This window comes from Lasioglossum baleicum, unplaced genomic scaffold, assembly GCF_051020765.1.
Source record: "Lasioglossum baleicum unplaced genomic scaffold, iyLasBale1 scaffold0219, whole genome shotgun sequence".
NCBI lineage: Eukaryota > Metazoa > Arthropoda > Insecta > Hymenoptera > Halictidae > Lasioglossum > Lasioglossum baleicum.
Window position 1 is genome coordinate 15,350 of NW_027469279.1, and position 144,179 is coordinate 159,528.

A 144,179-nucleotide genomic window follows, 5' to 3' on the forward strand; every position below is an offset into this window, starting at 1 on the left:
TTCAACGGATAAGTGAATAGCTCCATATGTCTTGTGGTACCGAGAGCCAAATCAGGTAATCCGGGAGTAAGTCCGCTGAATAGTATTGGCAATAGATACCTTAATTCACAGTTTGTATATTAGCGTAGAGCGTCAAACTGTTTCAGAACGTTACCAATTGCTATTAAGTAAAACGATTTCCGAAGGCTATACACTCCGAAAAATTTACCACTGTATCGAGAGCATATATCCATATTCAGACGTACGAACAAGTATTCACTTTAGTGCCGAGCACCTTAATTTCGTGAATGAATTCGATGATCGGGGGTTAAACCATGCGGGAGCGTTTCCACCATCTTCGAGAATCGAGCGGCTGTGCCAATAGCTTCACCTATCCAGTGACTCCGAGTGATACACAAGGTACACCGAGATTAAATCCGCTGAACAGTATTGGCAATAGATAAATCTTTTTCGGATCATATGTATATGTGTATTTATATATGTATATATTAATATACAGAGTCCACCTGTTGTAGAACTATACCAATTGGTATAGAATCTAACATTCCACCGATGGCCTTACCCACCGAGAACATCACCTGTTGCACCGAAAGTATAACTTCGCGTTCAGAGGAACAAATTAGTATACATTCTGACATCGCGCACCTTAATTTCATGTATGATTTAGAAGATCGAGTGTCAAACCGTGTGATAACGTTGCCACCTGCTGCGAGGGACGAAAGGCTAAGTTAGTAACTTCAATTCTCCTGTAACTGCGCGATTCAAATCTGGAATTCCGGGTGTAAATCCGATGAACAGTGTCGGCAAGGACACCATACTCCATGGTTCGAGTATTATGGTAAGGTAGGCGAAGAAGGGTATGACGTTATACCAATTGGTAACGTTCTCAATCGGTTTGACTCTCTACTTTGCTATCCATACAGTGAACTAAGGTGTTCATTGACTGTACTCTTCAGCGTATTTATACCTGAAATACCAGGATTGACTCTCGGAATCACAGGATGGGTGAAGCTCTTGACGTAGCCGTTCGAATCACAAAGAGTGTGGTGACGTTCTGGAACGGATGGACCCTCGACCTTCGACATCATCCATGAAATTATGGTGACCGTCACTAACATGTTTACCAATTTCTTTCTCTGATCACGACGACACACTCTAGAAACAGCGGGATATGTACTCGGAAGGTAAGGCTTTCGGTAAATAGTGTGACTCCATGCAAATATGTAAGGGTCTACAGTGTTGTGAATATGTACTATATCTTTCATTCCGTGAATTAAGGTGATTATTGTCAATACCGTACAGTGCATTTACTCCCGGAATACCTGGTTTGACTCTCGGAATCATAGGATAGGTGAAGCTATTGACTTAGTCGTTCGTCCTTCGAAGAAAGTGTTAACGTTCTAAACCGGTTTGACATTCGATCTTCTGCTTTAAACGTGAAATTAAGGCGGCCGTCACTAGAATGTATGCTAGTCCGTTCCTATGAACACGCTGCTATACTCTCGATACAGAGGGCTAGGTTTTCGGCGGGTAAGGTCTTCGGTGATGCGTTTGACTTTATACCAGTTGGTAACGTTGTTCAACGGTTTGACTATCTGCTTTAACATTCATACCCTCAATTAATGTGTCTATTGCCAATAATATTGAGCGGGGTTACTCACGGTATACATGGCATAACTCTCTGAATCACAGGATAGATGAAGCTACTGACTCAGACGTACGACTCTCAAAGAAGGTGGTTACCGCCCTCATCGGTGTGACCCTCAACCTTGTAATTCATAAATGAAAATAAAGTGCCCGTCTGCAAAAATGTCTTCTAGTTTGTTTCCGCGAATAACAAGCATGGCACTCCATACAGCGGCTTGTGCTTCTCGGAAGGTAAGGACATCGGGATTATGTTTGACTCTATACGAATAGGTAACGTTTTACTACTGTTTTAGGCTCTACATTAATACTCGACCGGCGAAATAAAGTGTATTTGCCAACACTGTTCAGAGGATTAACTCCAGGAACACCTGGGTCTACTCATTGAATCACAGGATTCGTGAAGCCATTGACTCAGTTGTGCGTCTCTAAAAAAAGGTGACAGTGTTCTCTATCGGTTTGACTTTCAATCTTCCAATTCATACATGAAATTAAGGTGCCTGACACAAAAATGCATACTAAATTGCTACCTGAACACGACGATTTGCTCTCGATCCAGCGGGTCAGCTTCGCGGAATGTAAAGTATTCGGTGAGGAGAACAATTTTACTCAAATTGGTAATGTTCACCGACGGTTTGACGTCCTGATTTAATTTTCGAACTGTGAATTATGATGTCCATAGCCAATACTCTTCAGCGTACTTAGTGTCGGCTATCCGCGGCACCAGCTCGGCATCGCGGGATAGGCGAAGCCATTAACTTAGCCGTTCGCCTCTCGCAGAAGGTGGCAACGTTCACGAACAGTTTGACATCCGATATTCTAATTCTTACATGAAGTAAAGGTGCACGTCACTGAAATGGATACTAATTTCTTTCCCTGAACACGGAGTTATACTGCCGAAACGGCGAGTTTGGTTCTCCGTAGGAATGGGCATCTGTAAAATGTTTGAGTTTATACCAGTCGGCAGTGGTCTCAATCAATTTGACGCTCTTCTTCAAAATGCAAACCGTGAATGAACGTGTCTATTGCCAATTCTGTGCAGCGCATATACTACCGGAATATCTCGTTTGACTTTCGGAATCACAGGGTAGGTGATTCCACTGACTAAGGTGTTCGTATCTCATAGAAGGTGGCGGCTATCTCGAAGGGTTTGCCCCCCGATCTTCTAATTCATTCATGAAGATGAGGTGCCCGTCACTGAAATGGACTCGAATTTCATTCACTGGACGCGATGTAACAATCTCTATTCAGCCGGTTATATAATCAGAGTGTAAGGCTTTCGGTAAAACGTTTGATTTCGTACCAATTGGTATCGTTCTCAAACGGATTGACGCTCTACATTGACTTCAAACCGTGAATTATGGTGTCTACTGACAATCCTGTTAATCGGATTCGATCCCGGAATACCTGGCTAGACCCTCGGAATGAAAGAAAAGGTAAGCTATTGACATAGCCATTGAATATTCAAACAACGATATGACGAGCTCAAAACTGTTTGACACTCGATTATTCTTTCTCACATTTAAATAAGGTGCCGCTCGTCTATAAAGCGTACTAATTTGTTTTCGAGATCCATAAGTAAGGCACTGGCTACAGCGGGATAGATTCTATTAAGGTAAGTTGTTCGGTAAGAAGAATGACTTTATACGATTAAGTAATTTTCATCGACAGTCTGACTCTTTACATTGATATTCACACGGTGAGTTAAGGTGTCTGTTGGCAATATTGATCAATGTATTCACTCCAGGATTACCTGGCTTAGCTCTAGAAATCACAGAAAGGGTGAAGCTATTTACTTCGACTTTCGATTATCAAGGAAGGTGGTATCGTTCTCAAACGGTTTAACGCTCAATCTTCTACCTCATACATAAAATTGAGGTGCCAGGGCCTAAAATGTCTAATAAATTGATCCTCTCAACATCTTAGCATACTCTCGATACAACGCGTTTGGATTTCGCAGGGCACGGTCGTCAGTAAAACGTTTGACTTAATGCCAACTGGAAACGTTCTCCAACGGTATGGCGCTCTACTTTAATATTCAATCCGTGAATTAAGGCGTTTATTGCCGATACTGATCAGCTGATATATTCCCGAAATAACTCATTGGACTCACGGAACCTTGGAATAGATGAAGCTATTAACTTAGCCATTCAACTCTCAAAGAAGCTGGGATCGTTCACGTACGGTTTTACTTTCGATTTTCCTATTCAAACATGAAAATAAGGCGGCCGACTACTAAAACGTCTATTCATTTGGTTACATTTATACCAAGCAACACACTCTCTGCAGCGGGTTAAGTTCTCGGACGGTAAGGTAATTGGTAAAACGTTTGACTTTACACCAACCGGTAACGTTCTCAAACGGTTTCACGCTCTATGATCATATTCAAACTGTGAAGTAAGTTGTCCGTTACGAATACTGTACAGCAGATAGACTCCCGGAATAACAGAATTTGCTCATGGAATCACAGGGTAGATGAAGTTATTGACTTAGCCTTTCGCCTCTCACAGAAAGTGGCAACGTACTCGAACGGTTTGACCCCCGATCTTCTAACTTATATATGGAAGAAACGCTGTGCTTCGGCTATTACGAATAGTAATTTGTTCCCATGGGCTCCAAGCATGACACTCGCAACATAGGGTTTTGTTCTAGGATGGTAATGTATTCGCTAAAAGGAATGACTCTATAGAGGGTCAATCCGTTCGCGTACGTTACCCCCTGCTTTGAGAGTTGTTCGGCTAAGTCAATAGCATCACCTATCCTGTGATTCCGATAGACGAACCACGTATACCGGGAGTAAATCCGCTGATCAGAATTTGCAATTGACGCCTTAATTCACGGTTTGAATATTAAAGCAGGACGTCAAGCCGTTGTAGAACATTACATATTCGTGTAGGGTTAAACTTCTTACAGATTAGCTTACACCCCGAAGGAGATATCAGCTCTATCGGGAGTATAACATCATGTTCAGAGGTTGGAACTTGTAAAAATCTTAAATTCATTCATGAATTGAATGATCGAGGGTCGAACCGCTCGTGAACGCTGCCACCTTCTGAATGGGACGATCGGGTAAGTCAATGTTTTCAGGGATCCTCCGATTGAGAGAGTCGAACCAGGTATTCAGAGACTGAATCCGCTGTACAATATTGTCCTTATGCGCCCCACCTCCAGGTATAAATGTTAAAGTACAGAGTGAAACCTTTGTCGAACATAACGAATTGGCATACAGTCAAACGTTTTAAGAAAGACCTTACCTTCCTATACCCTATCCTGCTGTATCTATTGTCTAAATTCGTGTTCAAGCAAACAACCCATTATTCTGTATCGTGACGGGCACCTTATTTTCGTGTATGAATAGGAAAATCGATATTCATGCTGTTCCAGAACGTTACAACTTTCTGTTAGATTCGCACAACTAAGTCAATAGCCTCTCCTATCCCCGCATTTCGAGATTCAAGCCACCTATTCCGGTAGTTAATCATCTGAGGCGGTATTGGTAATAGAAACATTAATTCACCACATGAATATTAAAGTTGAGAGTCAAACCGCCGGTAAACGTTACAGGTAGGTGTAAAGTCGTTCCTTTTACAGATTACCTTACCTTCCGAGAATAAAACTGGCTGCAGTGTGTGTGTTGCTTCGTGCTCAATGAAACAAATCAGAATTCACATTATTGACGGGACCATAAATTTCATGTATGAGCGAGACGATCTCGAGGCTAAGCTTTCCGGAATTTTGCCATCTTTTTAGTGAGTCGCACATGTATGCCCATAGCTTCAACTATCCTGCAAGTCCGAGAGCAATGCCAGGTATCGCAGGAGTACGTCAAACCAGGAAGACTAGGTGTACATCCGCTGTACAGCATTGGCAAGTGACACCTAAATTGGCGGCATGAGTATTAAACTAATGAGTCAAATCGATGGACAGCATTACCAATTGTTAAAAAGTCATTCCTTTTACAGAATAAGTAACCTCCCGAGAACGTATCCTGCTGTACCGAGAGTATAACTTCATGTTCAGAGAAGCACATTGGTATACATTTTGGTAATGGGCACCATAGATTCATGTATGAATTACAAAATCGATGGTCAAACCCTACCGGAACGATACACCGTTGTTTGAGAGACACAAAGCTAAATCATCAGCGCCACCTCAACCTATTATTCCACGAGACAAACCAGGTATTCTGGGAGTAAATGCGCAGAACAGTATTCGCAATAGTCACTCCAATTCACGGTGCGAGTAATAAAGTAGAGTGTCCAACCGTTGTTGAACGATCCGTATTGGTATAGAGTCAAACTTTTTGCCGGTGCCATATCTACCGAGAAGCTAACCCGCTGTATCGAGAGTATAACTGCGTGATCAGTGTTAAAAATTAGTTCATTCCGGTGGCGGGCCCCTTTATTTCATGATTGAATATCTATATCGTGTGTCAAACCGTTCGAGAACGTTATCGCCTTATTTGAAGGCCGCACAACTGAGCCGATAGCAGCAGCTATCCTGTGATTCCGAGAGGCTGATCAGTCATTCCAGGAATAAATTCTCTGAGCTGTATTGGCAGTAAGCACCTCAACCCACTCGATGAATATTGAAGTACAGCGTCACACCGCTGGGGAACTTTGCAAATAGATATAATATCATACACCTTACCAGAAACCTTTCCTTCCTAGAACCGAACCCGCTGCAGCTAATGTCATGCTTAGTGCTCACGGAAGCAGATTAGGAGACATTTGAGCAGACGGACAGCATATTTTCATGTATGAATTAGAAGAACGAGTGTCAAACCGTTCGATAACGTTATTAGATTCTTTGAGAGTTGCAAAGCTACGTCAATAGCTTCACCTATCCTGTGATTCGTATGGTCAGACCAGGTAATCCGAGGGTAAATACAGCTGAAAGGTACTGGCAATTGATATCTCAATCCTCGGAGTGAGTATTAATATAGAGCGTCAAACCGTGTGGGAACGTTACCTATTCGTGTGCTGTCAAACTTCTTACAGAATGCCTTATCCTCCGAACAACTGTCCAGCTGTATCGGGAGTATAACTACGTGTTCAGAGGTACAAACTAGTATACGCTGTTGTGACGAGCACCTTAATTTGATGCATGAATTAGAAGGTCGAGTGTCAAACCGTTCGAGAACGTTATCACCCGTTTTGAGAGTCGTAGGGCTAAATCTATTGTTTCACCTATCCTGTGCTTCCGGGAGTCAAATCAGGTAATACGAGAGTAAGTCTGCTTAAATTTGTGGCAACTGACACCTTAACTCACGGTATGAATATTGAAGTTGAGAGTCAAACCGTCATAGAGTATTACCAATTTCTATAAAGTCATTTTTTTACCGAATATTTTACCTTCCGAGAACATAACACCATGTAGCGAGTGTCTTTCTTAGTACTCATGGAAACAAATTTTTGGACATTGTAGCATACGGCCACATTGTTTTCATGTATGAATGGAAAGATCGAGAGTGAAACTGTCCTACAACGATCCCACCTTCTTTTAATGCCGAAATGCTAAGCCAACAGCTGCTCCTATCCTGTGATTCCGAGGGACAAACGAGGTATTCCTGGAGTCAATGCGCTGTACACTATTTTCAATGGTCTCCTTAATTCACAGTTTGAACAATAATGTACATCACCAAACCGTTTGACAGCGTTACCTGATAGAATAACGACAATCGTTTTACCAAAGACCTTACCCTCCGAGAAATTAACACATCCTATCGGGAGTACAGCTTCGTGTTTAGAGAATCCAATTAATATACATTCTAGTCATGGCATACTAATTTCTTGTATAAATAAGAAGATGGAGTGTAAAACAATCCGAGAGCGTCACCACCTTCTATGATGCTCAAACAGCTAGGTGAATAACTGCACGTGCCTGCGAGAGTTTCCCTACCTTGTGATTCCGGGAGACTAAACAAAGTATCCCGGGAATAAATCCGCTGAACAGTTCTGGCAATAGACACTATAATTCACGCTTTGAAAATTAAAGTTGTGCGACGAACCGTTTGAGAACTTTACCAATGGCTATAAAGTCAAATGCCTTTCCGAAGGTCGTACGTTCCGCGATCTTCACCCGCTTCATCAAGAGCGTTATTTCGTGTTGAGAGTATCAAATTAGTAAACATTTTAGAGACAGGGACCATAATTTCATTATGAGTATGAAGATCGAGGGTCATACCGTTCGCGAAAGTTAGCACTCTCTCTGAGAATTGAACGGCTAACTCAATAGCTTCACGAATCCTGTGATTCCGACGGTCAAACGAAATATTCCGGTTGTAAATGCGATGGACCGTATTGGCATAGATATCTTAATTCGATGTGTGAATAATAGAATAGAGCGTCACGCCGTTTGAGAAAATTGCCGATTGCCATAGTTTCAAACGTTTCACAGTAGACCTAGCCTTCCGCAATTCTGAGCGGCTTCAGCGAGTGTATACGTTCGTGCTCAGAGAACGAAATTAGTATTCATTTCGTTAACGGGCAACTTAACGTCATGTATATGTCAGAATATCGAGGTTCAAACTTTTCGAGAACGTTACCACCTTCTCTGTGATTCGATCGGCTAAGGCAATAGCTCCACATAACCTACGATTCCGAAAGTCAATCCAGGGACCCCGGAGTAGATCCGCTGAACAGTATTATCAATACATTCCATAATTCACGGTTTGAATATTAATGCAGACCGCCAAACCGTTTCAGAGCATTGGCAATTGATATAAAGTCAAACACTTTACTCATGGCCTTACATTTGGCGAAGCTATCCCGCCGTATCGAGAGTATAACTTCGTATGCAGAGATAGAAATTCGTATACATTTTTGCTGGCGGACAAGCTATTTTCATGTAAAAATAGCAAAATCGTGGGTCAAACCGTTCGCGAAAGTTACCACATTCTTTGAGGTATGATCGAATAAGTGAATAGCTTCATAAATACCGTGATTCCGAAAGTGAAACCAGATATTCCGGCAGTAAATGCACAGTACAGTATCGGCAGTAGATTCCTTAAATCGGAAACTGATTATTAAAACAGAGCGTCACACCGAGTGAGAACGTTACAATTGCCATAAAGTCAAACGCTTTACCCAATTCCTTACCTAATCCCACGCATCGAGAGTATAGCTTCTTTCTCAGGAAAACACATTAGTATAGAATTTAGTGACGTCACCTTGAATTCACGTATGCTATACAACATCGAGCCTCAAGCCGTTCGAGGACGTTACCATCCGCATTTAGAGTCGAACAGCTAAGTGGAAGGTTTCACCTGTCCTGTGATTCCAAGTGTTCAACCAGGTTTCTCGGATGTAACTACGCTGAATGGTATTGGCAATAGACACCTTCATTCTCGGTTTGTACATTAAAGCAGACCGTCAAGCCGTTGTATAGCATTAACAATTCGTGTAGGGTTAAATGTCGTACAGTATTCCTTACACTCCGAAAAACAGACCCGCTATATGAGGAGTATAACTCCGCCTTCCGAGGTACGAACTGGTACACAATTAAGTGACGGCACCTTAAATTCATGTTTGCATTAGAATATCGAGATTCACGGTGTTCGAGAACGATGCCACCTTCTGTGAGAGTCGAACGGCTAAGTCCATGGCTTTAGCAATTCTGTCATTCTAAGAGTCAAGCCAGGTACTCCGGAACTAAATAAGCTGTACAGTATTGGCGAAATACACCCTACTTCCAAGTATAAATATAAAAGTGCAGTGTCAGATATTTGTCCAATGTTACCTATTGGTATAGCGTCAAACTTTTTACCGAAGGCCTTACCCTCCAATATGATAAGCTGCTGTATCGGTAGTCTAAATTTGTATTCAGAGAAACATCCTATTATTCCTTCTAGTGACGGGCACCTTCATTATATGTATGAATCAGAATATCGATAGGCATACTGTTCCAGAACGGTACTACTTTCTGCGAGAGTCGCACAGCTAAGTCATTAGCATCACCTATCCAGCGATTGCGAAAGTCAAACCAGGTATTCCGGGATTAAATCCGCTGAACGGTACTGGGTACAGACACCCTATTTCACGGTTTGAATCTTGAGGCCCAGCGTCAAACCATTTGAGAGCGATACCGTTTCGTATAAAGTCAAACGTTTTATCGAACGTCTTACCTTCCACGAACATCATCCGCATCATCGGGAGTGTAACTTTGTGTTCAGGGAAAGAAATTAGCATTTATTTCAGCGACGGCACCGTAATTTCATGCATGAATTTGACGGTCGAGGGTCCAACCGTTCCAGAATGGTACCATACTCTTTGCGATTCGAACGGATACGTCAAGAGCTTCACCTCTCCAGCAATTCCGAGAGTCAAATCAGGTAATCCGTCAGTAAGTCCGTTGCAGTTTGTTGGCAACTGACACCTTAATTCGCGTTATGAATACTAATGTGGAAAGTCAAACCGACAGAGAACATTACCAATCAGCATAATGTCGTTCCTTTGAACAGAATACTATACCTTTCGAGTATCTACCTCGCTGTAGCTAGTGTCCTGCTTAATGTTCCCGGAAACAAATTAGAAGGCATTTTAGCGAACGAACACCACATGCTTTTGAATAATTATCATCACCGAGAGTCAAAGCGTTCGAGAGCGTTACCACCTTCAGTGATAGACGACCGGCTAAGTCAATAGCTTCACCTTACCTGCGATTCTGTGGGTCAAACCGTGTATTCCGGGAGTAAATACGTTACAAAGTCTTGGCAATAGACACCCTAATTCACGCTATGAATAATAAAGCAGACCGTCATACCATTGTAGAGTGTTACATATTGTTATAAATTCAAACCCTAACCCGAAGGTCTTTCCTGTCGAGATGCTAACCCGCTGTACCGAGAGTATAACGTCACGTTCAGTGGAACGGATTACAGTACATTTTTATGACGGACACCTTAACTTCATATATGAATCAGAAGATCGGGAATCAAACCGATAGAGTACGTTACCTCCTTCTATAAGAGTCGGTCGGCTAAGTTAACAGCGTCAACTGACCTGTGATTCCGAAAGCTAAACCAGATATTTCGGTAGTAAATCCGCTGAGCAGTATTGGCAGCAGTACCTCTAATTCACGGATTGAATATTAATGTAGAGTGTCAAACAGTTTACGGTCGTTACCAATTGGTATAAAGCTAAACGTTTATACTGAATGCATTAACCTCCGAAGGCATAACCCGTTCGAGAACGTTACTTCCTTCTGCGAGAGACGGTCAACTATGTCAATATCATCACCTATCCCGAGATTTCGAGATTCAACACGGGAAATCCGAGAGTATGTTCGCTGCTGGAATTGCCAGTAGACACCATAATTCCCGGTTTCAATAAAAAAGTAGAGCGTCAACACGTTTGAGAGCTTTACCAATTGATATATAGTCAAACTCTTTACTTATGGCCTTACATTCGAAGAAGCAAACTTTCCGTTTCGAGGGTATAACACCGTGTGTAGGGGTAGGAACTAGTATACGTTTACAAACGAGCACCTTAATTTCATGCATGTCTGAGAAGTTCGAGTGTTAAACCGGACGAGAACGATGCCCCCTTCTGTCAGATTCGAACGACTATGTCAAAGCTTCACCTATCCAGTCATTCGGGAGTCAAACCAGGTATTCCAGGAGTGAATGCGCTGCACAGTATTGGCAATACACACGTTAATTCACGGTACGAAATTAAAGTAGAGAGTCAAGCCGTAAGAGAGCATTCAGAATTGGTATAATTTCATTAATCTTACTCAACACCATTCCTTCTGAAAACCCGCGATTGTCTTGCCTAGTTTTTACAGCGTGCAATGAGTAGACATTTTAGGAGGCGGACATCATATTTTCATGTATGAATAGGAGGATGGATTGACAAACCGCTTGAGAAAATGACCACGTTTTTTAAAAGTCGCACAGTTAAGCCAATAGCTTCACCTATCATGTGATTCCTAGAGCCAGACAAGGTATTCCCGGCGAAAATCCCCTGAATAGTATTGGCAATAGAGACCTTAATACACGCCACGGATATTAAAGTAGGGAGGTAGATCGTCGGAGGACATTACCAATTGCTATAATGTCATTCTATTAGCCGAATACATTATCTTCCGAGAACCTAATCCGCTGGACGAAGTGCCTTGTCTAGTATTCACGGATGCAAACTAGAGGTCATTTTAGCAGACGTACACCTTATGTATGAATTTCAAGATGGAGTGTCAAACCTTTCGGAACGTGTCGACCACTTTTGACTGTCGCCAAGTGAATAGCTCCACCTCGCCAGTGATTCCGAGTGTCAAGCTGGGTATTCCGGCAGTAAGTCCGCTGAACAATATTTGCAATAGACAACCAATTTGCGGTACAAACATTATAGTACAGTTTCATGCCGCCGTAGATCCTTACCTGTTGATATAGTGGCAAACTTTTTACCGAAGGCATTATCTTCCGAGAAAGTATCCCGCTTGTCGAGAGTATAACTTCGCGGTCAGAGAAGCAAAATAGTCTAAATTTAAGTGACGAGTAACTTAATTTCAAATATGACTTAGTACATCGAGTGCCAAACCTCTCGAGAACGTCTCTTCCTTCTGTGAGAGTCGAACAGCCAAGACAATAGCTTCACCTATCCTGTGATTACGAAAGTCAAACCAGGTATTCTGGGAGCACATCCGCTGGACAATATTTGCAATAGACAGCTTATTTCACGGTTCGAATATGATGGTAGAGCGTCAGACGGCTATAGAGCTTCATATTTTAGTTTAGAGTCAATCCTCTTACCGATGGCCGTACCTTCCGAGAAGTCCAACCCGCTGAAGCAAGTATCTTGCTCAGTGTTCAAGGTAGCAAATTGGTAACATTTACTCCGGGAATACATGGTCAGCCGTTTCGAATATTGGAATACGACAAGCTATGGACTTAGCCGTTCGTCTCTCAAAGAAGGTGGTAACGTACTGGAACAGTTTCATCCTCGATCTTACAAATAATTCATGAAATTATGGTGCCCATCATTAAAATGTATACTAATGTGTTTCTCTCAACACAAATTTGTTCTCTCGATACGGAGGTTTATATTCTCGGCAGGTATGGCTTTAGGTAAAAGGTTTAACTATATACAATTAGATATCATTCTAGAACGGTATGTCGGTCTACTTTAATATTGATTTCGAGAATTAAAGAGTCGGTTGCTAATACGGTACGGTGCACTTACTCTTAGAATGCCTATTTTGTCTCTCAAGATCCTAGAATACGTGAAGCTATTAACTTAGCCGTTCGAATCCGAAAGGATCTGGTAACTTTCTCGAACAGTTTGACGATCGATCTGCATATTCATAGTGAAATTATGGTCCCCGCCACAATAATATTCACTAATTTCGTCCTCTGGACACGACGTTATACTCTCGGTTCGGCATGGTACCGTCTCGGACGGTTGGGCTATCGGTAAGGTGTTTGACTAAAGAGAAATAGCTAACGCGCTACAACGGCTTGACTGGCTGATTCTCGATTCAAACCGTGAACTAAGGCGTCTATTGCCAAAACTCTTCAGCGGACTTACACCCAGAATACCTGGTTTGACGATCTTCTAATTCATACATGAAATTAATGCGCTCGAGACTAAACTATATACTAGTTCCACCCTCTAAACAAGGTGTTTTACTCCAGATACAGTCCTGTAATTGTGTACTGCAGATCGGAGCGGCATACTGTATGATCTTTTTTTAATATCATTAGCCTTAATATTGTACCAATTGCATTGCTTCACGGTTTTCTATTTATTTCTACATTCTGCACTCTACTGTTATGATACTTTCAATTTTCTTCCAAATTTTCTTCTTGCATTTTAAAAAAATGCATTTCTCAGGGAAAGTGTCATCGGAATTAGATGAGTGTACGTTTATAACATTATTTTGTTAAACATAGAGTTATTTTATATGATTGCCTGTATGCATACATACGATGTTGGAGCGACACGGTCGGCAAGGTCTTGTAATTTCGCACGGCGGAACGGAGCGAAACTGCTGAACGGTCTTCGATATTCCCATTATCCTTCATTTTGTAACGTATGCATTCCTTCCCAGTTTCCTATTGATTTACAAATACTCTCGCTTATTGTTATCATATTTTCAATTATTTTGAAATTTTCAATTTTTAATTCAAAAAATAGTATTTCACAATAATAGAGCCGTTAGAGTTTGTTGAGTGTACGTTTATGTCATTATTTTGTTAAACTAATTGTTATTATACATGATTGTCTCCATACGTACTTACGCTGTCGAAGCGACTTGACTGACGTGGTCTTGTGGTTGCGTAGTGCAGATGGAACCAGCACCACTGGACGGACTACGTTAATTACTTTAACTATATTATTGTCCCGTATGCATTCTTCCTTCGCAATTTTCGATGTATTTATACATACTGCTATTTACTGTTTTGATACTTTCGACATTCTTTGTAATTTTCAATTTTAATTAAAAGGTTCGATTTTCTTCGTAGAAGTGTCTTTGGAATTAGGTGAGTGTACGTTTATGACATTACTTTGTTAAACTAGTTGTTACATTATATCAATGTTTTTATGCGTAACTACGCTGCCGGAGCGACACGACAAGCGATGTGTTGTAGTTACGTATGGCAAATCGGAGCGACACTACTGAATGGTCTTCGATAATTTCTTTAACCTTGATTTTGTTCAGTATGCATTTTTCCCCAGTTGTTTAATTATTAACACATTCTGTAATTGGTCGCCATTGTATTTTCAATTTTTTGGGGAAATTTTCCTTTTTTATCTCAAAAAATTTTATTTCCGTGCAAAGCGCCTTTGGAATTAGTTGCGTGTAGGCTTTGGCAATATTAGATAGAATTCATTGTTATTTTAAATGATTGATTCCATACGTACTATGGCTCCCGGAGCGACGCGTCCGGAATGGTGTTGAACTTGCTTTCGAGTGATCCGTCGACATTACTGTATGGTGATTGTCAATTTCCGTAACCATAACATTGTACCGTATGCATTCTTACGGACCCTTCTTTTTATTTTAACGTGCTGTAATTTACAGTTACGATATTTTCAATTTTTTTTTTTTTTTTAGAATTTCGTATTCTTAGTTTAAAAAATTGTATTTCTTAATAACAGTGTCTTTGGAATTTTTATTTTCGTTTGTGGCTATATTTTGTTAAGCTCTTGGGTACTTTATAGGTTTGTCTCTATACGTTTCAGCGCTCCCGGAGCGGCACAGCTGCTTTGCTCTTGTAATAGAGTTCATCGGATCGGTACGACACCGCTGTATGGTGTTTGTTTATATTTTTAACCATAATATTGTACCGTATTAATTCTTACATAATTAGCTATTAAATTTCATTTGCTGCAATTTACTGTTATGGTATGTTCGATTTTTCAAAATTATAAATTCATGTTTACAGATTTGCAATTCATAGTAAACGTATCATCGGAATTAGCCACGTGTACGGTTATGACAATATTCTGATGAACTTATTGTCATGTTATATGATTGTACGTATACGTACCAACACTGCCATATGCCGCACAACTGCAGTGGTCTGGAAGTTGCTTTCGGTTGACCGGAGCGGCATTACTGGATGGTCCTAGCTAACATCTGTAACCATGATTTTGTACCGTTTGTATTTTTTCACAGTCAACCATTAATTTACACAAACAGCAATGGAATGCTATGACAATTTCGATTAGTTTTCAAAATATCCGATTTTTAATACGAAAGATGGTATTACTTAGTAAAAGCGTCCTTTGAATTGGCTTAGTTTACGTTTATGCAATATTATGTTAAACTTATTGTAATTTTATATTTATCTTCTGCATATGATCATACTCCTCCGCAGCGACGCGGCGGGAGTGGACTTGTTGTTGCGTACAGTTTATCGGTGCGACTCGACTATGGCCGTCAACGTATGCGCATTGACGCAACGGGGCGACAGGATGGAAATGGACTTGTAGCTGCGTACGGTACCGCGGAGCCGCAATACTGGAATAGTTTCGTTAATTTCATTGGTCGTGATATTTTAACGTATTCATTTTTGTTTTGCTTTCCAATTACTTCTACATAATGTGAAATATTGTTACGATACATCCGATTTTTTTTCGAAATTTCAAATTTGTAATTTTAAATAATGTATTTTTTAGTAAGGGCGTCTTTCGAGTTAGTTGAGTGTACGTTTATGTCGATATCTTGTTAAATTCTTTGTTATTTTTTACGATAGTCAGGGTGGTGTTGCAGTTGCATACAGTAAATCGGAGCATCAATACTGAATGATTTTCGTTAATTTCATTAATCTTGACAGTGTGACCTATGCACTTCTCCCATTTTTCTACGTATTTCGGCATACTGGAATTTATTCGCATTTTCGATTTTGTAGAAAGTGTCCTATTTTTAATTTTTAAAATTTTACTTCTTAGGAAAAACTTCTTTGGATATTGTTGAGTGTACGTTTATAACAATATTTTCTTAAACTATTATTATTTTACATGACTTTCTGTATATGTACCTACACTGGCGGAGCGACAAGACTCGATGGGTTTTGTTAAGCTTAGTGTTATTTTATACGATTATCTGTTTACGTACCTACGATGCCAGAGCGACACGGCCGCCGAGGTCTCGTAGTTGCGTACACCAGAACGGTGCGGCACTACTGGATGGTTTTCGTTAGTTTCTGTAATCGTGATTTTACACCGTATGAATTTCTTATCAATTTTCCCAATTATTTATACATTCTGTTATTTCCTGTTATCTTAACTTCGATTTCATTTCATAATTTTCGATTTCTATTGTAAGAAAATGTATTTCATAGTAAAGCTTCCTTTGGAAATAGTTGAGTGTAAGATCATGACAATATCTTGTCAGGTTTGTTGTTATTTTATATGACTGTCTGTAGGCGTACGAACGCTCGCGGCTTGACACGTCTGTGAAGGTCTTTAGGTTTGTACGGCAGAAGAGATCTGCACTACCGGACGGTCTTCTTTAACTTCTTTAACCTCGATATTGTACGCATTTGTTCCCGGTAACGATTTATTTATACGTACTGTAATCTGCATATTTACGATTCTTTATCGAAATTTTCAATTATTATTACAAAATTTTTTGTTATATATATTATATATTATATTTTATATATTAAAAAATAATTTTACACTATTTTAGTCGAGTAGTATAGATTTAATTTTACACTATTTTAGGCGAGTAGTACACATTTAATTTTACATTATTATAAATAATTAATTTTATACTATTGTAATCACATACATTTAATTTCATACTATTATAATAAATTCTATACTATTTTAGTCGAGTAGTATAGATTTAATTTTATATTATTATAATTAATTTCATTCTATTTTAGTCGAGTAGTATAGATTTAATTTTAAATTATTACAAATATTTAATTTCATACTATTTCAATAGTATAGATTTAATTTTACATTAATATAATTAATTTTATACAATTCTAGTCGAGTAGTATAGATTTAATTTTGTACTATTGTTTTAAATAATTAATTTTAATATAAAATTTACAAATATTAAAAACTATTTTTAATATTTTATAGGTTTGAAATTTAATTTATTTCTAATATTTATAGGTTTATTGCTTTATTTAAGGATACAAAACCTATAAATATTAATTAATTTTAATATTCCATAGGTTTTGAATTTAATTTATTTAAGGATACAAAACCTATAAATATTAAGAAATATTTATTTTAATATTTATAGGCTTATTAATTTTAAGGATACAAAAGATATAAATATTAAAAAATATTTATTTTAATATTTATAGGCTTATTAATTTTAGGGATACAAAAGCTATAAATATTATAAATTATTTATTTTAATATTTATTGTCTTATTAATTATACGGATACAAAACCTATAAGTATTAAAATTTATTATTTTAATATTTATAGGTTTTTAATATAATTTATATGGAAATTATAAAATTTATATATTAAAATTTTTAGTATTAATGTTTATTCCTTAATTATAATAATTCATTTGAAACTCATATATAAATATATATGTATGTAATTATTAATTAATTTAATTTAATATAAGTATAATAATTGTTATATAATTTTATTTTAAAGATAAAATATTTTTTTACATAAAAAAGAATAAAATTAAATTATAAATTTTAAATATGGTTTGAGCTATAATTTATAGTATAAAATTTGCAATTTTAAGTTAAAATTTAAATTTTAAATCTAAATTTTCATACAAATTTTTAATCGAAAATTTGAAAAATTTTATTATAGTTTTAGTAATTAGTTGCATTAATAAAATTTATATTTAATTTAAATTAAATATTAATAAAATACAAAAAAATTAAATATTAAAAATAAATGTTTATTTTAGTATTTAATTTCTATGCATTTCATGAAAATTAGGTTTGGAAATTAATTTCAATAAAGATAAATTTAGTGCCAGCAAAAGCGGTTAAACTATTTTTATAAATTAATTAAATCAATTAAAATTATTTATTTAAAATTTATTAATTAATAAAATAAAGAATTTTTAGGTAAAATTTTTAAATAATATTTAAATTTAATTTTTAACTAGATACATTTTAAAAATTTTATTAAAAAACCAGGATTAGATACCCTGTAATAAAAAATTAATAATTAATTAATAATTAAATGTAAATTATTAAAATTAAATAATATGGCAGTCTTTTTATTTATTTAGGGAAACTTGTATATTAGTTTGATAATCCACAATAAGATATACTTAAATATTTTATTTATGTATTGTTGTTTTTAGATTCATTATAAATAGTAAATTATAAATTTATTAAAATTTAATATAATATGAATTAAAATTAAAATATAGGATATTTAGTATGAAATGAGTTATAATAATATTTAATTTTGGATAATATAAGTTCAATATTAATTTGAATGAGGACTTAATATTAAGTATAAATAATTACTTAAATTGAATATAATATAAATGATGTACAAATTGCCCGTCAATTTCATTATAAATTGAATAAGTCGTAACATAGTAACAGTACTGGAACGTGTTTTTAGCTTTTAATATTTAAAATTGAATAATTATTAATTTTTATAAATTAAATTTTTATAAAATAAATACTCTTTTGGATAATAAAAATTATAAATTTATAATTAGAAATTAAATGTTATTCGAATTTATTGATATCTAGTTTTTAAAAAATTTAATTTAATTTAGATATAATTTCATTTTAATTATATAATTAATATATAATTAAAATTTGTATATTAAAAATTTATGGAATAAACTATAAATTTATAAATCATAATTTAAATTTATTATTTGTTATATTTATTAATTTAAAAATAATTATTAATATAAAATTGAAATTATAAAAATTTAATAATTTAATATAATAATTCAAAAAAAATTTAAATTAATAAAAATTTATCCTAATAATTGAATTAGTAATTATTTACTTATATAAATTTAATTAATTAATAATATTTATAATTTAGGAATTAGGCAAATTTACATTATTAATATATAAATATATATTCACCTCTTTATCAAAAACTTGTCTCTTAGAATTTAATTTAAAGTCAAATCTGCTCAATGAATTTTTAAGTAGCTGCAGTATATTGACTGTATTAAGGTGGCGTAATCAACTGTCTTTTAATTACGGAATGGAATGAGTGAATTAATGAAATACATACTGTCTCAATTATAATTAATTAACTTAAATTTTTAGTTAAAATGCTGAAATTAAATTATGGGACGATAAGACGATATAGAATTTTATATTAATTTAATAACAATTAATAATATATTTTATTAATATTATTAAATTAATATTTATTTGGGAGTATTTATAAATTTGTTAAACATCATATTGTACTATTAATTACAAAATAAATTACCTTGGGGATAACAGCGTAATATCTTTTTAAAGAAGAAACTAATAAAGGTGATTGCGACCTCGGTGTTGAATTAAGGTAAATTTTAAATGCAGAAATTTAAAAATTAAGTCTGTTCGACTTTTAAAATGTTACATGATTTGAGTTCCGATCGACGTAAGTCTGATCTGTTTCTATCTATAATAATATGATTAATTAGTTGTACGATAAGGATTTCAATGAGAAATAATTTTACTGTATATAATAAATATTTAAAAATTAAAATTAATATAATTATTTTAACAAATTAAAGTGTATTAAATTTGGAGTTTAAGTAAATTATATTAGATGAATAATAAATAATAATTTCATTTAATAAAAATTTTTATTTTTGAATATTACATTTTTTAGTTATAATGGTGTTTTTATTAATTAGGGTTGCTTTTTTAACTTTATTTGAACGTAAATTATTATCTTATATTCAATATCGAGAAGGACCAAATAAAATTGGATTCTTAGGATTATTACAAACTTTTAGAGATGCTTTAAAATTATTAACTGAAGAATGATTTACTTTTAATTATAATTCAATAGTTATTATTAGTCCAATAATTAAATTTATTTTATTTTTTGTTTTGTGATTAACTTATCCTTGAATTAATTTAAATATATTTATTGAATTTTAATATTCAATAATTTATTTTTTCTTTTATTATAAGATTAATAATTTTTCCAGCTTTTTACTTGGTTGACTTTCAAATAATAATTATGCAATATTAGGTTCTATTCGATCAATTGCTCAAATAATTTCTTTGAAATTAGACTATTTTTTGGTAATTTTAATATTTTTTATTTTAATAGAAAGATTTTCTTTAATGAATTTAAAATTAAATCAATTAAATATTATATTTTTTATTTGATTAAATCCTTTATATTATATATCTTTTATTAGTTTATTAGTTGATTTAAATCGAATACCTTTTGATTTAATTGAAGGTGAATCAGAATTAGTCTCAGGTTTTAATATTGAATATCATAGAAGAATATTTACAATAATTTTTTTATAGGTATATTTAAATATTATATATATAAGGTTATTATTGGTAATTATATTTTTTAATTATAATTATTGATCATTAATATTTATTATCATTTATATATTAAATTTAATTTTATTCATTTGAATTCGAGCATTATTATTACGTATTCGGTTTGATCAGTTAATAAGTCTTTGTTGAACTGACATACTAATTATTATTATAAATTATTTAATATTAATGTATTTAATATAAAAATTAAAATTTTTTTTTAAGGTAATAGAAAATTTAATTTTTATAACATATTTTCAAAGTATATGCTTATTCAATTTCATTAACTATAATAAATTAAATAATCTCAAAATCTATTTAATTTAAATGAAATAATATAAAATAAGAAATATGTTAAAGTAAAAAAAATATTTAAATTAATATAAGGATATTCAATTATTTGTCCTCCTAATCGTGTTAATATTAAAAAATTACTAATAAAATATTAATAATAGAATAGTCTAATAGGATAATTTTTTAAATTTTTAAAACAACTATTATTTATTAAAGGTAATGTAACTAAAATTATAATTGAAAATATTAATCTAATTACTCCTCCAAATTTATTTGGAATTGATCGTAAAATTGAATAAGCAAATGAAAAACATCATTCTGGTTTAATATGAATTATAATAATTGAATTAGCTATTTTAAAATTATCAGGATCTCCAAAATAATAGGGATATTGAATGTTAATAAATATAAATAAAGTTCGAATAATAATAAATCCTAATTAATATTTTATTATAAAGTAGGCATACAACGGAATTTTATAAATATTTCTATTTGTTCCTACAGGATTTGTTGATCCTGTAATATGTTAAATAATTAAATGTAATATTACTATTATTGTAATAATTAATGGTAAAATAAAGTGTAATGAAAAGAATCGATTTAATATTGAATTAATAATTAAGAATCATCCTCAAATTCATTCCACTAATAATTGACCAATATAAGGAGTTGCTGATACTAAATTTCTAATTACTATAGCTCCTCAAAAAGATATTTGTCCTCATGGTAAAACATAACCTATAAATGCTGCTATTATTGATAACAAAAGAATTGTAATTCCAATATTTCAATCTATATTTAATTTAAATGAATAATAAAATAAATTTCGTTGAATATGTAAATATATTACTATAAAATAAAAAGATGTTCCATTTATATCAATTAATTGAATTAATCATCCAGAATTTACATCTATTATAATATGAGAAATTTTTATAAATGCTAAATTAATATTTGGGCAATAATTTATTGATGAATTAAAACCTGAAATAATTTGAATTCATAAATATAAACCAAGAACTGATCCAAAATTTCATATATAATTAATATTTATAGGTGTTGGTATATAAATAAAACTAAAAATAAATTATAATGTCTTAATACTTTTTAATTTTTTATATTTATTCATATTAATTTTTTTTTCGTAAACATTTTATTATAATAGATGTTATTTTAACTGAAAAATATAGAGTAATAAATAATATTATAGTTGTAAAAAATAATATACTAATATTTGAATAAATGTTTTTATTTCAATAACTATGAAAAAATTATTATTTAAATTTAAATTTAAGTTATTAAGTAAGTAATTTTTATATAATTATTAATTAATATATACGTAAATTATTATTCAATTAATAAATAATCATAGAATATTAATTTTATTAAATTTAAACTTTGGTAAATTTAATAAAGTAATAAAATGTGAAAAAATATTTGTAACACCTGAAATATAAATAATTATAGATGCAATTAGTTTATATATAAAATATATTATAATTAAGACAATAATTAAAAAAAAATATTCTTACTGAATAAATTTAAAAAAATAATAAATATTTCATAGGAGAATAAAAATTATTAATTTCTAACATTAAATTTATAATTAAAAATGATATAATTAATGGTGTCAAATTTATTATTATTATATTTATTATTATTATTATAAATTATATTTATATTTCATGTATTTTAATATTAATAATTAATTTAATTTTCATAAAACAGTTTATTAAGAACAATAGTTTTGGATACTATAATAATTTTATTTAAAAATATTTTTGAATTTTATTAATATAAAAATATAATTTTGCCTTAAATAATTAATTACTAATATTAATTTACAAAATTATATATATTAGTTAAAAATGTACATTATAGTATATTTATATATATATATAATTATTATATTATATATTAGTTAACAAAATATATTTGTAGAACTTATAATTAATATTTTATTATTTAAATTTATTATATTATTTTATTTTAGTAATTATTTATTAATATTTTTAATTTTTATAGAATATATTTCATTTTCTATTTTAATATATTTAATATATGATAATAATAGATGGATATATTTAATATATTTAATTTATTCAGTAGGAGAAGCAATTTTAGGATTATCTTTAATAGTAAGATTAAGTTATATATATGGTTATCAAAAAATTAAATGAATTAGATTAATTAAATAAAATTGTTAAATGAATGAATTATTAATTTCATTATTAATATTTTTTTTGTCTTAAATTAAGTTAATTTTAGATTATAATTCGTTATTTTTAATACCTTTTTTTATAATAATAAAATTACATTGATTAGATTTAAGATTTATTATTGTATATTTATGACTAAGATTTTATTCTTTTTATTTATGAATTTCAACTTTATGAATTTTTTCATTAATTTTTTAAGATTTAAGTATATAATTTAAATATAATTTTTTCATTTCCTTTATTATTTATTATTTTATATTTATATATAAAAAATAATAGTTTAAATTTTGAATTAATAGAATTAACTAATGATTACATTTCAATATTTACATTTATTCATATATTACTATCGTTTTCAGTTAAAATTCCTATATATGTAATACATTCTTTATCATTAAATGCTCTTGTTCAAGTACCTTTTTATGGTTCAATAATTTTAGCATCAATTATATTAAAATTAGGCTGTTATGGATTATGACGATTATTATTTATTTTTAAATATTATTTTTTAAAAATAAATAATTATATTTAATTAATTAGAATTTCAGGTATATTAATTTTAAGAAGTATATGTTTACGTCAATTAGATATAAGTTTTATTATTAACATTATTTTTATATTGTTTATTAAGATTTATTTAATCGATTTATTTTTCTCATTTATTAGTAATGGTAATTGTTATTTTAAATTTAATTTATTAAATGGTAAATTAATTAATTATTTTACCTTAATAATACATTGAATTCCTTTAAATTTTTTGTATTTAATTTAATTTTAATTTAAATTTAAATAATGACAAAATATTAATTTTAAAAATCAATTTTATTAATGAAATAATAATTTTAAATTATAATCAATTTATATATTTATAGAATTTATTTATTTTTTTAAGTTTACTTTTTTTTATTATAAATTTTTATTATTTATTAATTAATAATATTATTATTATATAATGAGATACTTTTCGATTAAATTCTATAAAATTTAATTTTATAATTTATTTAGATTCAATAAGAATAATATATTTATTTTTAGTATCATTAATTAGATCAATAATTTTATTATATAAAATTGGTTACATAAATTTAGAAAATTTTTTAATTAAACGATTTTTTTGTTTAATAATATTATTTTTAATTTCTGCATATTTTTTAATTAGTAGTTTTAATATATTAACTATTATAATTGGTTTAGATGGATTAGGATTAATTTCTTATTGTTTAATTAATTATTATAAAAAAAAATAAACCTTTGAATTCAGGAATATTAACAACTATTTTAAATCGTTTAGGTGATTGTCCTTTATTAATATTAATTTCTATAATAATAATATTTGGTAGATGAAATTTATTACTATATAAATTTAATGATATAATAATAATTTTATTTATTCTAATAATTTATACTAAAGGAGCACAAATTCCATTTTGAACATGATTACCAATTGCTATAACAGCTCCATCAGCAGTTTCATCTTTAGTTCATTCTTCAACATTATTAACAGCAGGGGTATATTTATTATTTCGATATTTAGAATTATTTGAAATGAATTATAAAAATTTTATTTTATTAATTTCTAGATCAACAATATTGTATTCAGGTATGTCTGCAAATTTTCAATTAGATATGTAAAACATTGTTGCATATTCTACTTCAAGTCAATTAAGTTTCACAATAAGAATTTTATTTTAAAAATTAAAGGATTTAGCTTTTTCACATTTATTTATTCATGCAATATTTAAATCATTAATATTTATATGTGTAGGAAGTTATATCCATTATTTAAATAATAATCAAACTTATAAATATGATAATGGAATATTTTATATTTATCCAATAGAAGATTAATTTTTATATTTTCTTTATTCAGCTTAATAGGTTTTCTTTATCTAGCTGGACTTTGTCCTAAACATTTAATAATTGAATCCTATTTTATTTTAAAAATAAATTTATTTAGAAATTTAAATTTAATTGTTAGAACATTATCAAATATTCTATATCCTTTCCGAATTATAATAATATTATTAAATAAAAATTTAAATTTAAATTTAATTTACATTAACGAAGAAAATTTAATAAATTTTTGTATATTAATTATAATAATTTTTAGAATTTTTTAAAGTAAAATTATATTTAATTTAATATTTATGTTAGAAACTATAATTTAAAATTTTTTATAAAAATATTAATTTTTTAAATATTTATATTAAGATTTTTTAAAAATATAATTTTAAATAAATTGTTATACAAAAAAATATTATAATATTTTATTATAATTTTATACATTTAAATTTAATTAATAAAAAGTCTTACTTAAAATCAGAACAATATATTTATTTATATGAAATCATACCAGAAAAAATTACTATAGAATTAATTACAAGTAAATTTAGATTATTATTAAATAAAATCAATATCAATTTTAATTTTTAAATTTATTGTATTATTAATTTTTATATTTATATTATTAATATTTTTAATTAAATTACTTATATATTAATATATTATATATAAGATTTTTATAAATCAAATTTTAGGTCGAAATGAAATGTAAAATTTTTACATTTATATATTTGTATGAGTTGTTATAGTATATATATACCAACTATATATATATATATATATGTAACCCAATAAATTACCCCTAATTTGGTTTCAATTAAATACATTATATGTATTCCATATAATATAAAATATTATATAGAATTAATAATTTTTAAAACATTTTTTTACTTATTATTTTATTAATTGAATGAATATATGAATATTTTAATTGATTATATTAATAAAATTGAAATAGTTTAAAGAAAATATTGATTTGAGAAATAAAAGATATATAATATAATAGTATTTATATATTGTATTTAATTGAAACCAAATTAGAGGTCATTTATTCTTAATAAATTTAGTGAACACGTATTCCAAATTTTTATGTAGTTTATATAAAATTTTAATACCTAAGGATGGTGCAGTTCAGGAATTAATCACATCAGTTGATGTAACTAATAAACGTAAAGGTAATTTTATAGGAATAACTATTCGATTATCTGTATCTAATTGTCGAAATAGATTTATTTATTCATACAGTAATATTGATTTGAAATATTGATTTAACAAGTCATCATTAAAATATAAAATCTTTAAAGATGGAAAACAAATAAATAACAAAATCGTTATAGGAGTAATTGTTCAAATTACTTCAATTAAATGATTTTTTAATAAATATAAATTAATAAATTTGTTAATTAAAATATCAACAATTAAATATGAAGTAAAAACAATAATTATTTATATAAATATTATAAAAAAATTATGTAAATAACTGAAATTATCAGAATAAAACGAATTTGAATGTTGAAAAAAACATATATTTCATGTTGCTATTTTTAATAATAAAATTAAATTTTATATAATTGTATTATAAATTCATTGCAATTTTCTGCCATATTAGAATTGTTTAATTATTAAACTTCTGCACTCATTTAATGAATGCTCTAAGGACGATAATTTATTAATCATTGTAAAGAAGAATGAAATAATTTAAATAATAATAAACGTTTACAAATTAAACTTTCTAAAGTCAAAAATAATAAAAAAATTATTCAATTTAATGAAATAATAGAATCAATTGAAGATAATAAGTTTCAACAATAACAAAAATCAGGATAATCAGAATAACGACGAGTTGTTCCTATTAATACTAACAAATGTTGAGGAAAAAATGATATATTTTCTCCAACAAATGTTATTAAAAATTGATAAACTAATTTAATTTTATTTAATATTAAACCAGTAATTAAAGGATATCAGTGATTAAATCTTGAAATAATGGAAAAAAGATCTCCTATTGATAAAGCATAATGAAAATGAGCAACAACATAATATGTATCATGTAAAATAATATCACTAGATTAATTAGATAATATAATTCCTGTTAATCCTCCAATTGCATATAATAAAATAAAACCTAAAGATCATACAATAGAATTATTTATTTTAAATTTTGGACCATTATTGGTTGCTAATCATCTAAAAACATTAATACCAGTAGGAACAGCAATAATCATATTAGCCGAAATAAAATAAGCACGAGTATCTACATCTAATCCAATAGTAAATATATGATGAGTTCAAACAATAAAAGCTAAAAATCCAATTCCTAATATTGCATAAATTTTTCCTAAATTACCAAATACCTCTTTTTTACCATTTTCGGTTATAATAATTTGAGAACCTAATCCAAAGCCAGATAAAATTAAAATATATACTTCTGGATGACCAAAGAATCAAAATAAATGTTGACATAATACAAGATCTCCTCCTCCTATAGGATCAAAAAAAGATGTATTAAAATTACGTTCAAATATTAATATTGTAATAGCTCATGCTAACACAGGTAAAGATAATAATAATAAAATTATTGTAAAGGAAACAGATCTAGGAAATAAAGGCATTTTATTTAAATCTAATCTAAAGTTTTTTAATCATATAATTGTCGTTATTAAATTTATAGCTCCTATTAGTGATGAAGTACCAGACATACGGAGAGAAAAAATTATAAATCTACAGACGGAGATGAATGAAAAACATAATTCGATAAAGGAGGATATACAGTTAAACCAGTTCCAGGTATAAAATTAAAAATTCTTCTAGTTAATAATTATAATAATGAAGGAGGTAATAATCAAAATCTAATATTATTTATGCGAGGAAATGATATATCAGGTGATCTTAATATTAACGGAATTATTCAATTACCAAATCCTCCAATTAAAAAACGTATAACTATAAACAAAATTATTAAAAATGCATGACTTGTCACTAAAGAATTATATAATATATCGTTATTTAAAAACATCCCAAGAATACATAATTCTCAGCAAATTAAAAATCTTGAAGAAGAACCAATTATTCCTGATCATATAGCTTATGTAAAGAAAAGAATGCCAATATCCTTATGATTTTTTTATATTAATCATTTAATTAAAATTTAAATTAAAATTTATTTTTAATTTTGAAAATTAATAGTTGTTATTTTAACTTAAAATTTTTATAGTATTAAAAAATGATAAATTTTTATTAATAAATTTACAATTCATTTCATTTATCAGACATAATACTTTTCATATTTACTAATTTTTAAAGAGTTTAAAAAAACATTAAATTGCAAATTTAAAATTATGTAAATGAAATATATTAGTTATTTAATATTTATAATATATTAAACATAAATACTATCAAAATATGAAGTATCAAAAAAAATAATATCAAAAAATTAAACTAAAAATTATAAGTAATAACAAATTCTTTAAAGTAAAAATTTATATTTATAAATAAAGATATATTAAATTTTATATAACAATATAAATAAACATTTCTAGTTATTAAAATTATAAATCTAATAAATATATTATATTCAGTAATAAATATAAACTTTAAATCAATAATCATTTAATACTAAAGAAAAAAAATTGGTAAAAATGAATAAATTAATAAAATTAATATAAATAAAATAATTAAATTATTTTTATAATTTAGTATAAAAATATTTAAATTATTATCCATAAATTTATATTTACATAATATAAATAATAAGATATAAATAATTTAACATTATAGTTGAACATCTATTAATTTTTCTTGTATTAATTAATTTTAATATATAAATAGATAAATATAAAATTCGAAGAATTCCAAAGAATATTATTTTATAATCTAATTTTAAAATTAAACTGTAAAAATTTAAAGTAATAGATTTTATTAAAGTTGAAGATAAAGAAATACAATTCCAATTTATTAATTCATAAGATTTAATTAAGAAAAAATGAAAAGAAAATAATCCTAATTTTATTATCAATGAAATAAATAAAAAATAATTTAATAAATTTCTTAAATAAATTATTTCAACCAAATTTATAAAATTTATTATAAAAATTACCAATAAAATTCAAGAAGTAATTGATATACAAAAAATGATTAAACTTGATAAGTTATTATTAGAATTTAAATTAATTACTCTAATTCTAATAAATATTACCATCTCAAAAATAAATCACTTTAAAACAACATTTGATAATAATAAAAAAAAAAAAATATATAAAATAAAAATTTAATGTATAAAATTTACATATTTATTTTTTAAAATTAATTTATATAATTTATTTAAAATTAAATTATGGTATAATTTTTAATATTATTTCAATATTTTTATAACTAATAGTAGTAAATAAATTTACATAATTATTTTATCAAAATATTCCTTTTCTCAGACATATTATTACATATATAGTAAATTATTATGAATAAATTGAATAAAAAAATATATAAAATAATAAAAGAAATAATTCTTAATATTTATAATTTTATATTCATAAGTAAACTGAATTTAAAACCTAAACCCTATAAAATATCAATATTTATATTTAATGTTTATAAATTTTATATTCTAAAATAAATAAAATTTAAAACCTACATAATATTAAAATATATTTTTATTATTTATATGTTTCGTATCCTTAAATAAATTATATTCAAAGCCTATAAAATATTAAAATTAATTAATAATTATAGGTTTTGTGATATTAAATAAATTAATAAACCTATAAATATTAAAAATAAATTGAAATTAAAACGTATAAAATATTAAAAATAATTTTTAATATTTATAAGTTTTATATTAGAATTAATAATTTATAACAATAGTATGAAATTAAATCTATACTACTGGACTAAGGTAGTATAAAATTAATAATAATAATGTGTAATTAATTACATACTGTTAAAATAGTATAAAATTAATTATAATAATACAAAATTAAGTCTATACTATTAAAATAATATAAAATTAATTATTTATAATTATAATGTAAAATTATATCTATGCTACTGAACTAAAATAGTATAAAATTAGTTATTTATAATAATATAAAGCAAAATCTATACTACTCGAACAAAATAGTATAAAATTAATTATTCATAATAATATGAAATTAAATCTATAATACTCGACTAAAATAGTATAAAATTAATTATAATAGTATAAAATGAAATCTATACTACTCGACTAAAATAATATAAAATTAATTTTCATAGTATAAAATTAAATGTATAGTATCAAAATTGCATAAAATTAATTATAATAGAATAGAGTTAAATGTATACTACTCGTCTAAAATAGTATAAAATTAATTATTTATTATAGTAACATAAAATTAATTATTAAACATAAATTTTATATAAAATATTATCTTATAATATATCTATAAATTATGAATCCATAAGCTTAATAATTAGCCTATTTATATTTAAAATTATAATGAAATTTGTCATCAATAAAAAATTTCAGTGGAACAAATTTACATATTATACATGCAATAAAATTAACTCACCACCATACTAGTCGAAAATATAAGTGGAGCTAATTTTACACCATAAAATCCAAAATTTTCAATATAAAAAATTTTCATTTTATATATGCAATAAAATTAGCTCACCACAATACTAGTCGCAAATATCAATAGAGCTAATTTTGTACGATAAAATCTAAAAAATTTCAATACAACAAATTTTCGTAAAATATATGCAATAAAATTAGCTCACCACTACTAGTCGAAAATATCAATAGAACTAATTTTGTACGATAAAATCTAAAAATTTTCAATAGAACAAATTTTCATATTATATATGCAATAAAATTAGCTCACCGATATACTAGTCGAAAATATCAATAGAGATAATTTTGCACAAGAAATTTTCAATTTCTATTTAAAAAAATTGTATGCCTTATTAAACGTGTCATCAGAATTAGTTGATTGTATGTTTCTTACATTATATTCATAATCTTAATGTTATTTTATGCCATAGTCAGTGTATGTACCTGCACTTCCGGAACGACACGGCTAGAGATATGTTGTAGTTGCGTTCACAAGATAGGTGCGACGCTGGTATGTGGTCTTTGTGAATTTCATTAACCTTGATATTGTACCGCATGCATTCCTTCACAGTTTTCAACTTATTTATACATACTGCAATTTACTGCTGTGATATTTTCTGTCTTTCATATAATTTCCAATTTTTATCTGGGAAAATAGTATTTTTTGGAAAAATGCCTTTGGAATTATTTTAGTATATATTTATGACAATATTTTCTAGAACACATTGTTATTTCATATGACTGTCTGTATACGAACCTACGCTTTCGGAAAGACACGTCTAGAGTGGTCGTGTTGTTGCGTTCGGCAGATTGGAGCGATCGTACTGTATTGACGTCGTTAATTCGTTGATTCCATTAACCGCAATACTATACCGTATGGTACCTATCGCAGTTTTATATTTATCTACACATGCTGTAATTTACAGTTATGGTATTTTGGATTTTTTTCGTAATTTTCAATTTTACTTATTGTATTTGTCAGTGAAAGTGGCTTTGTAATAAGTTGAGTGTACGTCTTTGACATTATGTTGTTAATCGTATTGTTATATTATACGATTGTCTGTATGCGCACCAACGCTTCCGTAAAGACACGACTGGAGATGTCTGGTAGATGCGTATGGTTTATCAGAGCGGCACTACTGGATGGTCTTTGTTAACATCTATATCCTTGTTCAGTACCGTATGCATTTTTCCCATCCTTCCATTTATATATACATTTCGATTTATTTTTAAATTTTCTATTTTTAGCATAAAAAATTGTATTTCATAGTAAATGTCTCTTTGGAATTAGTGAACTGTACGATTATGACATTATTTTCTTAATATTGCTGTTATTTAACAAGATTGTCTGCATACGTACCTACCGTTTCTAAGCGAAAGGGCTGAATTGGCCTTGAAGTTGCGTTCGGTAGATTGCAGCCACAGTGTTCTATGGTCTTTGTTTGTATCTTTATCCCTAATATTGTAGCGTACTAATTCTTTCATAGAAATATTTTACATTCCATACACTGTAATTTACTGGTACGGCATGTACGATTGTCTTCAAAAGTTTCTATTTTTAGTTGAAAAAATTGTACTTCGTAGTAAGTGTGGCGTTGGAATTATTTGTGCGTACGCTTATGACAATATTATGTTACATTATTTGTTATTTTATATGATTGCCTCTAAATGTACCTGCGCTGCCGGAGGAACACGATTGAAGTGGTCCTGCAGTTGTGTACGGTCGAACGGATGGACATTATCGACATTTTCGTTAATTTCATTATCTTTGATCTCGTATTGTATGCATTCTTTCACAGATTTCTACTTGCTTCTACATACTGTAATTTACTGTTCTGATTTTGCGATTATTTCAAAATATCCTATTTTTAGTGTTAGTAATTGTATTTCTTAGGAAAAGGGTCTTTGGATATAGTTGAGTGCACGATTATTACAATATTTTGGTAAACTTATATTTATTTTATATGATTGTCTCTATCCGAACCTACGCTTCTGAAGCGACACAGCTACTGTGCTCATGTAGTAGCGTTAGTAAATCGGGGCGACACTGCTGTATGGTCTCTGATTATTTCACAAATCATAATATTGTACCGTATGCATTCTTGCGCAGTTTTCTATTTATTTCTACACACTAAACATTGCTATTATATCTAAATTTTTTCCGAAATTTTCAATTTATAATGGAACAAAATTTAACCTTCTTGTAATAGTGTCTTTATAATTCGTCGACTGTACGTTCAGGGCATAATTTTGTAAAACTTAGTGATGCTTGATATGATATTCTCTATATGTACTTACGTTGCCGGAAGGACACGGCTGGACTGGACTTATCGGCGCGTACGGAAAATCGGAGCGACATACTGGATGGTCTTCCTTAATTTCGTTAACCATGATTTTACACAGTATGCATTTTCTCCCAATTTTTCCATTCATTTACACATCATGTTATTTACTGTTAAGATATTTTCTATTCATTTTCATAATTTTCAATATTTTGATTAAAAAATTGTATTTCCTAATAAATGTGTCGTTGGAAATATTTGTGTGAACGTTTATGTCAATATTATGTTAAATTCCCTGATAGTTTATATGTTTGTCAGTATACGTACCTACGCTGTCAGAGCGACAGGACTGAAGTGGCCTCGTAGTTACGTTCGGTAGAACGGAGCGACGCTACTGTATGGTCTTCGTTAATTTCAATAACCTTGATTTTGTACCGTATGCATTCTTTCTCTGTTTTCTGTTTATGTGTACGTACAGTATTTTTCTGTTACGGTATTTTCATTTTTTTTTCAAAATTTCCTATTTTTTTTTTTTTTTTTTTAATTGTATTTCTCAGCGAAAGTGTCTTTGGAATTATTCAAGTGTACGATTATGACAATATTATGTAGAATCTTATTTTAAATTTGTATGATGTTCGGATACGTACCTACCTTTAGTGAGCGACACGGGTGGTGTGGACTTGCAGTTTGTTTCGGGAACAGTGCGCGACGCTACTGTGTGATATTCGATAATTTCTTTTACCCGAATATAGTACCGTACGCATTTTGTCCCAATCATCCATTCATTTGTGCATACTGTAATATACTGTTACGATATTTTCGATTTTTTTTCAAAATTTCAAGTTTTTAATTTCTGAAACTATGTCGTATATGAAAATTACCTTTAGAATTAGCTGAGCATACGTCTGTGACAATATTTTGCCACGCTTTTTGTTATTTTGTGTGAATGGCTAATATTCGTACTTACACTTGCGGAGCGACATGGCTTTATTGGTATAGTAGTTGCGATGGGTAGATCGAAACGACACTGTTGGTTGGTCAATGTCAATTTCTATAGCCTTCATATTGTGCTGTATGTATCTTTTCCCAGTCTTCAATATATTTATTAAAATATTTATTTTAATTTATTAATTTCCCTAACCTAAATATTGTACCGTATGCATTTGATCCCATTCGTCCATTTATATGTGCATACTGTAATTCACTGTTAAGATATTTTCGATTTCTTTAAAACTTTTCAACTCTTAGTTGAAAAGGTTGTATATCATAGTAAATGTGCATTGAATATAGTTGAGTGTACGATTATGACAATATTTCGATTTATTTGTTGTTATATGCATGACTGTCTGCATGCGTACGTACGCTGCTGCAGCGAACCGATTGAACTGTTCTTGTAGTTGCATACTGTGGTACGAAGTGGCACTACTGAATGGTCTACGTTACTTTCGTTAACCTCGCTTTTTTACAGTATGCATTCTTTCACAGTTTTCAATTTATTTACGCATACCGTAATTTACTGTTGTGATGCGTTCGGTTTTCTTGCATAATTTACAATTTTTAATTTAAAAAATTGTATTTTTCGGGAAATGTGCGGTGGGAATTAGATGAGCGTACTTTTATGACAATATTTTGTTAAACACATAGATATTCCATATGACCATCTGTATACAAACCTACGCTTCCGGAACGACACGACTGGAGTGGCCTTGTAGTTGCGTTCGCTAGATTGGAGCGACACTGCTGTAGGGTGCTTGTTAATTTGTATAAACTTGATATTGCGCCGATTGCGTTCTGTCGGAAATTTCTACTGATGCCTACATGCTGTAACTAACCGTTTTGATATTTTCGTTTTCTTGTTCAAAATTTTCAATTTTTAGCATATTAAATTTTACATCTTAGTGAAAGTGCCTTTGGAATTTGATGAGTGTACGTTTATGACAATATTCTGTTAAATTCTTTGTTATTTTAGATGATATATCATGATTTAAATGATTTAGATGATAATTTCTTCAACCTTGATATTGTACTGTATGCGTTTTTTCCTGGTCAATCGTTTATTTACGCATACTGTAATTTACTGTTAAGATATTTTCAGTTCTTATAAAAAATTTCGATTTTCGGTATAAAAATTCGTTTTCCGTTGCAAAACTGTCTTTGGTATAGTTTGATTGTACGTTTTGTACGTTATTTTGTTAAACTTACTGTTATCTTATGCGATTGTATGCGTATGTACCTACGATTCCGAAGGGACACGGTTGGAGCTGTTTGTTGCTGCGTTCGGTAAGACGGAGCGAAACTAGTGATTGATCATCGTTATATTCTCTAACCATGATATTGTACCGTATGCATTTTTCCGCAGTCTTACATTCATTTCTGCACACTGCAAGGTACAGTTATAATCTTTTCGATTATCATAATTTCCAATTTTTCATGTCAAAAATTGTATTTCCCAGTAAAAGTGTCTCTAGAATGCGATGAGCGCACGTGTATGACATTATTTTGTTAAGCTTATTTTTAATTTACATGATTGGTTGTATACGCACCTACGCTGCCTAGAGTGACACAGCTGGAGTGGGTTTGTAGCTACGTACCGTAGATCGGAGACATACTACTGTACAGTATTCGTTAATTTCTTTAAATTTGATATTGTATTTTACGAATTCGTTCGCAGTTTTGTATTTACTTATGCATATTGTAATTTACAGTTATGATATTTTCGATATTTTTCTAGATTTCAAAATTTGTATTTATAGGAAAACGTGTATCTCTAATTAGTTGATTGTACGTTTAAGGCAATACTGTGTTAAGTTTGTTGGTATTCCATATGAATGCGTGTACACGTACATACGCTGCCGGAGCGATATGACTGGCGAGGTCTTGTAGTTGCGTACTGCAGCTCCGTGTGGCACGACTGGAAGATTTTCGTTAATTTTCCAAACCTTGACATTGTACCGCATGCATTTTTTCCCAGGCTTCCATCTATTTATACAAAATGTTATTTCCTGCTGTTCTATTTTCCATTTTTTACATAATTATCAACTTTTAGTTTGAAAAACAGTGTTTCCGAATGAAAGTGCCATTGGAGTTATCTGAGTTTACGTTTATGATATTATTTTGTTAAATTTATTGATATTTTACCTGATTGTCTGTATACGTACCTAAGCTTCCGCAGCGAGAGCGCTAGAGTGGTCGTCAAGTTACGTTCGATTGATCGGAGCGACACTTCTTTATTATCTTCGTTAATTTCTCCAGCATGATAATGTATAGTATGCGTTTCTTCCCAGTAGTCCATATATTTATAGATACTGTAATTCAACACGTTGACTCTCACCGGTGGCCCATCCCTGTCTGTTCCCTGCGGTGGCATGAACCGCCGGTGGCCCATACTAAATTGTTCCGTGGGGCGGCATGCATCGTCGATGGGCCACGTTTGTTAATCAATAAAAGCGTAGTACAAAATGTTATTTTATTAATTTAACATTATACATTAACATTTCTACCTTATAATCAAACATTTGACACAAAATACGTAACGTACAATTTAAATAATACATTAAGTATAATAAAATGTAACGACTTATTTTACAGATGCAATTTTTTAAAACATTTTAAACAAAGTGCCGGCTCATCCGGAAAACGGCTACAAAAGGTCACTACTTTTTTTGTTTGTGGCGTACTATGTACCCTTTAAGCTTTTTAAGCGTTTGTATCAATCTTTACATCCTTCCCTCATCTTCCTCGTGGGTCCTTGGGGTGAACTTAAGAAATGTTTTTTTCCGTCTACTCGGATTTGCTCATCACTAGAGAGATTCTGAACACCCTTCAATAGATAATCAATAATTTTCTTTCTAAATTTTCGATTTGGTAACGCTTGGTTCCCCACTGTTTGTGGATGTACCACGCATTTCCTAAAGATGTCCCGGATATTAGCTCCATTATAAATTTTCTATACCATTCTAAGGTTTTCCGTTAACATTTATAATAGGATCACATTTCATTTGGTGTATCATCTATCTTATTCCCACTATTGTAAGATAAAACGTTGTCTGGTTTTAATTTATCATCTTTGCCACGCATAATGGCGCAAATGTGAGATCTCGAAGTGGTTAACATACAGATGGGACTTTTGTGGGTCCACTTTAAAAATTTCACCCAGCTCCGATTTTCAAGAGATATAATGTCGCCCGTTTCTGTTTCTGCTTTGCCTGTGGCAGTAGAAACTTTCAATTTATTTTGACTGTATTGCAAATATATATGCTTTTGGTGAGACGATCTTCGACTAAAGAATTACATGTATAAAAACGGTCGGTAAATAAAATCCGGTCCTTGAATAATAGATCTCGTATCAATGTCATGACTACATCATGAGAATGTGCTTTTACAATTCACATTTCATTTCTTCAGGAATAAATATGCACATTATATGTATATCAGTCCGGAAGGCAGAGTTTGTACAGTTTTATTCCGTACTTGTGCCGCTTACCTGGTATATATTGACGAAAATTAAGGCGTCCTTTCCACGGAACCAGAATTTCGTCAATTACTATACTTTTACCGGGTTTTACTGCATCTTGGAGTGCACGAAGAATTTTATCCTCTACATTTCGGATTTTGTGTAACCGATTCTCGGTTTTAGCTGTAGCATTATCAGTAAAGTGCAAGTACTTCAATATAGCCAAGAATCGATCGCGTTTCATTGCTTTTATTATACGCGCATTCGCATGCATCGCCCTTTTGGACCAATATAGTCCAATTTCGAGAACCTGCACTACAAGCATAACAAGCACAATACCAATAATGGTATTCAATTCACTTTTTGTAACGGGGTTCCATGCTTGTTGATGTTGTATCCTGCCATATGCTGCATTCGCTATTCACTGAGCAGCGTATCTATTCGTCTCTTCAACGATGATCTCAAATATCACGTCCGCGAAAAATAATTTATATAATGCAACGGGATCGACGCAGTCCGTCTGCTTGATCAGTAGCTCTTCTTCTTCTGAATACTTTTCCTCTGATGCAAATTATTTCCGCCATTCCGCGTCATCATAATGGTCCCCTACACCAGACTCCGAAAGTTCTTCCTCCGTGGTACTCAAATCGGTTGCCGTGTTCGATGATGATGATGAAAGTATTCCATTTCGTCGTCCCTTCCGCATGGTTCCAGATACAGATTCATCAGACGAGTTACTGAATTCCATATCCATTGTATCTAATATTTAGATAGACAAAAATGACGAATGAAAAATGATAACCGCCACTTTAGAAGGAAGGAAATATCATTCTACCTTTATACCTACTGGAAGAAATGTGTACTCGGGAAACTTTCAGAACTGCACTGACCTCGCGCCTAATAAAAACATCGCACAGCCCACAATACTCACAATGCACACTACATAAATTCTTCTTCACTTGCCGTCAATCTCTAAACTCTCCGTAAACCACGTATCGCTGTCTAAACTCTCAATGATCACCCCAAATTACTAGGTCACACATTATATAAGAAGTGCCAGCTGGGTAGTAATCGTTCCCTCCGAAATCACTGATTTCCCTTATTATGTGCGGGCGGTACTAAATGTCTAATTGTGCCGTCGAATGCCAAGAGGCTGATCAAAGTTCGCATACCTCAAGCTCACCTCTTGGCCCGCGAACGGCCAAGGGAAAGGGAATTTTTCAGGAAAATCGCACTACGGTGCACGGCCACGTAGCCTGGCAATATGCCTTTCTTTGGCGATCCTGGAGACAAAACTCTAGTGCGGAGCCCCAGAGACCCTTTATATGTTACAAGTTGCCAGGGCGCCTGGAAATCGTTAGTCGGGGATTCGACGAAATTGCCGCTCGCACTCAACATAATTTACGCATAAAACTTACACTACGTCCTAGAACTATTTTTGTCGTGTGCGACAATCGGTCGCAGTATTTGTAGAGACTTATTGCGTTTGAAAGTGTCCTATTACTTCTGTTCTAAACTTCTCGTGGTCCGAAACAAGAGAAGCTAAACCCCTACTTGACCGAACTTGGGCTCTGTCACGGAGAACTTGGCTGACAATGGGCAAGGGGGAAGGCCACGTTCTCTACACTCGAGGACGTTCCCCAGCGCGGAGTCATAAATATCGAGTGGCCACACAATCGGTGAATGTTCCGGACACCGCGCTTGGGTGATATGTAATTTATATATATTACGTGCCTGAAGTATCGGCGCATCACCTTGCAGGAGAGGGATCACTCCACCACCCCCTCGCGTGAGAGGACATATCCTCCCTCAAGTTGTACAATGCGAAGATCAAGGGAACACCCGTGATACCAAAACTCCTATAAGGGACGATTTCCCCTGTTTGGCCATCACCACGGGTTTTCAATACGCATCATGGAAAATCGTGGAGAAAGTAAAAAAATTCCATTGAAACGGTAAAAAGGAGTCATCGAAAGGTCGAAGAGTGCAAATAAATCTTCGAAACTTCGAAGAGTCAAAGTGGATGTTAGTTTCCTACTACCGTGCTAGTGGGCATTAGGGCGCAAGCATTGAACAGTATAATCTGATGCCGCGCCGCACCATGGAGCAGACCACTAGTTGAAGCGCCGCCGCACGGAACAGACACCGAATATCCACGTACGCGTCAACGTGATAAGATTGAATCCGTGAATTATGTTACCAAAACTGTTCAGTGGATTTACTCAGGGCATACATGGTTTGTCCCTCGGAATCACAGCATGTGCGAAGCTACTAACGTAGCCTTTCGACTGCCATAGAGGATGATTACATTCTCGTAAGCTTCGACACTTGATCTTCTAATTCATATATGAAACTAAGGGGCTCGTCACTAAAATGTATACTGGCTTGCTCCTCTGAGCAAAAAGTTATACCCTCGATACAGCGTGTTAGGTTCACGGAAGGTAAGATACTCGGTAAAGATTATAACTTTATAGCAGTAGGAAATGTTCCCCGACTGCTTGCCCCTCTACTTTGGAATTCAAACCGTGAACTGAGGTGTCCGTTGCCAGCAATTTTCACCGTATTCTCTTCCAGAATACCTGTTATGATTCTCGGAATCTCTGGGTAGGTGAAACTAATCACTCATCCGTTCGTCGCTCACAGCAGGTGACAACGTTCTTGAGTGTCTTGACACTCGATATTCTTGTTCATAATGAAATTAATTTGTCCGTCATAATATTATTTACTAATTTCTTCCACTGAACACGAAGTAATACTCTCGATACGACAGGTTAGCGTCTCCGAAGGTTGGGCTATCAGTAAATTGTCTGACTTTATACCAATAGGTAACGTTCTACAACGGTTTGAATGTCTGCTTTTAATGTGTCTATTGCTAATAGTGTTTAGTGGATTTACTTCCGGAATACCTGCTTTGACTCTAGGCATCGCAGGGTGGGTGAAGGTACTGACTTAAACGTTCATCTCTCACAGATGGTGGTAACGTTCTCGAGCGATTGGAATCTCGACCTTTTTATTTGTGCATCAAATTAAGGAGCTCGTCACAAAAATGTATACTAATGTATTTCACTATACACGTAGCTGTACTCTCGATACGGCTGGTATGTTACTCGGGAAGTGAGGTATTCGGTAAGAAGTATGACTTAATACGAATTGGTAATATTCGCCGTCGGTTTGACTCAGTACTTTGATATGCATACCAGGAATTGCGGTACCTATTGCCAATACTTTTCAGCGGATATACTCCGGGTATAGCTGGTTTGACCCTTTGTATAACAGGATAGGAGACGCTATTGGTTTAGCTGTGCGGCTCTCAAGGATGGTGGTAACGATCACCAACGGTTTGCCACTCGATCTTCGAATTCATGCATGAAATTAAGGTGCTTGTCAATCAAATGAATACTAATTTGCTTCGCTGTACACGAAGTTATACTGACCACATGGCGTGATAGCTTCTCGGCAGGTGATGTCCTCTGTAAAAATTTTGACTCAATACCAATTGGTTACCTTCTACAATGGTTAGACTCTGGAGTTTAATATTTGTACCGTGAAATAGGGTGCATGATGTCAACTATGTACAGCGGAATTACTCCCGGAATACCAGGTCTGACTCTCGGGGGCACAGGATACGTGAAGCTGCTGACTTAGCCGTTCGACACGCGATGAAGGTGCTAACGTTCTTGAACGGTTTGGCCCTCGATTTTCCGTTGCATAGATGAAATTCTGGTGCCTGTCGCTAAATTGTATACCACTTTGCTTCTCTGAGCACGATGATATACTCTCGATACAGCGGGTTAATTTGTCGGAAAGTACGTCCTTCGGTGAAATGTTAGTCCCTATACCAATAGGTAATGTTGTACAATTGTGAGACTCTGTACATTAATATTTAAAGCCGGATGTAGAATTTTTAATGCCAATTATGTACAGCAGATTTACTCCAGGAATACGTGGTTTGACTCTCGGAATCACAGGGTGGGTATAGCTGTTGGCTTAGCCTTTCGAATCTCAAGGATGGGGGTGTCGTTCTCGAACAGCTTGGCACTCTATTTTGCTATTCATATGTGAAACTGAGGTGCCTTTCTGCTGAATTGTCTACTCATTTGTTTCCATGAAAACTAAGATAGACACTCGCTGCAGCGGGATAGGTTCTCGGAAGGTAATGTATTGATTAAACGGAATTACTTTATTTTACTTGATAATGATGAGCTGCGGTTTGACGCCATGAATGAATTACTCGATCGAGTGTCAAACCTTTCGAAAACGTTACTACATTCCTTAAAATCGATCGGCTAAGACAGTAGCTTCAACTATCGTGTGATTCCGCGAGTCATGCCAGGTATTCCGGGAGTAAATCATCTGTGCAGTATTGGCAATAGACGCCATAAATCACGATTTCAATATTAAAATATTGCGTCCCACCGTTTGAGATCGTTACCTATTGAAATGGAGTCCATCCTTTTACCGAATACGTTACTTTCATAGAACATATCTCGCTGCCGCGTGTGTCATGCTTTGTGCACACGGAAACAAATTAGTAGTCATCTTAGCAGACGGACACCTTATTTTCATGTATGAAGAGAATAATAGGGAGTCAAACCGTTAGAGAACGTTCCCACCTTCTTTGGGAGTAGAACGTCTAAGTCTATAGATTCGCCTATCCTGTGATTGCGATAGTCAAATCTGGTATTCTGGCAGTCGATCCGCTGTTCATTATTGGCATCGTACACTGTATTTTATGGTATAAATGTCAATGTCCGGAGCCAAAGCTTTGTAGGTGGTTACATATTGATATAGTGTCAAACATTATAGCGAAGGCCTTACCTTCTGAGAAGCTATCCCGCTGTATCGAGAGTACATCTTCGTGTTCGTAGGGCAAATCAGTATACATTTTAGTGGCGGGCACCTTTATTTCATGTATGAATTAGAAGGTCGAGTGTCAAACCATTCGAGACTGATACCACCTTCTTTGAACGTCGAACGGCTATGCCAATAACATAGTCTATCCTATCAGTGCGAGAGGTAAACCAGGTGTTACGGGATTAATTGCACTGAACAGTACTGGCAATAGATTCCATAATTCTCGGTTTGAATTTAAAACAGAGGGTCAAAAATTTTGAGAGCTTTGCAAATTGATAAATAGCCAAACGCCTTACTGACGGCCTCATCCACCGAAAGCATAACACGCTGTATAGGGAGTATACCATCGTGTTCAGAGGAGCAAACAAATTTACAATTTAGTGACGGTCACCTTAATTTCATGTCTTAATTTGACGATCGAGGGTAAAGCCATTCGTGATCGTTACTACGACAGTTAAGAGCCGACCGCCTTAGATATTAGCATCACCTATCCTATGATTCCAAGAGTCAAACCAGGCATTCCGTGCGTAAACCTGCAGATCATTATTAGCAATAGACACCTGATGTCACGGTTTGAATATTAAAGCAGACCGCCAGACTATTGTAGAACGTTACAAATTTCTATGATGTCAAACGTTTTACCGGAGTCCTTACCTTCCATGAACCTCACCGACTTCACCGCGAGTATAAGTTCGTGTTCACAGATGGAAATTAGTATTCATTTCAGTGCCGGGCCCCATAAACTCTTGTAGGAATTACAATATCGATGGTCAAGCCGCTCGAGAACATTGTCACCTTCTCTGAGAGACGGACCGATATGCCAATAGTTTCACATATACCGTGAATACGAGAGACAAACCAAGTAATCCGAGAATAAAAGTGCCAGTACAGTATTGTCAATAGACACATTAAATCACGGTATGAACATTAAAGCAGGCCGTCATACTGTTGAAGAACGATACCTATTGCTGTAGAGTCGAACTTTCTACCGAAAGCCTTACATACCGAGAAGGTAACGCGCTGTAGCGAGGATATAACTTCGGGGTCAGAGAAGCAAAATTGCAAACGTTTTAGACACGCGCAGCTTAGTTTCATGTATGAATAGGTAGGTGAAGTGCCATATCGTTTGAGAACGTTTCCCCCATTTTTGAGTGTCGCACACCTGAGTCAATCACATCACCCATCCTGTGATTCCGGGAGTCAACCCAGGTATTCCGGTAGTAAATCCGCTGAACGGTAATGGAAATTGATACCTCAGTTTACGGCTCCAATATTAATGTTCAGAATCATCCCGTTGTAGAACGATACCAATTGGTATAGAGCCAAAGTTTCACTGCTGGCGTTACCCACTGGGAACCCCAACCGTTGCATCCACGGGATAACTTCTCGTTCCGAGAAACAAATTAGTATACATCCTAGTGTCGCGAACCTCAAATTCATGTCTGATATAGGAGATAGGGGTGTCAAACCGTTGGGGAACGCTACCACCTTCTGTGAGTGATTAACCGCTAAGTCATTAGACTCACCTGTCTTGTGATTCCGAGTGCCAATCCGGATATTTCGGGATTAAGTCTGCTGTACATTATCGACATTAAAAACCCTTCCTTCCGCTATAAATATTAAGGTTTTTTGTCTCTCGGAATGCCTGGTACGTCCTTCGGAAACACAGAGCAGGTGAAACTGCTGGCTTATTCGTTCCACTCACAAAAAAGGCGGTAACGTTCTCGAACGGTTTGACAATCGGTCTTCGATTTCATTCATGAAGTTAAGGTGGCCGTCACTAAAATTTATAGTAATAAACTTCACTCCAGACCATACGCGCGATACGTCGCGATAGACTTTCGGTGGGTACGGATTTCTGTAAAACGTTTGACTATATTCCACTTCGTAATGTCCTCAAACGGAATGACGCATTACTTTCGTATTCAGACCATGAATTAAGGTGACAAATGCCACACTGTTCATCTTATTTAATATCTTATTTACTCACGGATTTCCTGGTTTGTCTCTCGGAATCACCGGATAAGTGTAGCTTTGACTTAGACGTTCGTCTCTCAGAGAATGAGGTAACGCTCCCGATTGTCTTGACCCTCGATCTTCTAATTCATGCATGAAATTACTGTGCTCGTCACTAAATTGTATTCGAGTTCATTTCTCGGAACACGAAGTTATACTCTCGAAGCGGCAGTTCTGTTTCTCCGTATGTAAGGCCTTCTCTAATGTGTTTGTCTTTATACCAGTTGGCAATGCTCTAAAACAGTTGGACACTCACCATTACTATTCAAATCGTGAATTAAGGTCTATTAACATCACCGTTCGTCTCTCATTGAACGTGGTAACGCTCCCGAACGGTTTGTCCCACCATCTTCAAATTCGTACTTGAAATTAAGTCGTCCGTCGCCAAAATGTATTCTAATTTGCTTCTCTGAACACGAAGCATTGCGCTGGATATAGGGGGTTATGTTCCCGGAATGTTAGATCTTCTGTAAAACGTATAAGTTTATTCAATTACATAACGCTGTTCAAAGGTATGATGGTCTGATTTAATATTTATTCCGAGAATTAAGGTGTTTAATACTAATACTGGTCGGGCATTTACTACCGGAGTAACTAGTTTGCCTCTCGGAATCTCTGGATACGTGAAACCATTGAATTAGCGGTTCATCTCTCACAGAAGGTGGCACCGTCCTCGAACGGTTTGACCCTTGATCTTCTAATTCATACATGAATTTAAGGAGTCGACACTAAATTGTATACTAATGTGTTTCCCTAATCACGTATCTATACCTTCGATACGGCGGGATAGCGTCTCAGATGGTAAGTCATTCGGTAAAGCCTTTGACTTTACCGCAAATAGTACCGTCCTCATACGGTGTGACGCACTATTTTAATATTCAAACGGTGATCTAATGTGTCTATTACCAATATCGTTCGGCGGATTTAATCCCGGAATATCTCGATTGACTTTCTGAATCACAGGACGGATGAAGCTATTGAGTTAGCCGTTTGAATCTCCAAGAATGTGGTATCGTTCTCGAAAGTATTGTCCCTCGATATTCTAATTCACACACGATGATAAGATGCCCATTACTGAAATGAATACGATTTTCATTTTCTCAACAGGAAGTTATACTCCCGATACATGCTTCCGGCGTGAAAGGTCTCTAGTATATGGCTCGAATTTAAACAAATTGGCAAGGCACTCAATCAGTCTGAAGGTGTACTTTAATTTTCAAATCGTACATTGAGATGTCTATTGCCATCACTGACCAGCGGATATGCTCCCGGAATAACTGATTTGACTCTCGGTATCACAGGACTGTTGAAGGTTTTGACGTAGCTGTGCCACTCTCAAAGGAGATGGTTACGTTCTCAAACGAATTGACATTCGATTCTGCTTCTCTTACTTGAAAGTAATGTATCCGTCTGCCAAAATGTCTACTAATTTGTTCCGGTGAACACAATGCAAGCCAATCGCTACAATGGGATTGGTTCTTGAAAGGTTGGGACTTCGTTTAAAATTTTGACTCTATAGCAATAAGTAACGTTCAGCAACGGTATGGATCTGTAGATTAATATTCATTCCCCAAATAAAGGTGTCTATCACCAATACTGTCAGCGAATTTACGCCGCGCATACCTGGTATGGTTGTCAGAAACACAAAATATGTGATAATATTGACCTAGCACTTCGAATATCATGGAAAGTGGGACAGATCTCGAACGGATTGACACTATAAGTTCTAATTCATACACCAAATTCTGGTGTTCGTCCATAAAACGTATACAAGTTCGTACCCCTGATCTCGTTGTTATACTCTCGATACAGCGGATCAGTTGTTCGGAGGGTAAGGCATTATGTAAGAAGTGTGACCCTTCAGGAATGGGTAGTGTTCTGCAACGGCTTGACGGCCTCCTTCAATATTCGAACCGAGAATTGTGGTGTCTATTGACAACAGTATGCAGAGGATTTACTCCTGATATATCAGGTGTGACTCTCTGAATCACTCGTATAGGTGAAGCTGTTGTCCTAGGTGTGCCATTCACAAAGAACGTGGTAACGTCCTGGAACAGTTTGCCTCTCGATATTCTCACCAACTCATGAAATTGAGGTGCCAATCACTACAATGTATACTTGTTTGTTTCCGGTTACACTAAGTAACGCAATCGCTGCAGCAGGATAGGTTCTCGGTAGGTATGGAAATTTGTAAAGATTTTGATATTCTTCCAACTGGTAACGTTCTCAAACGGTTTCACGCTCTATTTTAATATTCAATCCGTGAATTAAAGTGTCGATTGCCAATAGTGTGCAGCAGATTGACTCCTGGAATACGTGGTGTGACTATCGGAATAACTGGATAGGTGAAGCGATTGTCTCAGCCGATCGACTCTCAACGAAAGGACACGTTCCCGATCCATTTGACAACCAATCTTCTAATTGATACAAGAAATTTACGGGCCCGTCACTGAAATGGATACTAATTTCTTTCTTCGAGCACGAAGTTATACAATCTATACAGCGAGTTATGTTCTCGGAAGGTAAGGACTTCGGTAGAAAGAGGAACTCTATACCAATTCATAATGATCTCCGACAGTATGACTCGCTACTTTAATGCTCATTCCGTGAATTATGGTGTCAATTGCCTACCTAGTTCAGCGGATTTACTCCGAAATGACTTCATTCACTCTCAGAATCACATGGTGGTTGAAGCCACTGACTTGACCGGTTTTGTTCTCAAAGATGGTGGTTACGCTCTCGAACAGATTTACTTTCGTGTTTTGTTTCATGCATGAAAATAAGGCGTCCGTCTGCTAAAATTTCCGCTAATTTGTTTCCGCCAACTCCAAGCAGGACACTATGTATGGCGTGATAGGCTTCTCGGACGGTAAGGCCTCCGGTAAAAAATTTGACTCTACACCAAAAGATAAAGCTCTATAACCATTTGACGCTCTACCATAGTATTCATACCGTGAAATAAGCTGTCTATTGCAAATATTGTCCAGCGGATGTGCCGTCGGAATACCTGGTTTGACTTTCGGTATCACAGGATAGCAGAAGCTATTTTCTTAGCCGTTCCACTCTCAGCGAACGTGGTAAATCTCTGCAAAGGTTTGACCCGTGATCCTATAATTCATGCTCTGAATAATGGTGTTCGTCTATATTATGTTCACTAATGTGTTTCTCTAGACGCGAAGTTATACTCTCGATGCAGTGGGTGATGTTCGCGGAAGGTGAGGCCATCGGTAAAACGTTTGACTTTATCCTTATTGGTAACGTTATCAATCGTTATCAAGCACAGGATATGTAAAGGTATTCACTTAGATGTTCGAATATCATAGAAGGTGGTTACGGTCTCGAACTGTTTCAAACCCCAGCTTCTAATTCATACATGAAATTTAAATTCCGTAACTAAAATGTACACTAATGTGTTTCACTAAACCCGACTATATACTCTCCATGCGGCGCGCTAGCTTCGCGGTTGGTATGACGTTCGGTGAATATTTAATCCATATACCAGTAGGTAAATTTGTACCTCTGTGTTACACTCTACTTGAAAATTTACACCGGGAAGAATGGATTTTAATGCCGAGACAGTACAGCGGATTTACACCCGGGATGCTCGGTATGGAGCTCGGAATCACAGGATAGTTGAATCCAGTGACGTAGACGTTCGACACTCAAAGACGATGCTATCGATATCGAAAGGTTCGACTCTCGATTTTCCAATTCATACAAAAGAGTAACGCATTCGACTGCTAAAACGTCTAATAATTTATTTCCGTGAGCTCGAGGCAAGTCACTCGCAACATCGGGATAGGATCGTGGAAGGTAAGGTGTTGGGTAAGAATAATGAAGTATAACTTTCTAGAAATTGGTAATGTTCTCCGACGGTTTGACTCACTACATTAATATTCAGACCGCGAATTAATTTGTCTATTGCCAATACTAACCAGCGGATATAGTCCCGAAATAACTGGTTTGATTCTCGATATCACAGGACAGTTGGTGGTATTGACGTAGCAGTGCCACTCTCATAGGAGCTGGTTACGTTCTCGAACGGTTTGCCCACGATATTCCTATATATGGATGAAAATAATGTATCCGTCTGCTGAAATGTCTGCTAATTTGAAAACGTGAAAAATAAGGAGCACAGTCGCTGCAGGGTGTTTGGTTCTCGGAAGGTAAAGTATTTGGTGAAAAAATGACTATTATACGAATTCGTAATGATCTCTGACGGTTAGACTCTGAATCTCAATATTCATGTCGTGATGTAAAATGTCATCTGGCACTGCTGCTCATCGGATTTAATCCCGGAATACAATGTTTAACTTTCGGAAAGACAGGATGGGTATAGCTATTGAGTTAGCATTTCGAATCTCACAGAAGGTGGCAGCGATTTCGCACGGTTTGACTGTCGATCCTCGTATTCATGTATGAAAAGAAGGTGTCCGCCTGCTAAAATATATACGGATGTATTTATCAAAACACGAAGTTATACTATCCATACGGCGGGTTAGTTTCTCGTGCGGTAAGGCTTTCTGAAAAACGTTTGACATTATAGCTATTGGTATCCTTCTCAAACGGTATCACGCTCTACTTTAACTTCGAAACAGTGAATTTTGGTATCTATAGCCCATACTGTTCAGCGGAATTACTCCTCTAATACCTGGTTTCACTCTTGGAATAACAGGATAGGTGACGCTACTGACTTAGCCGATTGATCTGAAGGATGGAGGTAACGTTCAACATCGGTTTGTCTCTCGACTTAGATAGTCATACATAAAACTACGGTATCGGTTTGCTAAAATGTCTAGATACTTGTGTTCCTGAAATCTAAGCATGATACTCTCCACAACTGCTTAGGATTTAGGAAGTTGAGGCCTTCGTTAAGGGTTTGACTCTATATCAATATGTAACGTTTTCAAACTGTTTGTCGATCAATTTTCGTATTCAAGCTGCGAATAAAGGTGTATATATCCAATACTATTCAGCCGAATCACTCCCGGAATATCTCTTTGACTTTCCAAATCACAGGATAGGTGCAGCTATTTACTTAGCCTTTCGACTCTCTCAGAAGGTGGCAGCGTTCTCGAACGGTTTGACCATCAACCTTCTAAACCATACATGAAGTTATGGTGCCCGTCACTGAACGGAATATTAATTTTTTTCTCTGAACATGAAGTTATCATGTCGATTCAGCGGGTTAGTTTTTCGGACGGTAAGGTCTTCGGTAATGAATTTGAATTTATAGTAATTGATAACGTACTCACACGGTTTGACGTTCTACTTTATCAATCAAACCGTGAATTAGGGTGTCTGTTGGCAATACCCTTCGGTAAAGTGCCCACCTTCTTTGAAAGTCGAATGGCAGAGTCAATAGCTTCAACGGTATTTGTGATTTCGGGAGTCAAGCCTGGTATTCCAGGAGTAAATCTGCTGAACTGTATCGGCACTCACACCAAAATTCTCGTAATAAATATTAAATTACAGGGTCACACATTTGTGGAAAGTTACCTATTGGTATAGAGTCTACCTTTTCACCGAAGGGCGTGCCTTCCGAGAAACTAACCCGGTGTATCGAGAGCATAACTTCATGGACAGAGAATGATAATAGTATAAATTTTAGTGACGGGTCAATTAACTTCATCTATAAATCACAAGAACGATTGTCAAACCGTTGGAGAACGTTGGCAGCATAGTTGAGAATCGACGGCCTTAGTTATTAGCTTCACCAATCCCCCGATTCCGAGAGTCTAACCAGGTAATCCGAGGGTACATGCGCTGAAGAGTTTTGGCAATAGATACCTAAATTCGCGGAATGAATATTGAAATGGAGCGTCACACGCTGTGTGAACGTAACTAATTGCTATAAAGTCAAACGTTTTACCGATTGCCTTACCGTCAGAGAATGCATCCCGCCGTATCGAGGGTATAGCTACGTGTTTAGGCAAACACATTGTTGTACAATTTAGTGACCCCATCTTAAATTCCTGTATGAATTAGAAGATCGATGGTCAAATCGTTCGAGAACGCTAACACCTTAGTTCAGAACCGAACCGCTTAGTTAATAGCTCCTCTTATCTTATGATTCCGAGAGTCAAACTTGCTATTCCAGGCGTAAATCCGCAGAACAGTAATGGCATTGGACACCTTAATTCCTATAGAGTCAAACGTTATACAGAAGACATTACCTTCCGTGAAGTTAACCCGCCGTATGGTGAGTACAACTTCGTGTTCATAGAAGCCAATTAGAATCCACTTTTGTGACGGACACCATAACTTCATGAATGAATCAGAAGGTCGTGTGTCAAACGGTGCGGGATGGTGATCTCGATGATTGAGATTCGAACGGCTAAGTCAATACCTTCACATATCCTGGGATGTGGAGAGTCAATCCAGGTATTCGAGGAGGAAATCCACTGAACAGTAGTGCCAATAGACACATTAATTCGCGGTATCAATGTGAAAGCTGATCGTAAACCGTTTAGGAACGTTACAGATTTGTATGAAGTCAAACGTCCTACCAGAGGCCATACCTTCCGAGAGCCTGACCCGCTTCAAAGAGAGTATAAATGCGTTTCCAGAGAAAGAACTTACTATTCATTTCAGTTACGAGCACCTTAACTTCGTGTATGAATTAGAATATCGAGGGTCGAACGGTTCCAGATCGATACCACCATTCTTGAGAGTCGGAAAGCTATGTCAACATATTCACCCATCCTGTGATTCCGAAAGTCAAATCAGGTATTGCCGGAGTAAGTCCGCTGAATGGTATTGGCTATTGGTGTCTTAATTCACGGTTTGAATATGACTGTAAAGCCACATGCGGTATGAGAGCGTTACCGATTGGTGCAATGTCTAACGTTTTACGCAATGCCATACCATCCGTGAATCTCACCTGCTGCATGGAGACTATTAGTTCGTCTCCAAGGAAACACATTAGTATACATTTTCGAGACGGACACGATAATTTCGTGCACGAATTTACAGATTGAGTGTCAAACCGTTCGAGAACGATACCATCTTCTTTTAGAGTCGGGCGGCAAGCCAATAGCCTAACCCATTCCAAGATTACAAAAGTCGAATTTGGTATTCCGGGAGAAAATCCGCTGAACAGTTTGCAATAGACACCTTAATTCACGGTACATATATCAATGTAGAGCGTAAATCCGTTTCACAATGTGACCAATTGGTAGAAAGTCAAACGCTTTACTGACGAGCTTACCCACCGAGAGACACCTTAATTCACCGCATTAATATAAAAGTACTGAGACATTTCGTTGTAGAACGCTACCTACTTGTATAGGATCAAACTTTCTACCGAAGGCCCTACCTTCCGAGAGACTAACCAGATGTATCGAGAGTATAACTTCGGGTTCAGAGGAAAAAATTACTGAACAGTTTAGTGTCGCGCACTTAAACATCATGTACGAATAGGAGGATCATGGTTCATACGATGTAAGAACGTCACCACGTTTCATGAGAGTCGCACACGTACGTCAATGGCATCACCTATCCTGTGATTCCGAGAGTAAAACAAGGTAATCCTGGTGTAAATCCGCTGAACAGTATCGGCAATAGGTACCTTAACATATGGGTCGAATATTAATGATCACGGTCAAACCCTTTTCCGAAGGTCATGCCGTCCGGGACATCAACTGCTGCGTCGAGAATAATACTTCGTGTTCACAGGAGGAAGGCAGTTTTCATTTCAGCGACGGGGGTTTAACTTTATGTATGAATTAGAAGATCGAGGGTCAAACCCCTCGAGAACGTTAGCATATTCTGTGGGAGAAGAACGTGTGAGTCAACAGCTTCACATATTCCTATGATACAGAGAATGGAACCAGGTATTCCGGAGTTAATACGCTAAACAGTATTGGTAATAGACGTCTCAATTCACAGTATGAATATTAAAGTACTGAGTCAAAACGTTGTAGAACTTTACCTATTTGTATAGGATCAAACTTCTTATCGAAGGCAATACCTCCCAGGCAGTACAACCCGCTGTAGGGAGTGCCTTGCTTAGTGCTGATGAAAACATACATGTAGACATTTTAGAGGCGCGCACCTTAATTTCATGTATGAATTAGGAGATCGATGGTCAAATCGTTCGAGAACGCTAACACCTTAGTTCAGAACCGAACCGCTTAGATAATAGCTCCTCTTATCTTATGATTCCGAGAGTCAAACCTGCTATTCCGGGCGTAAATCCGCAGAAAAGTAATTGCACTGGACACCTTAATTCCTATAGAGTCAAACGTTACACAGAAGACATTACCCCCCGTGAAGCTAACCCGCCGTATGGTGAGTATAACTTCGTGTTCATGGAAGCCAATTAGTATCCACTTTTGTGACGGACACCATAACTTCATGAATGAATCAGAAGTCGTGTGTCAAACGGTGCGGGATGGTGATCACGTTGATTGAGATTCGAACGGCTAAGTCAACACCTTCACATATCCTGGGATGTGGAGAGTCAATCCACGCATTCGAGGAGGAAATCCACTGAACAGTAGTGCCAATAGACACATTAATTCGCGGTATCAATGTGAAAGCTGATCGTAAACCGTTTAGGAACGTTACAGATTTGTATGAAGTCAAACGTCCTACCAGAGGCCATACCTTCCGAGAGCCTGACCCGCTTCAAAGAGAGTATAAATGCGTTTCCAGAGAAAGAACTTACTATTCATTTCAGTTACGAGCACCTTAACTTCGTGTATGAATTAGAATATCGAGGGTCGAACGGTTCCAGATCGTTACCACCATTCTTGAGAGTCGGAAGGCTAAGTCAATATCTTCACCCATCCTGTGATTCCGAAATTCAAACGATATATTCAGGGTGTAAATGTGCTGTACATTATTGGCAATAGATTGCTTAATTCGAGAAGTGAAAATTAAAATAGAGCGACACACTTCGTGAGAACGATACCAGAGCGCATAAAGGCATACCTTTTACCGAATACCATGCCTTCAGAGAACTTAACGCGCTGTTGCGTGTGTCCTACTTAATGTTCAGGGAAACAATTTTGGTGGACATTTTAGCAGACGGACACCACATTTTCGTGTATAAATATCAAAATCGATAGTCAATCCGTTAGAAATTGTTACAACATTGTTCGAGAGTCGGACGGCCAAACAAATAGCATCACCTATATTGTGATTCTGAGTGCCAAGCTAGGTATTCTAGGAGCAAACCGTCTGAACAGCGCTGGTAATAAACGTGCTCAATCAAGCGGCATGAATATCAAGGTAGACAGTCAAACCGTCTGTGAACATTTGCAATTTGAATATGGCCAATATTCTTTCAGACGGCCATACTGTCCGAGAACCTATGCCGCTGCATTGACAGTATAATTTCGTGCTTCGAGAAGCAAATTAGTCCTCATTTTAGTGACGGGAAACATAATTTCATGTATGAATTAGAATATAGATGTGTCAAACCGTACGAGAACCTTAGAAACGTCTTCGAGAGTCGAGCGGATCAGGTGATAGCTTCACCCGTTCCAGGATTCCAAGAGTCAAATTAGATATTCCGGGAGGAAATCCCATGAACAGTATTGACAATAAACGGCTTAATTCAGGATTTGAATATAAAAGAAGAGAGTCAAACCGTCAGTGAATGTTACCAATTGCTATAATGTGAAAAGTTTCACCGAATACTTTACCCTCCGAAAAAATAACCCCCTGTATCGGGAATACAACTTCGTGAACAGAGAAAGAAGTTTATCTTCCTTTCTGTTACGGGTGCCTTAATTTCATGTATGAAATAGAAGATCCAGGGTCAAACCTATCGATTCTGTTACCGCCCGCTTGATGTTCGAAGCTCTAAGTCAACAACTTTCTGTATCCCCTAATTCCGAGCGTCAAATGAGGAATTCCCGGTGTAAGTCCGCTGAACAGTATGGGCAGTAGAAACCTTAATTCACGGTGTGAATACTAAAGTAAAGGGTTAAACCTTCGGCGAACATTACCAATTCGTGTTAAGTCATTCCCATTACCTAATACGCCCCCCTCCCGAGAACCTAAACCGCTGTGCCATGTGCCTAGGTTATTATTCACGGAATCAAATTAGTCTACAAACGAGAACACAGACTCCACAATCTAATGAATAGATATCAAAATCAAGTGATAGTCCGTTTGAGAACGTTATCACCTTTTTGAGAGTCGAACGGTTATGTCAATTGCTTCATATATAGTGTGGTTCCGATAGTCAAAAAACATTTCTGGGAGCAAAACTGCTGTACAGTATCGGCATTAAGAACTCTACTTCCCGCTGCAAATAATAATGTATAGTATCACATAGATGTGCAACGCTAGCTATTAGTATAGGGTCTAACTTTTCTCGGATGGCCGAACCTTCCGAGAAACTATCCCGCGCTACCGAGAGCATAACTTCGTGTTCAGGGGAAGATATTAGTATACATTTTACTGACTGGCACATTAATTTCATGTACGAATTGGAAATCGGGTGACAAACCGTTCCAGAACGTTATCACCTTCATAGAGAATCGCACAGCTCTATCAGTAGCTGCACCTATCCTGCGATTCCGAGAGTCAATCCAGATATTCCGGAGTAATTCCGCTGAACAATATCGGCAATAGATACCTTATTTCCCGGAGTGTATTTTGAAGACGGCCGTCAAGCCGCTGTACAACGTTACGTATTCGTGTAGGATTAAATTTCCTTCAGAACTACTTACCCTCCTAGAAACTGACCCCCTGCATCGAGAGTATAACTCCGTCTTCACAGGTACGAACCAGTATACATTTTGGAAACGAGCACCTTAATTTCAGGCACGAATCAAGAGATCAAGGATCAAGAAGTTCGAGAACGTTACCACCTTCGGTTTGAGATGAGCGGCTGAGGCAATAGCTTGACCACTCCTCTTATTCGGAGAGCCAAACCAGGTATACTGGGAGTACATCCGCTGGACAGTATTGCCAATAGTCTGCTTCATTCACGGATTGAATATTAAAGTACAGCGTCAATCCGTTTGAGTGCATTGCCAATTGGTATAAAGTCAAATAATTTACCGATGGCCTTACACTCGGTGAAGCAAACTCGCCGATTCGAGAGTACAACTTCGTGCTCAGGGAATGAAATTAGTCATCATATCTGTAACGAGCGAGTTCATTTCATGTGTGAATTAGAATATCGATGGTGAAACCCTCGAGATCGATACTGCCTTATTTAATAGTCGAACATATAAGTCAATAGCTCCATCTATGCTGTGATTTCGTGAGTCCAACCAGGAAATCCGCGAGTGAATCCGCTGTTCAGTTTAAGTAGGAGGTCAAACCGCTGTAGAACATAGCCAGATGGTATAAGGTCAATGATGTTACTAGATTCCTTACGTCCAAGAACATAACCCGCTGTAGCAAGTGTCTTGCATAGTGTTTACGGAAACAAATTAGCAGACGTTATAACAGACGGATACTGTAATATCATGTATCAATAGAAAGATCCAGGGTCAATTTACACGTGAACGTTACCACCTTCTTCGAGCGTTGAACAGCGAAGTCAGTAGCTTCACCTATCCTGTAATTCCGAGAGTCAGACCAGATTATCCGAGGGAAAATCCCCGGAAGCTCATTGGCAATGGATATCTTAATTCGCGGTGTGCATATTAAAATAGAGCGTCACGCCGTGTGAGAACGTTACTAGTTGATACTAAGTCATACGTTTTGCCGCATGCCTTAACGTTCGAGATGTAAATCCGCTGCAATCAACGGTATAGCTAGGTGGTTAGGGAAACACATTAGTATTCATTTTAGCGACGGGCATCTTAACTTCATGTACAAATTAGAGGACCGAATGTCAAACCGCACGGGAACGTTGCCACCTTCTGTGAGAGATGAAGAGCGAAGCCAATAGCATAACCGATCCTGCGAATCCGAGAGTCAAACAATGTATTCCGGGAGTAAACTCGCTGAACCGTATTGGCAATTTACACATTAATTCACGGTTTGAATGTTAAAGTAGAGCGTCAAACCGTTTTAGAGTCTTGCCAATTTGTATAAAGTCAAACACTTTAAAGATAGACTTATGTTCGGAGAAGCTAACCTGCCCTTCCGAGAGTATGACTTCGTGTTCAAACAACGAAATTAATATTCATTTCAGTGATGGCCACCTTATCTTTGAGTATGAAGTAGAAGACCGAAGGTCAGACCGTTCGAGAATGTTAGCACCTTCTGTGAAATACAACGGATAAGTATGTAGCTCCACCTGACCTGTGATTCGAAGTGTCAAACCAGGTAATTCGAATGTAAATCCGCTGAAGGGTATTGTCATCTAGCACCTTAATTCACGGCATGAGTATTAAAGTAGGCCCTGAATCCGCTGTAGAACATTACCTACTCGTGTCGGGTCAAACATCTAACAGAATACAATACCCACCGAAAAAGTAACCCGCTGCATTGAACGCTTATCAGCCGGTTCAGGGGTGCGAAATAGTATACATAATAGTGACTGGTACAATAATTTCATGTATGCATCAGGAACTCGAGGGTCAAGCCGCTGGAGACGGTTAACACGTTCTGCTACAAACGAATGACTAAGTCAATAGATAAGCCTATCCTGTGATACCGAGAGTCAAACCAGGAATTTCGTGATTCTATCCGCTGTATAGTATTGGCAAGAGACACCTTAATTTGCGGTATAAATGGTAATATAGTGATCCGAACCGTCCTAGACCGTTACTTACTGGTATAGGGTCAAACTTTCTACCGGATACATTACGCTCCGAGAAACTCTCCCGCTGCAGCAAGCATCTGGCTTAGAGTTGAGGGAACCAAAGTAGTTGACACTTTAGCAGACAGACACGCTAATTGCATTTATCAGTATGAAGATGGAGGGTCAAATCGTCCGAGAAATTTACCATCTCCTTTGACAGTCGCTTAACTCATGCAATAGCTTCACCTTTCCTATGACTTCGAGAGACAAAGCGAGGTGTTGCCGGAGAATGTCCGCTGAACTGTATTAGCAATAGACACCTCAATGCACGATTTCAATATTCAAGTAGACCGTCAGACCGTTTTAGAGCGTTGCCAATTGATATAAAGTCAAACACATTACCGATGGCATTACATTCGGTGAAGCTAACTCGCAGTTTCCAGAGTACAACTTCGTGTTCAGAGGATAAAATTGCTAAACATTTTAGTCATAGGGACCTTTATTTCATTATGAATATGAATATCAAGTGCCAAACGTTTCGAGAACTTTCCAACCTTCTGTTAGAGACGAACGGCTAAGTCTATAGCTGCACCTATCCTGCTATTTCGAGAGTCAAACCAAGTAATCCGAAAGTGAATGCGATGTACAGTAGTAGCAATAGATACATTAATTAGCGGATTGGATATTAAAATATAGCGTGACCCCGTGTGAGCAAGGTACCAATTGCTATATAGTTAAACGTGTCGTTTTACCGATTTCCTTACCGTTCGAAAGCTATCTCGCCGTTTCGAGAGAATAGATACGTGTTTAGGGAATCACATTAGTATACATTTAATGACGAGCACCTTAGTTTCGTGCATGAATTGGAAGGTCGATGGTCAGACCGTTTGAAAACGTTACCACCCACTTCGAGAGTCGAACGGATGAGGCATTAGGTCCACCTATGCTGTGATTCCCAGAGTCAAAGCAGGTTATCCGAGAGTAAATCCGCTGAAGAGTATTGGCAACGGACACCTTATTTCTCGGTTAGAATATGAAAGTAGAATGTCCATTCGTTGGAGAACATAATCAATTTTTATAGAAACATGCTATTTACCGAATACCTTGCCTTGCTAGAACCTAAGCCGCTGTATCGAGTACCATACTTAGTGCACACGGAAACCAATCAGTAGACTTTTTAGCAAACGCACGTATGAATAGCAAAATCGATAGTCAAACCGTTGCAGAACGATTCCACAATCATTGAAAGCCCAACATCTATGCCAACAGCTTCTCGCATTCCGTGATTGCGAGAGTCTGACCACGTATTTTAGGCGTAAATGCGGCGAACGATATTGGAAATATATACCATAATTCACGGTTTGAGAATTAAGTTTGAGAGACGAACTGTCGGGGAACAGTACCAATTGGCATAAAGTCCTTATCTTTTGACATACACCTTGCATTCTGAGGGCGCAAGCCGCCGAAGCGATTGTCATGCTTAGTGCACACGGAAACAAATTAGTAGACATTTTATCAGGCGCCCACCTTATCTTCATGTATGAATAAAATAATCTGGAATCAAACCCTTCGAGAACGTTCGCACCATCATTGGGAGTCGAACGGCCAGGTCAATAGCTTCACGTATCCTGCAATTCCGAGAGTCAAACCAGGTATTCCGGGCGTTTGACCGCTGACGCGTATTGGCAATAGACGTCTTAATTCACGGTATGAATACTACAGCAGAGCGTCAAACCATTTGAGAACGATACCAACGTGTATAAAGTCATGCGTTTAAGCGAAGGCCTTACCATCCTCGAACCTCAGCACCATCATCGAGAATATATGTTCGATCTCAGAGAAAGAAATTAGTATTCAATTTAGTGACGGGCACCTTATTTTCGTGTACGAATTAGAAGATCGAGGGTCAAACCGCTCGAGAACGATGGCACCTTCTGTGAGAGACGAATGCCTAAGTCAATAGCTTCACCCATCCTGCGATTCCGAGAGTCAAGCCAGGTATACTGGAAGTATATCCGGTGAACAGTATTCTCAATTGGTGCCATAATTCACGGTTTGAATATTAATGCAGACCGCTAAACTATTTCAGAGCAATGGCAATTGATGTAAAGTCAAACACTTTACAGGTGGCCTTACAATTGACGAAGCTATCCCGCCGTATCGAGAGTATAACTTCGTGTTCAGAGAAAGAAATTAGTCTTCATTTCAGTGACGGGCACTTTAACTTCATGGATGAATTAGAATATCGATGATCAAGCTGTTGGAGAGCGATAGCACTCTCTTTGAGAGTCGAACGGATAAGTCAATAGCTCCACCTATCATGTGATTCCGAGAGGAAAAACACGTATACCAGGAGTAAGTCCGCTAAGGTATCCGCAATAGACACCATACTGCGCAGTTTGAACATAAAAGTAGAGAGTCAAACAGAGAACAGTACCAATTCGTATGAGAACATTCGTATTGCCGAAGTCCTTACCATCCATGATGTTAACCCACTGTATCGATAGCATAACTTCCTCTTTATAGGCACATAATATTATACATTTCTGTGACAGCACCGCAATTTTATGTGTGAATTAGATAATAGAAGGTCAAACATTTCGAGAACGTTAACACCCATTTCGAGATTTGAACGGCTATGACAATAGCTTCACCTATCCTGTGATGGCAAGGCGTAAACCAGGCAATACGGGAGTAAATCCGTAGGACAGGATTGGCAACAAACACCTTCATTCACTGTTCGAATATTAAACAAGAGCATCAAACCGTTGTATAACTTTACCTACTAGCATAGAGGCAAACTATTTACCGAAAGCCTTCCCTTCCGTGCAGTTATCACGCCTTATCGAGAGTATAACTTCGTGATCAGGGAAGCAAATTCTTATTCACATTAGTGACGGTCACCTTAATTTGATGTACGATTTAGAATATCGAGGGTCAATCCTTTCGAGAACGTTACCACCTCCTTTGAAAGTCGAACGGCTAAGTCTATGGCATAACCTGTCCTGTGATTCAGAGAAACAAATCAGGTACTCCGGGATTAAATCCGCTGATCCGTATTGCCATTAGGCATATTATTTCTCGGCCTGAATATTATAGTAGAGTGCCAAGCCATGTGAGAACGTTACCAAATTTATCGAGTTAAACCTTCTACCGAACGCCATAGCTGTCGTGAACTTTGTCCGCTGCATAGAGAGTATAACATCGCGTTCACAGGAACAAAATACTCTGAATATTTGCAGCGGGCACCTTAAATTCTTGAAAGAATTCGAAGATCGACTGTAAGACCGTTCAAGAACGTTGCCGCCTTCTTTGAGAATCGAACGGGTATGTCAGTAGTTTCACCTGTCCTCTGATTCCGAAAGACAAACCAGGCATCTCGAGAGTTAGCAAACTGTACACTATTGGCAATGGACAAATTAATTCACGGTACGAGTATTAAGGTAAAAAGTCTACTCCTTGTAGAACGTTACCTATTGGTAAACTGTCAAAAGTTTTAACGAATACCTTACCTTCCAAGGACCTAACCCGCTGCATCGAGAGTATAACTTCGTGTTCAGAGAATGATACTAGTATCATTTCAGTGAAGGGCACCGTAATATCGTGTATGAATTAGAAGATGGACGGTCAAAACGTACGAGAACCTTATAAACGTTTGTGAGAGCCGATCGGCTATGCTAATAGCTCCACCTATCCTGAGATTCCGAGAGTCAAGCCAGGTAATCCCAACGTAAATCCGCCGATGAATATTGGAAACATATACCGTTATTCGCGGAGTGAATATAAAAGCAGGCCGTCAAGTCATTGCAGAATATTAGCTATTCGTGTTGAGTCAAACTTCCTACAGAATGCCCTACCCTCCTAAAAACTAACCCGCAGTATCTAGAGTATAACAGCGTATTCAGAGGTGCCAAATAGTATACGTATTAGCGACAGGAACCTTATCTTCGTGCATTTATTAGAAGATCGAGTGTGAAAAGCTTCGAGAAGGATACCACCATCTGTGATATACGATAGACTAAGTCAATCGCTATACATACCCTGTGATTCGGAGTCAGCCCATATACTCCGCGAGTAAGTACGCTGAACACTTTTGACAATAGACACCTTAGTTCACGGTTTGAATGTTAAAAAAAAGAGCCAAATCGTTAGAGAACGTTACGAATTGCACTAAAGTTAATCGCATAACCGAGGACCAAATCATCCGAGAAAATAACCCGGCTTATTGTTAGAATAGCTTCGCGATTAGAGAAATATTTTTGTATATAATTTTGTGACGGCACGTTAAATTCATGAAAGAATTATATTATCGAGGGTAAAAGCGTTCGTGTACGTTACCACCTTCTGCGAGAGCCGGACGGTTAAGTCAATAGTATCACATATCCAGTGATTCGGAGAGTCAAACCAGTCATTCCGGGAGTGAAACCGCAGAACAACATTGGCAAAAGAGACCTTAATGTGCGGAATGAATATTATTGTTGAAAGGAGATCCATTGGAGAACATTACCAATTTGTTTAGAGTAAACTTTTTACGGATTGCATTACCTTCCGAGAACCTAACCCGGAGTATCAAGAGTATAACTTCTTACTCAGAGAAGCAAATTAGTATACATTTTATTGTGCGGCACGTTAATTTCCTTTATCAATTAGAAGTTCGACGGACAAACAATTCGAGAACGTTACTACCTTCTGTGAGAGAAGGACGGCTAAGTATACAGCTTCACCTATCCTGTGATACGGAGAGGCAAGCCAGATATTCCGGGAGTAAATACGCTGTAGATTATTGGCAATAGACACCTCAATTCACGGATCGAATATTAAACCAGACCGTCATGCCGTTGCAGAACATTAACTATTCCTGTAGTGTTAAATGTCTTATAATATGCCTTATCCTCTGAAAAATTGACCGGCTGTATCGAGAGTATAACACCGCGTTGAGGGGTACGAACTAGTATTCAATTTAGTAACTAGCACTTTAATTTTATGCATGAAATAGAAGATGGATTGTCAAACCGATCGGGAACGTTACCACGTTCTGTGAGAGTCGAAAGGCCAAGTCAGTAACTTCAGCTATCCTGTGCTTGCGAGAGTCAAACCCGGTACTGTGGGAGTAAATCCGCTGTACAGCATCGGTATTAAAAACACTACATCCCAGTATAAATATTAAAGTACAGTGTCACATAGTTGACAACGCTCACTATTGGCAAGGAGACAAACATTCTACCGAAGGCATTATCTTACGATATGCTGACACGCTGCATCGAGTGTGTTGCATAGTGCTCGAGGTTTCAAATTTGTAGACATTTTAGCAGACGGAAGAATTATATTCACGTATAAATAGAATAATCGACAGTCAGACCGTTCGGGATCGCTACCACCTTCCTTCGGAGTCATACGTCAATGCCAACAGCTTCACCTATCTTTTATTTCAGAAAGCAAACCAGGAATGCCGGGAGTAAATCCACTGAATAGTGTTGACAGTAGACACCATAATTCACGTTATAAATATTACAGTTCAGAGTCAAACCAGGTATAACATAAACAATTTTTATAAAGACAAACTTTTTACCTACGGCCTTACCTTCCGAGAAGCCTTACCATCTGTATCGAGAGTATAACTTCGTGTTCAGAGAAAGAAATTACTCGCCATTTAAGTGACCGGCACCTTAACTTCATGTACGAATTCGATGATCGATGGTGAAACCTTTCGTGGACTCTAACACCCTCTCTGAGAGTCGTAAGAATAAGTCAATATCATCACCTATTCTGTGGATCCGAGAGTCATACCAGGTATTCCCGGAGGAAACCGCAGAAAAGTATTGGCAATAGACAGCTTACTTCATGGTATGAATATTAACGTTGAGCGTCAAACGCTTGTGGATCTTTACCTATTCGTATAGAATCAATCTTTATTCCGAAGGCCGTACCTTCCGAGAAAATATCCCGCTATAGCGAGAGCATGACTTCATGTTCGGAGAAGCAAATCAGTAAACATTTTAGTAACGGGTACCTGAATATCATGTATGAAATACATGATTGATGTGTCAAACCGTTCGAGAACGCAAACACCTTCTTTGAGAATGAAACGGCGAAGTCAATAGCGTCACCCTTCCTGTGTTTCTGTTAGACGGACCAGGAATTCCTGCAGTCAGTGCGCAGCACACTATTTTCAATGGACTCTATAATTCAGAGTTTCAATTTTAGAGTAGAGTACAAAATCGTTTGAGGACGTTACTGGTTTGGTATAATGACAAACGATTCACCGTAGACATTACCCACCTAGAACCTATCCCTCTGTACCGACAGTCCAAGCTGGTGTTCAGAGAAACGAACTGTAATTTCTTATAATGCCGGGCACCTTAATATCATGTATGAATATGAATCTCGAGAGTCAAATCTTTGCAGAACGTTACCACGCTTCTTGAGAGTCGCTCAGTTAAGTCAATAACGTCACTTATCCCATGATAGCGGCAGTCAACCAGCTGTACCGGGAGTATATGCGCTGAACAGTATTGGCCTTATACACATTGTTGCACTGTATAAAAGTTAATGTACTCAGTCGAACCGTTGAAGCGCTTCACCACTTTGTATCCAGTCAATCTTTTTACCGCAAGCATTCAGTGTGGCGAATCCAATCCGCCGTATCGAGAGTGTAACATTGCGATCAGTGGAACAAATTACTTTAAATATTAGTGACGGGCTCCGTAACTTCATGTATGAAGTAGGAAATCGAGTGTCGGACCATACGATACCGATCCCACCTGCTTTGAGAGCGACAGTTAATTCAACAGCTTCTCCTATCCTATGATTCCGATAGTCATATCAGGTTATACCGGAGTAAATCCGCTGAAGAGTATTGGCGATTGACACCTTATTTCATGGTATTAATATAAATGTTTGGAGTCAAACTGTCGGAGAACATTACCAATTCGTATAGAGTCATGCCTCCATTGAATACCATTGGCAACGATCTGGAGCGGTTTGGCCCTCGATCATCTGATATGTACATGAAGTTAATGTGCCGGTCACTGAATCGAATACTAATGTTTTTCTGTAGACTCGAATTTATACTCTCGAAGACGCCGCTGAGGTTCGGGGAAGGTAAGGCCTACACCTAAACGTTAGACCTTATACTAATTGATAACTCTCTCAAGCATTTTGACGATCTACAGTAATATCCACACCGCGAATTAAGGTGTCTATTTCCAAACCACATCACCGGACTTTCTTCCGGAATATCTGGTCTGACTCTGCGAACTATTGGATAGGTGAAGCTATTGACTTAGCCGTTCCTCTCCCACAAAAGGTGGTAACGGTATCGAACGGATTGAACATCTATCTCTTAATTCATGCTCGCAATTATGGTTTCCGACTGTAAAATGTATACATATTTTATCCTCTCAACACGAAGTTATTCTCTCGATGCAGCGGGTCATGTACGCGGAAGGTACGGCCATCTCTAAAACGTTTGACTATCTTACAGTTGGTAACGTTCACATACGGGTTGACGTTCAATTTTAATATTCAAACCCTGAATTAAGGTGGCCAATGTCAATAATGTTCAGCGCATTTGCTTCCGGAATACCAGGTTCGAGTCACGGAATCACAGGATAGCTGATGCTAATGACTTAGCTGTGCGAATCTCGCAGGAAGGTGTACCGTTCTGGAACAGTATACCTATCGATCTCCTTATTCATACATGAAATGTTGATGCCCGTCACTATAAGGAACAATAGGATGTTTCCCTGAACACGAATTTGGACTATCGATATAGAAGCTTAGCTTTTCGCACGATAAGGCTGTCTCGAAAATGTTTGACTTTATAGCAGTTTGTAACGTGCTCATAAGGCGTGACGCTCTATTTTGATATTCAGAACGTGAACTTTGGTGTCTATTGCCTATACTGTTAAGCGGAATTATTCCTTCAATAACTGGTCTGGCTCTAGGATAGGGGACTCTACTGACTTAGCCGTTCAAACCTGAAAGATGGTGGTACCGTTCTACAATAGATTGAATCGTGATTTAGCTAGTCATACGAAAGTCTCCGTTTGTCAAAATGTCTACTAATTTGTGTTCATGAACACTAAGCAAGATGCTCGCTACAACGGTATAGGATTTAGGAAGGTAAGGCCCTCGTTAAAGATTTGACGCTTTGTCAATATGTAACGCTTTCAAATGGTTTGACGCTCAATTTTAGTATTCAAACCGCTAATTAAGGTGTATATTGCCAATACTATTCAGCGGATTAACTCCCGAAATACCTGATTTGTCTCGCGGAATAATAGGTTATGTGGTGCTTATGATTCAGCTTCGTGTCCCTCAAAGAACGGGGTAATGTCCAGGAACGGTTTGACCATCGATCTTGTAATTCATACATGAATCTGAGGTGCTCATTACTAAAATGGATATCAATGTGCATCTAGGAACATGAGGCTGTACTCTCGGTACAGCGGGATACGTTCTCGGAAGGTAACTTATTCTGTAAAAAGTATGACTACACAGCAATTGGTAATGGTTACCAACGATTTGACTCCATACTTTAATGCTTATGCCGACAATTCAGGTGTCAATTGCCAATGATGTACAGCGAATGTACTCCTAGTATTCCTGGTTTGACTCTCGGCATACCCGGATCGGTGAAGGTATTCACTTAGCCGTTTGACAGTCAAAAATGGTGGTATCGACCTCGAACGGTTTGAGCTTCGAACTTCCAATTCATACATGATGTTAAGGTGCGGGTCACTGAAGTGAAGATTAATTTTTGTCTCTGAACACGATGTCATACTCTCGAAACTGTGAGTTTGCCTTTCGGATGATATGGCCATCGGTAAAGTGTTTGACTTTACACAAAGTTGCAATGATCTCAAACGGTTTGACGCTATACTTTCTTATTCAATTCGTGAATTAATGTGTCTATTGGCAATAATACAGTTCTGTGGATTTACTCCCGGAATTCCTGGCTTGACTCTCGGAATCGCAGGATGAGTGATGCTATTGACTTAGTCGTTCGTCTCTCACAGAAGGTTGTATTGTTCTAGAACGGTTTGCCTCTGGATCTTCCCATTCATATATGAAAATAAGGTATGCTTCCGCTACAACATCTACTAATTTGTAAGCATGGCCCCCGCAACACAGTGTTATGTTCTAGGAAGGTAGTGCATTTGGTAAAAGAACGACTCTATATGAACTGGCAATGTTCTCCGACGGATTGACCTGCTACTATAATATTCATACCGTAAATAAGGGAGTCAATTGCCAACACTGTGCAGCAGATTGACTCCCGAAATACCTGATATGACAATCGGAATCACAGTACAGGTGGAGCAATTGACTTAGCCGTTCGACTCTCAAAGATGGTGGTAACATTCTGGAATTGCTTGCCACTCGATCCACTAATTCATACATGAATTTGAGGTGGGCGCCATTGAAATGTATAAAAATCAGTTTCTCTGTACACGATGTTATTCGCCCGAAACAGCTGGCTACCTACACAAGAGGTAAAGCCTTCAGTAAAAGTTTGACTCTATAGAAATATGTAACGTTTTTCCACGGTTAGACTCTGTACTTTATTATTCATAGCCCAAATTAAGGTGTCTGTTGCCAAAACTGTTTCGCGTATTTACTTCTGGAGTTCATGGTGTGACGCCCGGTGTCACAGGATAGCTGACGCTACTGACATGTCCGTTCGACACCGAAGGAAGCTATTGCGTTATCTGTTCAAATCTCAAGGAAGATGGTCACGTGCTCGGACTGTTTGACACTGGATCATCGAATTCACACATGATACTAAGGTGCGCGTCACTAAAATGTTTACGGACTTGCTGCTCTGGACGTGTTGTTATACTCTCTATACGGCGGGATAGCTCCACGGAAGGTTAGCCCTTCGGTAAAGCGTTTGACTTTATACGAATAGGTAATGCATACAACGGTTTGATGCTCAGCCTTAATATTCATACCGTGAAATAAGCTGTCTGTTGCCAATACTGTTCAGCGGACTAATCCAGGAATACCTGCCATTACTCTCGGAATCACAGGACAGATGTAGCTACTGACTTTGACGTCCACTGTCAATGATCGTGGTGGCATTCCCGATCTGCTTAACCATCGACCTTCTAATTCATTCGCGGCATTAAGGTGCCCGTCACTGAAATGTATGCTAATTTGCTTCCATGTACACGAAGTTGCACCCACGATACAGCAGTGTATTTTCTCGGAACGTAAGCTATCCTGTATGAAGTATGATGTTATTCAAATTTGTAACGTACCCAAACGGCTCGACGGTCTTCTTTAATTTACCAACCACGAAATAAGGTCCCATTGCCATTACTGTAAAGCGGATTTACTCCTGACATACCTGGATTGTTTCTCGGAATCACAAGATAGGTGAAGCTATTGACATAAATGTGCGATTATTAAAGAAGCTGATAACGTTCTGAAATGTTTTGACACCCAATTATCCGGTTCATACATGAAAATAAAAAACTGGGGTTTTGCCGCAGGAAGGATGGGTATCCGTTAAGGAGTATGACGTTATACCAATTGGTGAAGCTCCACTGCGGTGCGCCTCTGTGCATTAATATTCATACTGTGAGGTGAGGTATTTAGTGTCAAGAACATTCAGCGCATCTACTCCTGGAATACCAGTTTGCCTCTCGGAATCCCAGGATAGCTGCAGCTACTGACTTAAATGTGCGACATGCAAAGATGGTGATAATGTCATCGAACGGTTTCACTCTCTATCTTCTAATTCATTCATGAAGATGATGTGCCCGTCACTGAAATGAATATTAACTCCTTTCTCTGGACACAAAGTAATACTCTCACTGAAGCCGGTGTAATTCTTGGATGTTGAAGCCTTCCTTAAAACGTTTGGTAAGCAATTGGTATCGCTCTCAAATGGTTCAATTGGTATCGCTCTCAAATGGTTTGTTGCTCAACCTCAATATTCAAGCCGTGAATTAATGTGTCTACTGCCAAAACTGATCAGTGGACTCACTCCCGGAATACCTGATCTGTCTTCCGAAATCACAGAAATGGTGAAGCTATTGACTTCGCCATTCGGTTCTCAGAAAAGGTGGGAACGTTCTCGAACGGTTTGGCTCTCGATTTTTCTATGCGTACGTGAATATAGAGCTCCCGTCTGCTAAAGCGCCTACTAGTCTGTATCCGTGAGCACTAAGCATCATAGTCGCTACATCGCGTTAGGTTCTTGGATGGTATGGCCATTGGTAAAACGTACGACCATATTTCAATTGGTAACGAACTCAGACGGTTTGAAACTCTACTTTAATATTCAAATCGTGTATTACGGTATCTACTGCCAATACTGTTCAGCGGTTACACTCCTGGGCTGCCTGTTTGACACTCGGAATCGCATAATAGGTGAAGGTATTGATTAAGATGTTCGTCTCTCAAAGAATTCGGCAACGTTTCCGAGCGGTTCGACCCTCGATACTCTGACTCATACATGAAGTTAACGTGTCCGTCACTAAAGAGAATTCTAATTTCGCACTCAGAACACGATGTTATATTTTCCAAACGGCGGGTTAGCGTCTCCGAGCGAAGGACAGTTGGTAAAGTGTTTGACTCTATACCAATAGGTAACGTTCTACAACGGTTTGACTGTGTACTTTAATTTTAATACCGCGAAACAGGGTCTCTATTGGCAATATTGTACAGCAGATTTACTCCCGGAATACCTCATTTGACAGTCAGAGTCATTGTATAGGTGAAGCTATAGACGTAGCTGTACGACTCTCGCAGTAGGTGGTATCGTTCTCGAGCGGTTTATTGATCGACCTTCACAATCATACATGAAATTATGGTGCCCGTCACTAAAATGTATGCTAGACTGCTTCTCTGAACTCGAAGTAATACAATCGACGCAGCGGGTAGTGTTCCCGGAAGGTAAGGCCTTCGAAGATGGTTGACTCTACAGCAATAAGTATCGTTTCACATCGGACTGACCCTGCTCATAAATATTCGTGCCATAAATTAATGTATCTATTTCCAATACTGTTCTGCGGATTTACACCAGGAAGACCTATTTTGACTTTCGGAGTAACAGAATCCGTGATGATATTGACTTAGGTTTGCGACTCTCAAAAAACGTGGCAACGTTCTCACACGGTATGACTCCTGACCTTCCTATTCATACATGATATCAAGGCGCCGAACACTAAAATGTCTACTAATTTGTTTCTCAGCTCACGAAGGTATACCCATTATACAGCGGGAAATATTCCCGGAAGGTAAGGTATGCGTTAAGGATTATGACTTTATACCAATAGGTAACATTCTCAAACGGATTGCCTTTCCTCACTAATATTCATGCCGTGAATTAAGGTGTCTATTGTCAATACCGATCAGCGGATTTACTCTCGAGATGCCTGGTTTGACCCCCGGAATCTCAAAAAAATGTGAGGATAATGACTCAGCCGTTCGAGTACCAAGGTATGTTGTATCGTTCTCGAAAGGTTTGATCCACGATCTTCGAATTCGTGCATGAAATGAAGGGTCTCGTCAATAAAATGATTACTATTTTGTACCTCTGAATACGGTGTTATACTCCCAATACAGTGAGTTAGTTTTCGGAGAGAAAGGCATTCTTTGTCAAGTTAGACCCTACACTCATATGTATTTCTCAACAACGGCTTGCCGGCCTGCTTCAATATTCATACCGTGAATTATGGTGACTATTGCCAGTTCTCTACAGAGGATTGACTCCCGGCATACCCGATTTGACTATCGGAATCACAGGATACGTGAGGCTATTGATACAGCCGTTCAACTCTCAAGGAGGCGGTAACGTTATCCAACGGCTTGACACTCGATGATCTAATCCTTTGAATAAACTAAAGTGCCCGTCACTATTGTGTGTACTAATTTGTTTCAGTGAACAAGAAATTATTCTCTCACTGAAGCTGGTGAGATTCGCGGAAGGTTATGTCTCCTGTAAAATGATAGAAATTATAGGCATTGGTTACCGTATCAAACAGTGTGACGGTCTACTTTAGTATTCAAAGCGTGAATTATGTTGTCTATTGTCAATAATGCTCAGCGGATTAATTCCCGGAAAACCTGGTTTGACTCTCAGAATCATAGGAGAGGTGAAGCTGATGACTTAGCCGTTCGACTCTCATTGATGATGGTATCGTTCTGGAACAGTTTGACCCTCTCTCTTCTGATTCATACACGAAATTATGGTGCACGTTGCTAAAATGTAAACTAATGTGTTTCTCTGAGCAGAAAATTATACTCTCGATAAGGCAGGTTTGGTTCACGGTAGGTAAGGCTCTTTGTAAAAAGTTTGACATTACATCAATTGGTAAAGTTCTACAATGGTTTGACGCTCTATCCTAATATTCATACCGTGAATTAAGGTGTCCGTTGACAGTAGCGTAAAGCGGATTTTCTCCCGGAATACCTTCTTTGATCCTCGGAATCACAGAATGGGTACAGCTGTTTGCTTAGTCGTCCGTCTCTCACAGAAGGCGGTAACGTTCTTGAACGGCTTGACACTCGATCCTTAATTCATGCATGAAGATAACGTGCCCGTCGCTGAAAAAAAAACTAGAATCTGTCTCTGATCACGAAGTTATACTCCAGAAACGGCGAATTTTCTTCTCCGAAGGTAAGGCGATCCGTGAAATATTAGACTTTATACCATTTGTCCATGCTCTCAAACGGTTTGACGCTCTACATTGTTATTCAAACCGTGAATTATGTTGTCTACAGGCAATACTGTTCAGTAGATTTACTTCAGCTACACCTGGTTTGACTCTCGAAATCACAGGAAAGGTGAAGCAATTGCCGTAGACATGCAATTCTAAAGGGAGGTGGTAACATTCTAGGACGATTTGACCCTGCATCTTTATATTGATACATGCAATTAAAGTGTCCGTCTTCTATAGGGGCTACTAATTTGTTTCCTTGAACACTAAGCAAGACACCTGCTGGAGCAGGTTATGCTCTCGCAGAGTAAGGTATCCGGCTCAAGGTTTGACCTTATACCAGTATGTACCGTTCTACGATGGTTCGGATCTCTATATTGCTATTTATACCGTAAAGTAAGGTGCCAATTGCCAATACCGTACTTCGGATTGACTCTCAGAATACCTGGTTTGTCTATCGGAATAACAGGATGGTTGAAGTTATTGACTTAACCCTTCGTTTCCCGAAGAAGGTGGTAATGTCATCGAACGGTTTGACCCTCGACATCCTAATTCATTCATGAAATTAAGACGTCCACCATGGAATTGGAGACTATATCCTTTCTCTAAACACGTAGTCATACTCTCGAAACGGCGAGTTTGCTTCTCCGAGCGTAACGCCATCGGTAATGTGTTTGACATTACACCAATTGATCCGGTTCTCAAACGGTTTGACAATCTACTGTAATATTCAAACCCAGAATTAAGGTCTCTCTTGCCAATTATCTTCAGCGGACGCACTCGCAGAATACCTGGCTTGAATCTCCGAATGACAGGATTGATGGAGCTTTTTACTTTGAGGTTCGCCTCTGACAGAATGTATCAACGTTCTCGAATTGCGTGACTAGCGATCCTCAAATTCATACATGAAATTGTGCTGCACATCACCAAACTGTATAATAGTTCGTACCTTTGAACACGGTGTGTTAATCCCGATACAGCGGGTTAGTTGTTCAGAGGGCAAGGCATTCTGTAAGAACATTGACCATACAGTTATAGGTAATGCTCTACAATGGCTTGTCGGCCTGCTGTAATATTCATAGCGTGCATTAAGGTGTCTATAGCCAATACTGTACAGCGGATTGAGACCCGGATTGCCAGGTTAGACTCTCGGAATCAAAGCATAGGTGAAGCTATTGACTAGCCGTTGTCCTGACAAAGAAGTTGCTAGCGTTCTCGCAGGGTTTGATCCTCGACCATCTGATTCACAGATGAAATTACGTTGCCCGTCACTAAAATTAATACTATTGTGCCTCTCCGACCATGAAGTTATACTCTCGATACAAGGGGATAGTTTCTCAGAAGGTACGGCCTTCGTTGAAAAGGAAGACCCTACACCAACAGGTAACGTTGTACAAATGTGTGACCCTGTACTCTAATATTTATACCAGGCAGTAGGATATTATTGCCGATACTGTACAGCGGATTTACTTCCAGTGTACCTGGTGTGTCTCTCGGATCCACTGGATCGCTGATGCTATTGACGTAGCCGTTCGAATCTCACAGAAGGTGTAACTGTATCGAACGGTTAGACCCTTGAGCTCGTAATTCATGCATGAACTAAAGGTGTCGTCATTAAACTGTATACTAATATGTTTCCCTAAACAGGTATCTATACTCCCGATACGGCCGGATTGCTTCCCGAGCGGTAAGGCATTCGAACAACTGTTTCATCTTATGGCAGTCAGTAACGTTCTCATACGGTGTGACGCTCTATTCTAATATTCACTCCGCGAATTAAGGTATCAGTTGGCAATTCTCTTCAGCGAAGTTACTCTCAGATTTCCTGGTTTGACCCTCAGTATCACAGGATAAGTGCAGCTATTGACCTACCCGTTTGACCCTCAAACAGGGTGGTTTTGTTCTTGAACTGTTTGTCACTCGATCTTCTAATTTCTACATGAAATTAATGTAATAGTCACTAAAATGTATACTAGTTTGCTTCTCTAAGCACGAAAATATAATCTCGAAACAGCGGGTTAGCTTCTCGGATAACAAGGCCTTCGGTATAAGGTTCGACTGTACAGCATATGGGAACATTCTAAAAGGTTCGACTCTGATCTTTAATATTTATACCATTAGTTTGCGTGTCGAATGCCAATACTGTTCACCGGTTTTAGACGGGGAATATATGGTTTGACTCCTGGAATAGCAGGATAAGTGAAGCTGTTATCATAGCTGCTTCCCGATTATAAATTAGGCGGTAATACTCCTGAACGGTTTTTCTCATGATTTTTCGACTCATATATGTTAATAAGGTGCCCGTCATTAAAATGAATACTATCATGTTTCTCTGGACACGAAGATACACCATGATAAGGCAGGTTATGTTCTCGGAATGTAAGGCGTCTGGCAAGGTGTATGAAGCTACACCAATTGGTATCTTTCTCAAACGATTTGACGCTCTGCTTCGATATACAAGCTGCAAATTAAGGTGCCCATTGACAATACTGCTCAGCGAACGTACTCCTCGAATACCAGGTTTGACACTTGGAATCGCGACTATATGTGAAGCAATGGACTTAGACGTCGACTCTCAAAGAAGGTGGTATCGATCTCGGGCCATTTGACATTCGATCTCCTAATTCATATTTGAAAAAAAGGTGTGCTTCATCTATAATGTCTACCTATTTGTCTTCGTGAGCACTGAGCATGCCACTCGCTACATCGCGTTAGGTTCTAGGATGGATATGTATTCGGTAAAAAGAGTGACTCTCTACCAATTGGTAATGTTCCTCGACGGATTGACCGCCTACATTACTATTCATACCGTGAAATATTGAGTCTATACTGTTCTGCGGATTTCCTCCCGAATTACATGATTTAACTCTCAGAATCACAGGATAGGCGAAGGTCATTGACATAACTGTTCAACTCTCAAAGACGATGGTTAAGTTCTCGAACGGTTTAACCATCGATATTCCAATTCGTGGTTAAATTTTAAAATTAAATTCAGTGTTATACTCTCGATGTGGGAGGCTGGCTATGCGGACTGTAAGGCTTTCGGTAAATAGATTGTATCTATACCAGTGGGTAGCGCTTTTCAACAGGATGGCGGCCTGCTTTAACATTCACTCCGCGAATTAATGTATCTATTGCCAAAACGGTGCCGCGGACTCAATGCCGGAGTACATGTTTGACTCTCGGAATCGCATGATAGGTGAAGCTACTGACTTAGCCGTTCATTTCTCACAGATGGTGGTAACGTTCTAGAACGGTTTGGCCCTCAATATTCTAATTCATACATGATGTAATGGTGCCCGTATACTGAAATGAGGACCAATTTCTTTCTATGAACACGCAGTTATACTCTCGATGTAGCGGCTGAGTTTCGCGGATAGTTAGGCCTTCGTTAAAAGGTTTGACATTATGACAATTGGTAACGATCTCAAATGGTTTGACGCACTATTTTAATATTCAAATCGTGAATAAAGTGCCTATTACCAGCACTGTTCAGCGGATTTACGCCGGAATACCTGGTTTGACTCTCGAATCGCAGGGAAGGTGAAGCTATTGACTCAGCCGGTCGTCTCTCACTGATGGTGGTAACGCTCTCGAACGCTTTGATTCCCGATTATTTTATTCATTCGTGAGAATAAAGTATCCGCCTGCTAAATGGTCTACTAATTTGTTTCCGTGTGCACTAAGCACGACAATCGCTACAGCGTGTTATGTCCTTGGAAAGCAAGCTATCCGGTAAATAATATGACTTTATAAAAATTGGTTATGTTCGCTGACATGTTGACTCTCTAATTTATTATTCATATCGACAATTAAGGAGTCTTTTGCGAATACTGTTCAGCGGATTTACTTCCGGAATTCCAGGCTTGACTCTCGGTAACACATGATAGGTGATGCTATTAGCCGTTCTACTCCCAAGAAAGTTGGTAACCTCGATCGGTTTGACACTCGATCTTCTTATTTGCACATGAAATTCAGGGTGCTGTCACTAAAATATATACCAATTTGCTTCCTTAGTCTCTCTGGCAAGGTAAGGCCTTCAGTAAAAAGGTTGACTGTATAGCAATAGATAGCGGTCTACAATGGTTTGACACTGTTCCGCAATATTGATAACGTGGTATAGCTTGTCTAATTCTAATACCGTACTGCGTGTTTAGTAACGGACTACCTGGTTTGTCCCTAGGAACCACAGGACAGGTGAAGCAATAGCCATAGCCTTTCGTCTCTCGCAGAAGGTGGTATCGTCTTAAAATGATTCGACCCTAGATCTTCCAATTCATGCAGGACGTTATGGTGCTCGTCACAAAAATGTATACTAGTTTTATCGCCTGAACATGAAGTTATTCTCGCAATGCCGCGGGACAGGTTCGCGGAATGTACGGCATTTCGTAAAACATTTGACTTTGTAGCAGATGGTAACGTTTACAAACGGTTTGACGCCCTATTTTAATACTCACTCCGCGAATTATGGTTTCTATTTCCAATAATCCTCAGCGCATTTACCATCGGATTACCTGGTGAGTCTCTCGGAATCAAAGAATAGTTGGAGCTATTGACTTATCCGTACGACTCTCAAAGAGAGTGGTAACGTTGTCGAACGGTTTGGCTCTCCATTATGATATTCATTCATCGAAATGTGGTGTCCGTCTACTGGTATGTCCACTAATTTGTTTACGTGAGCAATAACCAAGACACTCGCTACAGTGGGTAAGGTGCTCGGATGTTATGCTATTCGGCAAGACGAATGACTGAATTGGAACTGGTAATATCCTCCGACGGTTTGACTCTTCAATTTAATATTCATACAGTGAATTAAAGTGTCTATTTCCAACACTGTCCACTGAATTTACTCGGAATACCTGAACTGACTCTCGGAACCATAGCACAGATGAAGATATTGACTCAGGCGTTGGATCTCGACGAGTGTGGTATCGACCCTGAACGGTTTGGCAATGGTTCTTCTATTTCATACAGGAAACTGATATGCCAAGCCATCAAAATGCATGCTAATTTGCTCCACTGAACACGTAGATATAATGTCGATACAACGGGTAAGCTTTTCGGAAGGTAAGGCCTCTGCTATACAGTTTGGCTCTATCTCAATACGTAATGTCCTACAAAGGTCTGCCCTTGGACTATAATATTTATGCCATGCAATAGGGTGTACAATGCCAATACTGTACCGCGCATTTACTCCAGGAATTTATCGGTTGACATTCGGAATAGCAGGAAAGGTGAAGCTAATCACTTAGCCGTTCGATTCTCAAGGAAGGAGGTAGCGTTCTCGATCGCTTTAAGACTAAATCTTCTACTTCATGGTTGAAACCAAGGTGCCGGGTCCTAACATGTATACGTACATAGGGCTTGAACACCTTATCATACTCTCGATACAGCGCGTTTGGCTTTCGCAGGGCATGGTCATCAGTAAAACGTTTGACATATTGCCATTTGGAAACGTTCTCAAACTGTTTGGCGCTCTACTTTAATATTCAATCCGTGAATTAATGCGTTTTTTGGCTAATATTGCTCAGAGGATTTACTCCTGGAATAACTCATTTGACTCTTGGAACCTTGGAATAGGTGAAGCTATCGACTTAGCCGTTCGTCTCTCAAAGATGGTTGTAACGTTCACGAACGGTTTGACACATCGACCGTCCAATTCATGCTTGAAATAAAGTTTCCCGTCACTATAATGAAAGCTAATTTGCTTCTCGTGAGATGATGATATACTCTCGATACAGCAGGTTAGGTTCTCGGACAGCAAGGCCTTCCGTAAGAAGATTGACCATATACAAATTGGAAATGTTCACCGACGGTTTGACTGTCTAGCTTAATATACATACCATTTGATTGAGCACGATTATTTCCAACGTTGCTGAGATGATTTACTCCTGGTATACCTGGATTGACTCCCGGAATCACATGATAGATGATGTTATTGACCTAGCTGTGGGACTCTCAATGAAGCTGGTAAAGTTTTGGAAAAGTTTGCCTCTCGATCGTATTATTGATACATGATATTAAGGTGCCAGTCACTAAAATTTATATTAATTCGTCCCTCAGTACACTAAGCTATACTCTCGGTACAGCCGGTTAGCTTCTCGGCAGGTGAGGTCCTCGGCAGAAAGTTTGACTGTATAGCAATATGTAATGTTCTACAGCAGTATGACTGTGTGCTTTAATATTTATATCGTGAATTAAGGTGTCCATTGCCAATACTGCCCTGTATATTAACTCTCGGAATACCTGGTTATTCTTTCAGAATCACAGGAAAGGAGACGCTGTTGGTTTAGCTGTGCGACTCTCAAAGACCGTGGTTATTGATTGGTTTGGCCCTCGATCTTCTAATTCATACATGAAATTATTGTGCCTGATACAAAAACTGATAATAACATGCTTCGCTGAGCACGTAGCTATAATTCCGATACAGCGGGTTAGCATCACGGAAAATAAGGCCTTCTGTAAAATGTCTAACTTTGTAGCAATAGGAAACGTTCAGCAAAGCATTGAACCTGTTCGTCAATATTTATACCGTGAAATTGCGTGTATAATGCCAATACTGTACAGCCGGTTTATTCGCGGATTACCTTGTTTGTCTCTTCCGATCACAGGTTAGGTGAAGCTGTTAGCTTAGCCGTTCGACTCTTAGAGAATCTGGCAACGTTCTCAAAAGGTTCTTCTCGTGAATTTTCTATTCGCATATGTAACTAAAGTGCCCGTCATTAAAATATATACTAATATGTTTCTCTCCACACGAAGTTATACAATGGATACAGCGGGAAAGGTTTACTGAAGGGAAGCAATTAGGAAAAAAGGACTTTGTAACAATTGGTAATGTTCTCCGATTGCGTGTCACTCTACTTTGATATTCATACAGTGAATTATGGTGACTATACTGTAAATACTGTACTGTGCATTTGCTCCGGCAGTGCCAGGTTTGACTTTCGCAGGCACAAGATAGGTGAAGCTACTGACTTTGCCGATAGACTATCAAAATAGCTATTGTGTTAGCAGTTCGAATCTAATGGAAGGTGGTCACGTTCTTGAGAAGTGTGAACCTGGATATTCTAATTCACACATGATATTAAGCTGCCCGTCACAACAAGGTGTACTAATTTTCTTCACTCAACACAAAGTTATAATCTAGATACAGCGGGCCAACTTCTCGAAATCTAATGCCTTCGGTAGAAAGGAATAGGTATAGTGCTACAACAGTATTGCGGTCTACGTTAATATTCAAACCGTGAATGAAGGTGTCAATTGCCAACACTGTTCATTGCATTTACGCCCGCAATAACTGGTTTGACAGTCGGAATCATAGGATTGGTGAAGCTATTAACAAAGCGGTCCGATTCTCAATTATGGTGGTAGCGTCTTCGTACGGTTTTACATTCGATCATCTATTTCATGCATGAAATCAAGGAGCGCGCCTCTAAACTGTCAACTTATATGTTTACATGAATACTAAGCAGGGCAGCTTCTACAGCGGGTTGGACTACTTTGAGTGGTAAGACCATCGGAAAAGTGATTGACTCTATATCAATAAGTAAAGTTTTACAACAGATCGATGCTCTACTTTAATATTAGAACAGGGAATCATGGTGTCTATTGCAAATCCTGTCCAGTGGATTTACTCCCGGATTACATGGTTCTACCCTTGGAGCCACAGGATGGGTGAAGCTATTAACTTTTCCGTTCTGCCCTCAGAGGGGGTAGTAACTTTCCCGATCGGTTTAACCATCGATATTCTAATTCATACACGAATTTACGGTGCCGACACTAAAATGTATAGTAATGTGAGTCTCGAAACACGAAGTTATACGCTCGATATAGCGGGTTAGCTCCTCGGAGTGTAACTACTACGGTTGACCGAATGACTTCACACCAATTGGTAATGATCTCCGAAGGTTTAACTCTCTACTTCAATATTCATACCGCGAACTAATGTGTCCATTACCAATACCGCTCAACGGATTTACTTTCGTAATACCTGGTTTGACTCTCGGAATCACTGGAATGATGAAGCTACTGACTTTACCGATCGTCTCTCACAGAAGGTGGCATCGCCTGGTTTGACCCTCGATCATCTAATTCATACCTGAAGTTAAGGTGCCCGTACCTGAAATGAAGACTAGTTTCTATCTCTGATTACGAAATTATACTCTCAATGAAGCCGGTGATTTTTGCGGAAGGTATTGGCTTCGGTAAAACGTTTGACTTTATACCAATAGGCTATGTTTTAAAACGGTTTGATCCTTTACTTTTTTATTCAAACCGCAAATTAAGGTGCCTATTGGGAAAATTGTTCGGCGGATTTACTCCAGGAATAACGGGCCTGTCCCCACGAATCTCTGGGCTTCCTGAAGTTACTGACCTAGTTGTTCGACTCTCAAGGATGGTGGTAACGTTTTCGAACGGTTTAACCATCGATATTCTCATTGATTCACGAATTTACGGTGCCGACGCTAAAATGTATATTAATGTGTTTCTCTGAACTCGAATATATACTCTCGATACCGCGGGCTATCTTCGCGGACGGTAAGGCTGTCGGTAAATGTTTGAGTTTATAGCAACTGGTAACGTTTTCAAACGGGGTGAGACACTATTTTCATATTCGACCCGTGGAGTAAGGTGTCTATTTGCAATACTCTTCAGTGGATTTACTCTCGGATTACATGGTTTCAATCTCCGAATCAAAGGATATGTGAAGGTATTGACTTGGCCCTTGGACTCTCATGGATGGTGGTAATGTTCTAGTACGGTTTGACACTCAACCTTCAAATTGATACGTAAAGTTAACGTGCCCGTCTCTAGAATGTGTCCAAATTTTCTGTTCTGCACACGCAGTTATGATCTCTTTACAGCGGGTCAGGACCTCGGGAGGTAATGCCTGCGGTAGAAGATTTGACTCTATAGTAATAGGTAACGGTCTACAACAGTATAACGGTCTGCTTTAATGTTCATACCGTGAATTAAGGTGTCCATTGCCAATACCTTTCAGCGGACTTACTCTCGAATTACGTTGTTTGTCTCTCGGAATCACAGGCTAGGTGAAGCTGTCGAAATAGTAGTAGGACTCTAGACGAAGGAGGTAACGTTCTCGCACAGTTTGGCAATCGATATTCTAATTCATGCTTGAATCTATGGTGCTGTCACCAACTGTATGCTAATGTGATTCTGTAAACACGTAGCTATACTCTCGATATAGCGGGTTAGCTTCTCGGACGGCAAGGGATTTGGTAAAACGTTTGACATTATAGGAATTAGTAACGTTTTCACACGGTGTGACGTTCTATTTTAACATTCACTCCTCGAATTAATGTATATATTGCCAGTGCTCTTCAGCGTATTTATGCCCGGAATACCTTGTTTGACTCCCTGGATCATCGGGTATGTGAAGCTAATATCTAAGGCAGTCGATTCTCAACTATAGTGCCAACGTTCTCGAACAGTTTGACCCTCGTATTTGTAATTCAAAGATGAAACTATGTTGCCCATCACAAAAATTTATTCTATTATGCTTCTCTGACCATGAGGTTATACTCTCGATACAGCGGGTTACTTTCTCGGAAGGCACGGCCTTCGGTGAAAAGGTAGTCTCTGTACCAATAGATAAGTTGTACGACTGTGGGACCCTGTACTTTAATATTTATACAGGGAATTTTGGTGTTAATGCCGATGCTGAACATCGAATTTGCTCCAAGTATACCTGGTCTGACTCTAGGAATCACGGGACAGGTGAGGCTATTGACTTAGTCGTTCGACTGCAAAGAAGGTGGTAACGTTCTCGAACGGTTTGACCATCGATTTTCAAATTCATACATGAATTTAAGGTGACGTCACTAAATTGTATACTATTGTGTTTCCCTAGTCACGTTTCTATACTCGCAGTACGGCGGACTTGCTTCTCGTAGGGTAAGGAATTCGGTAAAAGGTTTGACTTTATAGGAATTAGTACCGTTCTCACATGGTGTTACGCTCTATTTTAATATCCAGTCCGCGAATTAAGGTGTCTATTGGAAATACTCTGCAGCGGATTTACTCTCGGCATACCTGGTTTGACTCTCGGAATCGCAACTATTGTTGAAGCTATTGACTCAGCCGTTCGACTCTCAAAGATGGCGGTAACGTTCTCGAATGGTTTCGCAACCGATCTTCGAATTCATTCATGAAATTAAGGAGCCCGTAAATAAAATTTATAGTAATATATTATATTATATATTATATATATTATAGTCAACATGTTGTAGATCGGTATCGAAAGGATAACTTCGTTCTCAGAAAAGATCATCAGTATACTGTTTACTGATGGACACACTAATTTCATGTATGAATTAGAAAATCATGTGTGAAACCGCACCAGAACGATCATACCTTCTTAGAGAATCTCACAGTTATGCCAATTACTTAACCTATCCTGCGATTTCGAGAACCAAACCAGGTATTGCGGGAATAGCTGCATTGTACATTATTGGCAATAGACACTTTAATTGAAGGAATAAATGTCAAAGCCGACGGTCCACACGATGTAGAACGCTACTCATTTGGGACTGCGACAAATATTTTACAGAAGGCTTTACCATCCGAGAAGCTAACACGCCTTGTGGTCAGTATAACTTCGTGTACAGGGAAGCTAATCCATGTGTATGTGAAGTGTATCCATTTGATTGACAAGCACCTTAATTTCAAGCATGAATTCGAAGATCGAGTGGCAAACCGTTGGAGATCGTTACCACCTTCCTTGAGAGTCGCACAGCTAAGCCAATAGCGTCTCCTACCCTGTTATACCTAGGGTCAAACCAGCTATACCCGGGGTATATCCGCTGAAAGGAATTGGCAATAGGCACCGCAATTCCTGGTATGAATATCAAATTGCTGAGTCAAACCGACGGCGAATATTACCAATTCGTATTAAGTCATTCCTCTTACCGAATACCTCACTTCCCGAGTTACATACCCGCCGAGTATAGCTACGTGTATAGGGAAACATATTATTATACATTTTAGTGACGAGCCCCTTAATTTGATGCACGAATTAAAAGGTTGAGATTCAAATCGCTCGAGAACGTTACCACCTTCTGTGAGAGATGAACGGTTAAGTCAATACCTTCACTCACCCTGCGATGCCGAGAGTCAAAGCAGGCATTTCGGAAGTAAATCCGCTGAACACTATTAGCAATAGACACATTAAAAGCTGACAGTCAAACCGTTGTAGAACGTTACCTACTGGTATGAAGTCAAACATTTTACTGACAGCCCAACCTTCGGAGACGCTACCCTCTCGTATCTATAGTATTACTTCGTGTTCAGTCGAAGAAATTAGTAAACACTATTATGACGGGCAAATTAATTTCATTATGAACAGGAATATCGAGTTTCATGACGCTCGAGAACGTTATCACCTGCTGTGAGAGACGAATGAATAAGTGATTAGCTTCACCTACCCAGAGATTTCGAGAATCATAACAGGTATTCTAGAAGAGAATACGGTGAAAATTGCTGGCAATGGACACCTAAGTTCACGGTTTGAATACCGAAGTCGAGGGGCAAGCAATCGGGGAACATTTCCAAGTGCTATAAAGTCATACTTTTTATTGGTACACATCTTCCGAGCCCATAACCCTTTGTAGCGAGTGTCTTGCATAGTGCTCACGGGAAACAAATTATTAGACACATTAGCAGACGAGACTGTAATTTCATTTCTGAATAGCAGAATCGATAGTCAAACCACGGAAGAGTGTTGCCACCTTCTTTGGGATTCGAACAGCTAAGTTAATAGCTTCACGTATCCAGGGATTCCGAGAGGCAAACTAGGTACTCCGGGTGTAAATTCGCTGAACGGTATTGGCAATAGACTTGGGGTAGTGTGGCTAGCCACCGGAGAACATTTCATAGTGTTATAAAGTTATACTCTTTACCGAGCATCTTACCTTCCGCTAAACTAATTCGCTGTATCGAGAGTATAAATTCTTGTTCAGAGAAGCAAGTTAGTATACATTTTAGTGACGAGCCCCATAGTTTCGTGTATGAATTAGAAGATCAAGTGTCGAAACTTTCGAGAACGTAACCACCCTCTATGGGAGACGAAAGATTACGTTGGTAGCATTGCACATGCTGTGATTCCGAGAGACAGAACAAGTATGCCGTGGGTAAATCCATTGAATAGTTTTAGTAGTAGACGACATAATTCTCGGATTCAATCTTAACAAGTAGACGCATACGTGGATATTCGGTGTCTGTTCCGTGCGGCGGCGCTTGAACTAGTGTTCAATTATACTGTCACCAAATTATACTGTTCAATGCTTGCGCCGTAATGCCAACTAACACGTTAGGAGGAAACTAACTTCCACTTTGACTCTTCGGCGTTTCGAAGATTTATTGGCAATCTTCGACGTTTCGATGTCTCCTTTTTACCATTTTAATGGAATTTTTTTACTTTCTCCACGATTTTCCATGATGCGTTTTGAAAACCCGTGGAGATGGCCAAACAGGGGAAATCTTCCCTTATAGGAGTTTTGGGATCACGGGCGTTCCCTTGGTTTTCGCATTGTACATCTTGAGGGAGGATAAGTCCACTCACGCGAGGGGGTGCTGGAGTGATCCCTCTCCAACAAGGTGAAGCGCCGATACTTCAGGCACGTAATATATATAAATTACATATCACCCACGCGCGATGTCTGGAGCACTCCCCGATTGTGTGGCCACTCGATATTTATGACTCCGCGCTGGGGAACGTCCTCGAGTGTAGAGCACGTGGCCCTCCCCCAGGCCCATTGTCAGCCAAGTTCTCCGTGACAGAGCCCAAATTCGGTCATGTAGGGGTTTAGCTTCTATTGTTTCGGACTATGGGAAGTTGAGAACAGAAGTAATAGGACACTTTCAAACGCAATGGCTCTCTACAAATACTGCGACCGATTGTCGCACACGACGGAAATAATTCAAGGACGTAGTGTAAGTTTTATGCGTAAACTATGTTGAGTGCGAGCGGCAATTTCGTCGAATCCCCGACTAACGATTTCCAGGCGCCCTGGTAATTTGTAACGTGCAAAGGGTCTCTGGGGTTCCGCACTAGAGTTTTTGTCTCCAGTGTCGCCATAGAAAGGTATATTGCCGGGTTATGTGGCCGTGCACCGTTGTGAGATTTTCCAGAAAAATTCCATTTCCATTGGCCGATCACGGGCCTATGGGTGCCCACCACCCTCTGGGCATTCGGCGGCAAAATTATACATTTAGGACCGCCCACACGTAATGAGGGAAATCAGTGTCTTCTGAGGGAATGAATTCTACCCAGCTGACACTTGTTATATAATGTGTGACCAAGCAAGTGGGGATGATCGTTGAGAGTTTAGACAGCGACACGTGGTTTACGGAGAGTTTAGAGTTGACGGCAAGAGAAGAAGACTTTAGTTAGTGTGCGTTGTGAGTATTGTGGGTTGTGCGAAATTATTATAAGGAGCGAGGTCAGTACAGTTCTGAATGGTTCCCGAGTACACATTTCTTCCAGAAGGTATAATGGTAGTATGAAGTTTCCTTCCTTCTAAAAAGGCGGTTATCATTTTTCATTTGCCATTTTTGCCCATCTAAATATTAGATTCAAAGGATATGGAATTCAGAAATTCGTCTGATGCATCTGTATCTGGAATCTTGCGAGAGGGACGACGAAATAGAATACTTTCATCACCATCATCGGCACGGCAACCGATTGGAGTACCACGGAGGAAGAAGTTTCGGAGTCTGGATTAGGGGATCAACATGATGAAGCGGAATGGCGGAGAATCGCAGAAAAATTTGCATCAGAGGAAAAGTGTTCAGAAGGAGAAGAGCTACTGATCAAGTAGACGGGCTGCGTCGATCCTGTTGCATTATATAAATTATTTTTCGCGGACGTGATATTTGAGATCATCGTTGAAGAGACGAATAGATACGCTGCTCTGTGAATAGCGAGTGCATCATATGGCAGGATACAACATCAACAAGCATGGAACCCCATTACAAAAAGTGAATTGAATACCTTTATTGGTGTCGTGCTTGTTATGCTGGAAGTGCAGGCTCCCGAAATTGGACTATATTGGTCCAAAAAGGCGTTGTATGCGAATGCGCGTATAATCAAAGCAATGAATCGCGATCGATACTCAGCTATATTGAAGTACTTGCACTTTTATGATAATGTTACAGCTAAAACCTAGAATCGGTTACACAAAACCTGAAATGTAGAGGATATAATTCTTTGTGCATTCCAAGATGCAGTAAAGCCCGGTAAAAGTACAGTAATTGACGAAATTCTGGTTCCGTGGAAAGGACACCTTAATTTTCGTCAATATATACCAGGTAAGCGGCACAAGTACGGAATAAAACTGTACAAACTCTGCCTTCCGATCGGATATACATATAATGTGCATATTTATTCCGGAAGAAATGAAATGTGAATTCTAAAAGCACATTCTCATGATGTGGTAATGACATTGATACGAGATCTATTATTCGAGGACCAGATTTTATTTGCCGACCGTTTTTATACATGCATACCTTCAGTCGAAGACCTTCTCACCAAACGCACATATATTTGCAATACAGTCAAAGTAAATAGAAAGTTTCTACTGCCACAGGCAAAGCAGAAACAGAAACGGGGCGACATTATATCTCTTGAAAATCGGAGCGGCGTGAAATTTTTAAAGTGGACGCACAATAGTCCCATCTGTGTGTTACCCACTTCGAGATCTCACAATTGCGCCATTATTCGTGGCAAAGATGATTAATTGAAACCAGACACAGTTTTTTCTTACAATAGTGCGAAGAAGATAGCTGATATATCAGATGAAATGTGACCCTGTTATAAATGTTAAAGGAAAACGGTAGAATGGTATAGAAATGTTATTATGGAGCTAATATCTGGGACCTCTTTAGTAAATGCATGGTACATCCACAAACAGTGGGGAACCAAGCGTTACCAAATCTAAAATTTAGAGAGAAAATTATTGATTATCTATTGAAGAGTGTTGAGAGTCCCTCTAGTGGAGAGCAAATAGGAAGTAGACGGAAAAAACATTTTTCAAGTTCACTCCAAGGACCCGCGAGGAAGATGAGGAAAAGATGTAAAGATTGTTGCAAACGCGTAAAAAACTTAAAGGGTACATAGTACGCCACAAACGAAACAAAAAAAAGTAATGACCTTTGGCAGCAGTTGTCCGGATAGGCCGCCACTTTGTTTAAAATATTTTAAAAAATTGCATCCGTAACATAAGTCGTTATATTTTATTATATTTAATGATTAATTAAATTGTACGTTACGTATTTTGTGCCAAATATTTGATTATAAGGAAGAAATGTTAATGTATAATGTTTAATTAAGAAAATAACATTTTGTACTACGCACTTATTGATTAACAAACGTGCCCATCGACGATGCATGCCGACCCACGGAACAATTTAGTATGGGCCACCGGCGGTTCATGCCGCAGTAGGGAACAGACAAGGATGGGCTATCGGTGAGTCAGGCCGGAGTCAACGTGTTAAATTACAGTGTCTATAAATATATGGACGACTGGGAAGAAACGCATACGATACATTATCAAGGTAGGAGAAATTAACGAAGATAATAAGGTAGTGTCGCTCCGATCAACCGTACGAAACTACTTGCACGCTCCAGGTTTGTCGCCCCGGAACTGTAGGTATGTATACAGTCTATCATATAGAATAACGAAGAAGTTAATATGATATTGTCGTAAACGTACAAACAAATAATTACAAATGCACTTTTACTAAGGAATACAATTTTTTATAATAAAAATCGAAAATATGGTAAGAAATCCAAACTATCAAAATAGTAAGTTACAGTATGTATATATAAATAGAAAATTGGGAGAAAAATGCATACGGTACTATATCAGGGCTAAAGAAGTTAACGAATATCATACAGTAGTGACACTCAGATATACGAAGTGCAAATGCAAGAAAACTCCAGGAGTGTCGATCCGGAAGCGTTGTTTCAAATATAGATAATCATATAATATAACAACATTTCTAACAATATATTGTCATAAACGTAAACTGAACTAATTTAAGAGACACTTTTACTATGGTTAATTGTTTATTAAATTAAAAATTGCAAATTTGGAAAAAATTGAAAATATCATAATAGTCAATTACAATATGCATAGATATATGTATGACTGACAAAAATGCACTGGGAACAGTATCATGGTTAAAGTAGTTATCGAAGTCCATCGAGTATGCTGCTTCGATCGGCCGTACGCAACTGCAAGTCCATTCCAGCCGTGTCGGAATGCGATCGTAGGTGCGCTTAAAGACAATCATATAAGGTAATAAAGAATTTGACAAAATATTGTCATGAACGTAGGCTCTACTAATGCGAAGGCAATTTTCCTGTGCAGTACAATTTTTTAACTTAAGAATTGGAAATTTTGAAAAAAATCCAAATCATCATATCAGTAAATTAAAGTATGTATAAATAAATGGCGCACTGGGAAAAAATGACTACGCTACAAATACAAGTATAATCAAATTAACGAAGACCATTCGCTAGAGAGACTCCGATCTGTCGTACATAAGGACAGATCCTCGCCAGTTGCGTCGCTCCAGAAGCGTAGGTACGGATAGAGACAATACTGTGAAATAACCTGGAAGATAACAAAATATTGTCATAACCGTACATTCAACTAATTCCAAAGTCACGTTTACTAAGATCTACAATTTTTGAAATTAATGATTAGAAATTATGAAAAAAAATCGAAAATATCATACCAGTATATCACAGTACGAGTATTCAAGTGAAAGACTGGGAAAGAGCGCACAACGGTACACAATCAAGGTTGTAGAAAATAACGAACACCATCCAGTAGTGTCGCTTCCATCGTCGTACGGAACAACAAGGCCACTCCAGCCGTCTCGCTCCTGCGGCATAGCTATGTATACAGACAATCATATAAAATAACAATGAGCGTTATAGCATAATGTCATAAACGTACATTCAACAGTTTCCAAGGATAATTTTTCAAAGGAAAACAATTTTTCGGATTAAAAATTGTAAATATACAAGGAAATCGAAATTATCTAACCCGTAAGCTACAGTCCGTATGAATTAATGGAAAACTGCGGAAAGGTGCATACTGTACAATACCAAGGTTGGTGGAATAATCGAACATCATCCAGTAATATCGCTCCGATCTACCGATCGCAGCTGCAAGACGACCGCACCCGTATCGATCGGGAAGCGTAGGAACGTATACAGAAAATCATACATAACAACAACAAATTTAGCAAAATATCGCGATACACGTACACACAAATAATTCCAACGATACTTTGTCCTAAAAAATAAAATGCTTGAATTTAAGAATTGGGAATTACGGAAATGTCGAAAATGTCACAATAGTATGTTGCAGTCTGTAGAAAAAGATAGAAGACTAGGAAAGAATGCAAACGCAATAATATTAAGGTTATAGAAATAAACAAGGACCATTCAGCAGTGTCGCTGCGATCAAATGATCGTTACAACAACCACCAATCCAGCCAGGTCGCTCAGGAAGCGTAGGTACGCATAGAGGCAGTCCTATAAAATGATTAAAAATTCAACAAAGCAATGCCGAAAACGTACACTCTACTAATTGGAAGGTACTTTTCTTAAAGGATATAATTTTTAAAACTAAAAATTGCAAATTTGGAGAAAAATCGATAGTATCGTTACAGTAAATTACAATATGTGTAAATTAATGGATGACTGTGGAAAAATGCATACGGTGCAGTATCAAGGTTAAACAAATTAACGAAGATCATACAGCAGTGCCGCTTCGATCTGTCGTACGCAACTACAAGACCTCACCAGTAGTGTCGCTCCGGAAGCGTAGGTACGCATAGAGACAATCATATGAAATAGCAATAAGTTTAACGAAATATCGTCACAAATGTACTCAACTAATCCCAAAAGCAGTTTCACTAAGAGAGACAATTTTCATAAATAAAGACTGAAAATTTAAAAAAAAGAATCGTAGATATCGGAACAGCAAATTACAGAATGTATAAATAAATGGAAAGCTGGGAAAAATTGCGTACGGCACAAAATCAAGGATAATGAAATTAACTAATACCATCCAGTAGTACCGCTAGGTTTGCCGTAGGCATCTACAAGACCTCGCATGTCCTGTCGCTCCGACAGCGTAGGTACGTTTTCCGACATTCATATAGAATAACAATATGTTTAACAAAACAATGTCATGAAAGTAAATTCGACTAATTCAAAAAACACTGTTACTGAGAAATACAATTTTCTATAGCAAAAATTGAAAATTTTGAATGGAGTCAAAAATATTGTAACATTAAATAACAGAATGAATAAATGAATGGAAAAATTGGAGAAAGATGTATATGGTTCAATAGGATGGTAACAGAAATTAATGAAGGCCACCCAGTACACCGCAACGATCTGCCGTCAGCAACTACAAGACATCACCAGCCGTGTAGCTCTGGCACGGTAGGTTCGTATAGAGAAAATCTTAGAAAATAAAATGAGTTCATCGGAATAATGTCATAAACGAATACACAACTAATTCCAAAGACTTTATTACTGAGATATACTATTTCTTAAAATATAAATTCAAAATTATGAAAAAAATCGAAAATATCATGTCAGTACATTACAGTATTTGTAACCATATAAAATTGAGAAAGAATGCATATGGTACAATATTATGGTTAATGAAATTAATGAAGACCAAACAGTATGCCACTGTGACCTACTGAAAGCAACTAGGAGTCCGAACTAGTCTTGTCGCTCATGACTGCATTGGTACGTATCGATACAATCATAAACTATAACAAGGAATTTAACAATTTTTACAGTACAGTAAGTAACAGCATGTGTAAATAAATAGAAGACTGGGAAAAATTCATACGGCACAATATCAATGCCAAACAAAATAGCGAAGGCCATCCAGTAGTGCCACTCTCATCTGCCACACGCAGCTGCAAGAGTCAGTCGTGTCGCCACGACTGCGGAGGTACGCATACAAACAGTCATATAAAATGACAATAAGTGTAACTTAATATCGTCATAAACGTACGCTCAACTAATTCTAATGACGCTTTCCCCAAATAATGCAATATTTGTATTTAAAAATTGGAAATTTCGAAAGAAATCGAAAATATCATAAGAGTAAATTATAGTTCATACAAATAAGTAGAAAACATTGGATAATGCATACTGTACAAAATCAAGGTATCTGAAATTAGCGAAGATCCTACAGTAGTGCGGCTTCTATCTACCGAACGCAACTGCACGACCACACCAGCTGCGTCGCTAATGATGCGTAGTTATGTATATAAACAATCATATAAAATACCTATCACTTTATCGAAGTGATGTCACAAACGTAGACTCAACTAATTGCATTGACACTATTATTAAGAAATAAAATTTCATAAAATGAGAATTGAAAACTTTGTAAGAAATCGAAGATATCATAAAGCAAATTACAATATTTGTAAATAAACAGAAAATTGCGAAAGAATGCATACGGTACGATATCATGGTTAAACAAATTAACGAAGCCCGTATAGTCTGCCGCTCCGATATGGCATACGCAACTGCAAAAACCACTCCAGCCGTGTCGCACCGGACGCGTTGGGACGCATTCAGTGCAATCACATAAAAGAAAAATAAGTTTCATAAAACAGTGTCTTATGCATGTACTCATCTTACTCCGAAGACAAGTTTACTAAGTAACACAATTTTTTAAACTAAAAAATAAAAATTTTTGAAAGAATTGCTAACATCGAAACAGTGAATTACAGTATGTATATGTAAATCAAAATCTGGGGAAAGTGCATTCGGTGCAATATTAATGTTAATGAAATTAACAAAAACCATACTGTGGTGTCGCTCCGATCTCCCACAAACAACTTTGAGACAACTCCAGGCCTTTCGCATCGGTATCGATGGTACATATGGAGACAATCATATAAAACAACAAGGAATATAACAAAATATTGTCACAAACGCATGCTCATCAAATTCTAAATGTACTTTTCATATATGACATAATTTCTGAAATTAAAGCTTGAAATTTTGAAAAAAATAGGATATATCGTAACACTATATTACAGTATGCATAAATAAATGGAATACTGGGAATAGTGCACACGGAACATAAGGGTTAAGGAAAATAACAACGTCAATACAGTACGCTTGCTCCGATCTGCCGAACGCAACAACAAGACAACGCCAGTTGTGTCTCTCCGGATGCGTAGGTTCGTATAAAGGCAGTTATGTAAAATAACAATGTGTTTTAGAAGATACTGTCCTAAACATACACTCAAATAATTCCAACGGCACTTTTCCAAAAAATTCAATTTTCCAAATTAAAAATTGGAAATTATGAGAAATAACGAGTATGTCATGCAGTAAATCGCAGTATGTATCAATAAATGGAAAGTTGCGGAAGAATGCATACGGTGCAATATCTATGGTAAAAAATCTAGCGGAGGTCATGCACTAGCGTCGCTAAAATGGACCGAATGCAGCAACAAGCGACTCCAACCACGTACGACCGGATGCGTAGCTACGTATACAAACAATGGTATAAAATAACAACAATTTTAACAAAATAATGTCATAAACGTACGCTCAACTTATTCCATAGGCACTTTGACTGAGAACTAACATTTTTTAAAATAAAAATTGAAAATTTTGATGAAAATCGAAAATATCATAACAGAAAATCAGAATACCTGTAAATAAATAGAAAACTGCGAAAAAATGCATACGGCTCAAAACCAAGGTTACAGAAATTAAAGAGGACCATCCAGTTGTGTCACTCCGATCTGGTGTACGCGACTACCAAACGTCACCACTCGTGTAGCTCTGGCAGCTTAGGAACGTATAGAGACAATCGTATAAAGTGACAATAATTTCAACAAAATATTTTCATGAACGTGCACTCATTTAATTATAAATACACTTTTACTGAAGGAAATACAACTTTTTAAAATACAAATTGAAAATGTAGATGAAAATTGAAATTATCATAACAGGAAATTGCAATATTTATAAATAAATGTAAAACCGCGAAACCGCGAAAGAATGTATTCGGTACAATAGAATGTTAAAGAGATCGCCAGTCGTGTCGTTCGGGCAGCGAACGTACAAATACAGAACATATAACATAGCAGTAAGTATAACAAAATATTGTCATAAACGTACACTCAACTAATTCGAAGGTACTATTCTTAAATAATACAATTTTTAAATGTAAAAATTAGAAATTTTGAAAAAAATCGAAAATATCATAACCGCATATTACAGAATCTATAGATAAATGGAAAACTGGGATGAATGCATGCGTTAGAATATCAAGGTGGGATGAAATTATCGAAGACCATTCAGTAGCGCCGCTCCGTTCCATCGAACGCAACTACGAGACCAATCCAATCGTGTCGCACAGGAAGCGTAAGTAGGTATATAGACAATCATATAAAATAAATATAAGTTTTACAAAATATTGTAATAATCGTACACTCAACTAATTCCAAAGGCACTGCTAGCACGAGAAACAGTTTTTTTAAACTAAAAATTGCAAATTTTTTTAAAATTCGAAAATATCATAAAGTAAATTACAGCAATTATAAATAACTACAAAGCTGTGGAAGAATTTATACGGTACAATATTGTGATTAATGAAATGAAAGAAGAACTTCCAGTTTCGATCTGCAGTACACACCTGCAAGACCACACCAGTCCTGTCGCTCTGACAGCGTAGGTACGTATACTGACAAACACATAAACTATCAGGGAATTTAACATGGTATTGACATTATCGATCACACAAATATTTGTAACGACCATATTTATTAGGAAATACAATTTTTTAATCTAAAAATTAAAAATTATGAAAAAGAATAGAAAATATCACAACAGTAAAGAACATAATGTATAAATGAATGAAAAATTTGGGAGAAAATGCATACCGTGTCAAATCATGGCTAACGAAATTGAGGAAGACCATCCAGTATGCCGCTCCGATTTGCTGTACGCGCCGACAAGTCCAGACCAGCCGTGCTCCTCCGGCAACGTAAGTACATATAGAGAGTATCATATAAAGCATCACTAAGTGTTACAAAATAATGTCCTGAACGCACAGTCGACGAACTATAAAGACACAATTACATGAAGGTTAAATTTCTTTCACTATAAATTGAAAATTTCGGAAAAACTGTAAATATCATAATAGCAAAGTTTAGTGTATAGAAATAAATAGAAAACTGCGCAAGAATGCATGTGGTACAGTATTGTGATTAGTTAAATAATCAGAGAGCACACAGCAGTGTCGCCCCGATCTAACGAACCCTACTACATTTGCACTGCAGCTGTGACGCTTCAGAAGCGTAGGTACGCATAGAGACAATCCTGTAGCATAACCAAGAATTTAACAAAATATTGTCATAGAGGTACACTCAAACATTTCGAAGAACCTTTTCCTAAGAAATACAATTACTTTCACTAAAGATAGGATATTTTGAAGTAATCGAAAAATCATAACAGTAAATTACAGCATGTGTAGATAAATATAAAACTGCGATAGATTGCATACGGTATAGTATTGTAGTTAATGAAATCAACGAAGGCCGTCCAGTAGCGCCGGACCGTTCTGTCCTACGCAACTCCAAGAACTCGCAAGTATTGCCCGTCCTACACCGTAGATTCGCTTGCAGGCAATAATAGCAAGATACAGAAACGTGAAATAAAAATAAATTTAACAATATAATATAATAAACGAACACTCACATAATACCAAAGACACTTTTACTGATAAATATAACTTTTTAAACAAGAAATAGAAACTTTTGAAAAAAAGAATCCAAAATATCCAAGCAGTAAATGACAGTGAGTAGAAGTAAATAGAAATCTGCGAAGGCATACAACGGTACAACCTAGAATTTAAGGAATTAAGAGAGACCACATACCAGCGTCGCATCTATCTTGTGAGCGCAAACTACAACATATCTCTAGCCGTGTCGTTTCGGAAGTGCAGGTTCGTACACAGACTATCGCATAAAATAACATTAAGATTAACAAAATAATGTAAGATGCGTACAATCAACTAATTCTGATGACACGTTAATAAGGAATACAATTTTTTTAAATAAAAATTGAAAATTTCTTGTGCAAAATTAGCTCGATTGATATTTTCGGCTAGTATAGTGGTGAGCTAATTTTGTTGCATATATAAAATGAAGATTTGATCAATTGAAAATTTTTAGATTTTATCGTACAAAATTAGTTCTATTGATATTTTCGACTAGTAGTGGTGAGCTAATTTTATTGCGTATATTATACGAAAATTTGTTGTATTGAAATTTTTTAGATTTTATCGTACAAAATTAGCTCTATTGATATTTGCGACTAGTATTGTGGTGAGCTAATTTTATTGCATATATAATATGAAAATTTATTATATTGAAAATTTTGGATTTTATGGTGTAAAATTAGCTCTACTTATATTTTCGACTAGTATGGTGGTGAGTTAATTTTATTGTATATATAATATGTAAATTTGTTCGATTGAAATTTTTTATTGTTGACAAATTTCATTATAATTTTAAATATTAATAGGCAAATAATTAAGCCTATAGATTCATAATCTATCGATATATTATAAGATAATATTTTATATGAAATTTATATTTAATAAATAATTTTATATTAATATAAGAAATAATTAATTTTATACTATTTTAGGCGAGTAGTATAGATTTAACTTTATACTATTATAATTAATTTTATATTATTTTAGTCGAGTAGTATAGATTTCAATTTATACTATTATAATTAATTTGATACTATTTTAGTCTAGTAGTATAGATTTAATTTTATATTATTATAAATAATTTTATTCTATATTAATACTATAGGTTTAATTTTATACTATTTTAGTCGAGTATTAAAGATTTAATTTCATATTATTATAAATAATTAATTTTATACCATTTTGTTCGTGTGGTATAGATTTTGCTTTATATTATTATAAATAACTAATTTTACACTATTTTAGTTGAGTAGTATAGGTTTAATTTTACACTATTATTATAAATAACTAATTTTATACTATTTTAATAGTATAGAATTAATTTTATATTATTATAATTAATTTTGTACTATTTCAACAGTATATATTTAATTTCACATTATTATTATTAATTTTATACTACCTTAGTCCAGTAGTATAGATTTAATTTTTTACTATTGTTATAAATAATTAATTTTAATATATAATTTATAAATTTTGTAGGTTTTGAATATCATTTGTCCAAGGATACGAAACATATAAATATTAAAAATATATTTTAATATTTTATAGGTTTTAACTTTAATTTATTTAAGAATATAAAATTTATAAATATTAAAAATAAATTTTAATATTTTGTAGGGTTTAGGTTCTAAATTCAATTTATTTATGAATATAAAATTATTTATTTTATTATTTCATATATTTTTTTATTTAATTTGTTCACAATAATTTATTATATATGTAATAATATGTCAGATAAAAGGAATATTTTGATAAAATAATTATGTAAATTTATTTACTACTATTAGTTACAAAAGTATTGAAATAATATTAAAAATTAAACTATAATTTAATTTTGAATAAATTATATAAATTAATTTTAAGAAATAAATCCATAAATTTTATAATTAAATTTTTATTTTACATTTATTTTTTTTATTATTATCAAATGTTATTTCAAAGTGATTTATTTTTGAGATGGTAATATTTATTAGAATTAGAGTAATTAATTTAAATTCTAATAGTAACTTATCAAGTTTAATGATTTTTTGTATATCAATTACTTCTGGAATTTTTATTGGTAATTTTTATAATAAATTTTAAAAATTTGGTTGAAATAATTTATTTAAGAAATTTATTAAATTATTTTTTATTTATTACATTCATAATAAAATTAGGATTATTTTCTTTTCATTTTTAATAATTAAATCTTATGAATTAATAAATTGGAATTGTATTTCTTTATCTTCAACTTTAATAAAATTTATTACTTTAAATTTTTATTGTTTAATTTTAAAATTAGATTATAAAATAATTTTGTTTGGAATTCTTCGAATTTTATATTTATCTATTTATATATTAAAATTAATTAATATAAGAAAAAATTAATAGATGTTCAATTATAATGTTAAATTATATATTAATAAATTGTTTATTACATTAATGAAAAATATATATTTTTATTAATGTTATTTTATATATTAATTATTTATATGTTATTATTTATATTATATAAGTATGAATTTATAGATAATAATTTAAATATTTTTATACTAAATTATAAAAATAATTTAATTATTTTATTTATATTAATTTTATTAATTTATTCAATTTTACAAATTTTTTTTCTTTATTATTAAATGATTATTGATTAAAAATTTTATATTTATTACTGAATATAATATATTTATTAGATTTATAATTTTACTAATTAGAAATGTTTATTTATATTGTTATATAAAGTTTAATATATCTTTATTTATAAATATAAATTTTTACTTTAAAGAATTTGTTATTAGTTATAATTTTTAGTTTAATTTTTTGATATTATTTTTTTTTTATACTTAATATTTTGATAGTATTTATGTTTAATATATTATAAATATTAAATAACTAATATATTTCATTTACATAATTTAAAATTTGCAATTTAATGTTTTCTTAAGCTATAATTAAAAATTAGAAAATATAAAAAGTATTATGTTTGATAAATGAAATGAATTGTCAATTTATTAAAAAATTTAACATTTTTTAATACTATAAAAATTTTAAGCTAAATTAACATCTATTGATTTTGAAAATTAAAAATAAATTTAATTTAAATTTTAATTAAATGATTAATATCACAAAATCGTAAGGATATTATCATTCTTTTCTTTACATTAGCTATATGATCAGGAATAATTGGTTCTTCTTTAAGATTTTTAATTCGCGTAGAATTATGTATTCTTGGAATGTTTTTAAATAATGATATATTATATAATTCTTTAGTTTCAAGTCATGCATTTTTAATAATTTTGTTTATAGTTATGCGTTTTTTAATTGGAGGATTTGGTAATTGATTAATTCCTTTAATATTAAGATCACCTGATATATCATTTCCTCCAATAAATAATATTAGATTCTGATTATTACCTCCTTCATTATTATAATTATTAACTAAAAGATTTTTTAATTTCATACCTGGAACTGGTTGAACTGTATAACCTCCGTTATCTAATTATGTTTTTCATTCATCTCCGTCTGTAGATTTAAAATTTTTTCTCTACGTATGTCTGGTATTTCATCACGTATAGAAGAGATAAATTTAATAACGACAATTATATGATTAAAAAACTTTGGATTAGAATTAAATAAAATACCTTTATTTCCGTGATCTGTTTTTTTTACAATAATTTTATTATTATTATCATTACCTGTGTTAGCAGGAGCTATTACAATATTAATATTTGAACGTAATTTTAATACATATTTTTTTGATCCTATAGTAGGAGGAGATCCTGTATTATATCAACATTTATTTTGATTTTTTGGTCATCTAGAAGTTTATATTTTAATTTTACCTGGCTTTGGATTAATTTCTCAGATTATTATGAATGAATGTGGTAAAAATGAGGTATTTGGAAATCTAGAAAAAATTTATGCAATATTAGGAATTGGATTTTTAGATTTTATTGTTTGAACTCATCATATATTTACTATTGGATTAGATGTAGATACTCGTGCTTATTTTACTTCGGCATATATGATTATTGCTGTTCCTACTGGTATTAATGTTTTTAGATGATTAGCAACCAATAATGGTCCAAAATTTAAAATAAATAATTCCATTGTATGATCTTTAGGTTTTATTTTATGATATACAATTGGAGGATTAACAGGAATTATATTATCTAATTTATCTAGTGATATTACTTTACATGATACATATTATGTTGTTGCTCATTTTCATTATGTTTTATCAATAGGAGATCTTTTTCTATTATTCCAAGATTTAATTACTGATATCCTTTAATTACTGGTTTAATATTAAATAAAAAATTATTAGTTTATCAATTTTTAATAATATTTATTGGAGTAAATATAACATATTTTAGTTTTAATAGGAATACCTCGACGTTATTCTGATTATCCTGATTCATATTATTGTTGAAAGTTATTATCTTCAATTGGTTCTATTATTTCATTGAACAGAATAATTTTTTTATTATTTTTAACTTTATAAAGTTTAATTTGTAAACGTTTATTATTATTTAAATTTCTTCAATTTTCTTTAAAAAGATTAATAAATTATCCTCCATTAGATCATTCATTTAATGTGTGTAGAATTTTAATAATTAAAAAATTTTTAATATGGCAGAAAATTGCAGTGAATTTAAAATTCAATTATATAAAATTTAATTTTATTATTAAAAATAGCAACACGAAATATATTTTTTTTTTAACATTCAAATTCGTTTTATTCTGATAATTTCAGTTATTTACTTAATTTTATTATAATGTTTGTATTAATAATTATTGTTTTTACTTCGTATTTATCTGTTGATATTTTAAATAACAAATTTATTAATTTATATTTATTAAAAATCATTTAATTGAGGTAATTTGAACAATTACTCCAATAACGATTTTGTCATTTATTTATTTTTCATCTTTAAAGATTTTATATTTCATTGATGACTTAATAGATCAATATTTCAAATCAATATTAATGTATGAATCAATAAATCAATTTCGATAATTAGGTACAGATAATCGAATAGTTATTCCTATAAAATTTCCTTTACGTTTATTAGTTACATCAACTGATGTGATTCATTCTTGAACTGTACCACACTTAAGTATTAAAATTTTATATAAACAACATAAAAAATTGGAATTCATATTCACTAAATTTATTAAGAATAAATTACCACTAATTTGGTTTCAATTAAATAAAATATATATTATTATATTATATATCTTTTATTTCTCAAATCAATATTTTCTTCAAACTATTTCAATTTTATTAATGTAATCAATTAAAATATTCATATATTCATTCAATTAATAAAATAATAAGTAAAATAATTTTTAAAAATTAATAATTCTATATAATACTTTATATTATATAGAATACATATAATGTATTTAATTGAAAGCAAATTAGAGGTAATTTATTGGATTATATATATATATAATTTAACAACTTATATAAATATAAAAAAGTAAAAATTTTACATTTCATTTCGACTTAAAAATTTGATTTATAAAACATCTTATATATAATATACTAATAAATAAATAATTTAATTAAAAATATTAATAATATAAATATAAAAATTAATAATATAATAAATTTATAATTAAAGCAGATATTTATTTTATTTAATAATAATCTAAATTTACTTGTAATTAATTCTACAGTAATTTTTTCAGGTATGATTTCATATAAATAAACATATTGTAGAGATTTTAAATAAGACTTTTTATAAATTAAATTTAAATGTATAAAATTATAATAAAATATTATAATATTTTTTTACATATCAATTTATTTAAAATTATATTTTTAAAACATCTTAATATGAATATTTTAAAAATTAATATTTTTATAAAAGAATTTCAAATTATAGTTTCTAACATAAACATTAAATTAAATATAATTTTACTTTAAAAAATTCTAAAAATTATTATAATTAATATACAAAAATTTATTAAATTATCTTCGTTAATAAGAATTAAATTTAAATTTAAATTTTTATTTAATAAAATTATTATAATTCGAAAAGGATATAGAATATTTGATAATGTTCTAATAATTACATTTAAATTTCTAAAAAAATTTATTTTTGAAATAAAATAGCATTCAATTATTAAATCTTTAGAATATAGTCCAGCTAGAAAACGAAAACCTATTAAACTAAATATAGAAAATACATAAATTAATCTTCTTATTGGATAAATATAAAATATTCCATTATCAAATTTATAAGTTTGATTATTACGTAAATAATGGATATAACTTCCTACGCATGTAAATATTAAAGATTTAAATATTGCATGAATAAATAAATGTGAAAAAGCTAAATCCATTAATTATGAAAATAAAATTCGTATTGTGAAACTTAATTGACTTGAAGTAGAATATGCAACAATTTTTTTCATATCTAATTGAAAATTTGCAGACATACCTGAATACAATATTGTTGATCTAGATATAGATAAAGTAAAATTTTTATAATTCATTTCAAATAATTCTAAATGTCGAAATAATAAATATACACCTGCTGTTACTAATATTGAAGAATGAACTAAAGATGAAACTGTTGATGGAGCTGTTATAGCAATTGGTAATCATGTTCAAAATGGAATTTGTGCTCTTTTAGTATAAATTATTATAATAAATAAAATTATTATTAAATCATTAAATTTATATAGTAATAAATTTCATCTACCAAATATTATTAATATATTATTATTATAGAAATTAATGTTAATGAAGGACAATCACCTAAACGATTTAAAATAGTTGTTAATATTCCTGAATTCAAAGGCTTATTTTTTTGATAATAATTAATTAAACAATAAAAAATTAATCCTAATCCATCTAAACCAATTATAATAGTTAATATATTAAAACTAATAATTAAAAAATATACAGAAATTAAAAATAATATTATTAAATAAAAAAATTGTTTAATTAAAAAATTTTCTAAATTTACATAACCAATTCTATATAATAAAATTATTGATCTAATTAATGATACTAAAAATAAGAATATTATTCTTATTGAATCTAAATAAATTATAAAATTAAATTTTATAGAATTTAATCGAAAAATATCTCATTATATAATAATAATATTATTAATTAATAAATAATAAAAATTTAATATGAAAAAAGTAAACATTAAAAAAAAAATTCTATAAATACATAAATTAATAATAATTTAAAATTAATATTTTATTAATAAAATTTATTTTTAAAATCAATATTTTGTCATTATTTAAATTTAAAATAAAATTAATTTAAACACAAAAAAATTTAAAGGAATTCAATTTATTATTGAGGTAAAATAATTAATTAATTTACCATTTAATAAATTAAATTTAAAGTAACAATTACCATTACTAATAAATGAGAAAAATAAATCGTATAAATAAATCTTAATCAACAATATAAAAATAGTGTTAATAATAAAACTTATATCTAATTGACTTAATATATAATTCTTAAAATTAATATACCTGAAATTCTAATTATTAAAATATAATTATTTATTTTGAAAAAATAATATTTTAAATTAAATAATAACCGTAATAATCCATAACTACCTAATTTTAATATAATTCATACTAAAATTATTGAACCATAAAACGGTACTTCAACATGAGCTTTTAATAATAAAGAATGTATTACATACATATGAATTTTAACTAAAAACGATAGAAATATATAAATAAATATAAATATTGAAATATAATCATTAGTTAATTCTATTAATTCAAAATTTAAACTATTATTTTTTATATATAAATATAAAATAATAAATAATAAAGGAAATGAAAAAATTAAATTTAAATAATATATTTAAATTTTAAAAAATTAGTGAAAAAATTCATATAGTTGAAATTTATAAATAAAAAGATTAAAATTTTAATCTTAAATATATAATAATAAATCTTAAATCTAATCAATTTAATTTTATTATTATAAAAAAAGGTATTAAGAATAATGAATTGTAATGTAAAATTAACGTAATTTTAGACAAAAAAATATTAATAACGAAATTAATAATTCATTCATTTAAAAATTTTAATTAATTAATCTAATTAATTTAATTTTTTGATGACAATATATATAATTTAATCTTATTGTTAAAGATAATCCTAAAATTGCTTCTCCTATTGAATAAATTAAATATGTTAAATATATCCATCTATTATTATCATATAATAAATATATTAAAATAGTGAATGAAATATATTCAATTAAAATTAAAAATATTTATAAATAATTATTAAAATAAAATAATATAATGAATGTAAATAATGAAATAATAATTATAATTTCAGCAATTATATTATTAATACATTAAAAACATTAATTTCGTAAATTAATATTAATAATTAATTATTTAAGGCAAAATTATATTTTTGTATCAATAAAATTCAAAATATTTCTTAATAAAATTATTATAGTATCCAAAACTATTGTTTTTAATAAACTATTTTGTGAAAATTAAATTAAGTACTAATATTAATATACATACAATATAAATATAGCATATAATAATTATAATAAATATAATAGTAATAAATTTGACATCATTAATTATATCATTTTTTATTATAAATTTCATGATAGAAATTAATAATATTTATTCTCCTATAAAATATTTATTATTGTTTTCAATTTATTCAATAAGAATATTATTTTTTAATAATTGTCTTAATTATAATATATTTTATATATAAACTTATTACATCTATAATTATTAATATTTCAGGTATTATAAATAGTTTATCATATTTTATTACTTTATTATATTTACCAAAGTTTAAATTTAATAAAATTAATATTCTATGATTATTTATTAATTGATTACTAATTTATATATATATATATATATATATATATATATATATATATGTATATATATATAAATTAATACTTATCTAAGAATTACTTATTTAATAATTTAAATTTAAATTTAAATAATAATTTTTTAATAATTATTGAAATAAAAAAATTTATTCAAATATGAATATATTATTTCTTATAATTATAATATTATTTATTACTTTATATTTTTCAGTTAAAATAACATCTATTATAAAAAAATGTTTACGAAAGAAATTAATATGAATAAATATAAAAAATCAAAAAGGAATAAGTCATTAAAATGTATTTTTAATTTTATTTATTTACCAACACTTAAAGCATTAATTATATATGAAATTATGGATTAGTCCTTGGTTTATTTTTATTAATTCAAATTATTTCAGGTTTTAATTTATCAATAAATTATTGTCCAAATATTAATTTAGCATTTATACAAATTTCTCATATTATAATAGATGTAAATTCTGGATGATTAATTCGATTAATTCATATAAATGGAGCATCCTTTTATTTTATAGTAATATATTTTCATATTCAACGAAATTTATTTGATTATTCATTTAAATTAAATATACATTGTAATACTGGAATTACAATTGTTTTCATATCAATAGTAACAGCATTTATAGGTTATGTTTTACCATGAGGACAAATATCTATTTGAGGAGCTACAGTAGTTAGAAATTTGGTATCAGCAATTCCTTATATTGGACAATTATTAGTGGAATGAATTTGAGGAGGATTCTCAATTATTAATTCAATATTAAATCGATTCTTTTCATTACACTTTATTTTACCATTAATTATAATAATAATAGTAATATTACATTTAATTACAGGATATTACAGGATCAGCAAATCCTGTAGGATCAAATAGAAATATTTATAAAATTTCTTTTTATCCCTACTTTATAATTAAATATTAATTAGGATTTATTATTATTCTAACTTTATTTATATTTATTAATATTCAATATCCTTATTATTTTGGAGATCCTGATAATTATAAAATAGCTAATTCAATAATTACACCAATTCATATTAAACTAGAATGATATTTTTTATTTGCTTATTCAATTTTACGATCAATTCCTAATAAATTAAGAGGAGTAATTAGATTAATATTTTCCATTACAATTTTATTTACATTACCTTTAATAAATAATAATTATTTTAAAAACTTAAAATATTATCCTATTAGACTATTCTATTATTGATATTTTATTAGTAATTTTTTAATATTAACATGATTAGGAGGACAAATAATTAAATATCCTTATACTAATTTAGATATTTTTTTTACTTTATCATATTTTTTATATTATATTATTTCATTTAAATTACATAGATTTTGAGATTATTGAATTTATTAAAGTTAATGAACTTGAATAAGTATATACTTTGAAAATATGTTACAAAAATTAAATTGTTTATTACCTTAAAACACAAATTATAATTTTTTTTATAAAATATATTAATATTATATAATTTATAATAATAATTAATATATCAGTTCAACAAAAACTTATTAACTGATCAAACCGAATACGTAATAATGTTAACTTTATTATCGCTTTATAATACCTATCGCCTACGCACGTGTTCACGCTGTGATAGCCGAAGTCGCAAGAAGCCAAAAAGGTAAGGGGGCGAGCATCCAACAAAAGGCCCCCGGTAGGTCGCGCCGGCGTCGCTGCCCTAAGGCCGGTTTCCATCGACCGCGATTATTTCCAACACTCCCTCTTAATCGCTAGTCGATAAAAATTCGCTTAACAATTTACTTCTTAAGTTTAATAGCTTAACACAGTTTTGATGTCTCGTTTTTAACAGTGACTTGGTTAATATGTCGGCTGCCATGTCATTTGTACACAGGTATTTGACATTAATTTCACCGTTCTCTTGAGCTTCGCGGGAGAAATGATATCTGATATCAATATGCTTGCTTCTTGGATGATGTACATTGTCTTTAGAAAGTCTTATTGCACCTTGATTGTCACAATATACAACAGACGCTTCGCGCACTAATTCGCCGAGCTTAAAGTCTCTTAACACTTTTCTTTGGTAAGTCAATTCTTTGGTAACTTCGGACAACGCGATATACTCGGCTTCCATTGTCGACAATGCAACGCATTTTTGCTTTTTCGTGCTCCAATTTATCGGGCCATTTGCTAACATTAAAACATAACCTGAGCATGAGTGTCTATCCGCGACATCGCCAGCCCAATCCGAATCTACGTACGCTTTCAGCTTCTGATTATTTTTGGAGTAAGTAATCGCATAATCTATCGTACCACGCAGGTATCTCAATACTCTTTTTGCTCTATTCCAGTGAACTAACAGCGGATTATTACAAAACCTACTTAAGACGCTTGCTGCAAATGCAATGTCCAGTCGTATCGTGTTCGCCAAATATATCAGCCCGCCTATTAATTCGCGATACGGTTTTCCTTCCATTTCAGACGACTCGTGTGCCTCTAAATTCGTTTCGCGCGGGTTTTCAAATCTTTCGTTCGCTTCCAATGGAGTTTCTAACGGTTTACAATTTTTCATATTAAATTTTGTTAATAAATCTTTGGTATAGGCCCTTTGAGATAAACTAATTTTTCCGGTTGCACCGTCCCTATCAATCTGTATTCCTAAAATATCCTTAGCTTCCCCTAAATCTTTCATCTTAAATCTAGCTTTTAACAATTTCTTCACGCTAATTATTTTATCAAGAGCTCTAGATCCTATTAGTATATCATCTACATAAATAACAATTATTACATCGCTGTGCGCGTCGACATATATGCATGGATTTGCCGTCGATCTTTTGAAGTTAATACTTATCAAGTAACTGCTTAATTCTTTATACCATTCCCGTCCGGCTTGTTTTAAACCATATAGTGGTCTGTTCAACTTGCATACTTTGTCCTTTTGACGGTTATCGAAGAACATCTGCGGTTGAACCATGTATATATCGTCCTCCAGTTTCCCTTGTACGTATGCCGTTACTACGTCCATCTGATGTAAGTACATCTCCATTTCTGCGCAGCATGCCAGGAACATTCTGATAGTATCATATCTCGCGACTGGAGCAAACACCTCCTCGTAGTCAATTCCTTTGGTTTGTTGATTTCCATGGGCTACCAGTCTCGCTTTATGAGTATTTATGAATCCGTCTCGATCCCTTTTTAACCTAAAGACCCATTTATTGGTTAGTATTTTTCTATTCTTTGGTCTACTTACCAGGTCCCACGTTTTATTTTCCATTAGGGAGGTGTACTCTTTTTCCATAGCTTGTAGTCACAAATCTCTGTCCGGGCTTTCCAGCGCCTTCCGCACAGTGTTCGGTGCCTCTTCTTCATCCCTTGATTCCTCATTCGCCGGATGGTACACCTTCTTTGGCCTGCCGCGATTTCCTGTCCGTATGAACGTCGGTCGTCCCCGACCTCGATTACTTGTCGTGGGCTTCTCTGCTCCCTCTTCATTGGCTGAGTCTCCAAACTCTTCCCCTTGTTCTTCCACTGATTCCTCATCTTCTGTTTCTTCGGTCTCAATCGGATTCATCGATTGAGTATTTAACGGCATCTCATAAGTTATTGTTTCGTCGTTCTTTTCTTTATCTTGCTCCGAATGATATTCTTGTTCTTCAATAAATCTGACATCTCTCCGCTTAATTACTGAGGTAGTTCCCTTTTCCCACAATCGGTAGGCTTTGGCTTCCTGCGAATAGCCAACTAAAATGTAATCTTTACCTTTTGGAGCAAATTTATTTGGTTGATACTTCTTTTCAAGAGCTATTACTCGGCTCCCAAAGGCTCTCATGAAACCTATATAAGGTTTTCTTCTCGTCCACATCTCATATGGAGTCATACTTCCTGTTATCTTAGTTGGGCAACGATTTCGGATATACGCCGCCATGCTGATAGCTTCGCCCCATAGGCTGTATGGTACTTTTGCTTGGGAGATCATACATCTCGCCATTTCCGTCAAGGTTCGGTTAGCTCTTTCAGCCACGCCATTTTGTTGGGGTGTGTATTCTGACGATAGCTGTCTGGTTATTCCTTCCTTCTTTAGGAATTGTGTCATTTCTGTTGACAAGTACTCTTTTGCATTATCTGTGCGTAATTTTCTTATCTTGCAACCAGTGGCCCTTTCTGCTTTAGCGTTGTATTCTGTAAAAGCATTGAATATGTCTGATTTTCTCTTCAACATAACGACCTCAATGTAACGTGTTTTGTCGTCAATAAACGTAGCGAAATATCTCGCCCCTCCTAATGATGTCACATGCATTGGTCCACATATATCACTGTGGATAAGGCCAAGTGTGTTACTCTCAATTGTGTTAGATGATTTGTATGGTAATTGGTGAATTTTGTTTCGACAGCAAACTTCACAGGTTATGTTCTCACGTTTTATTTCTCCATGCATTCCATCCACCAGGCCTTGATCTTTTAATTTCCTCACATCATCAAAATTTAGGTGACCCAACCTATGATGCCATTTTAATAATGCATTTTTAGCTGTTTTCGAAACTCCTGCAAATTCAAATGAGTTTTCATATACTAAATATAATCCATCTTTCATCTTTGCTTCCATGGCAATGGAAACATCTTTACGTTTTACTACAGCTTTATCTTTGAAAAAAATGACAGCGAATCCATGCTGGGTGATGCTAGATACAGATAAGAGATTATTTTTGAACTTTGGCACTAGCATTGTATTCCCTAAATTGAAACTGTTGACTTCTTCTTGTGACGTTGATACTTTGATACTTACTTCACCTTTTCCTACTGACTCAATACAATTTTCTGCAGCTGTATATATTTTTGTTCTCCCTTCTCCATTTAAACTGTTGAATTTTTCTTCGCTTTTACACATGTGGGCAGTGGCTCCGCTGTCTAAACACCATACTCCTGGATACCGCGATTCTGTATTTAATGCAATGGCTGTCATTGCTTCTTCTCTGTAATTTCTCCTATTCATTGGCTTTGATTGAGCTCTGCAGTTTCTTGCAAAGTGTCCCTTCCTTCCACATGTATAGCATGTATCGTTCTGTCTTCTGTTTTGTTGTTGGTCAGCTCTGTATCGTGGTTGCTCAGCTCTGTATCTGGGTTGGTCAGCTTTGTATCTTGTGTCTCCTTCCTTCGAGGGTCTTTTCTCCCTAAATGTTCTTCTGTTAGTCAGCAAAGCTCCCTCTGCATTGGGTTCATTTCTTTCACCCACTTCATTCTTTCTTATCTCTTCCTCTAGTAGCTTAATCTTCAATTCTTCTAGAGATGGTAATCTCTCCCTAGATTCCACTGCAATACAAAATGTTTCATACTCGTTTGATAGTGAGTTTAGCAATAATATGGGCAATACGTTATCTGGAAATCTTATTCCAGCCTCTTCTAGCTGTTCCAACATTTGAGAAAACTCATTTATGTATTCATTCATAGGTTGGTTTGGACTTTTTTTCATTTTGTATAACTTTCAAAAAATTGTACATTGTCTCATTGGGCCATGAGATTCATATACACCTCTTAATATTTCCCATATTTCCGCAGACGTAATAGCACGTTTGACGTAATTATACTGACTTGTGTGAATACTTAACATTATCAGGTCTTGTGCTTTTTCGTCCTTCGTAGTCCAGGCGCCATCTTCGGCTTCCGGTTTCGCTATGGATCCTATTACATATCCCCATAAATCGGTGTACCTTAGGATGCTCTTCATCTGTACTTTCCACGTTTCGTAGTTTGTATTGTTCAATTTTTCTATCTGATGAATATTTCCGGGATTCATGTCTGTTTTTTTTTTTTTTTTTTTTTTTTTACTAACACGTGTGTAACATAACCTCACTTTTACTTTCTTTTATGCAAATTCGCTTGCGCCACCTTTTCTTTTTTTTTTTTTTTTTTTTTTCAATAATTTATTATTTCCGTACCTGGGCCCATAACCTGTTAACTTTATTATCGCTTTATAATACCTATCGCCTACGCACGTGTTCACGCTGTGATAGCCGAAGTCGCAAGAAGCCAAAAAGGTAAGGGGGCGAGCATCCAACAAAAGGCCCCCGGTAGGTCGCGCCGGCGTCGCTGCCCTAAGGCCGGTTTCCATCGACCGCGATTATTTCCAACAAATAATAATGCTCGAATTCAAATGAATAAATTTAAATTTAATATATAAATGACAAAAAATATTAATTATCAATGATTATAATTAAAAAATATAATTACTAATAATAACCTTATAAATATTATATTTAAATATACCTATAAAAAAATTATTCTAATTATTCTTCTATGATATTCAATATTAAAACCTGAGACTAATTCTGATACTCCTTCAATTATATCAAAAGGTGTTCGACTTAAATCAACTAATAAACTGATAAAAGATATATAATATAAAGGATTAAGTAAAATAAAAAATATAACATTTAATTGATTTAATTTTAAATTCAGTGAAGAAAGCCTTTCTACTAAAAAAAAAATTAAAATTACCAAAAAATATTCTAATTTCAAATGAAATTATTTCAGCAATTGATCTAATAGAACCTAATATTGCATTATTATTATTTGAAAATCAACCAACTAAAAAAACTGAAAAATTATTAATCTCATAATAAAAAAAAACATAAATTATTGAATATTTATATTCAATAAATATATTTAAATTAATTCAAGGATAAATTAATCATAAAACAAAAGATAAAATAAATATAATTATTGGACAAATAATAACTGTTGAATTATAATTAAAAATAAATCATTCTTTAGTTAATAATTTTAAAGCATCTCCAAAAGTTTGTATTAAACCTAAAAATCCAATTTTATTTGGTCATTTTTGATATTGAATATAAGATAATAATTTACGTTCATATAAAGTTAAAAAAACAACCCTAATTAATAAAAAAATCACTATAACTAAAAAATTTAATATTCAGAAATAATAATTTTTATAAAATAAAATTATTATTTATTATACATCTGATATAATTTACTTAAACTCTAAATTTAAAACACTTTAATTTGTTAAAATAATTATATTTATTTTCATTTTTAAATATTTATTATATACAGTAAAATTATTTCCCATTGAAAGTCCTTTCGTACAACTAATTAATCAAATTATTATAGATGGAAACAGATCTGATTTACGTAGATTGGAACTCAAATCATGTAAGATTTTAAAAGTCGAACAGACTTAATTTTTAAATTTCTGCATTTAAAATATATCTTAATTCAACACCGAGGACGTAATCATCTTTTCTAATTTGTTCTTTAAAAAGAAATTACGCTGTTATCCCTATGGTAATTTATTTTTTATTTAATATTATTATATCAAATTTAAACATTTCCTTAAATCATAGATTAATTAATATTATAATATAAAGTTTAACAAATTTATAAATCCTCCCAATTAAATATTAATTTAATAATATTAATAAAATATGTTATTATTTGTTATAAATTTAATATAGAATTCTATAGGGTCTTATCGTCCGATAATCTAATTTTAGAATTTTAACTAAAAATATATATTAATCAATTATAAATGAGACAGTATATATTTCATTCAATCTTTCATTCCATCCCTTAATTAAGAGACAAATGATTATGCAACCTTAGTACAGTCAATATACTGCATCTATTTAAAAATTCATTCAGCAGATTTGACTTTAAATTAAATTCTAAAAGACATGTTTTCGATAAACAGGTGAATATATATATATAATATAAATTTGCCTAACTCCTTAATTGTAAATATTAATAACTAATTATATTTATATTAATAAATAATTACTAATTTAATCATCATAATACATTTTTATTAATTTAAAAACTTTTCTTGAAGTTGTTATATTAAATTATTAAATTTCTATAATTTCAATTTTAAATTATTATATATTTTTTATTAATAATTATTTTGAAATTAATAAACATAAAAAATAATAAATTTAAATTGTGATTTATAAATTTAAAGTTTATCGCATAAATTTTAAATATAAAAATTTTTATTATATATTAATTATATAATTAAAAAGAAATTAAATCTAAATATAATTTAATTTTTTAGAAACTCGATATCAATAAATTCGAATAGCATTTAATTTCTAATTGTAAATTTATAATTTTTATTCTACACAATAAATTATTTATATTTAGCTCATTTATTTTCGAGATAATTAAATATAATTAAATTAAATTAAGTAACCGTGATATAAAAGGTACAAAATAAATTTTATTTTATATTATATAAATTAAATTTCAATTCCATTACTTACTATATATTTAAATACAATTAATTCTAAATAAATACTTAAACATTTAATATTAATTATAATTTTAATTGTTATAAATCTATTTATAAATTAAAAAATAATTTATAAATTCAATAATTTTAAATGTAAAGTATTTATTTTATAAAAACTTAATTTAAATAAGTTAATATTAATTATAAAAATTAATAATTATTAAGTTTAAAATTTTACGAACTAAAAACACTTCCCAGTACTTTTACTTTGTTACGACGTATTCCATTTATAAAGAAATTCACGGGCAATTTGTACATCTTTTTTATTATATTCAGTATAAATAATTATTTATATTCACTATTAAATCCTCCTTCAAATTAATATTAGAATCAAATTATTCAAAATCAAATATTATCATAGCACATTTTATCTTAAATTTCCTCTATTCTGATTTGAATTTATATTATATCAAATTTTGATAAATTTATAGTTTATTATTTACAATAAATCTATGAACAACAATACATGAAGAAAATATTTAAGTATATCTTATCGTGGATTATCAAATTGATAAACAAGTTTTCCTAAATAAATAAAAAGACTGGAATATTATTTAATTTTAGTGATTTACATTTAATTATTAAATAATTAATTATTTTCTATAAAAGAGTACCTAATCCTGGCTTTTAATAAAATTTTTAAGATCTACTTAATTAAAAATTAAATTTAAATATAATTTAGAAATTTCATCTAAAAATTATTTATTTCATTAATTGACGAATATAAAATAAATAATTTCAATTGATTTAATTAATTTATAAAAACGGTTTAACCGCTATTGCTGGCTCTAAATTTATCTATCTCCGAATTAATTTTCAAATCTAATTTCCATTAATTGTTATAGAAATTAAATACTAAAATAAATATTTATTTTGAATATTGAATTTTTTTATATTATATTAATATTTAATATAAATTAAATATAAAATTTATTAGTTTAACTAATTATTAAAACAATTATAGAATTTTTATATATTATATTAAAAATTTATTAAAATTTCGATTTAAAACTTAATTTTAACCTAAAATTGCAAATTTTATACTGTAAATTATAACTAAAAGTCTATTTAAAATTTAAAATTTAATTTTATTCTTTTTTATGTAAAAAAAATATTTTATTTATAAGCTAAAATTTTATAATAATTATTGTACTTATAATTAATTTCATTAATTAATAATTACATACATTTATATTTATATATAAATTTTAAATAAATTATTATATATAATTAACAATCATTAATATTTAAAATTTTAAATATATAAATATCATTATTTTCATTTAAATTAAATTTTAAAACCAATAAATATTAAAATAATTAATTTGTAATATTTATTGGTTTTGTATCCTTAAAATTAATAAGCCTATAAATGTTAAAATAAATATTTTTTAACATTTATAGGTTTTGTATCCATAAATAAATTAAATTCAAAACCTATGAAATATTAAAATTAATTAATATTTATAGGTTTTGTATCCTTAAATAAAGTTATAAACCTATAAATAATAAAAATAAATTTAATTTAAAACCTATAAAATATTAAAAATAATTTTTAATATTTATAAATTTTATATCAAAATTAATTATTTATCACAATTGTATAAAATTAAATCTATACTACTCGACTGAAGTAGCACAAAATTAATAATAATAATGTGAAATTAAATATATACTATTAAAAGAGTATAAAATTAATTATAATAATGTAAAATTAAATCCATACTATTAAAATAGTATAAAATTAATTATATATGACAATAATATAAAATTAAATATATACTACTACAATTAAAATAGTATATAGTTAATTATTTGTAATAATATAAATTAAAATCTATACTATTAAAATAGTATAAAATTAATTATAATAGTATGGAATTAAATATATACCATTAAAATAGTATAAAATTAATTATAATAGTACAAAATTAAATCTATACTACTCGACTAAAATAGTATAAAATTAATTATAATAATATAAAATTATATCTATACTATTCGACTTAAGGAGCATAAAATTAATTATAATAATATAAAATTAAATCTAAGCTACTCGACTAAAATAGTATAGAATTAGTTATAACAGTATGAAATTAAATGTATATTATTACAATAGTATAAAATTAATTATTTATAATAATATGAAATTAAATCTATATTACTCGCCTAAAATAGTATAAAATTAAATCTATACTACTCGACTAAAATAGTATAAAATTAATTATAATAATATAAAATTATATCTATACTATTCGACTAAAGTAGCATAAAATTAATTATAATAATATAAAATTAAATCTAGGCTACTCGACTAAAATAGTATATAATTAGTTATAATAGTATGAAATTAAGTGTATATTATTACAATAGTATAAAATTAATTACTTATAATAATACAAAATTAAATCTATATTACTCGCCTGAAATAGTACAAAATTAAATCTGTACTACTGGACTAAAATAGTATAAAATTATTTTTTAATATACGAAATATAATATATAATATATATAATAAAAAATTTTGTAATAATAATTGAAAATTTCGATAAAGAATCGTAAATATCGAAACTGCAGGTTACAGTATGTATAAATAAATCGATACTGGGAACAAATGCGTACGGTACAATATCAAGGTTAAAGAAGTTAAAGAAGGCCGTCCGGTAGTGCCGATCTGTTCTGCCGTACACAACTAAAGACCTGCACAGCCGTGTCAAGTCGCGAGCGTAGGTACGCCTACAGACAACCATATAAAATAACAACAAACCTGACATGATATTGTCATGATCGTACACTCAACTATTTCCAAAGGCAGCTTTACTATGAAATACATTTTCTTACAATAGAAATCGAAAATTATGAAATGAAATCGAAATTAAGATAACAGGAAATAACAGAATGTATAAATAATTGGGAAAATTGATAAGAAATTCATACGGTGTAAAATCATGGTTACAGAAACTAACGAAGACCATCCAGAATGACGCTCCTAACTGGCGTACGCATCTACAAATCCAGTCCAGCCGTGTCACTTCGGCAACGTAAGTATATTTACAGACTACCATACAAAATAACAATTAGTTTAACATGATAATGCCATAAGGGTACAATCATCTAATTCCAAAGACACTTTTACTAAGGAATTCAATTCGCTAAATTAGAAATAGCACAATTTGAAAGAAATCGAAATTATTACTCCAGTAAATTGCTGTATCTAGAAATAAATAGAATATAGCAATGGAATACATATCGTACAATATCAAGCTTTAGTAAAATATGGAAGACAATCCAGTAGTGCCGCATCGTTCTAGTGTACGGAACTACGTGACCTCGGCGGCCGTGTCGCTCTGGCAATGTAGGTACGAAAACAGATAATCGTATAAAATAACACTAAGCTTAACAAAGCCCAACGAGTCTCGTCGCACCGCCAGTGTAGGTACATATACAGAAAGTCATGTAAAATAATATTAGTTTAACAAAAAATTGTTATAAGCGTACACTCAACAATATCCAAAGAAGCTTTTCCTAAGAAGTGCAATTTTTAAAATTAAAAATAGGACATTTTGTACAAAATCGAAAATGCCATAAGAATAAATTCCAGTATGCCGAAATACGTAGAAAAATGGCAGAAGTGCATAGGTCACACTGTCAAGATTAAAGAAATTAACGAAAACCATTCAGTATTGATGCTCTGATTTACTGTATGCAACTGCAACACCACCCTGACAATCATATAAAATAACAAAGAATTTAACAAGTTATCGACATAAACGTACACTGAACTAACTCCAACGCCACTTTTACGAAAAAATACATTATTTAAAATTATAAATTTCGAATTTCGAAAAAAAAATCGGATGTATCGTAACAATATGTCACATTATGTAGAAATAATTGGAAAGCAAAGCAAAAATGCATACGTTAAAATATCACGACCAATGAAATTAACGAAACCATTCCAGTATTGCGGCTCCGCGGTACCGTACGCAGCTACAAGTCCATTTCCGTCCTGTCGCCCCGTTGCGTCAATACGCATACATTGACGGCCATGGTCGAGTCGCACCGGTAAACCGTACGCAACAAGTCCACTCCCGCCGCGTCGCTGCGGAGGAGTATGTGCATATACAGAAAATAAATATAACATTACGGTAAGTATAACATAATAGTGTCATAAGCGTAAACTCAGCCAATTCAAAAGACGCTTTTACTAAGTAATACCATCTTTCATATTAAAAATCGGATATTTTGAAAACTAATCAAAATTGTCATAGCATTCCATTGCAGTTTGTGTAAATAAATGGTTGACTGTGAAAAGATGCATACTGTACAAAATCAAGGTTACAGATGTTAACTGAGACCATCCAGAAGTATCGCTTCTATCTACCGAAAGCAACTACAAGATCACTACAGCCGTGTCGCTCCTGCAGCGCAGGTACATATGGTGACAATCATATAAAATAACAAAGAAATTAACAAAATATTGCCATAAACGAACACTCAACTAATTCCATGGACACAATTACTCAGAAATACAATTTTTTATAATAAAAATTGAAAATTTTGAAAAAAATTGAAAATATCAATGCAATAAATAAGAGACTGAATAAATGAATGGAAGACTGCGAAAAAAATGCATACGGTACCATATCAAGGTTATAGAAATTAACAAACACCATCCAGTAGTGCCGCTCCAATCTGCTCTACGCAACCGCAATTCGTCGCCAGTCGTCCCGCTCCGGCATCGTAGTCACGTATACAGACCATGAGAGAATAACGTAAGATATAACAGACTATTATCAAAAACGTACTCGTAAGTAATTCCATAGAAATATTTCCTAAGAAATACAACATTTTAAATTAAAATTGGAAATTATGAAAAAAGTCGAAAAATCATAACAGTGAATTGCAGTAAGCAGAAGAAAATCGAAATTTGCGAAAGATTGCATGCGGTACAATATTGTGGTTAAAATGGTTTACGAAGATCATGCGGTATGCCGCTTCGATCCGGCATTCGCAACTACAAGACCTCTTCAGCCGTGTCGCTACAGCACCGAAGGTACGTATACAGACAACTGTGTAAAATGACAAAAAGCTTAACAAGATATTGTCATAAACATAAACTCAACAAATTCAAAAGGCGCGTATACTAAAGATTACAGGTCCTTGTATTTAAATTTATGAATTTTGAAACGAATTGAAGAAATCATAACAGTAAAATGCAGTATGTAGAAGTGAATAGAAAACTGCAAAAGAACGCATACGGCACAATCTTATGGATAAAGAAATAAACAAAGACCATCCAGTAGAGCCGCTTCCATCCGGCCGTACGCTACTACAAGACCTCGACAGTCTTCTCCCTCAAACAGCGTTGGTATATATATAGACCATCGTATAAAAAAAAATAAGTTTACCAAAATATTGACATATATGTACACTCATCTAATGCCAAAGACACTGTTACTACGAAACACTATCCTTTAAACTAAAAATTGAAGATACTGGGAAACATTGAATATATCATATCAGTAAATTACAGTTAGCTAAACTGCAAAGAAGACTGCAGCTGAGTCTCTGCAGTACAATATCCAGGTTATAGATGTTAACGAAGACCATACAGTAGCATCGCTCCGATCTACCAAACACAACTACGAGGTCATTCCTGTCGTGTCGTACTGGAAGCGTCGGAATGTACAGAGACTATCATATAAAATAACTATAAGTTTAACATAATATTATCATAAACGTAAACTCGACGAACCCAATAGACAATATTATTAAGGAATACAACTATCAAAATTGAAAATTGATAATTTTGAAAAAAAAATCGATGATATGAAAGCAGTAAATTACTGTATGATTAAATAAATAGATGACCGGGACTAAATGCATACCGTACAAAATTAAGTTTAACGAAATAAACTACGATCCTCCAGTAGTGCCGCTTCGATCTGTCGTACGCAAATACAGGACATCGCCATTAGTGTCTCTCCAGCAGCATAGGTACATATACAGACAATCGTATTAAATACGAATAAGGTCAACATAATAATGTCATAAATGTAGGCACAACGAATTCTATAGATGCTTTTACTATCAAACACAATATTTTCAACGAAAAATTGAAAATATCGAAAAAATCGAAGATATCGTAAGAGTAAATGACAGTATATATAATTAAATGCAGACTGGAAAAAATGCATGCGGTATAATATCTAGGTTAGAGAAATTAACGAAGATCACACAGTTCTGCTGCTTTGCTCTCCCCAACGCAACTACAAGACATTGCCATTCGTGTTTCACTGGTACCGTACGTTCGTATACAGACAATCATATAAAATAATAATAAGTTTTACAGAATAATGTCATAAACGAATACTCGATTAATTCTAAAGGCACTATTACTGGGAAATACAATTTCTTAAAATTGAAATTGAAAATTACGAAAAAAAAAATCGAAAATATCACAACAGTAAATTACAGTATACATAAGGAGATGGAAAACTGGAAAAAAATGTATACGGTACAAAATCAGGGTTAAATAAATTAACGAAGACCATCGAGTAGTGCCGCTCCGATCTACCGAACGCAAACACAGCATCACTCCAGCCGTGTCGCTGCGACAGCGTAGTTACCTATACAGACAATCATATAGAATAACAATATTTTTAACAAGATAATGTCATAAACGTACACCCTACTAATTTCAAAGGCACGTTTAGTAAGAAATAAAATTTTTTACATAAAAATTGAAAATTTCGAACAAGAACGATAATATATCAACAGTAAATTGCAGTATCTATAAATAACTAGAAAACTGTGACAGAATGCATATGGTACAAAATCAAGGATAAGGAATTGACTGAAACTATACAGTAATGCCGCTTCGAGCTGTAGTATAGAACTACAAGACCTCGATATAACTTCATCTAACCTGTAATAATATGAGTATAAGCAGGAATTCCGTGCGTAAATCCGGTTTGAATATTAAAGTAGGGTGTCAAGCCGTTTGAGAACGATACAGATTTGTACAAAGTCAAACGTTTACCGGAGGCGTCTCCTTCCGCGAACTACTTCCGCTGCATCGAGAGTATTATTTCGTGACCAGAGAAGGACTTTAGTATACATAATATAGGGGGGCACCAATTTTCCGAGCATGAATTATAAGATCTCGGGTCAAACCGTTGAGACCATTGCCACGTTCGCTGAGAATGGAACGGCAAAGACAAAAGCATCTGTTATTCTGTGATTCCGAAAGTGAAACCAGGTATTCAGGGAGCACATCCGCTGGACAATATTGGCAATAGACAGCTTATTTCACGGAATGATCATGAAGGTAGAGCGTCCAACGGATATAGAGCTTCATGTTTTAATTTAGAGTCAAACTTTTTACCGAGGGCAATGCCTTCCGAGAAGACCAAACCGCTGCATCAAGTGTCTTGCTCAGTACTCAAGGTAGCAAATTAGTAACATTTACTGCAGGAATAGATGGTTTTATTCTCAGAATATTTGAATACGTCAAGCCATGGACTTAGCTGTTCGTCTCTAAAAGAAGGTGGTAACGTTTTCGAACGGTTTGACCCTCGATCTAATAAGTAGTACATGAAATTATGGTGCCTGTCACTAAAATTCATACTAACTTGCTTGTCTGAACACGAAGCCGCACCCTCTGTCGAGCTGGTTAGCTTCTAGGACGGTACGGCCTTCGGTAAAATGTTTGAATTTATACGAATAGGTAAAGCTATACAACGGTTTGATGGTCTGCATTATTATTCATACCGTGAAATAAGCTGTCTATTGCCAATACTGTTCAGCGGATTAGACCAGGAATACCTGGTTTGGCTCTCCGAATCCCTGGTTTGACTCTCAGAATCCAAGCATAGGTTATGCTATTGACTTAGCCGGTCGCCTCAAAAAGAAGTTGCTAGCATTCTCGCAGGGTTTGATACACGACCGTTTGATTCACAGATGAAATTAAGTTGCCCGTCACTAAAATTTATACTATTGTGCTTCTCTGACCATGAAGTTATATTCTCGATAACGCGGGTTAGCTTCTCGGATAGTAAGGCCTTCGGTAAATGATTTGACTATGCAGCATATGGGAACGTTCTAATAGCTTTGACTCTGGTCTTTAATATTTATAACATTAAATTGCGTGTCTAACGCCAATACTGTTCACCAGTTTTTGACGCGGACTACATGGTTTGACTCTTGGTATAGCAGGATATGTGAAGCTGTTGACTTAGCTGTTCGATCATATAGAAGGTGGTAACGTTATTGATCGGTTTTTCTGATGATTTTTCGACTGATATATGTTAATAAGGGGCCCGTCATTAAAATGTATACTACTATGTTTCTCTGGACACGAAAATACCCCCACGATAAGGCAGGTTATGTTCTCGGAATGTAAGGCGTCCGGTAAGGTGTATCAAGGTATACCAATTGGTATCGTTCTCAAACGGTTTGACGCTTTGCTTTGATTTACAAACTGCCAATTAAGGTGCCCATTGACAATATTACTCAGCGAACTTACTCCTCGAATACCAGGATTGACACTTGGAATCGCGACTATATACAATGCAATGGACATAGACGTTCGACTCGCAAAGGAGGTGGTATCGATCTCGGACCATTTTACACTCGATCTCCTAATTCATATTTGAAAAAAAGGTGTGCTTCTTCTATAATGTCTACCTATTTGTCTTAGTGAGCACTGACCATGCCACTCGCTACATCGAGTTAGGTTCTAGGATGGATATGTATTCGGTAAGGGAGTGACTCTATACCAATTGGTAATGACCCTCGACGGATTGTCCACCTATATTAATATTCATACCGTGAATCATGGTGTCAATTGCCAATACCCTTTAGCGCATTTACTCTCGGATTACCTGGTTAGACTCTCGGAATCACAGGGTAGGAGTATCTATTGACATATTTGTTCGATTCTTAAAGAGGGAGATAACGTTCTGGAACGGTTTGACCATCGATCTTGAAATTCACCTGGAGTTAACGTGCTGACACTGAAATGAATACTGATTTCTTTCTCTCAACAGAAAGTTATACTCTCGACACAGCGGTTTAATTCTTCGGTGGGTATTGTCTTCGGTAAAGCGTTATTCTTTACAGCAATTGGTAACGTTCTCAAACGGATTTTCGCTCTTGGTTAAACTTAAAACCGAGAACTAGTGTATCCGTTCCCAAGAATGTTCAGAGGATTTACGCCCGGAATACCTGGTTTGACCCTCGGAATCACTGCATGGGTGAAGCGATTGACCTAGACGATCGAACTCGCAGTGGGTGGTAACATTCTCGTTTCGATTGTTCATCGATATACTAATTCATACCTGAATTTAAGGTGCAGTTACTAAAATGTATACTAATGTGTTTCTCTCAACACGAAGTTATACTCTCGATACGGCCGGACAGTTTCTACTGCGGTAATGCTTTCGGTGGAAGGAATAATTATAAACGATATGGTTAGATTTTTCTACGGTTTGACTCACTACATTAATAATCATGCCGTGAATTATTGTGTCTATACTCGTCAGCGGATTTCCTCCCGGATTACATGATTTGACTCTCAGAATCACAGGATAGGCGAAGGCCATTGACATAGCTGTTCGACTCTCAATGACGGTGGTTAAGTTCTCGAACGGTACTCTATACTCTCGTTGTGGGGGGCTAGCTTCGCGGACTGTAAGGCTTTCGGTAAATAGATTGTATCTATACCAGTGGGTAGCGATATACAAGGGGATGATTGACTGCTTTATCATTCCCTCCGCGAATTAATGTATCTATTGCCAATACTGTGCAGTGGACTCACTGCCGGAGTACATGCTTGTCTCTCGGAATCGCATGATAGGTGAAGCTAATGACTTAGACGTTCGTTTGTCACAGAAGGAAGTAACGTTCTGGAACGGTTTGACCCTCAATTTTCTAATTCATACATGTTGTTATGGTGCCCATCTACTGAAATGAGGACCAATTTCTTTCCTGAACACGCAGTTATACTCTCGATGAAGCGGGTGAGTTTTGCGGATAGTTAGGTCTTCTTTAAAAGGTTTGACATTATAACAATTGGTAACGTTCGCAAACGGATTGACGCCCTACTGTAATATTCAGATCGTGAATTAAGGGGTCTATTGCTAAAACTCATCAGCGGACCCACTCCCGGAAGACCTTGTTTGACACTCCGAATCGCAAGATAGGTGCAGCTAGTGACGTAGCCGCTCGTCTCACAGAGAAGGTGGTAACGTTTTCGAACGAGTTGACATTCGATCTTCTAATTCATACATGAATTTATGGGACCTGTCACTATATTGTGTGCTAGTGTGTTTCTCTGATCACGGAGTTATACTCTCTATATGGCTGGATAGGTTCTCGGAACGTAACCCTTTCTGTAAGAAGTTTGAATCTAATCAATGTGTAATTGTCCACAATGGCTTGACGGTATTCTTCAATATTCATACCTCGAATTAAGGTGTCTACTGACGGTACCCTTTAGCGTATTTACCCCCAGCATATCCGCTTTGATTTTCGGAATCACAGCGTAGGTGTAGATATTGACAGAGCCGTTCGACACTCATAAAAGGTGGTATCGTTCTCGAACGGTTTGACTGTCGCTCTTCTTATTCACATATGAAATAAGGTTGCCCATCACTAAAATAAATACAAATTTGCTTCTTGAAACATGAAGTAATACTCTCGATACCGCGGAATTCGTTCTCGGAAGGTAACGAAGTCTACAAGAAGAATGACTTTATATCAATTAGTTATGTTCCCCGACGATTTGACTCCCTACTTTAATGCTCTTGCCGTGAATTAAGGTGTCCGTTGTCAGAAGTGTCATGTGTACTGGCTCCCGGAATACCTTCTCTGACCATCGGAATCACTGGATAGTTATAGCTATTGATCAAGAGGTTCAGTTCTCGAAGAAGGTGGTAACGCTGTGGAATGGTTTGACGCTCGCTCTTCTAATAGGTACAGGAAATTAAGGTGTACGTCCAAGGAAACAAATTAGTATTCATTTTAGTGTTTCCTTGGACTCGAAATTATTATCGCGATGCAGCGACTTATATTCACCGAAGGCGTAGTCTTTGGTAAAAAGAGTGTCTCTATACCAATTGATAATGGTCTGTGACAGTTTGACTCTCTACTTTAATACTCACACCGTGAATTATGGTGTAATTTGCTTGTATAATTCTACTGTCTTGCTTCAGTAACGACTTGTTTGACACTCGGAATAACAAGGTAGGTGAAGCTATTGCCTTAGCTATGCGACTCTTCATGAAGATGGTAACGTTGTTGAACGGTACAACTTTCTATCTCCTTACTCATACATGAAGTGCTGTCGCTATGTTGAATACTAATCTGTTTCTCTAAACACTACATTCTACGCTCCATACGGCGGGTCAGCTTCTCGGCCCGTAAGTCTTTCAGAAAGAACGTTTGACGACATATCAATTGGTAATGATCTCACACGGCGTGACATTCTATTTTAATATCCAATCCGCGAATTAAGGTATACATGTTTCCAACACTATTCAGCGCATTTACTCCTGAAATATCTCCTTTGCCTCTTGTAGTCACAGGGTGTATGAAGCTATCGATTTAGACGTTCGACTCTCAACGAAGGTGGTGAGTTTCTCGATACGTTTGACACTCATCCACCTAATTTATACAGGAGATTAAGATGCCCGTCGCTAATACGGATACCACCTGGCTTCTCTGAGCACGAAGATATACTCACTATACGGCGTGTTATCTACTCGGTGGGTAATGTCATCTGCTGATCGATTGATTCTATACCAATTAGTGTCATTCTACGACAGTTTAACTCGGGACATTAATATTTGTACCGATATGTAGGGTGTATGATGCCAACACTGCACAGCAGATTGACTCCCGTCATACCTGATGTGACTTTCGGAATCATAGGACAGCTGGTACTACTGGCTTAGCTGTTGCGGCGCTCAAAGGCGGTGGTAACGGTCCCGACTGGTTTCGCCCTCCATTTTGTATTTCATACATGAAATTATGGAGTGGGGTTAGTTTCTCGGAAGGTACGGCTCTCTGTAAAAAATTTGACTCTATACCAATACATAACGTAGATCAACGGTTTGACGCAGTACATTTATATTCATACCAGCAATTACTGTGCCTATTGCCAATACTTTTCAGCTGATATACTCCCGGTATAGCTCGTTTGACTCTCGGTGTCACAGGATAGGTGACGCTATTTACATAGCCGTTGGTCTTACACAGAATGCAGGAGCGTCTTTGAATGGTTTGACCATCGATGTTAATATTTATACACAAACATGTGGCGTTCGTCTGCTAATAGTTCTGCGAAATTGTTTCCGTGCACATTACTCTGGACACTCGCTACAGCGGGTTATGTTTTCAGAAGGTATGGTATTGTGTAAAAGGAATGACTCTATACATACTGGTAATGTTCTCCGGCGGATTGTCTCTCTACGTTAATATTGATGCTGTGAATTAATGTTTCTATCGCCAATACTGCTCTGCGGATTTACTCCTGGAATACCTGGCTGAACGCTTGAAATCTCAAATATGGTTGAAGCTGTTGACTCAGCGGTTCGACTAAAGAAGGAGGTGGTAACAATCTCGAACGCATTGACTATCGATGTTGACATTTGTACACGAGCATGTGGTGTCCATCCCCTATAATGCCTACCAATTTGATTCTGTTTACATTAATCTGGACACTCGCTACTCCAGGATTGGATATCGGGCGGTAAGGTATTCAAAAAAGGAGTGACTCTATACGAATTGGTAGTGTTCTCCGACGGTTTGTCTCCCTATATTAATATTAATACCGCTAATTAAGGTGTCAATTGCCAATAATCACTAGCGGATTTTCTCCGATATTACCAGATTTGACTCTCGGAGTCACAGGACACGTGAAGCTATTCACCTAGCCGTTTGATTCTCAAAGAAGCTATTGTGACAGCTGTTCGAATCGCAAGGAAGGTAGTCACGTTCTCGTAAGCATTGACACTGGATCATCGAATTCGCACATGATACTATGGTGACCGTCACTAAAATCTATACTAACTTGCTTGCATGAACACGCAGTTGTACTCTCGTTAAAACGGGTTAGATTCACGGAATGTAAGGTCTTCAGCAAAATATTTGGCACTATACGAATAGGTAAAGCTATACAATGGTTTGATGCGTTACTTTAATATTGATACCGTGAAATAAGCTCTCTATTTCCAATACTGGTCAGCGGAATAGTTCCGGAATAACTGGTATGACTCACAGAATCGCAGGATAGGTGAAGCAATTGACTTAGCAGTTCGTCTCTCACAGAAGGTTGTAACGTTATAGAACGGATTGACCCTCGATATTCTAACTCACACACGATGATAATTAGCCCATTACAGAAGTGAAAACTAATTTCTTTTTCTGAACAGGAAGTTATACTCCGATTACATGCTTTCGGCGTGTATGGTCTCTAGTAAATCGTTCGAATTTATACGAATTGGCTGCACACTCCGTCAGAATGACGGTCTACTTTAATATTCAAGTCGTACATTGGTGTGTCTTTTGCCAATAATATTCAGCGCATTTTCTCCCTCAATACCACGCTTTTTCACTCGAAATTACAGGAACGTTGAAGCTATTGCATTAGCCATGCGACTGTCATAAAAGTAGCTAACGTTCTCGGACGATTTGACCCTACATATTCCTATTCATAGATGCAATTTGCGTGTCTGCCTGCTTAAGTGTCTACTAATTTATTTCCATGAACTCTAAGCCAAATACTTGTTGCAACGGGTTAGTTTCGCAGAGGGAAATCTATCCGGTAAGAATTTGACCCTATAGCAGTAAGTAACGTGCTACAACGGTTCGAATCTCTATATTGCCATTCATACCGCAAATTAAGGTGTCACTGCTCAATACTGTACTGCGGATTTACTCTCGGAATTACTTGTTTGACTCTCGGTATCATAGGTTATGTGAATCTATTGACTTAGCCGGTCGTCTCTCGCAGAAGGTGGCAATGTTCTCGTACGGTTTGCCGTCGATATTCCTATATATGCAAGAAAATAATGTCTCCGTTTGCTAATACGTCTACTAACTTGATAACGTGAAAACGAAGGAACACAGTCTCTGCAGCGGGTTGATATCGCGGAAGGTTAGGTATTGGATAGAAACAATGGATTTATAACAATTGGTAACGCTCTCCGACGGTTGGACTCTCAAGCTTAGTATTCATATAGTGATTTAAGGTTTCTATATCCAATACTGTTGAGTGGATTTAATCCGGGAACATCTTGTTTGACTCTCGGATAGACAGGATGCGTGTAGCTGTTGACATAGCCGTTCGTCTCTTACACAAGGTGGAAACGTTTCCGAACGTTTTGACAGTCGCGTGTCGAATTCATACAGGAAATTATGGTGCCCGTCTGCTAAAATGTGTACTGATGTGATCACGTGAGAACGGAGCGAGACCATCGCAACAGCGGATTGGGTTCTCGGTCAACGTGTGTCGGAGATTTAACGCGCGGTTCCGGCCACTAGGGCCTCATCCACACGGCACCCATGGGCGCGGGATTGGGATACGCCTAATCAGCGCGGAGTGTGGCGCACCTTACCACACACCTACCAATTAGCCCGCGGACCGCAAGTACCGCGGCGCCAACCTTGGGTAGACCGTGACCTTTCTAAATCCCTACTGGCTCTGCAGGCCACCGCCCGAGCTGATCTCACTCCGCTCACCAGTGGAGGATCTAACCCGTCCGAAGACGGGGTCCCCTAACCCGCGATATGGGCTTTCCACTGCCCCCTCGAGGCCAACCCAAGCAACCGGCCGAGGTGGACGAACCGAAGCCCGCCCACCCGCAGGGCTCGAATCGGTTCCCAAGGTACCAGTAAATGCAGGGCCATACTGGTCATACACCTCGTAAGGACACCTTACTTCCTGAATGAGATGCTTGCTCACTCTCAGCCTAGGTTGGGCCGACTCGGGCACCGTGGGTTCGTCATACCCATACTGCAGTGGGACCCGAAGGACCAACGCAGCCCCTGCGGGGGGGGGGGGGTTCTCGGACTGTAAGGTATTGTGTAAAAAGAATGTCTTTATACGAATTGATAGTATTCCCCGACGGTTTGACTCTCAACATTGATATTCCTGCCGCCATTGAAGGTACGCATTTTCAGTACTGTTCAGAGGATTTAATACCGGTATACCTAGATTTACACTTGGTATCATAGGATACGTGAAGTATTGGCTTCGCTGCGCATCTTTCAGTTAGGCTAGTAACGATCTCCAGCGGTCTGACTCTCGATTTTAATGCTGAGACATGATGAAAAGGTGTCCCTCCGCCGAAATGTCTACTGATATCTTTTTGCGCGAACAATCAGCAAGACACATCCTACAGCTTGATTAGTTCACGGAAAGCAAGGCATTCGGTGCCAAGAATGACTTTATACCAATTAATAATATTCTCTGACTGTCTGTCTCTCAGCCTAAATTTTCATAACAGGAATTAAGGTGTCCACTGCCAATATTCTCCAGCGGATTGACTCCCGGAATACCTGGTTCGAAGCTTGGAACCACAGGATAGGTGAAGCTATTGACATAGCCGTTCGACTCTAGATGAGGTTGGCAACGTTCGCGATCAGTTTGACCATCGACATTCTATATCATACATGAACTTAAGGTGCCCGTCCCTATTATGTAGACTATTGTTCTTGCCTGAACAATAAGTATTGCTTTCGGTACAGCGAGCTAGATTCCCGATGGAAAGGCTTTGGGTGAAATGTTTGCCTCTATAGCAATAACTAACGTTCTACCAAGATTTGGATCAGTAGACTAATATTGAGACACAGAATTAAGGTGTCTATTGCCAATACTGTTCAGACAATTTACACCCGGAATAGCTTAACTGACTCGGGGAACCATTGGATAGGTGAAGCTATTGACTCAGCCGTTCGGTTCTAACCGAGGGTGTTACCGATCGCGATAGGTTTGAACCTCGATCTTCTAATTCTTACGTGAAATTTAGATGCCGTCACTATAATGAATACTAATGTGTCATTCCAATCAGGAAGTTCTGCTTGTGATACTGGGGGTTATGTTTTCGGCGGGTAAGGTCTTCGGTAGAACGCTTGACGACATACGAATTTCCAACGATCTCAATCGGTTTGACGCTCAACTGCAATATTCATACCCTGAATGAACGTGTCCGTTGTTAATACTGCACTGTGGATTCACATCCGGAATACCTGGCCTGGCCCTCGGAACCGCATGATAGTTATAGCTACTGACTATGCCGCTCGACCTTCAAAGAGGGTGGTCATCCTCTCGAATGGATTGACACTCGATATTTAAATTCATCAATGAAATTAAAGTTCCCGTCATCAAAATGTATACCAATTTGCTTCGCCTAACACGATGTTATACCCTCGATTCAGCGGGTTATGTTCGCGGAAAGTAAGGTGTCCGGTAAGAACTTTGTCGTCGAACCAATTGGTGCAGTTCCATTACGATTGGTCTCTCTACTTTAATATTCATTCCGCGAATTAAGGTGCCCATTGCCAATACATTTCATCGGATTATCTCCCGGATTACATGGTTTGTCTCTCGAAATCACAGGAAACGTGACGCTATTCTCTTAGCCATGCGACTGTCATAAAGTGCGGTATCGTTCTCGAACGATTTGACCCTCCATCTTCTTAGTCATACATGTAATTAAAGTGTCCGTCTGCTAAAGTGTCTACTAATTTGTTTCCTTGAACACGAAGCAAGACACTTGCTGCAGCGGGATAGGTTCTTGACGGGTAAAGTGTCCGGTATGAGGTTTGACCCTATACCAGTAGGTAACGTTCTACGACGGTTCGAATCTCAATATTGCCATTGATACAGTAAATTAAGGTATCTATGGCCAATACAGTACTGCGGATTTACACGTAGAATTCCTGGTCTGACTCCCGGAATAACAGGGTGGGTCTCCACTGCTGACTTACCAGTACGGATCTCAAAAACGATGCTAACGTTCTCGAACAATTTGACTCTCGATTTTGCTATTCATTCGTGAAACTGAGGTGTCCTTCTTTTGTAATGTCCAAACATTTGTTTCCTTGAAAACTAAGCTAGACACTCGCTACAGTGGGCTGTGTTCTACGAAGGTATGGTATTGTGTAGAAGGAATGACTTCATACGAATTGGTAATGTTTTTCCTCGGTTTGAATCTCTACTTTAATATTCATACCGAGAATTAGTGTGTATATTGCGAATGCGCTTCGGTGGATTTAATCCTGGAATTCCAAGCTTGACTCTCGGTACCACGTCTGGGTGAAGCTAGTGCCTCTGCCGTTCCACTCCCAAGGAAGCTGGTAACGTTCTCGATCGGTTTGATACACGATCTTCTTATTCATACATGCAATTAAGGTGCCCGCCACTTTGATGTATAATAACTTTCTTCTCCGAACACGAAGACGTATCCTCGACTCAGCGCGTTAGCTTCTGTTCAGCGCATTTATTCTCGGTATACCTGGTTTGACTCTCGGAATCAAAGGATAAGTGAAATTATTGACTTAGCCGTTCGACCTCAATATTGGGTGGTTACGTTCCCGAATTATTCGACCCATGATCTTCTAATTCGTACATGAAACTAAGGGGCCCCTCACATAAATGTATACTAATTTGCTTCTCTGCCCACGAAGTTATACTCTCGATACAGCGGGTTAACTATTAGGAAGATAAGGCCTCCGGTTAAAAGTTTGGCTATACAACAATAGGTATGGTTCGACAATGTTTTGGCTGTGCACTTTAAAATTTATACCGTGAAGTAGGGTCCCTAATGCCCATTCCGATATGCAGATTTACTCTCGGAATACCTGCCATGACTCACGGTATCATAGGATCGGTGAATCTATTGGCACAACCGTTCGATTCTCAAAGATGGTGGAAACGCTCCCGCACGGTTTTACCACCGATTTTCGAATTCATTCGTGAAGTTAAGGTGCTCGCCACTTAAGTGTATACTCGTTCGTACGTCTGAATACGGTTATATGATCTCGATACAGCGAGTTAATTTTTCGGAGGGCATGACCATTGGTAAATCGTTTGACTTAATAGCAATTGGTAAAGTTTTCAAACAGTTTGACGCTCTACGCTAATATACAAACTGTGAATTAAAGTATGTATTGCCAATACCATTCAGCGGACTTACTCTCGGATTACCTGAGATGACTCTCGGAATCACTGCATATAAGGAGTTATCGACTTTCCCGTTCGACTCTGAAAGACGGTGCTAAAGTTCACGAACGGTTTCATCATCGATTTTGTAGTTCATGCATGAAATTAAGGTGCCCGTCACTGAAATGAATACTAATTTCTTTCTCTGAACACGAGGTTGTACTTTCGGTGCAGAGGGTTCATTTTTCGGAGGGTTAGGGCTTCGGCAATGTGTTTGATTTCAAACCAATTTGCAACGAACTAAAATGGTACGTCGCTGCACTTTAATATTCAAACCGTGCGTTATGGAGTATGTTGCCAATAATGTTCAGTGGATTCTCGGAATAACAAGTATAGGTGAAACGAGTGAAAGAGCAGTTCGACTCTCAAAGAAGGTCGCAACGATCTCTAACGGATTGACTAACCATCTCCTTATTCTTCCATTAGATTAAGGTGCCCGTCACGAGAATGGACACAAATTTTCTTCTATGAAAACGTAGTTATGCCCTCGATGCACCGGATCTGCTTCTCGGACGGTAAGGCATTCCTTATAACGTTTGACTTTATAGAGATTTGTAACGTTACCACACGATGTGACCTTGTATTTTGATAGTCAATCCGCGAATTAAGGTGTCTATTGGGAATACAGGTCAGCGGAATTACTCCAGCAATACATGGTTTGGCTCTCCGAACCACTTGATAGGTAAAGCTATTGACTTAGCCGCTCGTATCTCAAAGAAGGCTGTAACGTTCTAGAACGGTTTCACCCCCGATCATGTAATTCATAGATGAAGCTAAGGTGCGCGTCACTGAAATGTAGACTAACTCCTGTCTCTAAACGTGAAGTTATTCTCCCGATGTAGTCGGTTATTTTTCCGGGGACAAGGACTTCAGTAAAACGTTTGACTTTATAGCAATTGGTAACGACATACACCAGTTTGACCCTCTACTTTTTTATTTACGCAGTGAATAAATGTGCCCATTGGCGGTACTGTTCAGCAAATTTAATCCAGGAATACCTGGTTTGACTCTCGGAATCTCGGGACAGGTAGAGCTCTTCACTTAGCCGTTCGTCCCTCGCAGAAGGTGGCAACGTTCTCGAGCGGTTTGACGTTCGATTTCTAATTCGTACATGAATTTAAGTTGCCGTCACTAACACATGTACTGATGTGTTTCACTATACACGCAGTTGTACTCTCGATACGGCGTGTTATCTTCTCCGACGTTAAGGCTTTAGGCAACCATTTTGACATTATTGCAACTGGTAACATTCTCAATAGGTTTGACTGTCTGCTTTAATATTCAAACCGTGAATTAATGCATTTATTGCCAATACTGCTGAGTTGATTTACTCCCGGAATACCAGGTTTGACACTAGGAATCAATAGATACGGTGAAGCTACTGACGTAGCCGTTCGTCTCTCACGGAAGATTGCACCGGTGGCGAACTGTATGACCCTCGATCTTCTAATTCATAAATGAGGATATGGTAACCGTCACTGAAATGGATACTAATTTCATTCTCTGCACACGGAGGTATATCCTCGATGAAGCGTGAGAAGTTCCCGGACGGTAGGGCCTTCGGTAAACGTTTGACTTTATAGCAATTGGTAACGATCCCAAACGGTATGTCGCTCTATTTTAATATTCAAACAGTGAATATAAGGTGTTAATTGCCAATACTGTTCAGCGGATTTACTATCGGAGTACCTTGTTTGCCTCTCCGAATCACAGGATAGGTGAAGCTATAACTTATCCCATTGAGTCTCAAAGAGTGTGGTAACGTTCTCAAACGGTTTGATGCACTATTCTAATATTCAAACCGTTAATGAAGTTGTTTGATAGCAACACTGTTCAGCGAATATACTCCAGGAGTACATGGCTTCACTGTCCGAATGACTTGATAATGATGCTATTGACATGTCTGTACGACTCTCATAGAGGGTCGTAACGTTCTCAAACGGATTGACGCAAAATTTTAATATTCAAATCGTGAATGAAGGTGTTTATTATGAATACTGCCCAACAGATTTATTTCCGGAATACCTGGTTTGACTACCGGAATCGCATAATGGGTGAAGCTATTGATTTAGCCAATCGGATCTCACAGAAGGTGGCACCGTCCTCGAGCGGATTGTCCATCTATCATCAAACTCATCAATTAAAATAAGGTGCCCGTCATAGAATATATGCTAACATGCTTCTCGGAACACGATGCTTTACTCTCGGTATTGGGGGTTATCTCCACGGAATATAAGGACTTCTGCAAAAAGCTTGACTCTATACCAGTAGGTAACCGTCCACAATGGTATGACTCTATACTTTACTATTTGTACTATGAACTGACGTGACCCTTGCCAATACTATACAGCCGATAGACGCTCGGAATTCCTGGTTTGACTCTCGGAATAACAGGATAGGTGAAGTTATTCACATAGCAGAACGACTCCCCAAAAAGTGCTAACGGCCTCGAACAGCTTGACTGTCGATTTTGCTATTCATACGTAATACTAAGGTGTCCGTCTGCACCAACGACTACACATTTGTTTCGGTGAACTTTCAGCTAGACACTCGCTACAGCGGGACAGGTTCTCGGAAGGTATGGCATTGGGTAAACCGTTTGAGTTTATTCCAATGGGTAACGCTCTCAGACAGCTTGACTCTCTACTCTAATAATCATGTCGACAATTAGGTTATCCATTGCCAATAGTGTACAGCGGATTGATTTCTGAAATACCCGGTTTGACTATCGGAATAACGGTATAGGTGATGCTATTGACTTAGATGTTCGACTTAGAAGAAGGAAGTAACGTTCTCGAACGGTTTGACATTCGATCTTCGGAATCATACATCAAATTAAGGTGGAGGTCCCTAATATATACTGCTTTGTTTTTCTGGACACGAAGTTATGCGCTCGATCCAGAGGGATAGGTTCTCGGAAGATAAGGCCTTCAGTAGAACGATTGACGTTATACCAATTGCTACCGGTCTCATAATTATTGACGCTCTACTTGAACATTCAAACCATGATTTGTGGTGTCTATTGCTCATACTGATTAGCGGATTAACTCCTGCAATACCTGTTTGTAGCTCGGAATCGCTGGAACTCTGAAGATATCGACTTATCCATTCGTCTCTCACAGAAGTTGGCAACGATCTTGGCCGGTTTGACGCTCCACCTTCTAATCCATACATGAAGTTAAGGTGCCCGTGTCAGAAATCGAGATTAATTCCATTCTCTGAACACGAGAAGTTATACTCTTGGTGTAGCCGCTGAGATTCGCTGAAGATAATGCCTTCGGTAAATGTTTGAATTGATACTAATTGGTAACGCACTCAAGCGGTCTGACGGTCTGCTTTAATATTCAGACCGTGAATTAAGGTGTCTATTGCTAATACTGCTCAGCGAATTTGCTCCGGCATACTTGGTTTGACTGTCGAATTCGCAGGATAGGTGAAGCTTCCTACTCAGCAGGTCGTCTCACACAGACGGTGCAGCGTTCTCGAGCGGAATGACCCTCGAGTTTCTAATACATACATGGAGTTAAGGTGCTCTTCTCCGAAATGGAGACAAATTTCTTTCCAAGTACACGAAGTTATAGTCTGAATACAGCCGGTTAGCTTTTCGGAAGGTAAGGTCTCTGGCAAAATATATGATTTTATACCAATTGTCAATGATCTCAAATGCTTTTGATGCTGTACTTAAATACTCAAACCGAGAGCAAAGGTGTCTGTTGCAAAAAATTTTCGGCGAATTTACTGCAGGAATTCGTGGTTTTACTCTCGGAATCACAAGAAAATGTGAAGCTATTAACTCAGACGTTCGAGTGTCAAAGATGGTGGTAACATTCTCGAACGTTTTGTCACAAGATCATCTAATTGATACTTGTAATTAAGGTGCCCGTGACTATAGTGTATACTAGTTTATATCACTGATCACGAAGTTATACTGTCGATACAGCGGATTTGGTACCCGGAGGGTAAGGTCTTAGGTAAACGGTTTGACATTACAGCATCTTGTCTCGTTCTCAACCGGTTTCACGCTCTACTGCAATATTGAAACCGTGAAATAACGTGTCCATCGCCAATAGTGTGCAACGGATTGACACCAGATATACGTTGTGTGATTCTCGGAAATACAGGATGGGTGAAGTTATTGACACTGCCGTTGGAATCTCAATGATGGTGGTAACGTTCTCGAACTGTTTGACACTCGATCGTCATATTTGATGCATGAATTTAATGTGCCCGAGACTAAGATGCATAAGAATTTGCTTCTCCGAACCCGAAGTCAAACTCTCGATACAGCGGGTTAACGTCTTGGAAGGTAAGGCCTTCTGATAAAAGTTTCGTTATACAGCAGTAGGTTACTTTCGAAAACGGATTAGCTGTGTAATTTAATATTGATACCGTGAAATAGGGTCCCTAATGCCCATACAGAACTGCAGACTTACCCTCGGAATACCTGACTTGTCTCTCGGAATCACAGGATAGGTGAAGGTATTGACTTAGGCGTTCGTCTGTCACAGAATGTGGCAACGTTCCCGATCGGTTTGACCCTCTGTCTTGTAATTTGTGCAAGCAAACGTGGAGCCCGTCTGCTAACATGTCTACTTATTTGATTCCGTGAACCTTAAGCAAGACACTCGCCACAGTGAGTTAGGTTCACGGATGGTAAGGTATTCCATAATAAGAATGACATTATTCGAGTTATGATTTTTGGCAATAGACACCTTATCTCACAGTTTGAATAGTAAGTTAGAACATCAAACCGTTTGAGAACGTTCCCAGTTGCTATAAAGTCAAACGTTTTACCGATGGTCTTACCATCCGAGAAGCTAGCCTGCCGTATCGAGAGTATAGCTACGTGTTTAGGGAAACACATTGGTATACAATTTAGGGACGGTACCTTCAATTCATGTATGAATTAGAATATCGATGGTCAAACTGTGCGAGAACGTTACCTCCTTCTTCTAGATTCGTACTTCTATTTCAATAGCTTCACCTACCCTATGATTCCGAGAATCAAGCCAGGTATTCCGTGAGTAAATACGCTGGGCAGTATTAGCAATCGACACCCAAAATCTCGGCATGAGCATTAAAGTAGGGAGTCAAATCGTCGGAGAACATTACCAATTGTTATAAAGTCATTCCTTTTACCGAATACGTTACCTCCCTAGAACATAACGCGCATTAGCGAGTGTCCTCCATAGTGGCCACAGAAACATATTAGTTGAAATTATGGCAGAGGCATACCTTATTTTGATATATGAATTAGAAGATCGAGTGTCAAACCGTTTGAGATCACTACCGCTTCCTTGAAGAGTCGAAAGGCTGCGTCAATAGCATCACCTAAAATTGTGATTCCGAGAGTCAAGCCTGCAAGTCCAGGAGTAAATCCTCTGTACAGTATTGGAAATTGACACCTTAATATACGGTTCTAATATTAAAATAGGGTGTCACCCGGTTTCAGACTGTTACCAGTGGCAATAATGTCAAACTTTTTACAGAAAACTTACCGTCCTTGAAGCTAACCCGCCGTATCGAGAGTATTATATCGTGCCTAGAGAAACACGTCAGTACACGTTTTAGTGACGCACCCTAAGATCATGTATGAATTGAAGTGTCGATGGTCAAACCTATCGAGAACAGTCCCGCCTACTTTGAGGCTCGAGCGTTTAAGTCAATAGCTTCTCCTATATTGTTATTCCGACATTCAAACCAGGAATGGCGGGACGTATTCCGCTGTGCACTATTGGCAACTGACAACTTAATTCAATATATGAATGTTAATGTAGAGAGCCTAACCGGCGGAGAACATTAGCAATACGCATAAAGTCATACATTTCACCGAATACCATACCTTCCGAAAACCAACCACGCTGTAGCGAGTGTCCTACTTAATGTGCACGGAAATAAATTAGTAGATATTTTAACGGACGAGCAACACATGTTCGTTTGTAAATATCAGTATGGAGGGCCAAAGCATTCGAGAACGTTACCACCTTCCGTGAACTACCAACGGCTGAGTCAATAGTTTCTCACACCTTGTGATTCCGAAAGTTAAACCAGATATTCCGTAAGTTAATGCACGGTACAGTATTGGCATAAGACACCTCAATTCACGGTCTGAATATTAAAGCAGGCCGCCATGCAATTGTAGAACATTACCTATATGTGTAGGGTAAACATCTGCCAGCATGGCTTATCATCCGCGAAACTAAACTCGCTGTATCGGGAGCATAACACCGCATTCAGAGGTACGAACTAGTGAACATTTACTGACGAGCACCTTAATTTCATGCATGAATTAGACGATCGAGGGTTAAACCGCGCGAGAACGTTGCCACCTTCTGTGAGAGACGAGCGGCAATGTCAATGGTTTCACATATCCTGCGATTCCGAGAAGGTATAGAGTGCGCGTCACTAATGTATCTACTAATTTGTATCGCTGAACACGAACTCATACCCTCGATGAAGCGGATTATGTTCTCTGAAGGTAAGGTATCAGGTAAATAGAATGTCCTTAGGCCAATTGGTAACATTCTCAAACGGTTTTACGTTCGAATTTGATAATCATACCGTGAATTCAGGTGCCTACTGTTAATACCGTTCAGCTGATTTACTCCTGGAATACACGGTTTTACTCTCGGAATCATAAAAATATGTGAAGCTATTGACACAGCATTCGACTTTCAAAGAAGGTGGTAACGATCTCGAATAGATTGACAGTAGATCTTCGAATTCGTACACGATGTTAAGGTGCTCGGCACTAAAATGAAAACTAATTTCTATCTCTGAACAGGAATTACACTCCAGATACAGCGGGTTAGCTTCTCGGAAGGTAAGGCCATCGTTTAAATGTTGGATTCCACACCAATATGTTTCCTTCTACAACGGCTTGACTGTGTATTTTAATATTTGTACCGTGAAATGGGACCCATACAGAGCAACATAATTGCTCGCAGAATACCTGATTTGACGATCGCAATCATAGGATAGGTGAAGCTATAGCCATAGCCCTTCGATTCCATAGAGGGCGGTAACGTTCTCGAAATGTTTCACCCTCGAACTTCGAATACATTCCAGGAATTAATGTGCCCATCACTCCAATTCATACTAATTTGTTTCCGCTTTCACTAGGAAACACACTCGCAGCGGCGGGATGTGTTATAGGAAGCTAAGGTATTTAGTAAAACGTCTGATTTTATACCAACTGATATGGATCTAAATCGGCTTCACGCTCCAATTTAATTTTGAAACAGGAAATTAAGGTGTGCATAAGCAATAGTGTACAGCGGATTGCCTTCGGGCACACCTGGTTTGCCTATCGAAATAGCAGTATAGGTGAATCTATTCACATAGCCGTTCGACACTCACTGAAGGTGGTGAAGGTCTCGAAATGTTTGATACTCGACCTTGTAATTCATAAATGGAATTAAGGTGCCTGTCACTAAAATGTATACCAATTCGTCCCTCCGAACAGGATGTTATTCTCTCGACATAGCGCGTCATGCTATTGGACGGTAAGGTCATCAATAAAACGTTTGACTTTATACCAAATGGAAGCGTTCTCAAACGGTTTGTCGGCATAAATTAATATTCAAACCGTGAATTAAGATGTCTATTGCTCATACTGTTCAGCGGATTTACTCCGGGAGTACCTGGTTTGACTCTCGGAATTTCAGGATAGGTGAAGCTATTCAATTGGCCGTTTGTCTCTTACAGTACGTGGCAACGTTCGCGATCTGCTTGACCCTTCACCATAAAGTTATGGTGCCCGTCACTGAAATGAATACTAATTTCTTTGTTTGAGCACGAAGATATACTCTCAATCCAGCTGGTTAACTTATCGGAAGGTTAGGCCTTCGGTTAAAAGTTTAACTCTACACCAATACGTTTCGTGCTAAAATGGTTTCACTGTGTACTTTAACATTTATACCTTGAAGTATGATGCCTAATGCCCATACTGAACAGCAGGTTTCTCGCGGAATACCTGATATGACTCTCGAAATCATAGGATTGGTGAAGCTATTGACGTAGCCGTTCGATTCACTAAGAAGATACTAATGGTCTAGAAGAGTTTGACACCTGATATTCTAATTCATACATGAAATTAAGGTGCCTGCCAGTAAAATATATACTAATGTGTATCTCTGATCACCAAGTTATACACTCAATACAGCAGGTTATGTTCGTGAAGGGTAACGTCTACTGTAAAACTTTTGACATTATACCATGACGTACCGTGCAACCACGGTTTGTCTATGTATCTTAATATTTTCACCGTGAAATATGGTACCTAATGACCGTGGTCAGCTGCAGATTTACTTGCGGAACGCCTCCTCTGGTTCTCGGAATCACAGGATACTTGAAGCTGTTGACATAGCCGTTCGATTCTTAATGAAGTTGGTAAAATTCTCGAAACGTTTGACGCTCGATCTGCGAATTCACACATGAAACATAGGGTGCCGTGACTAAGATATATAATAATTTGCTTCCTTGTACACGAAGTTTTACTCTCGATACGGCGGGATAGGTTTTCGCAGCGTAAGTCTTTCGTTAGAATGTTTGATGGTATAGCAGTAAGCGTCCTACATCGGATATCTCTGTTCCTTAGTATTTATAATGTGAAATAGCGTGTCTAATTCCAATACTGTACTGCGGGATAATTCTTGGAATACCTGGTCTGTCTCCAGGAACCTCAGGATATTTTGAGCTATAGGGGGATCAGAGCAACTCTCAAAAGAAGGTGAGTACGTTCTAGAACGGTTGGACCCTCGGTCTTCTAAGTCATTCATGAAATTAAAGAGCCCATCGCTAGAATGTATACTAATGTGTTTCTCTGAACACGAAGCTATACTCTAGATATAGCGGGTTATCTTATCGGAAGGTAAGGCCTTCGATAAAGAGGATGAGCTCATACCTATATGTAACGATCATGAACTGTGTGACTCTCTACTTCAACATTCAATCCGTGAATTACGGTGACAAGTACCAATACTGTTAAGCGAATTTACTCCTGGAATGCCTGTTTCGACTCTTGGAATCACAAGGTAAGTGAAGCTAGTGATATAGCCGTGCGACTCTCAAAGCTAGTGGCAACGTCATGGAACACTTTGCAACTCGATCTACTATATCATACATGAAGTTAAGGTGTCCGCCATTATAATGTATACTAATTCGTTCCTCTGGACACGACAATGTACCCACGATACAGCGGCTTGTGTTATCGGAAGATAAAGTATTGGGTCAAAAGAATGCCTTTATAACATTTGGTAAAGTTCTCAATCGGCTTGCCGCTCTACTGTGAGAAACAATCTGTGAATTAAGGTGTCTATTGTCAATGTTCTTCAGCGGATTTACTCCAGTAATTCCAGGCATGACTCCCGAAATCAAACTACATGTAAAGTTACTGACGGAGCTGTTCGACTCTCAAAGAAGGTGGTAACCATCTAGAACGGTTTGACTCTCAATCATCTAATACATATTTTCAAATATGGTGTGATTCAGCTATAATGTTCACTCATTTGTTTCCGTGAGCACTAGGCATGACACTGGCTACAACGTGTTTGATTCTACGGAAGGTATGTTTTCGGCAATAAGAATGACTCTATACCAATTGGCAAAATTCTCCGACGTTTTGGCAAAATTGACCTTCTACTTTAATATTCATAGCGTGAATTAAGGGGCATATTGCCAATACTGCACTGCGGATTGATGGTCGGAATATCTGATTTGATCTACGGAATGACAGGATAGGTGCATCGATTGATTTAGCAGTTGGAGTCTCGAAGGATGTGATAACGTTCTCGCACCGTTTGTCCCTCGCTCGACTTAATCGTTCATGAAATTAAGGTGTCCGTTTGCCAAATGACTACTAATTTATTCCGATGAACACTAAACAAGCCAATCACTACAGGGGTTCCCGGAAGGTAAGGCCGTCGGTGAACAGTTTGACTCTATGCTAATTCGTAATGTTCTACAACAGTATGACTCTACACTTTATTTATACCCGTAGGTATGGTGTAAAAATGCAACACCGTAAGACGGATTTACATCTGGAGTACCTGTTTTGACTTTCAGAATCATAGTACGGGGGTAAATGCGCTGTACAGTATTCGCAATAGACGCCTTAATTCACGGATTGAATATTAAAGCAGACTGTCAAACCGGTGTAGAATATTACCAAGTGCTATTGAGTCATTATTTTCACGGAATACATTACATTCCTAGAGCAAACCCCGCTTTAGCGTGTGTCATTACTAGTGCTCACGGAAACAAATAAGGAGAAATTTTGCGGACGGACGCCTCATTTTCATGTCCCAATAGAAAAATCGACAGTCAAACCGTTCGAGAGCGATCCCACCTTCTTTGCGGGTCGAACGGCTAAGTGAATAGCTTCACACATCCTGTTATTCCGATAGGCAAACCAGTTATGCCGGGAGTCAATCCGCTGAACACTATTCGCAATGGAAACCTTAATTCACTGTTTGAATATTAGAGTAGATAGTCAAACAGTCGGAGAACAATACCAGTTCGTATAATGTCATTCCTTTTACCGAATACATAACCTTACGAGAACCTAACCCGCTCAAGCTGGTGGCTTGCTTAATGTGCACGGAAACAAATGAGTGGAACTTTTAACAGACGGACTCTATATTTTCCTGTCTGAACAGCGAACCGGAGAGTCAGACCGTTCGTGAGCGTTACCACCTCCTTTGAGAGTCGAACGGCTCTGCCAATTGCTTCACCTATCCTGAGATTTCGAGAGTCAGACCTGGTATTCTTGGAGTAAATCTGCTGAACAGTATAGTCAATAAAAACATTAATTCACGGTATAAATGTTGAAGTAGAGGGCTGACCCGTTTGATAACGTTACCAATTGGTACAACGTCATACTCATGACCGAAGTCCTTACAATCCGAGAAATTAACCCATCATATCGAGAGGATAACCTTGTGTTCAGCGATACAAATAACTATACATTTTAGTGAGGAGCACCTTGTTTTCATGTATGTGTAACAGGATCGAGTGTCAAACCGTTGGAGGGCGTAACCAATTGTTATAGAGTCATACCCTTCACCGAAGGCCTTATCGTTACGAGAAACTGCCCTGCTGTTTCAGGCAGTGTATCCTCCTGATGAGAGAATCAAGTATGTGCACATTTTAGTGCCGGTCAACATAGGTTGATGTATGAAGTAGAAGATCGAGTGTCAATACGTTCGAGAACGTTACCACCTAGTTTGTAGGACGATCAGCTAACTCAGTAGCTTCACCTGTCCTGTGATTACGAGAGTCGAACCAGGTACTTCGGGAGTAAATTCGCTGAAAATTATTTGCAACAGACACCGTAATTCACGGTATGAATGTTAAAGTCGAGCGACAATCCGTTTAAGAACGCTAGTTATTTGTGTAAAGTCAAACGTTTTACTGAAGAACTATCCCTGCAAATGCTTATCGCGCTGTATCGGGATTATAACATAGTGTTCAAAGAAAGAAATTAGTGTTCATTTCAGAGACGGGCACCTTAACTTCATATATGAATTACAATATCGAGGGTCAAACCGTTCGAGAGCGATACAACCTTCTGTGAGGGACGAACGGCTAAGTCAATATCTAAACATATCTTGTGCTTCCGAAAGTAAGACCAGATTTTCCGAGAATAAATGTGCTGTGCGGCATAGGCAATAGACACCTGAATTCACGGTTTGAGTACTTACACTATTCCTACCGACATTTCACGTATACCTATTCTTACCGCGGCCGGTCAAGTGAGCGGTCTTTCACAACTTATATTTTTCAATATTGAATGCAGACCAATAGCCAGTTTACCGGTATAAAAATATATTTTCTTTTGTTCAAGAGTACATAATCTACAATTTATTCTTTTTCGTTGCATTTTTCCAAATGGGCTTCTGAACTGTACATTTTCCGCATAAGTACTTTTTACATTTTAGACAGATTTTGTTCGTCTTACTATGTTTACAATACCTAATCTGACATGTTTTCCGTTCACGGGAACCTGTATTTGTACTTGCGATGTGTTATGGTTGATTTTCACTGCCGTGCTCTGGTTGATATTCGATGGCAAGTTCTTCTGCCAATTGAAATAGGCATTCCTGTCTTGTAATTTCTCCCACCGTAGTTTCTTCATATATCACCCATGCATTTATCCCGGCAAAATACAAGATATTAAAAAATACTTGCAAAGGCCTTATCCGTCATTTAGATTTTATCGACTAATTTCTGGCCATTTGATCGGTCAAATCTACGCCAAACATGGTGCTATTATACAATTGAATTGTCTCCGGTGTTCTGGTGTCATTTTCTTCAACTTGTACGGAGTTGTGCATTGAACTGAGAATTTGATCTTTCTAACTTGGTTTGGCTGTGTAAAATGTCAACATACAATTATTTCAACGACAGAGTTTGATTAAGAAACGTGCCATGTCGTCGTTTTTCCGTTTTGCGAGTCGTGGTAGCTCTTTTCTATTTGCTCTAATTGTCGCAACAATCGTAGTTTTTTGTTTGCTAAATGTTTTGTTGCTAAAGGTAGGCTTGTAATAATGTTGTCTGTGGTTATATTTATTCCACACCCAACTTACGCTACTGCTAATTTCATAGTGACTAACTCTCCAAGAAGAACCGACGGTTCTCTACTTTCATCTTTTCCCAAATCTGGAAAGCCGTTTATTATATATTTGCTACGTACATCGGATACTAACCAAAATTTTAGATCAAATTTGTCCGTTTTATTCGGTATGTATTGAGTGAATCTACACCTTGCTTTCGTTGGAAACAATTGTTCGTCAATCGTAACATATTGACCTGGTTTATAACAATTTTGACTGTTGTCAATAAACTTATACCAAACTACGGAAATCATAGCGAATTTATCGGTTTGTAATCGTTGGTTTCGTTGATTTCTGTCGTCAAATCGAATAAATCTCATAATCTCCGTAAGGTCTTGTCTACTCATGGTATTTGAGAAGAAAGGCATGCCCCACTTTCTATTCCATAGAAGTGCTATATTTATATCCTTAGCCTCATATGCGCCGCGTGCATACATAGTTGCAAAAAATGCATATAATTTTGCAGTAGACAGTTCCCATTCATATCCCATCACTCTAAATTCCTCTGCCTCTGTGCACTTTCTTACATGTTCGATTGTAGTCGTATCAATTATCACAGAAAATTCCGTCCCAACTTCGCCTTTCATAGTATTACGGTTAATGTACCCAGTCGGGCCTGATGTTTCCGTAAAAATATGACCAGCTGCGCTTCCAGGATTAGACCCTGTTTTTACTTCCTGCCAAACAGTTCCGACCATCGCAATTTCGATTGCCTCTTCCTCATTCTCACTACAGGAACTAACTAAAAATCTCCTTCTCCTTCGTCGTCTACGTACGTTCAAAATATTCCCTTCGTCCACATCCGTCATCTAGACGGTTTCAAATGTATCATAATTTTCCGTATTGTCATTTTCCATATCCTGAATTTCCTGATCATCTTCAGAACATTATGCATTTATTCTCTGTAATAATGCATTCGCACTCCACAAATGTCTTGATATTTTGGGGTAAATATTCATCGGTGAAAATAAAATCTAAAATATGAAAATGAATATCAAAATAGATAAAAAAATGAATAAAAGATAAAATGTGAAACATACTGAGCCGTATTATTAGTGTTGTTCACTACTTTGAAAATTGCACTTATAACACGTAATACAATATAGAATATTACAAAATAATATTAAAAGACTGACAAGTATGCTCTTTGTGACTTTCGCGTTTCGATGCACTCTGTTCGCGTCGCAAGACTATAGTGATTTGAATTCGTGAGAAGACGTCTATACATTTCCTTCAGTTGTAAGTCTATTTATTTTACGCCATAGTAGAGAAGATGGCGTCAGAGCATTCGAGGATCTGGTCCGTGTCGGATTTCAATTAAGCAAATAAACAATGCTAACGCGATAGTCGAGCGAGAACTGTAGACACTAAACCATTTTCTGGAAGGCACTACTCGGACCAGTACCACAACTACATTACCTTTCGTTTGTAACGACTTTATAGTTTTGACATTGAGTCCTAGATAGAAACTAATACAAAAATGCAAAAACCGTACTACCGGTCAAATGACCGGTCGTAGTACTTAAGACAGACAACAAATATTTCTCAGAAAATAAACAATAAAAAAATAAGTGCATATTGAAGAATGTATCACACATATATCTGAGGAAATATCGAAAAGCGTATAGGCGATTCACTTACGTTGAATTTAAGAAATTCCAATTGACAATTTAAAAACGGTCATTTGACCGGTCCTGGTAGGAATAGTGATAAAGCAGGCAGTCAAGCGGATGTACAACATTACGTATTCGTGTAGGAATAAACTTCCTACAGAATTCCCTACCCTCCGTTAAACTGACCAGCTGCATCGAGACTATAACACCGTGTTTCGGGGTACGGAATAGTATACATTTCAGTGACGGGCACCTGAACTTCATGTATGAATTAGAAGATCGAGGGTCGATCCGGTCGAGAAACTTGTTACCTTCTGTAAGAGTCATACGGCTATGCCAATAGCTTCACCTATCCCATATTTCCGATAGAAAATGCAGGTATTCTCGGAGTGGATGCGCTTATACACCATATTGTACGGTATAAATGTTAAAGTATAGATTCAAACCGTTGTAAGACGTTTGGTATTGGTACAGGGTCAAACTCTTCACAAAACGCCTTATCATCGTGAAGGTGTCCCGCTGTATTGAGACTATAACTTCTTGTTCGGAGAAGCAAATTATTATGCATTTTAGTGACGGAGACCTAAATTTCATGTATGAATTATATGGGACGGTGTTCAAATCACTCGAGAACGTGATCACACATTTCGAGAGTCGAACACCTGAATCACAAGCTACACCTATCCTGTGAATCCAAAAGTCAAGCCGGGTATTCTGGGAACAAATCCTCTGAACTGTTTTGTCACTGGATTCCTCAGTCCACGGTTTGAATATTAAGGTAGAGAGTCAAACCATCAGAGAACATTATCAATTTGTATAAAGACATTCTTTATTCCGAATATCTTACCTTCCGTGAACCAAACCCGCTTTATCGGGAATGTAACTTTGTCTACTAGGAAGCAAATAAGCTTACATTTTAGAGACGGTACGCTTAATTTCATACGTTAATTAGAAGATTGGGAGTAAAACAGTTCGAGAACGATACCTACATTCCATGAGCGTCGAACGGCCAAGTTAATAGCTTCACTTATCCAGGGATTTCGATAGTCAATCCATGTACTCCTGGGGTAAGTTCCCTGTACGCTAACGACAATAGACACCTTAATTCACGGTATGAACATTAAAGCTGACTGTCGTGCCGCTGTATAACGCTGCCTATTGCTATGGAGTGAAACCATCGGTAAAATGTTTGACTCTACGCAAATTGGTAACGTTACCAAACGGTTTGACGTTATACCTTAATATTCAAACCGTGACCTATGGACACGATTTCCAATACCGTTCATTCGATTTAC

General features: G+C 35.4%; 2 pseudogenes; one reads left to right on the forward strand and one right to left on the reverse strand.

The window, feature by feature from the left end:
* Positions 1 to 27,215: 27,215 nt before the first annotated feature.
* Positions 27,216 to 88,649, reverse strand: LOC143220135 (cytochrome c oxidase subunit 1 pseudogene; annotated as a pseudogene).
* Positions 88,650 to 96,563: 7,914 nt separating this feature from the next.
* Positions 96,564 to 97,662, forward strand: LOC143220134 (cytochrome c oxidase subunit 1 pseudogene; annotated as a pseudogene).
* Positions 97,663 to 144,179: the final 46,517 nt, after the last annotated feature.